This window comes from Mus caroli, unplaced genomic scaffold (assembly GCF_978045245.1).
Source record: "Mus caroli unplaced genomic scaffold, Mus_caroli_1 scaffold_17, whole genome shotgun sequence".
Classification (NCBI taxonomy): domain Eukaryota; kingdom Metazoa; phylum Chordata; class Mammalia; order Rodentia; family Muridae; genus Mus; species Mus caroli.
The window spans coordinates 17,106,690-17,250,868 of NW_028227272.1; the positions used below are offsets into that span (position 1 = coordinate 17,106,690).

Consider the following 144,179-nt stretch of genomic DNA (forward strand, 5'->3'; position numbering starts at 1 on the left):
GCTGCTTGTGATGGAAGGCAGACCAGCAGAGTAAATCCACTCAGTCACACTAGTCACACAGGAGCCATGTTACTCAGCAGGGCTGCAGGGCTCTAGTAGGGGACAAGTTGCAACATCTTCCTACATGAGCACCAGCCTTGCTGTGGCCCATATGGCTCCATCTTGGGGAGGTTCCTCTTGGCCTCTGCCCAAATTAACTGAATATGTTAGCCAAAAGGACAGAAGCAGTAACGGCTAATGGCAGCATCTCCTCTGGGGACAAAGTGTTCTACTGGGATGTGGAGTAAAGCCGGGCTCCTGTGCCTTCTCTCCACCCAGGTCCACAGCAGCTCCTCCCGAATCTCTCCAGCCTGCTCGTCTCTACCTCTTCTGCTCAGCATGGCTTCTTCGCCTGTCCTGAATCCCCTCATCTGTCCAAAATCATGTCTGGAGCCTTTTGTTTATGTTTTAAATGTCTTGGGGTAGAGTTGTATGGTCCCCTTGCCTCAGTTTCTCATGTGTGATGGAGATGTACACTCAGTTTACCCAACCCCTCTCAGAACTCTCATATCCAAGCCAACAACAGAGCAATGCCACACTCCAACTGAGGAAACTGAGAATATTTTAGTTAAGAGACTATTGGGAAAGGAGCATGGATGGAATAGGGCATCCACAGATATGAGGTTAGCCATAGCGGGAGTCTCTGCCCCCTCCCCCAGGCTTCCATCTGAGAAGAGGGACAGTGGTGGCTGCACAACAGTAGAAATGTATTACCCTGTATTACCATTGAAACACAGTTGAGCTTGCTAAATTTTATGGTATGCATTGTGTTTTACTATGTTCTAGTCATTTTATGTTTTTCTTCAGAATTTCATACATGCATACTTCTTAAAGCCTATCTACCTCTATTCTCAATTTCCAATTCTTTCTGGTACCCCAAATGAGGCACCAAACTATTTCATGTCCCTTTAAAATTGATTTTATTTGATTAGTCTACTATGTCCAATAAGTTATGCTCATACTTGTGTGGAGGTGGGACAGCCACTGGAGCACAGGCAACCTGTCAGTGGTCATACTCGCACAAAATGATGCTCTATCCCCAACAGCCATCAACGGGCAATAATTCCTCAAGGAGAGGTGGGATCTTGCACAGGTTACCATTGCTGTGGTGAGTTCAAGAGTGCAAGAGCCACGCATGTCTAGAAGACGCTATTTTACAGCACTTTGGCTCTTAGATGGTGAACCAACATTTGGACAAGAATCCACTAGAAATTTAAAATTATTAGCCTGACAGAGTTTTATTTTAGTTTTTTATTTTGTTAAATGCATAACTGGGTAGCGCTAAGAGTCACATGGCTCAAGTGTGGGGAGTTGAAACAAAGAAACTGCTAGCAGCATTGAGGACCCCCTGCTGTGGGAAATTACTGGCTTCTCAGAGCCCCTACCTCTTGGGGCTTAGGAATTAAACTGTGAATTTAAAATTAAGATTATTCTCTTTTAGGATAGATTTATATTCAGATTCTCTCCAAATCATGTGGGAAATTTTGCCTGCAGTTAGGAGCTAGATAGGGAATATTAGTCACTTACTCCAGAGTGATAATCATTGCCTGCTGTGAACAGGTATTAGTTACCAAGGTCTGTGGCTCCAGGTAGAGAGATCAACGGACAGATATCATACGGGTATTAATAAAATATGTTTGTGGCTCTGGGTAGAGAGCCAAACAGAAAGATAGTATAGATTGTTTAACCAGCCTCAGGATGCTTATATTCTGCCTAACATGGGCTCCATGGCAATCTTGAGTGTTTTTCCTACTTGGCAAGATAGGAAAGGCCTAGTATAGGCACATACAGTGTCTTAGTTTACTTCATTTGTTTTAGATTGTTTTGATTTTCAAAATGGGTGTGATTTTGAGTTTTCTGATTATATTATTCCTCTGGGAGAGAGGTCCAAATAAAGGGTTTTCTGATTACTGGCTCAAGGAGATGCTGATTTGGGAAAAAAGTTTTGTCTTTGTGTTTTTGGAAAAGGTGACTAAGGTATTTACATCTTCAAGAGTTATATGGATCAGATATGATGAAGGGAGACCTCCAGAGGACTAGATTCCAGAGAATCAAACAAAAAAATATATCTTGATGATACAAAATTTTGTTTTGAGATTTATATATTATAGAATATACAGCCTTGGTGAATTTCCTCATCAGACATGCTGAACTGACCTGCTTGAACTCCTGATGTCCTGGACTCTCAGCCAGATCCAGTCAAGACACAGACAGACATCAGAGACTAATCAGTCCTTCCAACCCCCCCCCCCCCGCCCGCTTCATAATATCTCAATGCCCATATTCAGCTTGAAGAAGTTATGAAGAATCATCAACCCAGTTCCCTGGGCTTTGGGGCTGGAGAGGGTTATCAATAGGTTGTCTTTCTAGGGAATGTAGAAATGCTCATATTTGAACAGGGAGGAATAGCTAGAATTGATTGCAGATCCATAATCTCATTTGGTAGAAATCTCTTTAATTGTTACTAAGCTGAAGTCATAATTTCTTAAATGGTACATAATTATTTTGATGCAGGGTTTCATTGGTATAAATTTCTCCTATTGATACAAAATTTTATAAGTACAAGGATTAGACCCAGTTCTTCTATAATTGTTAATTTAATCTGATCTGAGATTAACCTGTGAGTTTAGGGCCAAATAGCAAATTCATGGCTCTGAGTTTATTGTTAGGGTATTTTTCAAGATTTTAATTAGAAATAGCTGAGAGGCCGGGCGTGGTGGCGCACGCCTTTAATCCCAGCACTCGGGAGGCAGAGGCAGGAGGATTTCTGAGTTCGAGGCCAGCCTGGTCTACAAAGTGAGTTCCAGGACAGCCAGAGCTATACAGAGAAACCCTGTCTCGAAAAACCAAAAAAAAAAAAAAAAAAAAAAAAAAGAAATAGCTGAGAGTAGTTAATGGACAACAGTCCAAATTACTTTACATAGTTGGTTTTCAAAAATGCAAAAATCCACAGAATGTGACATTTAATGTTATTTATTCACTTATTGTTGAGATTAGTCTGTTTCTGACAGCTTTCCCTGTCTTGGATTCAAAGAAGAAACTGAGCATCTATGAGTTACTCCAGTTGTGGCAAGACAGCCACTATGCAAGAATTGCCTCATTTCATCTACAGACATAATACTGTTCAAAGAAATGACACAATTACAGGTTAGGACAGCCTGGTTCTGCCTAGACAGAATAGGCTAGACCTTAATATCATGTTTCTCTGAGGTCTATTAGATGATCCTGGGCCAGAAGGCTGAAGACCAATGCTCCAACATTTTGAAGTAAGTGACTGTACAGGTATTCAGTGGTCTCTGTAAATTGGCTAATTTTTGGAAGCTGTGTTAGGTTTCCTATATATTTTCAGTTAATATCAGGCGTTCTTCAATTTCTGACAGGGTTGAAGACTTAAAGTCTCATAGCCAACCCAGGCTATTTACTTTGAAAGAACATATTTGAGAGGATGGCTTTCAGAGGGCATTCTATCTAAAGCCAGAACATAAGTCAGGTGCAAAATTATAGTCTTTTAAGTTAAGATAGAGGACAGTGTTTTATTTTATTGACAAAAATGTTGGATTCGATGTTAGGTCTATCTTGTACTTTATTAATTACAAAATGGTAATTGTTGTACTCAATTTATATAATTTATATTTTGAGAGAAAGTCTTTTTTTTTTTTTAATTAAACAGAAAGGATGAAATGTTGCAGGAAAAACCCTGTCCAATTACATTAGGGCAGCAAGAGGCCTGTGATTGGATAGGGAAAAGGGAGGCAGAGCTAAGAGGGAGAGAGACTAGGAGCAGCTCAGGAGAGGGGAGAGGAGAATGGAGGACGATGTGATGGTATCACAAAGTTAGATTCATTGAGTGTATTGGCTAGTTTTGTGTCAACTTGACACAGCTGGAGTTATCACAGAGAAAGGAGCTTCAGTTGAGGAAATGCCTCCATGAGATACAACTGTCAGGCATTTTCTTAATTAGTGATCAAGGGGGAAAGGCCCCTTGTGGGTGGGACCATCCCTGGGCTGGTAGTCTTGGTTCTATAAGAGAGCAGGCTGAGCAAGCCAGGAGAGGCAAGCCAATAAAGAACATCCCTCCATGACCGCTGCATCAGCTCCTGCTCCCTGACCTGCTTGAGTTCCAGTCCTAACTTCCTTTGGTGATGAACAGCAGCATGGAAGTGTAAGCCAAATAAACCCTTTCCTCCCCAACTTGCTTCTTGGTCATGATGTTTTGTCCAGGAATAGAAACCCTGACTAAGACATTGAGATAGAGCTTTTATCATTATCAATTGGCTCTGAAATTATTGTATTGGCATCTTGTAAATTGTGAGTTTATTGATACATAAATATGATTGGTTAACTACAGGCTTTAAGAGTTTTAATTCTACTGGGTTACTGGGTATTGTGATTTCTAACCGCAAGGTTGGTGGTTCAACTTGGTTACTGGAATGTGGGACCACGTTCCAGGAGATTATTATTACAGGAGATTATAGCAGAGAGGAAACTAGTGGCTCCCAGGACAAGCAAGTCATATGCTGTGGGGGCTAGCTGGAGAGAGTTGCCAGCAGCAGCAGGAGGCAAGAGCGCGGCCTAGCCCCACTGGGGAGTTGGTGGGTTCATTTTTACTATTTCCTGTCACATGCCCTCTCTTCTACAAGATGTTCCCTGAGCCCTGAAGGGTAAGGCTCTGATACAGACATCCATTTAGAGCTGGCCACTCAGCAGTCACTGCCTGTCAGCACTCTGAGCAGTGAGGAGCCTTTGCATTAACTGCAGCCCAATGAGGCGGTGGGAGAAGTTGCTCTGGTTAGTATGGTTTGGTTTTGCTTTGCTTTGTTTTGAGAAAGGATCTCAAATGGCCCAGACTGCCCTCAAATTTGCTACGTAGTGGTGACTGACCCTCCTCCACCCAAGTGCTGGAATTAGAAGTGTGTGACACCTTGTCTAGCTTTTACTACTATTTTTTTTTTTCTTTTTGAGACAGCACAAGTAGCCTAGACTGGTCTTAAACTCTAAATAATTGAACCTGGCCTTGAACTCCTGATCTACTTAACTCTACCTCCTAAATGCTGGGATTATAGGGAGTGCTATCATGGCAGGCTTTGTACCACTGTTACCTCCTTCCAGCCTACCAAGGCTGGCTTTGACCATCCACTGCTTAAGCAGAGCCACCTGCTGTGCTGCTTCTCATCCCTCTCCTTTGATGTGCCATTACCTACCTGAGGCCGAACCTGCCTGAGATTTTCTGGAGTTAGCACCGAACTGTGATCTTCATGAGTTCCCACTAGAGGGTTGATCTGTCCACTTCAAAGGAACTTTGCATGGCTAGGAATGGGCCTCCCCTCTTCTTTATAAAGCATGTTTGCTGACATTAAAGTTGAACCTTGATCAGAATGACTGTCTTGGTTCTGACTCTCTTGCGCGCCGCCTAGCCCCCCTCTTCTCTTCCAGGTTTCCAAGATGCCTTTCCAGACTAGAACACAGGCATGTGAGCCGCTGGCTGGCCACAACATGCCACAATTTTTAAAAGTGTCATGAGATGCGGATAGAGGACATCAGAGTTTCACCAGAGGCTTTGGTGTAGATGAAGGTGTCCGCAGCAGCTGAGGCAATGACTGGGGCTCTAGAGAGAAGCAATAGAGAAATAGCTCCGTCCAATACCTGCATATTCCACCTGGGCACCATCTATCCAGCTACATGGAGCAGGCATGTTTCTCAGAGCTTTCTCAGCGGACACATCATTTAAAGGCGATTCTTTACAATGGAAAATCTATCACCCTACTGGGAAATGTGTCTGTCCAATCTTCCCAAGTGTGTTGGCCTTTGCCAGGCTTCCTCCCTCCCTTGCCCAAGGGTTCTAACAGCCTTGCTGCTGGGAAACATGTCTGCCCAACCCTCTCAAGTGTGTTGACCTTTCACAGGCTTCCTCCCTCTCTTTCTCAAGAGTTACAGCATTCTGGCTGCTTAGGGCAGGACTCAGTTTCAAAAACAGAGACACACCCAGCACACTGAGTCACCATATTTCAAAGATGGCAGGTGTCAGGAACATGGAAGCCCCCAGGAACAAAAACCTCTATTTCTCAGCTTCAATGACTGAGCAGTGGTCACGAGGTTCTTTTTAGGGGACTTCCATGTATCATATGGTTGACCTTGGTAGAGCTCCCCACAACTTGTTTCAGGCCCTTGGTAGACTCAGAGTCAGCTACACTGCATCCTAGGCCATGGGGGCATTTCTTTTAAGAATTCTGGAAAAAGAATGGACAAAATACAGACCACCTCCTATGCCATTATTACTCTAAAAACTGTGGTAATACAATATGCCCTTTTTGAGGCATGCACACATTTCTAAACTGCTTCATGAAGTACTGGGAAGTATGTTTCACTTCTTTTGTTTGTTTGTTTTGGTTTTTCGAGACAGGGTTTCTCTGTATAGCCCTGGCTGTCCTGGAACTCACTTTGTAGACCAGTCTGGCCTTGAACTCAGAAATCCGCCTGCCTCTGCCTCCCAAGTGCTGGGATTAAAGGCGTATGCCATCACGCCCGGCTCGTATGTTTCATTTCTATTTACACTTGGTGAGGTAAAGTCACTTGCAAGAGGTGGGAAGGCTGTAATTCAGTGTCTGTATCCAATTCAGTGTTCTTTTCATAGTTGCCTCCAGGTGGGGCAGTGGAGGCTCTGAACCAACACTGGAAAAGGAAACACCTAAAGGTGAAGGGAGACATAGAGGACCCCAAGACTTGCCATGCCTGTGGGGTTCTAGTGCAGCCATAGAAGAGTAGGCTACTGCCTGTCTCCTGTGAGTAGCTACATCCATAATTCTTCTCCTAGTGCCAGGAAGGTAGAGGGTCCCTGGGATGGCCATTCCTTCCTCTCCACCTACAGAATCAACCAAGAACCTTTTCCAGGCCTCTAGATAACAGTGGATATGGAGGATTACAGCTTGAGCCTCAACAGCTGAGGGGAAAGGAGAGAGAGGGGGCACATGCTCCAGAGCTCTAGAATTATTCATCAAATCATAATGTCTGTACTGTAGGCAGGTTTTCAAATATTAAATATACTCAAGATAACCAAAAGGAAAGATTCAAAATCTTACCAAGGATAAGGGAAACAAGCTGAGATAAACACACGACGTGAAACACATGACGCGTTGCAGAGCTCATGAACTCAGCTTGAGGAGCCGAGACTTTACCTGGAATCAGACTCTGAAAATGGACTGGATCACCACATGGTAGACACAACATCAGCAGAGCCTAATCCAGGTGCAGGGGCAAAGCACTGATGACATCCTGTAATGACAACATGGTTCTGGTAGGGTGTTCTCAGGGCAGGATGTGATCTTGTAGGAATGGGGGATGGTGTACATCGTCCCACGGTGTCATTTCTTTTAGCAAAACATTGCTTTGCCTAGCTAAGTATGAATGGTATACCAGAAGACATGACTGCCCCAGCCCTGTATTCTCCACTTGTTTATGGAGGAATGGGCACAGAGATATTTTTATCTTGGTGCCAAATAGTACCTGGCACTTACTGGATGTTCAATAAATGTTTTGGGGAGTGGGGAGGAGAACATACTAAAGCCCAAGTGCCAGGAAGCTGTGAGAGAAGAGGGCAGTGGAATGGGGAGTTAGGCAGCTGAGGGTCCCGAGGACTGGAGGAAGCACCGTGAGATGGCGTCAGGGTAGGCCCAAAGCACACTGCTTTTCAGCACCATCAGGATGGCTCCAAGGGCATGCCTGCTTGATCCTGTCAAGGCCATTAAGATTAAGATGGGCCAGAACCCATCCCCAAACCTTGAAACCAATTGTTCTAGACAAAATTAGTATATTCACCCCAAGTAATACGTGTCCATAGGTCTATCTGGATGATACTGGGCCAGTCTCTATGAGTTCAACGTCAGCCTGGTCTACCTAGCAGACTCCTGGCCAGCCAAGACTACACAGGAGCCCTGCCTCAAAACAAGAAAACAAACAAGCAGAGGAGGAGGAGGAGGAGGAAACCACTTCATTAACCAACAAAATCCAACTGGGCATACTGACTGGTCAGTAGCTACTTTCTTATTTGCTCACTTTTTTTTTTTTTCCAGTTTATCTGACGGTTCAGGACCCTGAGACTGTAACAGTAATGAAAAAGGAAAGGAGGGGCCTTCCTTTTCAGGGCGGGGTGAGGGAAGGAGTGCAAGTGACTGAATCTGGAGAAAGGTGCTGTGGTTTAGCTCAGTGATGCAACTGGCATGCATGAGTTAGTAACACATACACACATCACCCACACCCCTCCTTCTGAAACAAGGGTCAGGAGAGTTGGAGGTGAGCTAGGGCGGCTAGCCATGAAGATGAGGGCAGTGGCACTATAAATCAAAGAATACTGTTGAGGTGCCTGGTGTGTGAGACATGCCTAGTGGGGTCTCTTGGCAGCTAGTGAGGAACAGTGCTAAGAGAAGCCAGTCACATCTAAGGGTGCTTGTTCAGTTCCCCGAGAGAAAAGGGAGAGAAAAGGACATATTTAGAAGCCAGGAGAGTACTTTCTTTTGTGGCATGAAGCAAAAGAAGCAATGTAGGAGGGGAACTGAGAGATGAGAGAACAAATCAGAAGAAAGTTGGTGCAAACTGTAGCAGCAAGGGCAGCAGGGAGAATGGTGGTGTAGATGTCCCCTCCAATGTTGTGTCCCTCTCTGGAAAATGAACACAGTGCATAGCAACAGTGGTTTCGGTCTGACAGTGCTGCCCAGCAGCTCTTCTGTAACAATTGAGAAGAGCTACACCTGCACCATGTAACACGAAGCTGGGGCGAGACAGAGAGAGACAGAGAGGTGACAGTTTTGATTTCCCTCCCTTGAGACAGGCTCTATGTAGCTCACTCTGGCATGGCGCTTGCGATGCCCTTGCCTCAGACTCCCAAGTGCTGGTTCTAGAGGGAGGCACCCCTGCAACTTACTGAAACATTGAATTTTTAAATTTTAAGCCATAGAGGCAAGTCCTTAAATTTTCAAGACAGTAATATATATATATGTGTTTATGTATGTATATATATAATTTTTATACTTTTAATTTTTATTAAAAAAACATGTTTTTTCATACAGTGTATTCAGATCATGGAGTCCCCCTCCCTCAGCTCCTCCCAGCTCCTCCCCATCTCCACAGCCACCCAACTCCACATCCTTTCTTCCTCAACAAATAAAAAACAACAAACCTAGAGCAGGACAAAATAGGCAAACGGGGGGGGGGGGGAATAGCCAAAGAAAAATAACAAGAAACACACACACTCACACACACACTCACACACACACACACACACACACACACACAAATCCCATAAAAACACAAAATCACAAAACATAATATATACGCAAAAGATCTCTAAAGTTAAAAAGTAAGGAAGGATGAGAAGGAGGGAGGGAGAGGAAGGGAGGGGGGAGGGAGGGAGGGAGAGGGGGGAGGGAAGAAGAAAGGTAGGTGGCTCCAGACAAAGCACTGCTTACCTTTGTTCTCTAGTACTATCCAGACAAAACTCTCCAAAAATACCACTGACTGTGTTTTGTTTTGGTCTTCAACTGCTGGGCATGGTGCCTGCCTTTAGGTGTGGTTTGTATACCCCGAGATACGCTGTTCGAGAAAATTAATTATTCCTTTGTAAACAGGTGACAATTGGCCTCTGGGTTTATGCTCACTTCCCTTTTCAGGACTGGAACTCCAACTGGGTTTCAGGACACGCCCTGTGCATGCTGCTAGGCTCTGTAAGTCCATCTGTCCTATTATATCTGGAAGACATCCTTTCTTTGGTGTCTTTTATCCTTCCTGGCTCCTACAATCTTTCTGCCTCCTCTTCCATAGAGTTCTCTGAGCACTGAGGGGAAAATTGTCCTTTCAATTTCTGTAAAGGATTGTTGGACTTTTGATGGGAATTGCACTGAATTGCTGTTGGTAGGATACCATTTTTTTCTGATCTGATCCATGAGCATGGGAGATCTTTCCATCTTCTGGTATCTTCTTCAATGTCTTAACATTTTTATAATGCAAGTCATTCGTTTGTATTGGGGTGATCTTCCCTAATGTTGTTCTTGTTTGGCTAGAGTTATCCCAACACACACACACACACACACACACACACACACACACTAGAGTTATCCCAACACACACACACACACACACACACACACACATACACAAAATGAGGTTATTGTGGAAGGTGGTATTTCCCTGATTTGTCATTTGTATATAGGAAAACTACTGATTTTGTGTGTTAATTTTGTATCCTGCTACTTTGCTGAAAGTGGTTATGAGCAGTTGAAGATTATTGGTATAGATTTTAGTGTCATTTATGTATAAACATAAAAGATATATTGGCTTCTCCCCTTCCTGTCTGTATCCCTTTGATCTCCTTCAGTTGTCTTACTGCTCTAGCTAAGACTTCAAGTATTATATTGACCAGGGATGGAGAGAGTGGCCATCCTTGTGTTGTTCCTGGTTTTAGTGTAATTGCTTTGAGTTTCTCTCTGCTGGGGTTACTATTGCCTGTGGGCTTGCTGTAAAGTGCCTGTATCATGTTGAGGTGTTGTCCCTTGTAGCCTCAGTCTCTCTAGGCCTTCTCTTCATCTAATGAGATGCACATGTGGTTCATGTCTTTCAGTCTATTTATGTGGTGGATTACATTTACAGTTTATGTATGTAGAACCATTCTCTAGAATGAAGCCTATTTGATCATGGTGGATGATTTTTTTTTTTTTGCATGTGTTCTTATATTGCTTGCAAGTATTTTATTGAGAAAATTTGCATCTATGTTCACAAAGGAATTTGGCCTGTATTTTTTTTTCTTTGTTGGGTCTTTGTGCAGTATCAGCATAACTGTGGTCTCATAAAATGAATTAGCCAATGTTCCTGCTTCTATTTTGTAGAATATTTTGAAGAATGTTGCCTTTAATTATTCTTTGAATGTCTGGTAGAATTCTGTGCTGAGTCTATCTGCACCTGGGTGGTTTTTGGTGGAGGGACTTTTAATTACTGCTTCTGTTTCACTAGGAGTTATCGGTCTGTTCAAATTGCTTATGTAATAGTGATTTAATATTGGTATAACATTGGTAGGTGGTATACATCAAAAATTTTATCCATTTCTTTCAGGTTTTCCAATTTGATGGGATACATCTTTTTAAAGTATGCCTTTATGGTTATATGGATTCCTTCATTGTCTGTTATGTCCCTGCTTTTATTTCTAATTTTATTAATTTGGATCTTCTCTCTCCATCTTTTAGTAAATTTGGGTAAAGGTGTGTCAATCTTACTTTCTCGAGGAACCAATTCTTCCTTTCACCGATTCTTTGTATTATTTTTGTTTCTCTTCAGCCAAGCTTGATCACTTCCTTCGGGTGTGATTTGTGTTCTAAAGCCTTCAGGTGTCCGATTGAGTAGCTGATATAAGCGCTCTCTCTCTTTCTCTCTCTCTCTCTCTCTCTCTCTCTCTCTCTCTCTCTCTCTCTCACAGCACTTAGTGCTTACATTGAGTCCCATAGGTTTGCTTATGTTGTGTTTTTTGTTTTGTTTTGTTTTTTGAGACAGGGTTTCTCTGTGTAGCCTTGGCTGTCCTGGAACTCACTCTGTAGACCAGGCTGGCCTTGAACTCAGAAATCCGCCTGCCTCTGCCTCCCGAGTGCTGGGATTAAAGGTGTGCGCCACCACTGCCTGGCGGTTATGTTGTGTTTTAATTTTCATCCAATTCTTAAACTTTTTAAATTTCTTAATTTGTCTTGACCAGTTTTTCACTCAGTAGTGCACTGTTCAGTTTCCAGGAGTGTGTTTGCTTTCTGTTGTTGATAATCACCTTTAATTGTGGTATTCAGATACAATGCATGATGTTATTTGAATTTTCTTGTGTCCATCGAGACCTGCTTTGTGCCTGAATATGTGGTCAATTTTGGAGAAAGTTCCATAAACTGCTGAGAAGGTATATTCTTTAGTGTGGGTGAAATGTTCTGTAAATATCTGATAGGTACATTTGATTATGTCATCATTTAACTATGGCATTTCTCTGCTTAGTTTTCTCTGAATACCTGCCTATTTTAGAGTGGGGTTTTGAAATTGCCCACTATCACTATGTGATGGTCAATAGCTGTAGTTGTAGTGTTTCTTTTATTAACTTGAGTGCTCTTGTGTTTCTTGAATAGATGTTAAAAATTGCAATATTCTAGTGGTCATTTTTTCCTTAATGAGTTAAGTAGTGTCCTTCCCTATCTCTTATTTTTGGCTTGAAGCCTATTTGGTCAGATATTAAGGTAGCCACACCCACTTACTTCTTAGGTCCATTTACTTGGAATATCTTTTTCCACTGTTTTTCCCTGAGGTGATGTCTATACTTAGTGGGAAGAAATGTTTCTTGGATGCAGTAGAAGAATGGATCCTGTTTTATTTTTCTTCTTTTCCTTTTTCTTTTCTTTCTTCCTTCCTTCCTTTCTTTTTTGGTCAGCTAACAGCAAGAGGATTATTGTACACGTTACACTTGGCCACAAGAGAGAATAGAACTAGTCCAGAATGCCAAAGGTCCAAGGCAGAGGGCCAGTGGGACTGTTGTGGTTGTAAGAAAGGCAGTCTTTTTCCCAGGTGCTCTCAGTGAGGTGATGTTCCAGGTTCACTGAGGCTTACTATGGACAACAGCATACAGTCCAACAGCTTGTTCCAGTGTCCTGGCCTTCAGCATCCCTGACTTCTGCTCCTGCTGGCTTTGTGGGTGCACAGGCTGGCTTACTTGGACTTCTGCTTCCTCTGCCTCTTCTTCTCATGTGCTTCAGCCTGCACATTCTCTTCTTCTACCGCTTCGCTCTCATGGCGCAGGAGTTTCAAGGAAGATGGTGCTAAGAATGAGAGCTGGATCCTGTTTTCTAATCCAAACTGTTAGTTTGTGTCTTTTTTTTTTTTTTTTTTTTTTTTTTGGTTTTTTCGAGACAGGGTTTCTCTGTGTAGCCTTGGCTGTCCTGGCACTCACTTTATAGACCAAGCTGGCCTCAAACTCAGAAATCCGCCTGCCTCTGCCTCCCGAGTGCTGGGATTAAAGGCGTGCGCCACCACGCCCGGCTAGTTTGTGTCTTTTTATTGGGAATTGATACCTTTGAGGTTGAAAATGGTGGCTGAGCAGTTTGATTCTTGATATTTTGTTGTGGTGGTGTGTCCTTCCTCCCCCTCTTATTTGCTGGTCTGGAATTATTTACTACTGATGTTGTCTTGGATATAGCTAACCTCTTCAGGTTGACATTGTCCTTCTACCACCTAGGTAGAGCTGGATTGGCTGATAGATAGATAGAGACAGACAGACAGACAGACAGACAGACAGACAGTTAAATTTGGTACTATCATACCTTTTACTTAATCCACTATTATGATTGAAAGCTTTGCTGGGTAGAGTAGTCTGGGCTGGCATCTACAGTCTCTTATTAAAGCTTACAGAATATCTGTCCAGGTCCTTCTGGCTTTTAGTCACTGTTATTCTTTTTTTTTTGTTGTTTTTTTGAGACAGGATTTCTCTGTGTAGCTCTGGCTATTCTGGAACTCACTCTGTAGACCAGGCTGGCCTTGAACTCAGGAATCCACCTGCCCCTGCCTCCCGAGTGCTGGGATTAAAGGTGTGCGCCACCACCGCCCGGCTAGTCACTGCTATTCTAAAGGGTCTGGTTTTTTTTTTTTTTTTATGTTATTTCCTTTATTACTATTATTCCTAAATTTGGCAATTCTGTGTCGCCGATTTCCTGGATTTTTTAGTTCAGTGTTTCCTTTGACTGCCATATTCGTTTCTTCTACCTTGTCCCTTATGCCTGAGATTCTTCTCAGGCATCCTGCTGAGGTTTTTGTCCAACATCCCTAAGTTTGCTTACTAGTTTCCCCTCAGTCCGTGACCATCTCAGACTAGTGATTCCACTTGTACTTTCATGTCTTGAGCCCTCTCATCATCATCCCACCGTTTGTGTCTCACAAACCTCACCGTTAGTCATGTCCTCTCCAACTTCCGTAAACACAGTCACAACAGCTCTTTGAAGTCTTGCTCTGTGCTTCAGCTATGTTGCATTTCTCATGCACGACTGTAGTAGGGCTGCTAGGTCCCGGTGGAGACATATTGTCTTGGGTGTTAATGATTGTGTTTTTCTGCTGGTGTCTAGACATCTGGGTTTGAGATGATTGTGATTCTAACCATTGGTATCTGGTCTTTGCTACATGGGTGTTCCTTTCCCTAGTTTTTGTTACCCTCTCTGGATCCTCGGAAAGTATGGTGGCTGTGGGTTGCTTCTGCCACCTGGGGTCCAGGGTAGGTTATGTTTCTAGATATTGGGGACTGACACATAAGAATGGGGATGAAGTAGATGTAGGGATTGAGAGGATCCTCAGGTAGAGCTGTGTCCACTGCAAGGTCTGGTGCAGTCCTCATGGACTGAAGGCAAAGATGGAGGACAGGACCCTGTGAGCTGTCTGCTACAGGGGAATTTGCAATGGAGGACAGGAAAGAAAGTTAAAGATCACCTATCCAGTGTCTAGCCTGAGTGGCCACTGGATTCCCAGGTAGGTCTAGCTTTGACAGTTGGCTCAAAGGAGCCAGAATGGGTGAGAAGGGGATGGTGACAGGGTCCACAGGAAGAAGGAAAGCTAGGTTCACTGTGAGATGTGGGAGAGTTTCCAGGGGACGAAGACAGAAAGGGGGATGAGACCCAGTAAGTGGAGGACAGAAAGGTCTACTTGATTCCCAGGCTGCTAAGGCCAGTGGGGCTCCCAGGTAAAGTGCACCTCCAGGTAGTGGCACCTTGGCACAAGGGAATGGATGTGTGCTATGTGGGGTGGTGGTAATGAGAGGGCCCACAGCAAGGAGCAGAGTTGGGTGGGCTGAGAGGTGCAGCAGAGTCCCCATGAAATCTTTTTATGTCTTTTGTTTTTTGTTTTTCGAGACAGGGTTTCTCTGTGTAGCCTTGGCTGTCCTGGAATTCACTTTGTAGACCAGGCTGGCCTTGAACTCAGAAATCTGCCTGCCTCTGCCTCCCAAGTGCTGGGATTAAAGGTGTATGCCACTACCCCGTGCCAATGGTAATTTATTTTATTTTATTTATTTATTTTTAAAGATTTATTTATTTATTATATGTAAGTACACTGTAGCTGTCTTCAGACACTCCAGAAGAGGGCACCAGGTCTCGTTGCGGATGGTTGTGAGCCACCATGTGGTTGCTGGGATTTGAACTCTGGATCTTTAGAGGAGCAGTCGGGTGTTCTTACCCACTGAGCCATCTCACCAGCCCGGTAATTTATTTTAAAAAGTAATATGGCTAGGTCTGAGAGATAATTTCTATTAGCTGGTAGCAGAATCAATATTAAACTAGCAATTCAAACACATTTTTGACTGAATTCAATACAATACAAAAGATTTAGGATGAAAAGACACCAACACTCATTGGGTTAACCTGAGTGAAGCAGATGAAAAGACAGTGATTGTCTCTGCAAGCCTTCAATAGTAACTTGATTTAAGTATACACACCACTGCCCACCTTGGTTCACTCACTCTTCACACTCTCTAACCTCTTACAGCAGCGTGGGGGCCTCATCTGGGAGGTTCGTGGAGGAGTGCAGGCTGAAGGGACTAAGACCCATCACACAGAATTGAGTATCTGGGGCCCCTTGGTCTTTGCAAACAACCCATTTGCAGATGAGATTTCATCATCAGATATTAGGATCCAGGGCTCCAGTACTACAAAGACATTGAGAAGTACCTCACACCCGCCCCAGACAACTATTTTATACAACAAGAGTTTTACAAATCCAAAATAATTTTATTCACTTTTTCATATTTTTGCTTTTATAAGGTATTTAGCAAACATGCTAAGGCGACAGAATGTCTAGTTGGTCACGACATGCGACGCTGACCACTCGACTGGTGACAGTGGCAACCACACCCACCCAAGCTACGAGCCCCAGAGCACAAGGGGGTCTGCAAGAGCGCACCAAACCACACAGCAATCAGCAACCTGAGGTAGGTCTCTTTACAGTACAAAAAACTTCTACACCAGTGTGAGACACTGATTAGCAAGAGCTGCTGAGGGGTGCAGACTTTGCAGAGGAGACTGAAGTGAGGAAGAACGGACCCCACAATCCTGAGCCCTGTTGCTGAGCTCTGGAGCTGTGGGGTCAGGCAAATGAAAATGCCACCTACAACAGCAGCAGTGGACCCCGGGGCTGGGAACCAGCTGGCCAGGGAACTCGGCAACTCTGTGGCGACCAGCCTCAGGAACCTGAAGCATGGAACACTGGGAGCAGACTGGATCTTGCTTAGAAATGGCAGCAGAAGAAGGAAGGCAGAAAGAAGCTCTCCCTCTGAGGAATGCAGAGGTTCTCATTCCTGAGAGGGAATGGGGTGGGGTGGGGGGCTGGCTTTGCCCACTGCTCTAACATAAACAGCAGCTGACACCAAGACAGGAAAGCAGGAGCCCTGAGAATTCACGGTGCTCTGCAAGGCCTCCTGCAGCCCACTATACTGGGTTCCCACTGGGGAGCCCAAGGAGCAGGCCATGGAGGGCCCACTGCTGCCTTGTGTCTCCCCTGGACGCCTAGAGAGCCCAGCACCGTGAAACGACCAGCTAGAGACGGAATCTGCCTTTGCTACAGCTAAGAGCAAAATGACCTGTAGTGCAGTCAGCTGTACAAAAACGATAGAAATGAGTGTGCACTGCTGTTAGCACAGTGCTCACTTTAATAGAAAATAAACCGCTTACATTTTACTGTAAATATAGGCTATGTACAGAATTATATATAGACATAGCTACACATATAAAGCTTCATTATAGGCCACTGATAACATTTATAGTAATGGTTCCCTGAACCTCTTAAGAGTGCAATTAAGAACAAAAACTAAATTTCATTTAAGTGAATAGGGAATAAATACAATAATCAAAATATGACTTTCCTTAAAAGTGAAACACACAGCTAATCCTGAATGGTTGTGTGAGAGATAAAACTGGGAAAGGCGAAATTTCAGCAGGACAGGATGAGGGGCCCAAACCAGAAAGAGAATGGCAATGCTCTGAGGAAGAGACTTCAAGGACGGGAGGACTCAGCCCTTGACAGCCACCTTGTTCTCTGCAGCAGCAAACATGGCATAGAATCTTGAACTGTCATTAGACAGAAGGACCGATGGGGTGTCAAACTCCACCACCTGCAAAGGAGGAGACATGTCAGGGTGTGATCGTGGGATGGTCTCACGGATTTAGAGGATCCACTGCTGAGCAATAGTGCTCCGGGGACAGAACAGAGGACTGAACTGCCCCCAGGATCCAGGGAGCAAGGGAGAGGTTGGAGAGAATGCATGGATGCTTCCTTCACAAACATCCTGGTTCTCCCATCTATGGAATAAAGAAGTCCATCAGTATGGTTCTATATTATAAACTACAGAGGAAACTACAGCTCAAGGTGAGGCAAGTTGACTGACTCCAGTCAGAAGAGGAAGAAACCAGGATGCCTAATTGGCAGAGAGAAAAAGGAAGCACGGGATCAACATGACAAGCGTCACGTCAGGGTGCTGCAGGGGTGACACTGTGTCACAGGCTGGCCTCATGTCAGGGTGCTGCAGGGGAGACACAGGGTTTCTCTGTGTAGCCCTGGCTGTCCTGGAACTCACGCTGTACACCAGGCTGGCCTTGAACTCAGGAAATCCACCTGCCTCTGCCTCCCGAGTGCTGGGATTAAAGGCGTGCGCCACCACTCTTGTGTGTGAGTCACTGCAGTGCATGTGCTCTCAGCCTGTGTCACTGCTCATGTGCCACAGGAGAGTAAGAGCATCCCTGGGGCATAGAGAGGGACCTGTCTGATCAACACACACCAGAACTAAGTTGCTATGGCTGCTTGGTGAATGCCCGGTAACATGAAGATGACAGGTAGCCCCTCCCCAGCCTCCTTTCCTCCCACACCATGCCCGATGCCAAGTGAGAGCTCCTGAGGAACTTAATACCTGTCCCTGGGCCAGCACCATGATCCTATCAGAGCCCAGAACTGTGTGCAGGCGATGGGCAATGGTCAGCATGGTGCAGTCCGCAAATGCTTCCCGGATGGTCTCCTGGATCAGTAAGTCTGTCTCTGTGTCCATAGCGGCTGTAGCTTCATCTAAAATCAGAATCTGCCAAGGAGCAGAGGACAGACAGATCCAATTACTTCCCCAAGCATTCTTGTCCTCCTCAGTTTACTAAGAAGCATTTCAGTATTTAAATTCTGTACGATGTACTGTTTCACATGGATGTGACAATGCCCTTTGCTTAGAATTCATATAACCTACTACATACCAAGTATACAGCTACTCTGTACTTGTGTGTGAGTCACTGCAGTGCATGTGCTCTCGGCCTGTTTGCAATATGTAAGTCTGTTAGTTTCCATCCCATGAAAATATCTCAGAAAGGTAAGATCCTATTGGGTAGTGGGTCCTTAGGTTTGGTTCTAAAAATATAATTTTACAAGAGATGAAGGTTGTACTGGCTGGTTTTGTGTGTCAACTTGATACAACCTGGAGTTATCACAGAGAAAAGAGTCTCCCTTGAGGAAATGAGATCCAGCTGTAAGGCATTTTCTCAATTAGTGATCAAGAAGGGAGGGCCTAGCCCACTGGGTGGTGCCATCCCCGGGCAGGTAGTCTTGGGTTCTACAAGAAAGCAAGCTGAGCAAGCCAGTAAGCAGCATTCATTCCTGCATGGCTTCTGTATCCACTCTGCCTTCAAGGTCCTACTCTGTGTGAGTTCTTATCCTGACTTCCTTTGGTAATGAACAGCAATGTTGGAAGTGTAAGCTGAATAAACCCTTTCCTCCCCAACTTGCTTCTTGGTCATGAAGTTTTGTGCAGGAATAGTGATCTACTCAAACACGCCCACTTTCTCCATGACCTTCACGTGTAGATGAGTTTTTCTGGACTTCTCCTTTCCTGTTTGCCTGAGAGTTCCATCTGAGGACATCTCCAGCAGTCTTTAATCTGCTGTCTCTGCAATTCTATCCTTAGCCAGAAACACAGTTGTCCTTGAATTCCAAAGGCTTGGGGGAAGTTAAGAAACATAGCAAAGCCCTGCCATGGTGGTGCACACCTTTAGCCCCAGCACTTGGGAGGCAGAGGCAGGCAGATTTCTATAAGTTCCAGGCTAGCCTGATCTACAGAGTGAGTTCCAAGGCAGCCAGGGCTACACAGAGAAACTCTGTTTCTAAAAACCAGAAAAAAACCAACCAACCAACCAACAAACAAATAAAGGGGGCATAATGAGGAATGTATTCAAAATATAATTTATACATATGTGAAAGCTTGAAGAAAAAAAAAGTTGAAGCAAAGATCCCTTGAAACAGTATGCAAGTAGTGCTAAGACTGAATGTTGAAATGCTGGTTAAGAAGTGTCACCAGGCTCAGAGGCAATGAACCTCAGAGTCTGGGGTCTAGGCAGAGCTGCACCCCAGGGCTCCAGTTCCTCACCACTGACCACATAGGTCACAGCACCCACTATGCAGCTCACCTTACAGTGACGCAGCAGGGCTCTTGCTATGCACAACAGCTGCCGTTCCCCAACAGAGAAGTTGTCCCCGTTCTCCATTACTTCAGACTCAAGTTTCAGAGGTAGCTGGGCAATCTAGAAAGAGACCAGAAGTTAGAAGTATAAAGATACAAACCAAACCTTTCAGAACATTAAAAAATCATTCTCACAGGCGTAGGGGCTCACACAATAATCTAATACTTAGGAGGCTAAGGCACGAATACTGGAAATTCACATCAGCATGGGCTATAAATGAAACACTATCTTAACACACACACACACACAAATACTCCTCCACCTCCCTCCTCCCCCATGCAAGAAAAGAAAGAAATTATTCTGAAACAGATGAAAAAGAATTACTCTGGCTCACATGAATTACTCTGGTCACACATGTATAAGGACCTATATTATCTAGGGCGGTTCATATTTGCAATATGTAAGTCTGTTAGTTTCCATCCCATGAAAATATCTCAGAAAGGTAAGATCCTATTGGGTAGTGGGTCCTTAGGTTTGGTTCTAAAAATATAATTTTACAAGAGATGGAGGTTGTACTGGCTGGTTTTGTGTGTCAACTTGATACAACCTGGAGTTATCACAGAGAAGAGAGTCTCCCTTGAGGAAATGAGATCCAGCTGTAAGGCATTTTCTCAATTAGTGATCAAGAAGGGAGGGCCTAGCCCACTGGGTGGTGCTATCCCTGGGCTGGTAGTCTTGGGTTCTACAAGAAAGCAAGCTGAGCAAGCCAGTAAGCAGCATTCATTCCTGCATGGCTTCTGTATCCACTCTGCCTTCAAGGTCCTACTCTGTGTGAGTTCTTATCCTGACTTCTTTTGGTAATGAACAGCAATGTGGAAGTGTAAGCTGAATAAATCCTTTCCTCCCCAACTTGCTTCTTGGTCATAATGTTTTTTTTGTTTTTTTGTTTTTGTTTTTTCGAGACAGGGTTTCTCTGTATAGCCCTGGCTGTCCTGGCACTCACTTTGTAGACCAGGCTGGCCTCGAACTCAGAAATCCGCCTGCCTCTGCCTCCCGAGTGCTGGGATTAAAGGCATGCGCCACCACACCCATCGGTCATAATGTTTTGTGCAGGAACAGAAACCCTAACAAAGACAAATTGGTCCCAGCATAGTGGGGTACTCCAGCGACAACCTGACCATGTTTTGGGGAGGACTGTGGAAGGACTTTGGAACTTTGGGTGTTAAGAGCTCTATGGGCCACATTCTGTAGGAGTTTAGGAAATATTGAGAACAGTGCTGAAGATGGAGGGCTGGCTTGTGAAATTTCAGAGGGAAGACTAAAGACTCTTATCAGGACCATTGCTGTTTTGATTGTGAAGATTCTGTGGTTTTGGTTAGCTAGGACTGAAGAATCAATCTGCTATGATTAACAAGATAACTACTAAAGTGAAACCTTTGAATTACTGGGACTATTGATGTCTGTTATCTGAAGCTAAGAAATTGCAATGATTAAGAAGAGACCAGTATCATTTAGGTGAAATCGTCTGGGAAGTATTTTCTGAGGGCACAAAGCAGCTGTGTTCCAGAGATAGCCAAGTGCTGCTATCATGTGCTGCTGCTGGACTTGGTAATGTGTAAGAGTCACACAGGTGATACTGGTTTGTTTTTTTGTTTGTTTTTTTGTTTGTTTGTTTGTTTTTTGAGACAGGGTTTCTCTGTATAGCCCTGGCTGTCCTGGAACTCACTCTGTAGACCAGGCTGGCCTCAAACTCAGAAATCCACCTGCCTCTGGCTCCTGAGTGCTGGGATTAAAGGCGTGCGCCACCACACCCGGCTTGATACTTGTTTTGAAGGCATGATGGCATAATAAAGAGCAGCCAAGGTTCAGAACTGGGCACTGTGAGGCCATGGAAGGCCAATAGTGAAGGTGCAGCCTCAGCTGAAATTGATGGCCCAGAACTGAAGGAGTCATGCAAAGGAGTTGAGGCTTGGCACCATTAAGAGAGCCAATGAGAGGCTATTGGTGAAGCCTAGTTGCAGCAGAAGACAGTAGTGTTTTAGCAATGCCAGTGCCATGAGATGACCACCAAGCACAGCAGCAGTGGAGTACAGGCAGCTGGAGCTTAAAAGACAAGGTGTGTGCTACAAAGTGCAGAGCTGGAGAAGAACCAGCTGGAGAACTGGCATCAATAGTCCCAGTGGTGCACAGGTTTCACTTTAGTAGTTTTGGTATCTTGTTAATCACAGCTGATTCTTCAGCCCCAGCTAAACAAAACCACAGAATCTTCACAATCAAAACAGCAATGGCCCTAATAAGAGTCTTTAATTTTCCCTCTGAAATTTCACAAGCCAGCCCTCCATCCAGGCCCTTGGAATAGCCCAGAAGATCGTGAATAGATCCCAGACATTGAATAGAGGCTGGTTTTGATTCTGACTGTGCCCTGATATTTTTTCCTCTTGAAGAAAGAATGTATTTTAGTGGAGCTCACAGTTAAGAGACTTTAGACTATTAAAAAAAAAAAAAGACTTTGAATTTCAAAAGAGATTGGATATTTTAAAGGGATTGAAATTTTAATGTAAGAATTTGTAAAGACTGTGGAACTTTTAAAGTTATTTAGATCTTAGGGGTGAATAAGAAAGTAAGGGTTGAGGCTTAATAGTGATGTGTTTGTGTGTCAAGTTGACCAGGAGTCAGTTGTACTAGCAAGTTTTGTGTCAACTTGACACAAGCTAGAGTTATCAAAGAGAAAGGAGTCTCCCTTGAGGAAATGCCTCCATGAGATCCAACTGTAAGGCATTTTTTCAATATTACTAATCAAGGGGGGAGGGCCTAGCCCATTGCTGGTGGTACCATCCCTGGGCTGGTAGTCTTGGATTCTATAAGAAAGCAAGCTGAGCAAGCCAGGGGAGGCAAGCCAGTAAGCAGCACCCCTCCATGGACTTTGCATCAGCTCCTGCCTCCAAGTTCTTACCCTGTGTGAGCTCCTGTCCTGACTTCCTTTGCTGTAATAAATAGCAATGTGGAAGTGTAAGCTGAATAAACCCTTTCCTCCCCAACTTGCTTCTTTTTTTTTGTTTTGTTTTGTTTTGTTTTTTTCTGAGACAGGGTTTCTCTGTGTAGCCCTGGCTGTCCTGGAACTCACTCTGTAGACTAGGCTGGCCTCGAACTCAGAAATCCGTCTGCCTCTGCCTCCCAAGTGCTGGGATTAAAGGCGTGCACCACCATCCCCGGCTCCAACTTGCTTCTTGATCATGATGTTTTGTGCAGGAATAGAAACCCAGACTAAGACAGAGTCCCACTCCCAAAATCCAAAGCCTGGACCACACTGGCAATCTTTTCTTTTGCTAAACATCATGGAATCTCTTCTTCATATGAGATTGAGGCAACTCTATGTAAGATGGAAGCGAGGCTCATCTAACTGACAGGGGTACTGGTTATAGTGTTCAGACTATAGTGTTTCACTCAAGACCAGCAGTGCCCATCTGCAGGCACTGGCAAGGGGCTACTGGGCTGCTCCATGATATCTATGATCTATGGTACACTGAACATTATAGAATCAGCAATAAATTGTAGATCTTTTGTGTATATAGAATTTATTAAGTTCTGACTAGCTATCCTTAATATATTCTCAGTCAATGGAGAGTATGGGGCCAATTTGGCCATAAGCAGTGTAGGAGGTGGGGCTGAGAGATCAACTTTAAATTTTTGTTTATTACATTTATTTGTGTGTGTGAAAGTATGTGTGCCTGTACATATGTATATGTGTTACTGTGTGTATATGTGTGTTATGCATATGAGTATGTGTAGTCCTGTGTGTGTGTGTGTGAGATACTGTAAGTATGGCAGTCAGAGACAACTGTGGGAGTTGGTTTTCTCCTTTGTCCATGTGATACCGAAACTTGAACTCAGGTGGTTAGAGACTTGATGGCAAGCCCCTTTACCAGTTGAGCACATCACTATATGAGACACTGACTTTGGGATGCATGTGAAATGCCTGTGAGCTCCTGCTTAGGATGTCTCTGTATTCTTCCACAGACACCCTGGAGTCGGAGGGAGCCAGAACAGAATGCAGCACAGCATTCTTCTCTGATGAGGGATAGGAGATGGGTTAATCTCCAGGTCTAATGATACGTCAGTTTAATATTATGTCCATTTAGGACAGTAATAGTCGTAGATGCTCCTCTAGGACCTGTGACATGTTTAGCCACAGGTTCTTGGAACCAATAAAGATGCCACATTCCCAGCCTGCGATGCCAGCACAGCTCTCTCTCCATTCCACTTACACATTCCTTCATGTGCGTTCTCTCTAGAGCATCCCAGATCTGGTCTTCCGTGTACTGGTTGAAAGGATCCAGGTTTGATCTAGGGAGAAGTATAATAGAAACTGCTCAGAGGCCAATGTTTAACAAACCACATTTTTTTTTTTTTTTTTTGAGACAGGGTTTCTCTGTGTATCCCTGCTGTAGTGGAACTCACTTTGCTGGCCTGTCCAGGCTGGTCTGAAACTCAGAAACTCGCCTGCTTCTGCCTCCCAAGTTCTCAGATTAAAGAAAGGTGTACACCTCAGCCGCCTGACAACAAATCACATTTCAATGGCTGGCTGTGGTTAAACAGCACACACAGAAAACTGAATATCAACTCTGAAGGTCACAGCTCCGCCACCCCCTAAGAGTCACAGGACACCTGAGATTGGGGATCCCTGTTTTCTAAAACATAAAGTTTATTATCTTTATTACTCAACATAAGTTAGCTTTAAAAATTTGTAACTACAGATATGAAAACACAAAGAAATGCCAGTGTATTTTAATCACCTCTGACACCTGCAAATGTGGTTTCCTTCAGCTATATCCCTCTCTATGTACAAATGTAGAAAATGCCTTCTTTCTTTTCTCACTTGTTCATGAAATCTGAGAATTTCATGGAAGTATTTTGATTATATTTGTGCTGTTTACCCTGACTCCTCCCAGATCCAACCCCTTCAACAGCCCAGCCAACTATATACTTAAAAAAAAATTCAAGTACTATTGTGTTGCCCATATACTCTTGGATATATAGCTTCCACTGGAGAATGGTCTCCCAGCAGTGCCCACCTCCCCTCTCCACACTGGAACTTTATCTGGCTTGAGCTTACCCAGGTCTTGTGTATGCTGTTTCAATTGCTGTGTGTGAATTCGTATGTGTAACTACCCTGCTATGCCCAGAAAACATCGTTTCCTGTACTCATCCTGTGGCTGTTACAGTCTTTCTTCCCCTTCTAAGTCTGCAATGATCCCTGAGCCCTGGGAAGAAGGGCTGTGATAGAGATGTTTCCCATTTAGGGCTGAGCACTCTATAGTCTTTTATTCTCTGCACTTTGACCATTTGTGGGTCTCTGCATTAACCACAATCTTCTCTGATGAGGGATAGGAGATGGGTTAATCTCCAGGTCTAATGATACGTCAGTTTAATATTATGTCCATTTAGGACAGTAATAGTCGTAGATGCTCCTCTAGGACCTGTGACATGTTTAGCCACAGGTTCTTGGAACCAATAAAGATGCCACGTATAGGTTTCTCCTTGCAGAGCAGCCCTTAAACAATCAGAAACTGGCTGGTTACTCCATGCTATGAGGGTCCTACTGCACCTTGGGCATGCCTAACCAGATAAGTCATTGTTGTAGCTCACAGAGTTCACGTATGGGTAAGACTGGTGATTCCTTGGCTTCTCCAGTAGCATGTTCTGTGACTCAAATGTGTGGTGTCCTCGGCATAGTGTCATACAGTCAAGTTCTGAGGGAAATCATGAGCGTTGGCAAGTCTGTAGTGCTTCTTTCCAGGGAGTGTGCCAACATCTCCAAAAGACATACTCCATTCCTGGAATTGGTTCTTATTTGTTAGCCTCTGGTGTCCAGTACGGGCATTTTGCCCTGTTACAGGGTAATTCCACGTAGACATTTTGCATATGTGGCTTCGTATTTGTTAACTAGTGGTCATCTCCGTCCTCGTTACCCTTCCCTGTTTCATGACTCCCCTGTAACCTGCTACACTGCTGCACTCACTTCTTCTCCCCTCCCTCTACACGCCCACTGATGCTCCTGATCTCTGTGGCTGCTTCCAGTGGAACACACACATTTGAAGACTCAAATGAGAAAAATGTCTATGGCATCTGCCTTCCTAAGTCTAGGTCACCTCATCCAGAATGACTAATTTCAGCCCTACCCATTTACCTATAAAATTTCATATAAATGTTTTTAAAGTTATTTTATTTGATGGGTGTTGAATGTTAGTGAACTGTGTACATGCTGGTGCCCATGAAGGCCAGAAGAGGGCGTTGACTCCTCTGACGTTGAACACAGTTATACGCCACCATGTGGGTGGGTACTTGGAATCAGACCCAGGTCCTCTGGAAGAGCAGTCAGTATTCCTAACCACTGAACTATCTCTTTCTAGCTCAATTTCACTTTTCCTTTTTCTTTCTTTCTTTTTTTTTTCTTCAAGACAGGGTTTCTCTGTGTAGCCTTGGCTGTCCTGGAACTCACTCTGTAGAGGAGGCTGCCCTCGAACTCAGAGATCCGCCTGCCTCTGCCTCCCAAGTGCTGGGATTAAAGGCGTGAGCCACCATGCCCGGCAATTTCATTTTTTCTGAACAGCTGAATAATATTCTTTTGTGCAAATGTATCACCTCCATTTATCACCTGATGGATATGAAGGCTGTTTGCAGCAGTGAACATGGATGAGTAAGTTTCTCAGCTATTTCAATTTTGACTTCAGAGAACTCTTTAGTTCCTTGCCCCATTTTTATTATGTTTTGTTTTGAGACAGGCCTGGAACCCAGAGATCCACCTACCTCTGCCTCTCAAGTACTGGGATTGAAGGGGTGAGCCGTCATGACCAGCTTCAAGTCCCACTGTTTTGAAATGAGTTGTTTGTTTTCTTGGTGTTGGGTTTGGGTTTTTGTTCTGTTTTTTTGTTGTAGTTCTTTGTATATTCTAGATATCTATTCAATATAACATGTGAAGTCTTAGAGCAATAAGACAACTGGAGAAGATCAAGGGGAAACAAATAGGAAAGGAAGAAGTCAAAGTATCTCTATTTGTAGGTGATATGATTTTATATATAAATAACCCTAAGATTTAACCAGTAAGTTTCTATAGCTGATAAACACTTTCAGCAAAGTGGCAGAATACAAAATTACCACATAAAAACCAGTGCTTTCCTATATACAAATGACAAATCAGAGAAACACTACCTTCCCGATAGCCTCAAAATATATGTTTGTGCGTGTGAATGTGTGCATGTGTGTTTGAGATAATTCTAACCATGCAAGTGACAGACTTATATAATAAAAACTTTTAAGATACTGAAGAAAGAAACTGAGGGGATATCAGATGTAACAATCTCCCATGCTCATGGATCAATAGGATTAACATAGTAAAAATGGCCATCTCACCAAATGCAATCTACCATTCAATGCAATCTCCATCAAAATTCCAACATAATTCTTCTCAGAAACTGAAAAAAAAACAATTTTCACCTTCATATGGAACACAAAAACCCCAGGATGGTTAAAAAACAATTCTGAATAATAAAAGAACCCCAGGCAGTATCACCATCCCCAAACTCAAGCTGTACTACAGAGCTATAATAATAAAAACAACATGGTATTGGCATTAAAACAGCCATGGTGATAAATGGAATCTAATTGAAGACCCAGACATAAGTCCACATATATGTGAACACCTGGTTTTTAACAACAAAGCCAAAAATACACAGTGGAGAAAAGACAGTGCTGATTAAACTGGATGGCTCCATATAGAAGAATGTAAATAGATCCACATTTATCACCCTATACAAAATTCAACTCTATAGGGGATCAAGAACTTCAACATAAGACCAGATAGCATGAAGAATGTCCTAGTTAGTTTTATGTCAGCTTGACACAAGCTAGAGCATCTGAGAAGGGGGAACCTAAATTAAGAAAATGCTTCCATATACCAGGGCTATAGGCAAGCTGGTAGGCATTTTCTTAATTAGTGATGTGGGAGGGCTCAGCCCATTGAGGATGAAGTCACCCCCGGGCTGATGGTGCTGACTAGTCAGAAAGTAGGCTGAGCAAGCCATATGGATCAAAACAGTAAGCAGCACTCCTCCATGGCCTCTCCTTAGCTTCTGCCCTGTTCTGAGTTCCTGTTCTGGCCTCCTTCAATGATGAGCAGTGCTGTGGAACCATAAACTAAATAAAGCCTTTCCTCCCTAACTTGCTGTTTTTGGTCATGGTGTTTTATCACAGCAACAGTAACCTCAAATAAGACAGAGAGTGTGAAACAGGCTTGAACTCAGTAACACAGGGAAAGACTCTGAAGAAGGCACTGGTAGCACAGGCACTAGGATCAACAGTGAATAACAGGACCTCATAAAATTGAAAAGCTTCGCGCACGGGAAAGCAGAGCATCATCCAAACAAACCTGCAGGCTACAGAATGGGGAAAGGATTTTGCCAATTACACATTTGAGAGAGAATATCTAAAATATATTAACAAAAAATCCCAACAAGAAGAAAATAACCCAATTTAAAAGATGGGACACAGATCTAAAGTTCTCAAAAGAGGAAACACAAGTGGTAGAGGACCACTTAAAGAAATGCTCAACGTCCTTAGTCACCAGGAAAATGCAAATCACAATGACTTTCATCTTCCATCAATCAGAATGGCTAAGATCAATAAAACAAATGACAGTTCAAGCCAGCAGGATATGAAGAAAGGGGAACACTAATCCATTGCTGGTGGGAGTGTAAATTTGTACAACCACTACAGAAATCAGCGTAGCAATTCCCAGGAAGCTGAGAATAGATTTAATTCAAGATCTAGTTATACTGTTAGGCATACACCAAAAGGACTCTGTGTTCTACTACAGAGATACTTTCTCAACCACATTCATTGTTCCTCTATTTATAATAGCCAATAATTGAAATATGGTAATTTACACAGTAGACTATTATTCTGCTGTTTGAAAAATGAAACTATGATTTGCTGGCTGGTAAATGGATAGAACTATAAAAAAATCATCCTGAGAGAGGTATCTCAGACCCAAAAAGACAAATATAGTATATATTCTTGTATAAGTGGATGATAGCTATTTAACCTTCAATAGGAATACTACTATCTGTAGAACCACTGAGGTTAGATAGAGAGTAAGGGATGAGCAGGTAGGGTTGGCTCTCTGAAAGAAGGGAAATAGAATATATAGTTAGAAAGCATTAGCTGGGCGTGGTGGTGCACGCCTTTAATCCCAGCACTCAGGAGCCAGAGGCAGGCGGATTTCTGAGTTTGAGGCCAGCCTGGTCTACAGAGTGAGTTCCAGGACAGCCAGGGCTACACAGAAAAACCCTGTCTGGGGGGGGGGGCGGCAGGGGGGGGGGAAGAGTGGTAACCTGTTAAGAGGGCATGGGTCAGAAATCTGAGCCAAAATTTCTCTGATCTCTGGACCGCTGTGGCAGAGCCTTGCTGAGATACTTGGTTAATTACACAGCATATATAGCAGAAGCTGCCTCGTCACTGCGATAGGAATCACAGACTCATGGGAAACACAGGCCCCAAGGCCATGGGACTTCCACCCAATGTGGTGGCTCTGCCATCATCCAGTCCTAGCCAGGCCTCACCTGACAGTGCCACTGAATAGCACTGGCTCCTGAGGAATGATGGCCAGTTTGCTTCGGAGGTCGGCCAGGCCGATGTCACTGATTCTTATTCCATCAATCTTGATGCAGCCTCCAGATAGCTCCACCAGACGGAAGAGGGCCATCCCCAAAGAGGACTTCCCTGCGGAGTAACAAGAGGCAGAAGAGTAGCTCTGAGTAACTTCTGCAAAGAGAAAGCTGGCTTATGGTGATGGCTACCATCGATGTGACTACATGTGAATCAACTAGGCAGTTAAGCACCTAGGTGAGGGTTTTCTTGATTGGATACTTGGAGGTGCAAAGACCCCCCTAAATCTGGGCCACAGCTCTTGGTGGCAGCCCACATGAAAAAACATGGAAGAAGGAAGCTTTGCTTTCTGCCTGCTTGCCTTCCCTCTCCATGGCAAGTTCACCTATCCTGCTATTTTTTTTAAAGATGTACTTATTTATTTTATTTATGGGAGTACACTGTCTTTTCCTGTATTAGAACCTACTTCCTGGGGAATTCCATGTAGACTGACGACCATTTGAGACATACAGCCTTGTGGACTGAACAACTACCAGATTCTTGGTCTTTCTGTCATCTCAGCCATTGATGGATTAGCTAGACCATGGCTTATGCCACTCTTAATAAATTCTGTACACACAGATATCTATTCTATCATCTCTGTTCCATTAGAGAACCCTAACTACTACAGATTTGGTACCAGGAATGGTTCCAGAAAAATAGAATTATAAGGATAAAAATTTTAAAGTACCTGCTGGAATAGGCTTTACAATCTGAGTTGCTGACAGCTCTCATAGAAGCATGCAGCACGCCAGAAATCCACAGTGTGAACTGTTTAAATAACCTATTGAGTTTGTGCCACCTCTACCTCCCCCCTCCATACCCACACATCTTATAGCCTCTTCCAGGACCACCTCAGCCACATCTTTTCTGTAGCCCAGCCGATCTAGCCTGGGCAGTGGCCTAGTCTGGAGTCAGGATCCTCCTTAACTGTCCCCCAAACTACAGGATTCTCCCAAATCATATTCAGCCTTTCTGCACAGACCTCTCCACCCCCACACTCCTGGCTGGGAACAGGAAACTCAGCCTTTGAACCAGGCCAGTCTCCTCTGCCCACCCCATTTCATTCCATTCAAGCAATTTCCAACCTCTAGACTGAACTCACCCCAATATCTTCTCTTCTCCCTGACCCTGTCCATCTGTAACAAACTCAGAACAAAATAACAAAGGAAGTCTACAAGGCCATATCTCATCACAATATGAATACCAACAACAGGAACAATCAAGTCAGTATCTTCTCCACAAAACCTACCAGCCCTGTAGCAATGCTTGCCAGTGAGAATTACCCAGATGAACTGCGGGACACAGAACTTAAAGAGCAATCAAAACCCCCGTCAAAGAATGAAATCAAGGAGAACAAACGCCGGAGTAAAGCCAGAAAAAAACACAGAAGGCTGATGGAGATGATGGAGACGATCCAGAACTTGAGAATGGAATTCAATCTGGAGACAGAAATGAAGAGGACTCAGGCTGAAATGAAGATGGAACTGAAAAACCCCAAAGCCAAACTAGGAAATGCAACAGAAAGCCTTACAAGTAGAACAAGTGAGACAGAAGACAGAGAATCAGTTCTCCAGATAAAACTGCATCTAGATCAAAGGATCTGTTCCCCTGCAGAAACAAAATCCATCTATCTGCCGCCTACAAGAAACACAACTTAGGGGGCTGGCAAGATGGCTCAGCAGGTAAGAGCACTGACTGCTCTTCCAAAGGTCCTGAGTTCAAATCCCAGCAACCACATGGTGGCTCACAACCACCCATAATGAGATCTGACACTCTCTTCTGGTGCGTCTGAAGTCAGCTACAGTGTACTTACGTATAATAATAAATAAATCCTTTAAAAAAAAAAGAAACACAACTTAAGCTTTAAACATCACTGCCTCAGAGTAAAAAGATGACAGAAGAACCTTAAGTAAACAGGACTAGGAGCAATAGGACATCACGATCTTAATTCTGACCAAATAGACTTCAAACTAAAACTAATCAGAAATGGGGGGAGGAGGGAGGGGAGGACACTTCATCCTAATCAAGGGAACAGCTAACCAAGATGACATCACTATCCTAAACATGCACACCAAACACCCGACACCTGATTTCATTAAAAAAAAAAAAAATCCACTACTGGAGCTAAAGACACAGATAAACATCAATCCATTAATAGGAGGTGATTTCAGTACTTAAAAAGAAGTAATGGAAGAAACAAACTCCCTGAAATTAAATGAAAATAAAATACAACATAGCAACCTCTGGGACACACTGAATAGTCCTACAAGGGAAATTTTTGCTTCAAAATGCCTACATTTAAAAAATTAGAAAGTAACAAATGGCTTCATGATGCAACTCAAAAAGTGAGAAAACAAGAACAAACCAAACCCAAATTGAGCGACCTCACTGGCATAACACACTTCAAGGATGAATACTGTCATCATGCGGTTCATTTATTAGCTTTATCATGGCTCCTTGGATCAACCTTCCTTCGAGGCCCACTCACTGTTGTTCCTTCTACATTGACCCTTCTGCCTTCTGCCAACCACAAAACAGTTAAGAATGGTCTCTGCCCCCAAACCCTTAACAGCAGTTTGGGTGACTTCTGAGAGGAGACTGATGGACCATCCAACTCTGGGGCTGTGATCTTGGTTGTCAACGTGATTACAATTGGAGATAAAACTGCAAAATGGAGGGCTCACCTGTGAGGGATTTTTGCTTAAAGGAGGAAGATCCACTTCTAATCCAAAACTTTAAGGTAGGAACCACAAGATCTTTAATCCAGACCTTGAGGTGGGAAAACACACCTTCAAAACAGATCTAATCTAGCCATTCCTTGTGCTGGAAGCCTATATATTATATATAATATTATATAGTATATAAGGACATGGGAGAAGGAAGCGCTCTCTATGCTTGCTTGCCATTGCCCCGTTAGCAAGTCCATTCCTTCACTAGCATTAGAGCCTACTTCTTCAGGATTCCAGCATACACGGAAGACCAGCTGAGACATCCAGCCTCACGAACAGAACTACTACTGAATTTTGCACTTTCTGTTCACAACCAGCCATTGTTGGATTAGCTGGACTGAAGCTTGCAAGTCATTTTAATAAATCTCCTTTCTACACAGACTCTTTACTATGAATTTATTCTTTAAGTCTTGATATTCTAGAGAACCCTGACTAGTTCTGGACCTCAGAACTAAAACTGCTGAAGTAAGAGCTCCTTTGCATCAGTGAACTTTCTGTCTCATTAGCTCTTTAAAAACAAATTAGAGAAATTTCAGATCCACTGAACATCCTTCAGGATCAACGTGATTCTTTGGATGTTGTGGTCCTCCAAAAGTAAAGAGAAGTAGATCTGAGGACTGCTCAGGATGGGGTCCCACGCCCTCATCCAGAAACCACGATGCTTCACAGAACATTCTACCCTGGTTTTTAAACCTTAAGTTTCTCCTGGATCAAATGACTGTCCTTATCAGTTCCATAGGACATGGCTACCCTAAGTCCCCTGCAGGGTAGCCCAAGGTCTGGTCTTGTTTTACTCTTTTAGCCCTTTGTCTAACTGACTGTTTTCAAAAGTTTCTCCAGGAAGACATGGGGCCAACCACTAAGCCACCACAGCCAACAAGTTGAAACTTTCTCACTGCTACATGAAGTCAGCACAACCTTCTCTCATCCCCATATCCACAACACAGATCCCAACAACCCAACTTTGTCTCTGCCTGGCAGGAAACAGCCAGATGAACACGGTATTCCTCTTTTCTTTTGATGCCCTATGGGCCTGGCTAATAACCCAGAAACCTCAGAGCAGAAATAACATCTACAGGCAGTTCAGGATACAGGAAGTTTCTAGTGAGAAGATCAAATGCCTCCATTGGTATTTAAAGCACTGAGACTGCAGGGAAACAAACCTGCAGATGGTATCTCCCACCCCCAAACTCCCCTTTACAGACTATGGAACACCAAGTCCTCTGCATCTACGCTGTGATCTCCACTCCTGCCAAGACACAAGAGACCACCACCCTTCATTGTTCAGACCAAATGACAAAATGCTTCTGTGAAGGTCAGCCTCTCTCTTTTATTTCCTGGTCTCCTCAATCAATCAATCAATCAATCAATCAATCAAATCACTCTAACCACCTGGACAGCCGAAGGCCTTCATCATTTTCCTTTCCTTGTGGCAGACTTTAGGGTTGGAATTCAGCTACTGAACTGGATGAATTAAATTCCATGGGTTTAATTGAGCCCCTGAGTGGCAGGGGCCAGGTAACACCACTGACTGTCAGAGATACAGTGAGTGTTGTTATCATGAAAGGCAGCCAAGCAAAGCCATGTCCACAACGGCCTGACCTGTAGGCAGATCAGGCAAAGTGATTTTTATGGTAGCATGAGCCATATGGACCTATGGTACTAGCTAATCAATCATGGTATTCCCAAGTATGATATAGATAAAAAGCCTGCTGCGTTTTTCTTTGGTCTGTATAAGCAGAAAAACTCTTAAACAAATGGAAGAAAGACTACACTGGATCATAGCAATAAGGAATCGTGGCCTGTGAACCAATATCTAGATTTGAGCCACTTTGCAGACCCAAAACCCCATGAATAAGAGATGGACAGGTCCCCTGAGGAAAGATCTTGAAGTTTACCCTTGGCTCCCCATCCTTTCCCAGAGGGGCCTATGGCCTTTTACAAGGGTAACTGTACATTGTGGCCAAATAAACCATCAAACTTTCTGGGGTCTATTGGATACTGGTTCAAACTAGCATCTGGAAGGCACCAAGAAACATTTTGTCCCTCTAGTTAAAGTAGGAGTTTATGGCAGTGTACTGCCTGGTTTTGTGTGTCAACTTGACACAGGCTGGAGTTATCACAGAGAAAGGAGCCTCCCTTAAGGAAATACCTCCATGAGATCCAGTTGTAAGGAATTTTCTCAATTAGTGAGCAAGGGTGGGAGGGCTCATTGTAGGTGGTGTCATCCCTGGGCTGGTAATTCTGGGTTCTATAAGAAAACAAGCTGAGCAAGGCAGGGGAATCAAGCCAGTGAGCAGCACCTCTCCATGGCTTCTGCATCCACTCCTGACTCCAAGTTCCTACCCTATGTGAGTTCCTGTCCTGACTTCCTTTAGTGGTGACCAGCAGTGTGAAAGTGTAAGCTGAATAAACCCTTTCCTCCCCAACTTGCTTCTTGGTCATGATGTTTTGTGCAGGAATCCTAACTTCCTAAGCCAGGCAGTGAAGTGATTAGCAGAATTCTGGCTCAGGACTGACTTGTAGTAGTATGTCCAGGGAGTCCATAAAGCTATCTTGTAGCGATTTCCCAGTCTCAGAAAGTCTAATTGAAATAAATACACTTAGAAGTTTGGAAAAGCCGCACATTGGTTCCATGTAAATTGAGGACTATTATGCTTATATAGGCTAAGTGGAAGCCACTGGAGTTACCGTTACCTGGGAAAACAGTACACCGAAGCCAATATCCACTCACTAGAAGAATGAGAACAGTTGGAAAGATCCAGTGGTGGTGGCCACCACGTATCTCCCTCTAGTGTTCTGATCAGCCTGTGCAGAAGACAGATTCCAGAGGATGAACACTGACAATTTTAATCAAGCAGTGATCCCAACTGCAGATGCTGCACCAGATGCTGTGTCCTAACTTGACTACGCTATCATCTCCTGCTACTTGGTATGTAACTACTGATCCAGCAAATGCCCTTTACTCGGTACCTGTCCATAAGGACTAACAGAATCATTTGCTTTTAGTTGGCGAAGCCAACAATATACCTTCAGTTTTACCTTAAGGATATATTAACTCTCCAGCCCAGTTTCATAACTTAGTTTGAAGAGATACTGATTATCTGTCTCTTCTACAAATATCACATTGCCCACTATACTGATGGCATTGTACCAAGTGAGCAGGAGGGAGAAAACACCTTGAACTTGTTGGTAACACAAATGCAGAGATAGTCTTCCCTAGATGAAGGAAAAATTATTACACTTGGCTCCTCCTACCACCATGAAAGAAGGACAATCCTCAGTGGGTGTGGTGTTCTGAGTGAGAATGCCTCCCACCCCAGGGTCACATGTTTGAATACTTGGTCCCCGGTCAATGGAACTATATGGGAAGAATTAGAAAGTGTGGACTTGCCGGGCGTGGTGGCGCACGCCTTTAATCCCAGCACTCGGGAGGCAGAGGCAGGCGGATTTCTGAGTTCGAGGCCAGCCTGGTCTACAAAGTGAGTTCCAGGACAGCCAAGGCTACACAGAGAAACCCTGTCTCGAAAAAACAAACAAAAAAACAAAAACAAAAACAAAAAAAAAGAAAGTGTGGACTTGTTGGAGGTGGTATGTCACTGGAGGCAGGCTTTGGGGTTTCCCAATTATCTCTTTGTTGAGGTTTGTTCTCTTGGTACCTATTGTAATGCTATATCTAAAGATCTAAGCTTATAAGTGACTTCTTGAGTTTACAAACTTTTGTTATGCAAACCTTGTTCCTTGATTTAAAACTATTGGTTAAATAAAATTGGTTACAGCCAATTTCTGGAGGTATTAGAGGTAGGTGGGTTTGGAATGACCTGATTGGGAGAGAGAGAAGAGAGGAAAAGGAAGGAGAGAGAGAGGAAGCTGCCAAGAGGGGAGATGGATGATGAGCACATGGCCAGGAGAAACACCACATATCTGAGGTACACTCCTTGCTGGGGAGGCAGCCAGGCCAGCAGTTAGAAGAAGTTAGAAGGCTAGAAGGGTTAATCCCAGTAATTGTCAAAGCCAAATAATATTGCCATAGTCTGAGTCTCATTTATTTGTAAGCTAGTCAGGGATAAGCTTACAACAGCTCTCCGCCTTGTGTTTGTGGATCAGGACTTGGAGCTCTCAGTTCCTACTCTACCACCATGCCTGCCCACCTGGGCCGGGCTCCTGCCCTGATAGTGATGACAGTCATGACAGCCTCTGAAAACGTAATCCCCACCCAGTAAACTGCTTCTTCCACAAGCTGCCTTGGTCATGGCGTCTCTTCACAGCAACAGAAAAGCAACAGTGGGCCTATTTGGACTCTGGAGGCAGCACATTCCTCACTTGGGTGTGTTACTCAGGCCCAGATAACAAGTGATTCAGGAAGCTGCTACCTGAGTGGGGCCTGGGACAGGAGAAGGCTCTTCAGCAGGTCCAGGCTGCCATGCGGGCTGCTCTACTACTGGGACCATATGAGCCAGCAGACCTGATAGTACTTGAGGTGTCAGTGGCAGACAGAGATGCTCTGCCATTATACAAGAATCACAAAGGAGCCTCTTGGTATGTTGGAGCAAGGCTCTACCCTTATTCGTAGACAACTGTTCTCTCTTGGAAACAGTCCTTGGCCACCTATGGGGCCTGAGTAGAAAATTAACTGTCAGGAACCATCTAAGATAGACTAAGGCTAGCAAGTAGCCTTCCTGAAAGGTGGCCCGTTGTTTTTTTCATGTCTGTGATGGGTCAATTGATGGCAAGGTCCCAAAGAGACTTCAGCTCAGGATTGCTTTTTGCAGCTGATATGCCTTTCCTGTCATTATTAATCTAACAATCCCTGGACATTAGCCCACCCTATTGATCAGATTTTCTACAAATCAGCATAAAGATTAACTTTCATGAATTAAAGCTATTTAGATGAATTAATGACTCTTTAGAATTCCTGATTTGATTCAGATAATTTTAGAAAGAAAGTTTTAAATGCTGGCCTTAGTTGCTTTGCTAGAAAGATGTGATTAAAGGCATGCACCACCAAGCCCGGCTCTGAGGTAATTTTCTAAGAAACTTTTTGTCTAAGAAAGTATAACAAAGCCAGAGAAAAGAAATAAAGTTTTTGGATGGATGGTTTGGCTTGGGGAGCGCTGCCCCACCCATCCATCCATCCAAACGTATAAGTCTGTCTTCTCATACCTGTGTAGGGACATGTGTATGTATGTAAGCATACATGAATAGTTGTGGAGTTGATTGAGACAGACAGTCGAGCCTGGCCAGAGTGTGGGTGCATGAATGTATGTGTGTGTGCATATTGGCCTATATAAAGCATTTTATTTCTTTTCCTTTCCTTCCTCTCGGTTCACAAAGAGTTAACCAGGCTAGCCAGAGAGGCTTCTGGCTTCCTGGATAGACAGGGAAGGGAGCAATAGCAATAATTTTATTACTTAATTCCTCGCTGCTATGCAACAACTGTTCATCGCCCAAGCCAGTGGTTTTTTTTTTTTTAAAGATTTATTTATTTATTATATATAAGTACACTGTAGTTGTCTTCAGACACTCCAGAAGAGGGCGCCAGATCTCGTTACGGATGGTTGTGAGCCACCATGTGGTTGCTGGGATTTGAACTCTGGACCTTCGGAAGAGCAGTCGGGTGCTCTTACCTACTGAGCCATTTCACCAGCCCAAGCCAGTGGTTTTTAACCACAGAATAAGCAAGAAAGTTTTTAGGATTTTTTTTTATAAACAATCAGCTTCAGCATATAGCACAGACAGAGAATTTAAAGGCCAACTCTGGGTCCCACTTCAGCCCATTCCAGGCTGGTCAGGCTCCAAACCAAGTCTGGTCTACAAACCAAGTTCCAGGAAAGCCAGAGCTGTTACACAGACACACCCAGTCTCGAAAAAGAGTTGCCCAAAAGCCTCTGGCTTCCACTCCCATTACAATACCTTCTGCTCTCAAGCAGACACCTATAACTTTGTGGGGTGTGCCCTATGATGGACTGACTAAGGAAGACAAGACTAGGGCCTGGTTTACTGATGGTTCTGTACATCATACAAGAACTACCAGGAGTGATCAGCCACAGCATTATAATCCCGTTCTAGGACAATGCTGAGACACTATGGCAGTTTTAATGAGACTGGCCCTCAGCTATTGCTCCAGTTTCATCCTGCCTGCTTCCCACCCTGTTCCCTGCCATGATGATCATGATCTGACACTATAAGCAAACCACCAGTTAAATGTTTTCTCTTGTAAGGTGCTTTGGTTATGCATCTTATCACAGCAATAGAGTTGTTACCAAGATAGACACCAGTGAAGGGACATTTTTACAGTGGGCAGAACTTTGGTTAATATACATAGCCATGGATTTTGCTTGGAAGGAGAGATGGAGGGAGTGTGGTTATTTACTGAATCAGAGGCTGCAGCCAATGGAATGGCTGAGTCATCAGGGACCTGGAAAGAACCTGATTGGAAAATTTGGTGAGAAAAACATCTGGGGATTTCTCCAAATGGGCAAAGGATATGAAGATACTTATGTCCCATGTAGATGCTCAACAAAAGGTGACATCAGAGCTGAAGGGGTCTGCAACCCTATAGGTGGAACAACAATATGAACTAACCAGTACCCCCAGAGCTCGTGTCTCTAGCTGCATATGTAGCAGAAGATGGCGTAGTCGGCCATCATTGGTAAGAGAGGACCCTTGGTCTAGCAAACTTTATATGCCCCAGTACAGAGGAAGGCCAGGGCCAAGAAGTGGGAGTGGGTGGGTAGGGAAGCAGGGCGGGGGGAGGGTATTGGGGACTTTCGGGGATAGCATTTGAAATGTATATAAAGAAAATATCTAATAAAAAAAAAAAGAAAATTGGGAGAGGTTAAGGATGTTCTAAGTCACAATTCTGTGGCCAATATTAGTTACCAACTTTAAATAAAAATAAAAACTCTTGATCTGTAGAAAAAAAAGTGACATCAGCAGAGGATTTCAATAATGAAACAAATAGGATGACCCAGTCAGTTTATCTCCCTGGCCATCCTTGTCTTTTCCCAATGGGCCCATTAGTAAAGTGACCATGGTGGCAGAGATAAAGGTTACGCATAAGCTGGACAACATGGACTTTCACTTGCTAAGGATGACCTGGCTGCAGCTGTTGCTGAGTGGCAGATTGGCCAGCAACTGAGACCAACACTGAGCCACTGACATGACACCATTCTCTAGGGGATTTATGAGTCAGTCACTTAGTGTCAAAGTTGACCACTTGACTACACTGGACCACTTTCTTCTGGAAAGGGCAATGATCTAGTCTTACTGAAACAGATAGTTCTGCACATTGGTTTTCTTTCTCTGCAAATAATGCTCTGCCAAAACAACCATTCATGAACTACAGACTGCCTTATCCACTGGTACAGTATTTTACACAGCATTGCTTCTGACCAAGGAACTCACTTTACAACCAGAGAAGTGTGACAGTGATCATGAAATCCATCTTTCCATGTTCCCTGCCATTAATAAGAAGCTGGCTTGAAAGAACAGTAGAATGGCCTTTAAAAAAAATAATACTGCTCACCCCTCCCCCCATTACCCTCCCCCACTCTCTCCACATGGTCATGGCCAGCCTCTACGTCTCTACTCTCTCCTTCTCTCTGCCTCTACTACTCTCTTAACTCCCTTCCCCATGCTCTGAATAAACTCTACTCTATACTATAATAAATAATAATAATAATAGGGGCTGGAGAAATGGCTCAGTGGTTAAGAGCACTGACTGCTCTTCCAAAAAGGTCCTGAGTTCAAATTCCAGCAATCACATGGTGGCTCACAACCATCCATAATGAGATCTGATGCCCTCTTCTGGGATGTCTGAAGACAGCTACAGTGTACTTACATATAATAAATAAATCTTTAAACATAATAATTTTATGTATTTTATGTTTATGAATGTTTTACCAGCATGTATATGTGTACCATGTATGTGCCTGGTGCCTACAGAGGTCAGAAAAAGACACCAGATCCCCTGAAGCTGGAATTATCGACAGTTGTGAGCTGTGGGTGATGAGAATTGAACCCTGATTGAACCCTGGTGTTCTGAAAATGTAACTGTATTCTTAACTACTGACCCATCTGTCCAGACTTTCAAGGGAATGGCCTTTTGTAGATACAGTGTCATCAGGTGGCAGTTGCCTGGAAGAGGGGTGACAGGGTTCTCCAGAAGGCAATATATGCTTTGATTCATCATCATAAACGTGTGTGTGTGCGCATGTGTGTTACAGTTTTGTTTTGTTTTGTTTTGTTTTGTTTTGTTTCACAGGTCCAGGAATCAGGGGGTAGGAAAGAGAATGTTTCTACTCATTAACACCCCTAGTGACCCTGTTTCCAAAAGTTCTGCTAGCGTAGAATTTTTGGCTCTAGATAGGAGTGTGTTCCTGGAGACACAACAAGCATTCTCTTAACCTGGAAGCTTGGGCTTTCCCCTGGCCACGGGGTCAACAGTGTTAAGGAACGGTGACTGACCCAGAATACCGAGGGATATTTGGTTACTTCTTCACAATGGAGGGAAGGACAATTATGTCTGGAAGCAGGAGAACCTTTGGGGTGTTTCTTGGTGTTACCATGCCCTGATTAAAGTCAATGGAAAACTATAACCCAATCTAAGTAGGATGACAAAGGGCTCAGACCCTTCAGAGATGGAGGTATATGTTACTCATCAACTAAAAGAACCAAAACCTGCTGAGGTGCTGTCTGGGGGAGCAGGGAATACAGACTGGTTAGGAGAGGAAGGTAGTCATACCAGCTAAGGACACATGACCAGATGCTAAAACAAACACTGTACCTGACATGAGTGTTTCTAATCTATTTTGTTAAGACTGTTTGTGCATATACACATACAGTAAGCAGATCTTTGTATTTTCTTTACATATAATGTAACATAATAGACTGAGATAATATTAGTGGCTATTAGTATATTCAAGTTAAAAGACACTGAGAGATAAAGCATTCGAGAGAAAATATATACCTAGCTTGCAGTTGTACGTGGGATAGTTAAGTCATGCCATATTTTGATATGGTGGCTGTTTTCTTTAGAAATGAGACATGACATAAGGAGATGTGACTGTCTCGAGTGGACGGGGGTGAGCTATGATGACTAATCTTGGTTAACTTGGCCATATCTGCTGGAATCAACTTACAATGCAGCAGCTAGGTGGGTCTGTGGGGACCTTGCTTATCTGTGGTACTTACTATGTTCCGGGTGCTTTCTTCTCCTGTACTTTGCCACATGCTCAAATATTCTGTTCTGAGACTGTGACTGAGAGCAAGTCACACTGAAAGCACTGCCTGTCCCAAGAGCAAGGCTGAAGCAAGCTTAGAAAGCTGGTTTCAGAGAGGCCTGAGACAATAATGACTTGTGTATCAGGAATTTGGTTTGTAAAGATGAAAGTGATCTTTGACAAGCTGCCATGTGCTGACCAAAGATTAAGTCTGGATCACTTCCAACATTTCTCCAGAGACCGGAGCAGTCCTTACCTGACCCTGTTCGTCCCACAATGCCTATCTTTTCCTTGGGCTTGATGGTGAAGGACACTTTCTTAAGGACCAGAGGGAGATTTTCCCGGTATCTCATTTCTGCATTCTCAAAGGTTACTTCTCCCTCCTGGGGCCAGTCATGGGGAGGAGCCTTGTTCTTGATTCTGGCAGGTGCTTCCAAAGAGAGAGTCTGAGGAGAGAACGAGTGCTTCAGATTCTTGTGGTGTAGCAAATCTTCTCAGAGAGGGCGAGCGTGGCAGCCAAAGTGGCTGCCACCACTGAACCCTGCTATAAAAGAATATTTTGACAGTAAATGTTCACAGCCCACAAATCAGACTGAGACACAGACATGGCTACTACCACAGTTTGCAACTGCGTGCTTGCACAACACTGCCGCCATGGACAGAAGGAAGACCTTTGGGTGGAACATGAGGCATTCCCATCCCTCAACAAGTTTCATTGGAATCCTCTGAAAATATTCCACTTGAAACAGAACTACATCACTGGCCTGAGTTAAAACTGAAGTAAGGTATTTAACATTTAGCGAACATCTAAATATGTTGGCCAATCCAAGAACTACAGACTGCAATTCCAGCTTTGCCAACCCATGGCCGTGTGACTCACACATGCCACCCACAGCTTCATGACCTGCTGCACACGCTACGCATGACATTGCAACCCACTCAAGCCATTTCTGCTCTTTAGTTCCTCATTTTCAAACTGTGCAGGACTGGCCCTGGGAACACATGCCTACAGTAAAAGGCTGTTAGAACGTCCTGTGTGATTTGTTTTAGCAGTCGTCCCTGTATTTTAAAACTTCTCTGGCAAATAGTCATTGACTTCACACCACTAAGGTGAAAAGCACAAGGGAGCATGCATGTGAGTGTGTGTGAGTGTGTGTGAATGTGTATGTCTGAGTGTGTGTGTGTCCTGAGTGTGCATGTGTGAGTGAAAGAACCTAGTGGGGAAACCCCCACTCAACTCCCGATTCGGCGTGCACCCAAAAAATCACGAAGGACCATCATCTTGATGTAAATACATGAGGACATTTAATTACAGAGCTCCAGACCGACATGCATCCCACACAGGAGATAACGGATGTCGGCCACGAGGCTCAAAAGCTAGGGGTTTTTATGGGGTAAGAGGCTTAGGGGTGTGGAATTCAGCATAGCGACACACTATTGGCTTATTTAAACATTAACAGAAAGATTACAGGGCATCAGGACTTTGTTCCTGTGGGCTGGGGGCTTATCTTTGTTCATATAGCAACCAGTTGATTTTACCCAGCGTCAAGGGGCAGTAGACAGAGGGGAGGTTCCGGCCAGGTGGTGTTGACCCAGACAAAATAGCCCTGCTCGTACAATCTAGCTGTTCTTAGGAATGTCTTAACAACAGCCCTGTCTGTTCTGCTTTGTTCTCGGCCCCAGGCTGGGGGCTCATAGACAACTCTTTTACATGAATCACAAGATACAAAATCTCATTTTCTTTCATGAGTGTGCATGAATGTGTATGTGTGAGTTTTGTGTACTGAGTGTGTGGTTGTGTGTGTGTCCTGAGTGTGCATGTGTGAGTGTGCATGAATGTGTATGTGTGAGTGTGTGTGTGTGTGTGTGTGTGTGTGTGTGTGTGTGTGTAGAGGAATGGAATGACTGTGCTGGGATTGGAATCTGGATTGAAGGCTGGCATCAGGAAAGCAATCTTCAAAAGAACCACTAGTTTGAGCAGCGTCCACTCTCCCTCCACTGTCTAGTATCCTGCTCTCTCATCAAGAGCAATGTTCCTCCGTGTTACATTATACACGTGTGCTCAGCACAGACCACAACACTGCACAGAACAGGTACATCACAAAGCTACCTGAACTTTTTATGAGAATAATCATTTGTTAACTTTAAGAAACAGCTGGGGCTGGAGAGATGGCTCAGCGGGTAAGAGCACTGACTGCTCTTCCGAAGGTCCTGAGTTCAAATCCCAGCAACCACATGGTGGCTCACAACCATCCATAATGAGATCTGACACCCTCTTCTGGTGCATCAGAAGACAGCTACAGTTCACTTATATACAAAAATAAATAAATCTTTTTGGGCGAGAGCAAGCAGGGACTGAGAGAACAGAGATGACTGGAGCAAGCAGGGCCAACTGGAACAAGCAGAGGTCCTAAAAATTCAATTCCCAACAACCACATGAAGGCTCACAACCAGCTGTACAGCTACAGTGCACTCACATAATAAATAAATAAATAAATCTTAAAAAGAAAGAAAGAAAAATCTGATAAAGTCAGGTGGTGGTAGTGCATACAGCCTTTAATCCCAGCACTCTGGAGGCAGAGGCAGGTAGATCTCTGAGTTCAAGGACTGCCTGGACTATAGAGTGAGTTCCAGAGGTTTTGGACAGCAGGGCTACACAAAGAAAAAACCTTATCTCAAAAATAAAAGAAAGAAAGAAAACTTATCTGACGGAGGCTAGCAAGATGGTTTAGCAGGGGAAGGTGCTTGCTGCCATGCTCCACAGTCTGAAGTGAATCCCTGGAACCCACAGATTAGAAAGAGGGCCTCAATCCCCACAGGTTATCCTCTGACCTCTACATGTGGACATATGTACCACACACACATATACAGATACTAACTAACCAAATAAATAAATACATAAAATGCATATTTAAAAAAATCTTCTAAGTAAGCCACACATGGCTTCACATATGTGAATCTCTAAAGCCCACACTTGGGAGGCTAAGGCAGGAGATCATGACTTCCTGGCTAGCCTGAGCTACACAGAAAGAGCCTGTATCAAAAGAAATACGTAAATGATGTCTTCTGATAATCAATGATGTTTATTCTCACATTAGTGAAGACACATCTGCTAGAACAGTTCTCAATGGGAAGAGCTCTGCAAATCCACCTGACCACCAGCCTCATAGACCATGAGCGGCGTTTGCTTCACTGTGAGTCATGGTGTAAATGCAGTGATCCTCAGGGTGGTTTACAGAATAGGTGATCTTGAGAAACATGCAGTCCCCACCAGCCCTGCAATACTTCTTTCTACATAAAACTGCTTGTAGAGTTGCAGGGAGGACTTGAGCAAGACAAACCTCAAGGCAAAACTGAGAGGCTGCAGGGGAGGGTGGGAAGAACCAATAGTCTCAGTAGCAGCCAAGCCTATTCATTTCTGTGGGTAGTATAGACTAGAGTTAGCCATGCAGCTTTAACACAGAGCCCGGCTCCTGCCTCAGAGACAAGGCCACACTAATCTGTTGGCCCAGTGCTCTGTGCACTCAGATGCAGATTTCTGTGCCCTAGATTTAGTTACAGTCTAGACCCGGGCATGGTAATGAATATTTGAAGAATCTCCTGTTCATTGTGGGATTAAAGAACACTCCCTAATTATCTCTGACTGGTTAATAAAAGGCTGAACAGCCAATAACTAGGCAGAGGAGAGGGAAAGGCTAAACTCCCGATCCCAGTCGGGGTCCCAGGGAGAAGAGCTAGAGAGAAGCCTGTGAGGATCCTGGAGAAGGGCCACGCATGAGGCAGGGGGAGAAAGGAGAAGGTCACCATGAGATCAGGTGTGGGGAAGAGTCAGCCAGAGAATCCGCCATGAGAACACATATGTAGCAGAGCAAGTCAGGGCAACTCACACTGCAATAACTCAGGTGTGTGGCTGGGGAAGTGGTTAGATAGCACAGTGTTAGGAATATGTGCTCAGTTATTGTATTTAACGGTTGTTGAATAAACTTAATAGGTCTCAGTAGAGATTATTTGGGTTATCGATTATTTTCTCCAGGTTAGGACAAATTTCCACCTTTAAATTTCATCCTCTACTAATCTCCATCAAAGGCCCAGCAAGGGATCCTGGCGGCCATCCTTAGTCAAGGAATTAGTCCAGACTATATATTCAAATAACATATTTTACTTTATTCTTTAATTTACTTCAGAAGCAGGGCCCAGAGCCCCCTGAGCTGAAATTGACCCGAATGCCCACTCCCTGAGGATACAGCTACAAAATACTTCCTTCCAAACCTAAGGCTTGGGGAACATTGTGGAAGAGGGGGCAGGAAGGCTGTAGGAGCCAGAGGACCAGAAACTTTGCCGTGAGATTGTGTCTCCTAGTGATTTCAGAAGCAACCCCCATAAGGTCTCACTAACATGGCTCCCCAAACATGAGCTGAACAAGAAGGACACCAGTGCACATGCCAAACTCCACAGGAAAGGCACTGAAAGCCTCAGCCCTGCACAAAGAACGACGGCAGCTGATAAAGCTGGAAGTGGGGGAGGTGGCCCTCCCAGGGAAGAGCACGCAACTGGAACTCTTCCAGTACTGCCAACCGGTCAGGCAGTCCTGAAGACATACATACATACATACATACATACATACATACATACATACACAAGCAACACTGTATGAACTCAACTAGACCAGATTAAGAATGAAAATGATGTATGGTTTATACTTCAGAAACAGGGCCCAGAGAGACCCCTGAGCTGCAACTTACCTGGGTGCCTCTTCCCTGACAATACAGCTACATACATAACACAAAGCTGTATTTGGGGAAAAAAATATATACACATGCAATTACAATTGATGGAGAAAGGGACTGTGAACTTGAGAGAGACTGGGGAGGGGCATACAGGGAGTAGTGGGGTGGACGGAAGAAAGGGTGAAATATTGTAACTTAAACACAATCTCAAATAGAAGTAAAAAAAATTAAGTATAGAAAATGGTGTATGGTTTTAATCAGTATAAGGAAAATGCTATGTAGCCTCCCATAAGCCTGAAGAAGGCTGAGCCAGAACTTGACCTTGTTGCCACTAAGAAGATTATCTAGGGTAGAGCCTTCCTCCCTAGATCACTCTATTGTTCTGCCACTGCCACTGTACTTCTTCAAGATACTGCTACCTGCTGAGAGGCCCCCCGGAGCTATTCTAGAGATTAAGCCCGCTCCAAGGATGAATTAGCGGGAATGGACTTCCCCCTCCCTGCCTTTTATAAAGCGTGTCCGCCATTAAAAATTTGAACCTTGAGCAGACTAGCATGTCTTGGTTCCATTATTTCTCAACCAGCCTAGGCTCCCTCTTCTCTTCCAGATTCCAAGATCCCTTCCAGGCTCGAACACGGACATGTGAGCCGCTGGCCGGCCCCAACAATGTTACATTAGCTTAACTGAAAAACAAGGTTTCTGAATGTGTCACTGTTAACTCTAGAAAGCAGTCAGTGCTTTCTAGAATTTATCAGTCTGTTCAGGAACTCTTAAGGTTGAGACTGCTGATCCTCAGAAGTGGGGATGAGACAGGTAGAGAAAGTGAGGCTCCTCACCCACATTCAGGACAGAAAGAACAAAAGAACTCCAAAAGGAGTCAGAAAGGCCTGCAGCATCCTGACCTTGATATAGTGGTTGATCCTCTCCACAGAAGTGAACCGTGCTTCTGTCTCCGATGCCAGTCTGACGGTGAACTGGAATAGTCCCGTTAACTGAAAGTGAGAGATAGGAGCGAAGAGAGAAGCCTTGTCAGTACAGGGCGGGCAGGCAGAGGGCGCTTCCTAAACCTGCAGCCGCCACACAGACCCAACCAGCGCCCACACATGCAGCATGAAGTCTCCAGCCCCAGTGGTTGTCTTGCACTTAACACCACACCCAATACCCTCATAGAACACAGCACTGAGCCACACCGGTGCACCATGCTCTTGGTTTCCAGTTACACATGTCTTAAGCTGTGTAACCGCTGAACCACCCTCAGCCTGTTACTGGCAACCAGAACACACGGAGAGTCCAACCTATAAGCAAGTAGGGAAAACACTTCCAGGAAGTGCTGTAAGAGACAGCACAGCCCTGTGCACCTTAGAAGACTGTGTGGCACACAGCCAGCTGGTGAGTCTAGACAAAAGCCTGGGCATCCACAAAGAAACCCTCTTTGGAGTTCATTTGCCTTATTTTTATCTTTGCAATATGTTAAAAAACAAACAAACAAACAAAACAGCCAAAATCACATAACAGGCCGGGTGGTGGTGGCTTATGCCTTTAATCCCAGCACTTGGGAGGCAGAGGCAGGTGGATTTCTAAGTTTGAGGCTAGCCTGGTCTACAGAGTGAATTCCAGGACAGCCAGGGCTACACAGAGAAACCCTGTCTCGGAAAAAAAAAAATCACACAACAGTACAATAGTATAATAACTCCTGAGAACCAGAATGTTCCCTGAATATATAATCCATTTATAGTCAATGCTGCTTCACGTACATTCCTAAGGGTTCCACTCCATTCTGTGAAGCAGAACCCTAACACTACCATGATATAGTTAAGTATTTCAGCTCATGCCTCTCTAAAATATAATGACTCTAAAAATACAGCTCCAATAACACTTTTAAAATTTGATAGAAGCCGGTGGTGGCGTACGCCTTTAATCCCAGTACTCGGGAAGCAGAGGCAGGCGGATTTCTGAGTTCGAGGCCAGCCTGGTCTAAAAAGTGAGTTCCAGGACAGCCAGGGCTATACAGAGAAACCCTGTCTCAACCCCCCCCCCAAAAAAAAAAAAAGATAGAAATTACTTGTGTAGTCTGATGTCAAACACCTTTAAATAGTCAGTGGTCAAATTCACAGATTCCTTTGGAGCTATTTGAGGTCCTTCAATCATCCCTCGGGATGAGACGGCTTATGCTTATTTATTACATTGGGAGAAAAAGAATTGTAAACAGAAAGTACAGTGAGCAGCAAATGGAAGCTGGTACACTACTCAGGAAAGTAGAAAGGTCCCAGTGATGAGACGGCGGTGAGCACACCTGTAGGTACACTTTCACATGTTTCCTTAGAAGATAATGTGTATTTCTTTTCTTTCCTTTTTTTGACACAGGGTCCTACTTGGCTGTCCTGGAACTTGCTATGTATGCAAGTCTGGCCTCAAATCATAGGGATCCCATTGTCTCTGCCTCCCAACTACTGGTATTGAATATTTCTGTGCTAGGCATGGTGGCATACAGTTTTAATCCCAACACTCAGAAGGCTGAGGCAGGCAGATTTATTTCTGAGTTCAAGGCTAGCTTGGTCTACATAGTGAGTTCTAGGAGAGCCACGGCTAAAAAGTGAGACTCTATCTTAAAACAAACACATGTATTTAATACACATAGCAATTATTTTAATTCTAGATTCTTCTCCCCAACTCTCTTCCCTAGTCAAGTGCCCACAACCCAGACACTGACCTGCACAGCATAAGAGATGGCAAGCCCCGCATAGGCTGAAGGGATCTGTCCATGCATGAGAACAATCATCAGCCCAGTGGTGGTAATCAGGGCAATGCTGATGAGGTCCAGCCGCACTGCCAGCCACCTCATTGCACAAGTGAACAGGAAAAAGGGAGCTTGGTTGTCATCAAGAAGCTCCTGATACCTGTGAGAAAGAGGAAAAGGATAAATAGAGTGCCACACAACCACCCGCATGGGCTGATGTCAAACCTCCAGTGGATCACAGAGTCCAGGGCAAGCACTTTCAGATCTTCAACCACAAGAATTACCTGGAAGCTTCAGAAACACAGGCTGCACATAGGAGGGCACACACAGGGCGTTCTAATGTTAGTCACCCTTTGAAAAACACTAAAACCCACACTAGAGATGTTAGGGAGGACAAGATGTGGAGGTGCACACTTTTTATCTCAGTATTTAGGAAGCAGAGGCAGGTGGGTCTCTGTGAGTTTGAGGCCAGCCTGGACTAAATACAGAGTTTCAAACTAGCCAGGGCAACATAGTGAGACCATGTCTTCCCGTCCATACCCCCACACCCCAGATATGGTTTCTCTGTGTAGCCTTGGCTGTTGTTGGACTTGATTTGTGAACCAGGCTAGCCTCAAATTCACAATGATCCTCCTGCCTCTGCCTTCCAAGAACTGGGATTAAAGACATACTCACCGAGACCATGTCTTTTAAAAAAGCAAAAAGCCTAGGGGCTGGAGAGATAGCTCAGAGTACTGTCCTTGCAAAGGGACTCCACACAAGGCAGCTCACAACCTCATGTAGCTATATACAGTTCCAGAGTTCTTAATGCCCTCTCCTGGCCTCCCAGGGTTTCTGCACACATGCAGGGTACATACATTCATTAAATTTATTACACACACACACAGGGAGAGGGAGAGGGAGAGGGAGAATTTAAAGACTTTTTTCGTGTGTCTGTGTGCAGAGTGGCATGTGTGTACCCGTGTGCTTGTGAAGGCATGAGGAATCTTCCACCTTATTTACTAAGGCAAGGTCTCTCAACCAAACTTAGAGTTGACCCACACAGCTAGTCTACCTCACCAGCTCACTGTTGGGATCTTGTGTCTTAGCCTTTCAAGGCTGAAATCACAGGTGAGCTGCCATGCCCATCTGGCAATCGCATGGGTTCGAAGGCCCCCAGTCCTCATGCTCGTAGAGCAAGTGCTATACAAACTACACGGCCCTTGAAGTTTTAGAAAGCTCACTACAAAAGTCAGTCTTTTCTTACCAATTTCCGGGTACCCAGTTCCTCTTTCCACAGACAGCTACTTACATCCTTTCGGAGATATCTAAACGCACACACATACACTCTCAAAGGAAGCATGTCATATATCCACGTTTGTCTCCTGGGCTGTGTTTCTATCTTCTAATTTTCTCAGAAAAGGTCTTAGCAAGTGGCTGAGTTTCAATCAAAGACAGTTCCATTGCATCAATAATACTTTTGGGGATGGATGAGCTTTTCCATCCCAAGCTCTGGCCTTGAATGACCCCTTGAGGTCATTCTACCTTAGAGATGCCAGTTACCCTCTGAAACCTTTGGCCCCCAGCCGCACTGACCTGTGTAGAAACTCCTGCCTTTTGTTGTAGGCATGGATGGTAGCCAGGCCCTGAATGCTGGATGTGATGTGGGAGAGGAAAGGAGACTGCGTGATATTGTCCAAGCGCTTTAGCTCACGAATCAGGACCCTGGGAGAGAATGGGTTCTGAGTCACAGCAGGAAGACAGCAGCGATGGCCTCATCTCTCCCTGAACACACCCTACTTACCTGGAGACAATGTGGAGAAGTGAGAAGAGGATGAGGAGAGGCCCCACCGCCACGAGGAACCATGGGAAGACTCCAGCAATCATTCCAACACAGAAGAACACCAGGATTACATTCTGGATAAACATCTCAGCCTGGAACGGCAGACGCACATCCACTGCAGAGACCACAAGAGAACAAAGTTTCAGACTCTTGGACCCCACAAACAAGGAAAATGGAGCTTAATAGGTTTTTGGGTTTTTTGTTGTTGTTGTTGTTGAAAACTATGAAATTCCTGAGGTCTGTATATTAACGTCAACATTTTATGAAGGAAAAACAAACCCAGCTGCTCTCACTTTCCTGTGAGTGGTCTTCCTCTTCCACCTCTCTTTCTGGGTCAGTTTCTCCTACTCCTGCTAAACAGTTCCCCACTATAAAGTATTATATGTCAACATAATAAAATACTAGCCCAGACAGAATACATGAAAACATGTACAAAGGAAAACAAAGATAATCTATCTTCTTACCAACACAAGAAAAACTGAAACATACGTAATCATTAAAGACTACAGAACCTTCAACAGCAACATCTCCTCTTTTTAGCTACGTTCCCTCCACCCCCTTCTTTGGGCGGAGGTATCTTCATGAAAACCACAATCCTTCCACCTCAGACTCCAGTGCAAGGACTGAACCAACAGGTCTAGCTCTTTTGTCTGTGTGTGTGTGTGTGTGTGTGTGTGTGTGTGTGTGTGTATCTGTATATATATGTTTGTGTGTGCTGTGTCTCTGTGTGTACAGGTATGCATGTTTGAGAGTATATGTGTCTTGAGTCTCTGTATGTACATGCATGTACATGTGTGTATATGTGCACATGTGTGTTTGCATGTCTGAGTATGCATGTGTCTATGCAAATGTGCACAATGAGCCTAACATGTGTCCAGAAGTTGAAACATGTTATGCACCAGTTCTGGTACTGAGCCTGCTCCTGGTTCCTTTTACCTCCGGCCATAGCCTTCCACTGGCTTACTGACCCCTCAAACAAGCTCCTCCTGAGGTTGACCACTGTGCAGGAAATAGATAAAAACTAACTTTGAGGGAAAAATTCTGAGCCCAATTCCCAACCTGGTCACCCAATAGCTGTATGATCTTGGGCAAACTACTTAACCTTTCTGGATATAACCTTCTTGTGTACTGGATGGGTGAAACAACAGATGCCTCACAGAGCTGTTGTGTGAATTAGGACAGGTACATAAAGCACCCAGTGCTGTTCATTGCAAGATGCAATACTAGATTCTGGATGCTGAATACTTATGAGTTCTGGTGCTGGCACAGACAGTGCTGCACACAAGAAGCCCACCAGAAGCTGTGTTCTAGGACTGCAGATATCCCTTCCAAAGCCCCTCTGCTCTCTCAACTCTCTGTCCTTGTGTTCAAGTTGGATTGGCAGAAAGAGAACTCAGGCAAAATACTGCTGATGTGTTTTGATACATATTGTAATGATACGTACTGGCCCCCAAGGCCTGGTTGCTTGGGACGCTTGAGGAATGAGAGAATCACACATACAATGTGACCTTGCTCCTTGATTTAAAATTACTGGTTAAATAAAGATGCAAACAGCCATAACTGAACAGAAGAAACATAAGCCAGGTTTGGGGATCCTGGGCTTGGGGTCAGATGAGACTGCAAGGAAAGAGAGGAAGGTGGAGAGAGAAGACGCCATGGGGTAAGAGTCTTAAAGTCATGGCCATGAGGGCCACCTATTGGAGTTAAGAGGAGCCCAGACAGAACATAGTAAGTAATAACTTGGGGTTATCAATAGGAAAGATTCTAATAGTATAGTTGGGTAGATGCCTGCCCAGCAACTGAATGATGAAAGGCAGGTAGAAGCCTCTGATTAAGATTAAATATATCCACAACACTGATGCAAAGGCCAGACTCTGTTCTCAGTCTTAGGAGAGACAAAGCTGCATATCTCTTTGTACTGAGGAGTTAGGGGGATAAGAGAGGGGTTGAGGGGGTTGGCACCCAGAAAGGCCAGAGGCAGCGAGCACTGGTTGTACTCCAGAGTGTAAGACAGGACCAGTGAGAGATACCTTCATCCATGTCTTTGGAAAACCTGTTGAGAATCCTTCCTGTTGGGGTAGTATCAAAAAACTTCATGGGGCTCCTAAGGATCCTTCGGAATAGTTCATCATGGAGCCGGGAGGAGGCTCTCAGTGTGCCCTGGGGAACAGAGACACAATAATCAGGCCCAGAGACCCGGGTACCCAAGGAAAGCTCACTTCCTACTCCTGTAGGTGACCACTGTGCAGGACATCCATTCCCAACACTGGGAAAGTACAAGTAGTCAGAAGTCACAGGTGACTAACAGGGTCCACATTATTCAGTGGGGCCACCCTACTGTACACATCCGCCACACCAAGCCTCTCCTGTGACCTGGAGAAGGGCGTGCACCACAGCCCACCCATGGTGATACCTTGACGAAGACAACTCCTCGAATGGCTTTCAAGATCAGCATGACTGCCATGGAGAGGGCGTAGATGCTGGCGTAGTACTGCATGAAGGGGTTGTCCTTCATGCTGTCACTCACGAAGCTTCTGTTCCCTTGATACACTGTGCTGTTCTGTTTGGATGTAAGTTACCATGGAGTAAGATTCCCGAGACAACTAGGTCACTTTCAGCTCAAGGAGAGAGATACAGAGAATGACCACGGGCCTGCTCATGGCAAACGCAAGGCAGTCTTGCTGGGCACTTCTTTCTCTAGTGGGTGAACACAAGGAGCTGGCTGCTGCACTAATTACTGACTAGCTCTTTAGCCCCAGGGTTACCCGGGGACTTTTTTTCTGTTCTGTGAGACTATATTATTTATCCATTCCCCAACCTGAGAACATCTTTGTCCACTGCTTTTTCTCCTTAAATTATCTTTTAACTGATACACAGAACAAAGTTACGCACATTACTAGGGTATCCCATGATGTTTGTAAGGGTTCTTTTTAGGAGTTTCTCTAAAACAGTCAGGGACTAGGGAGGCAAGGCCACATTATCAGACACAAAACTCTCAGCAATGTGTAATCTCACCCCGCTTCCTTGCTTGATCCAGTAGCTTAGCCACCAGGTGCTGAAGGCAGTGCTGCCCACATTCAGCATGAAGAGGACCATGATGACCAGGAAAGCCAAGGGGCCCCCTGCAGCCTGGATGTAGACCCAGTAGACTGACCAAGGCACAGAACCTTGCCCTTTCTCCTCCACCTGCACAAGCTGCCCTGGGAAAGAGGAAAAGATACATGACCTTAGAAGGGAATAGTATGCCAGAAAACTTTGCAGGAAGCTGTGGATGTAATTAAAGTACTACACTCTGCCCAAAGACCCATTTAACACTGAGTTTGGTCACAGACTCCGGCTTTGGTGGGCAGTGGGAAGACATACATAAGCCAGACAGTGAGGAACTGTGTAAGTTAGAGCCAGTTACATACACTGTTCTCTACTGTGAACAACTGCACAATGTTGGCACAAGTTTCAGGACCTGGGTCTGGTACTGTCCAACTGGGGAATCTGTTTTTCCCAAATGAACTCTATTGCTTTGGCCTGTCTAGGGAATTTCCTCTTTATAGGGCTCTTCCTCTCATGCTAAGGCATGTACACAGCAGCGTAACAGAACCTTTAGCCTCGAAGGGCACGAGATTAGAACTGCCTCCTCGCCATCAAAAACATTCAGTCACTGAACACTCTGTCAGCACCATCTACAAGATGAGGTCTCAGAGGGACCTCACCAAAGACAGTGTCATAGTTTGCAGGCCAGGCCAGTGAGACATAGGAACATAGGAACACTAAATGCAACAGCAGAGTCACAGTAGGCCACTTTCCTAAACCTTCATGCGATAGCTAATATGATGTTTTACGTTTCAATCACTGTGCTTAAGAAGTCTATAAAACAAAACTACCTCTTGGTAAGTTTTCAAACCCAGGAAAGTGGCTGAGGTGCTTATTTAATACATCAAAGCAGACCTGGCCTCCAAGTTCTGTATCCCTCAGTCCCTTACCTGTTACAGGGTACAGATGGCACACCCCACTCTCGACCCTGAACTCTCAAGCCCAGGAGTGAGGCTGCCCATCCCCCAGAGGTTCTTCCCAGTCTAATCCAGGCATTTTTGTTATTCACCCCTTTTGTAGCTTTGGCCTCCTGGGTGATCCTGGCTCCCCTCTCTTCCCTCTCCTGTCCCTCTCCTCATTCCCTCCCACTTGGTTCAGTCATGACCACTCTGGACTCTCTCAGACATGTCTGCCTCTGACTGTCTCTTTTTTATCTATAATAAACTTGCTCCTACAGCACACCCAGAAGCAGTCAGGTCCTTTCCTTGCCTTTTCTCTTTATCATTCAGCTCTAACTAAAAGCTACACTGGGCCAAAGGGAGGTAGCTTCCTAGAATGTTAAGGGCTATTCTTATCTTTTTAACAAAATTGTTATGCACAAGGTTAACCTGGCTTCTGCAAAAATGTGTGCTTATACTTAAACAGAATGTAACCTTTCACTTGCAGGATGTGTGCCTGCACAGAAATGGAATGTAACTTCCTTTGCCTTTACAACTTTCTTTTCTTTCTTCTTTAAATTATTTATTCCTTTGTTTATGTAAATGAGTACACTGTAGCTGTCTTCAGACACATCAGAAGAGGGCATTGGGTCCCATTACAAATGGTTGTGAGCCACCATGTGGTTGCTGGGAATTGAACTCAGGATTTCTGGAAGAGCACTCTTAACCACTGAGCCATCTCTCCAGCCCTCGAGTCACATTTCCTGTGACTCGATGCTGCACCCTGGGAATCCCAGTGCTGGATGCTGTAGTCCCAGCAGGCTAGTATCTAAATAAAAAGCCTCTTTGGTGAATCTCTGAACAACCCCAGACCCATACATAACATAAGTCACAAACCTCACAAGGAGGCAGGTAGTTCCCACCCAGGACAGTAATTATCCAACAAGCAGGGTTGTACCCTGGACCATCTTGTAAAAACAGGCAGATCACCTGAGAACCAGGACGGGCAAGAAGCACTCTGACTAGAATTGCCCAGGTATTCCTCTATTTAATCCTAAAGCTCATGTCAGGCCACTACGAGTGAACTTGGGGTCACTGGACCCTGTTATCCGCACCCCTTCCAAAGGCAGTCACACTGAATAAATGTTCTCTCTTGATTTTCATCATTACCTGGTAAACTCAGGACTGTTGGCTGAACCATTTATTGGTGCTATAGAACCCAGGCTTTAATCCTAAAAACTCCAGTTATAAGGTAAAGAGGTGACTCAGTAAAGAGGTCATTAAACAAACTGCATTTTCTTCTGATGTCAAAGGTGATGTATGGTTCAGATTCACAGCCATGAAAATGCCTACATCATACAAACAGCCTCTCAGACCCCAATCTGGTAAGAAGTCCAAGCAAGAAAACTGCCGCCTGTAACTTGTGTAGAATTCTCTGCAAACACTGCCAGGACCAGGCAATAAGCCCACTGCTCTAGCACAGACTCTGAAAACAAAGCACTCGGCTTTATTAACTCCAGCTTTAACTGTGACTCCAATTGTAATAAACATAGTAAAAAAAATGCCTTTTAGACATGGAAAAATAGCTTCAGACATATAAAAATCCCCCACTACACCAAAGGCTGCATTTGATAACCAGATACAGTCCTAGAACCCCATGATGCCCAATGCACAGCATTTAAACAGAAACCAAGAACAATGCTCTGCACATCTCAAGAAATACCACGTTGATCTGCTCTGTGGGGGAGACTCCCCGGGGATCCTGACCCTCAATTCAGAGACTTCTGCTAGAGACTGGACCCGTCCTTCAGCTAAGACAATCAGTTCTTGCTCAGGACACCAAAGTAAGTACAGAGGCGAACAGAAGGGAGGGAGGGAGGGAGGGAGGGAGGGTCAGCAGGCTGACTCAGGATGATTCAGCACTATTTACCCACAGCAGACTCCATTCCTTGCATGAAGAAAGGGCAAAGGACCAGAGGTCAGCTAACTTCCCTTGTTTGAGCACACCCAAGGTCCCACACCTAAATTATCTGGGGACTTTGTTATTCTAGAAATGTAACACAGTGACAGGAAGTGCTATCTCCACCTGGCATTTTTCCTGATAAACCTGTCAAAAATGTCCTTACCTTCCTCCGACTTCACTGCCTTCTCCTTCTTCACTGACCCTGGCTTAGGGCCCTTGTCTTGTGATTTTTGTGAACCACTGGCTTCCTTTTTCGAGTTAATCTAATAACATAAGAAAAAAAAACTCCAGTCATAAGATGTTCATTCAGATGAATGTCTAACGGACCCACACTAGAGAAGCAGTCATTGACTAATAACAAAAATGTGACACACCCAAGTTCTTATTTATTTTTTGATACTAAGCATCTGGGTCAGGCCTACACTGACCCTGATCTATCTCAGTCTCCTGAGTGGTGGGAGCACAGGCCAGACACTGTGCCCACACACCTGCTTTCTACACTGACCCCGATCTATCTCAGTCTCCTGAGGGGTGGGAGCACAGGCTAGACACTGTGCCCACACACCTGCTTTCTACACTGACCCTGATCTATCTCAGTCTCCTGAGTGGTGGGAGCACAGGCCAGACACTGTGCCCCACACCTGCTTTCGAGACAGGGTTTCTCTGTGTAGCCCTGGCTGTCCTGGAACTCACTTTGTAGACCAGGCTGGCCTTGAACTCAGAAATCCGCCTGCCTCTGCCTCCCGAGTGCTGGGATTAAAGGTGTGCACCACCACTGCCCTGCTTTCTTAAGACATCGTCCTACAATAATCTACACTAATTTCCTGTACTAACAATCTCTTAAATGTTTTGCAATCCACATTCCTACGCTGTTAGTCCACTGACATTTTTTGTCCACTGAGCTGGTCGAGACCTTACCTCTCAAAACAAAGAGTTCACTACATTATCCTCTAATTTGTCCAAGGGATAAAGTCACACTGGAGTCACGCCCATTCCTGCATCTCTGACCTGCCACTTTCTCCCTCTGCAACCACAGAACCCCAAACTTGTCTGCTTGCTTTTGCACTCTGCACTGGTGGGCTGTCAGGTCCTTTCCCGTTTCATGGCTTCCCATGGCTCCACTCAGCAGCCACACGACTTCCCATCATTCCTTAGCCACAGTTCAACTTCCCACTGCTGTGCCCTCTTCCCCCTCCTCCTTTCAATCTTAGTCAAAGCTGCCCCTACCCGGATGTGTTCAGTTTGTGTAAGGTGACCTACATTCCCCTGCAAAAAAGCTCACATGTGCCCTCAATACTCTGTCAGCACACTGCAGTATCTGATCAGTTACCTGTGAGAGCAGAAAAGCGCTGGTCTGCCCTACAACACCTAACATCCACCAAAGACAGAGGTCCCCTACTCAGTACCTGCTGCCAGAACCACCCACCAGAACAAGGCCCGAGGGAATCAGTGACCATTCATCAAACTGAATCTGTGAAACAAACAAATGACCCCCATAAAACCATTAAATGCTTTCCTGTTACATTTGCCAAGGCCCTGTTATATTTTTAGAAAATTTCCTCCATATAGGTCACTGAATTCCATTTTACATGATATAGCATACCCCCAGCAGGCTTGCCAACTAGACTTTCTAAACACACAGTGAAAATTTAAAAATATGAAATCTATATAGAGCTAAATCTGGGACAGAAGATAAGGCTCTAAATATATTTCATACAGTCCACGAGTAAATGCGCTGTCTGAAATGATATTACCTTCTGTGGACTACTTTCTGGGATAAGTGTATTACATATTACTAAACGCAGCAACGGCAAGCAACCACTACGATGCGTGTGTCAGGGCTCACAGTATTCTCTCCAGCCAAACAGTCCAGCGGTTCAGTATCTATTTTTCGCTTCTTGGACAATTCAGTATTTTAGCTTCTCTCCCTCTGACTTTCCTCTCAAGTTTACAAAGACAAGGCAACAATCTGAAGAGTGCAAAGCTTCCCAGAAGTCATAGCAGACCATAAAACTTAAATCTGTACCACAGTGTCTCTTGGGATGTCACTGGTAATCCCAGCAAGGCAGGAAGTCTACCACAAGGTCTAACCAGCCAGTTAAGCAACAGTAAGCTGCACTGCATGGGATACTGCAAAAGCAAACCACTGAGGTGACAGGAGAGGAAGACCCAGGAACATCCTGCAGCAACCTCCAAGCCCAGCCTACTTCACTCCCGGGACCCTAGGAGAGAGGGGCACTGACAGGAAGGAAACAGGTCCTCTGGGACTGCTCCACGCTGAGTCTGTCTAGCTTGGAGTTCCTGTGATGGGCTGAAAGCTGACACCTCTGGGTGCTGCACAGGAGGTGGACACAAACTGGAGAACCGAACTATCCTCGTCAGCAAGCTGCTTAGCTCACTTGAGCCCATTTTCTCCTCTCTGAGAGTGGGAAAGGATCATATTTGGCCATACAACTCTAATAAAATGTCTAATGAGATGGTATCTAAAGTATTTAACCCAATAACCTCAGTGCCAAATCAGGATCCAAGATACCATGAATTATTTCCAAACACACACAGTATGTAACTCCCTTCCCTAAGTGACACCTTGTTTACTTGTATGTCCACAGAGAGCCTCACACTGCTTTAGTCGGTTTAAGGAGCGAACCTCTCCCCTCTCCCGCTCCTCATCCTGCTCTTCCACAGGAGAAGGAGCAGGTGAACACAGCACACAAGTGTGGTCGTGGGAACCCATAGGCAAACAGAGTTAAACTGGGCTCTTCTGGCTTCCGTGCCATCATGTCTGCCTGTGTAGAAATGAGACATACAAACGCAGTAGGCCTTACCTCAACCGGGGGTGTCTCTCCCAGCAACAGGTTATTAAAAATCGTAGCGTAATCCCCATTTAAGTTCATCAGCTCCTCGTGGGTACCTCTCTCTGTGATACAGCCTTCTTTCATGAAGATCACCTCATCACAATCGACCAGGTACTGGAGACAATGGCGAGGAAACACAAATTGCTGACATTCCTGCAAATCCATTCAAACCTCCAATCTTATCTCAGTCTGTTTCAGACAGAGATGCTTTGGCTGCCCATCTGACAACATGAGACTATTTCAGGTTGTCAAAATAAGATACCACTGGGGTACAGTGGACCAAGACCTGAATGCATACAGCAGACTACCCCCGCCAAACAACCAATCAGCAGTCTACAGTCTCAAGACTGAGAGCCTTTGCTTTAGCTTACTGTGCCCTATGACACAGTCAGACAGAGTTTCTTGTGTCTTCTGGTGTTGAGGTTTGGTCTTTTGCCATCTATTATAATGCTAAGGGAGGGCTCCCAAGACCTGGTTGTCCCAGAAACAAGAGAGTCCACACATAGACCTTATCCTCAAGTTATTTCTGATTGGTGAATAAAGATGTGGACAGCCAATAGCTGAGCAGATGAGACATAGGAGGGGTTTAGGGTTCCCGGGCTTTAGGGTAGGGGAGAACAATAGGAGGAAGAGAAGAAGGTAGAAGAAGAGAGAGAAGCCACCATGGGGCAGGTGAGTCATGAAAATGCCATCCTGAGGCCGGGCGTGGTGGCGCACGCCTTTAATCCCAGCACTCGGGAGGCAGAGGCAGGCGGATTTCTGAGTTCGAGGCCAGCCTGGTCTACAAAGTGAGTTCCAGGACAGCCAGGGCTATACAGAGAAACCCTGTCTCGAAAAACCAAAAAACAAAAAACAAGAAAATGCCATCCTGAGGGCTGGCCAATTGGAGATGAAACATAGTAAGTAATAACTCGGGGTTATCAATACCAATACGGATTAGACTCTAGTAGCATAGAGGGTATACATGCCCAGTTCTTGTACTGATTAAGGCTATTGTAAATATAAGGGTTGAGTGTGTCTTTTATCCAGGAGCTAAATAGCCAAAGGCAGGATGGAAACCCCAGGACAGGACTAGATAATCTCTACAACATTGGGTGGTGGAGCTACAAAAGCTTCCCAGGACATTTTATATCCTGGCTGAGTATGGTATAGCATAGGCCTTTGATCCCATACTCAGGAGGAAGAGGTGGGTGAGCCAGCCTAGTCTACAAAGCAAGAGACAATCAGTGTCTCTTAACTCAAATCCTTTCACTGTGTGCAGAAATATATAGAACTTACAAAAAAGAGAAACTGGGCCCCAAACTTAGGCTGTCAGCTCGGACAGTGATAATCCCAAGTGGGTTTCTAATGCCTGTCGTGACTGATGGGGAGAAAGTACAAACTGCGTTTGTTGTTCTCACCGACAGATGCCACCTCAGTGCTTCCTACCACTAACTCACTTCCAAAGTCTACTTCTATCTGCTCTTCTAAGCCCTTTAATTTGTAGGTCTGCTGCAGAACCAGTGTGTTCCAAGGACCCCCGATTCAGATGGCCACACAAAGGACTGCTACGTTGGCTATTTGGTGAGGAAATGAAAACAGTTAACTCTAGGAACCTCTGGCCCAAGCCCTCTTCATTACCAAGCCCACATGAGCAGCCTAGGAGACAATGTACCATACCTGTAACTGGTGTGTAACAAACAGAACCGTCTTAGACTTGAGGCGCTTCCGGATAGCACTGTTGAAGATGTGGTTGCCCACATGGGCATCTAAGGCACTGAGGGGGTCATCCAGGATGTAGATGCTTCTATCACTGTACAAGGCTCTAGCAAGGCTGATTCTCTGGCGCTGTCCACCACTCAGGTTGGCTCCTCGCTCTCCAATCTATGAACCCAAAAGGAAAGCCTCTGTCTTAGATCTAGAAGAGCACTTAACAGGCACCCCAGTCATCTTTCCTCTCCATTTCCAAAGCCTACACAAACTGCCTGTGTGAAACTTCTAGGGGCTGAGGAAGTCACCCTACAACTATCAATGTGCCAATCAGATATCTATGTGGCTTTGACACTGCCCCAGGTCACCCTCTTCTCCAGAAAGAATGCCTCAAAACAAAAAGCACCCTTGCCTAAAACTCTTTAAGAACCTTGAAAGAATCTAAACACTGACAAACAACCACGGGTATCCTGAGATTTAAAACAAAGTGTAAAATATGAACCCACATGACATCATGCTTTGTCGACATGAAGCCTGCATCATCTCTTCTAGGACACTCCTCCACCCTCTTCTAATTCTACCCACAAACGAGGGCCCTTCTTATTCTGTGCCAATTTATCTGGGTCTCTGGCTCCCTTGACTAAAAGCTTCTTATGCATACAGACTACTGTCCTACTCCTTTATATCTGGGGAATGTGTCACTAGCATGCACACCTGACAAATGCCACCATCTGAACAAATTAATCAATTGCCAAATGCTACCTGGTTTTCTGTTGCTTTTTAAAGTGTTATCTTTAGAATAAAAGCAAACAAAACAAAAGACAAAAAATGCTAATGATCAGAGGTTCTCACATTCTGTATGTCTCTGGATTACCTGCAGAGGTTATTATAACAGACTACCCTAACAAGGCATTGCTTGTAACAAGTTCCCAAGTGGCACTGATACCACTGATCTGGGGACCAAGAGTTGAAAACGTAGGAACCATTACCAAATCTGATTTGAGGGTTTAACTGAAGTCAGTTAAACAAAAGTGCCAGGCCAGAGGCCACAGGACAGGTTACAGGAGAGAAACATCACCAAGGAAGCACACAGCAGGTCCTGAGACAGTGCTCAAGAGGAAGCTCAGGACAGAGGAGAGGAGAGAGCATCCTAAGGCTCTTTCTATCTAGTGAAGGCAGTGGAACCTGGGAAAGAAGCTCAACACGCACTTGTTTGACTTGCAGTTTAAAAAATATCTACACAATTCTTTCCACCACCCCACCTCCCAGGGGGAGTCTCACAATATAGCCTTAGCACCTGATATGTAGACCAGGATGCTTCTGCCTGCCTCTACTTCACAAGTTCTGAGACTAATGCATGCACCACTATGCGCTGCTAAAAAAAAATAATTAAGGGTAGCAAAAACAAAACAAAACAATTTGGAATCCAAATGAGATATGCTTAAGATTTGCATGGCATATGAAATACATTAGTACTTAGGTATATAAATACCTAAAACAAAGCCGGGCGGTGGTGTCGAACGCCTTTAATCCCAGCACTCAGGAGGCAGAGGCAGGCGGATTTCTGAGTTCGAGGCCCGCCTGGTCTACAAAGTGAGTTCCAGGACAGCCAGGGCTACACAGAGAAACCCTGTCTTGAAAAACAAACAAACAAACAACCTAAAACAAGCAAGGCTGACATCCTTGCGCTGATCAACAAAAGTTTTACTAATAATGGCTCAGTGAAAACAGTGCTCCCTCCTCCCTGTGTGGTTCTGTCTGAGGAGGAGCTGTCCTAGGGAGGGATTCTAGCATGTCTTTGCAAAGCCTTCCAAAGCCTCTCCTGCTAACTGTGCTACAGTGGCTATCAAGGGCAGAAAGCTTGTACCTCAGTCAGGTCGCTGTTGGGGAGAATGGCCAAGTCAGGCCGCAGGCAGCAGCTATTCAGCACTGAGTTGTATCTGAAGGACACAAAGTCACAGAAAGTTAGATACTTGGTTACAAAGAAAAGCCTACTGATGGGCTGCCTTCTCTCACACATAGCCAAAGGAACAATGACAGAAACCAAACATAGCTTACCTCTCTTCATCAAATTCCTTCCCAAAGAGAATGTTGTCTCTCAGAGTGGCATTGAGAATCCAGGCCTGTTGGGCCACATAAGCAAAGGTCCCACTGACGGCAATGCTGCCCTCCAAAAGCGTCATCTAGGGAGACAGACATCATCCAGTGGTGTAAATCAAAACATCACCGTAAACAAACACACAGCACCCACACTGTCAATGGAGACTAAGTATTGGCTGTTGCTAGGACTTAACTCCAGATCACACATTTTTTTGTTCTTTTTTTTGTTTGTTTTTCGAGACAGGGTTTCTCTGTATAGTCCTGGCTGTCCTGGAACTCACTTTGTAGACCAGGCTGGCCTCGAACTCAGAAATCCGCCTGCCTCTGCCTCCCCAGTGCTGGGATTAAAGGCGTGCGCCACCACGCCCGGCTCATTTTTTTGTTCTTAAGACAGCTACAGCAACAGAGAACATGGATGTTATGCTTACTTACTGACTGCACACACCCTGCAGCTGCTGCATACTCTCTAACTGAAAATTAATGTCACTATAAAAGTATAACTCTGATGGCTGGTCCTGACTATCAACTTGACTATATATCTGGAATAACTACCACCCAAGCACCTGAGCACATCTGTTTGACATTTTCTTGATCAGATCATTTGCTATGGAAGGATCCACCCCAAAGTGGGCCACACTCTGGTGCCAGCCCACATGCAAGAAATGGAAGAAAGATGTTTTCCCTTCTCGCCTGCTCGCCCTCACTCTTGTCATGAAGTTGATCATCCTGTTGCTGAGGCTTTCTTTCAGTGATTAGAACTATTTCTCTGGAACTCTAGAACAGACAGAAAGGAGCTGGGACATTCAGTGTCTGGGACTGAATAACTACCAGATCCAAGGCCTTCCTGTTGGGGGAACAATCTAGTGAGATCCCACGGACTGTAAGCTTCCCTAACAAATCCTGTGACTGTAAGCCTGTGTAAACATGTCACCGGCACACACACCTGATAAATGTCACTATGTGAACAAATGAATACATCAACGGTCAAATGACACCTGGTTTTCTGTTGTATATATACTTATTTATTCTATCAGTTCTGTTTGTCTAGGCAACCAAAACTAAAACAGATTGTGGTACCATGAATGGTTCTAGAGAAACAGACTTAAAGATGAAATTTTAAGTACCTGGAGTCGGCTTTCCAGTTTGCTAATATCTACAGTTACTGAAGCCTCTCCAAGAAGCATAGAAATCAGCACAGATCTATGCTGTGAACTCTTAGAAGAATTTATCAAGATAATCAATACACTTGATTACCCTGATTCACCTATTGTAAGAAGCAAGGAATTTAGTGACTCGATATATAAAACTTTTGATAATTTGTGGAAAAATTAGAAAAAGAATGATGCTGGCTGGTTGCTTCTAGCCTATCTGGGTAAACTGACAACAAAGGAAAAGAATGAGCCCAGTGAGAAGAATTAGCCACGTTGTAGCATCTTGGGATCCAGGGCAAAGAAAAAGAACGAATTCAGTGAAACAAAGAACCAGCTGGAGATCAAATAAACAACAGTCTAAAGCAGCAGCTTTCAGCCTGTGAGTTGGGACCCCATTGGAGGCTGAGTATCAGACATCCTGCATACCAGATATTTACATTACAATTCATAACAGTAGCAAAATTACAGTTATGAAGTAGCAACAAAATAATTTTACAGTTGGGGTCACCACAACATGAGGAACTAAATTATAGGGTCACAGCATTAGGAAGGCTGAGAGGCACTGGTCTACAGGTTTCTAAGTATGCAAGGAGAATCTGTTCCATATGATGATAGAAAATTAAATTGCAACCCTTATTATAATTTTGCTGCATTGTACCAAAACTCCAAGCCTCAGTCGTGGTGGCTGGCTGTCCGTGGTTAAAGGTAAGGAGAGGACCCTGTAACTTGGATGGAGGTGTGGAGGGACCCTACTGTGGCTGAGGACTTCGAACCCTCAGATTCTGCAGGATCTATCTCCCCAGCCTTAGCAGAGGATGCATCCCAATCTCTACCAGCAGCAATACTGTCCTTTCACCTTTGCCGAGGGAATTGATCCTACACTGTCTGCAGGATGCCCAGTGACATTCCCTGAAGAAGAAGCCAGGAGGTGTAAAGGAGAGAAAGTGTAGTCCATGAGCAGGTGCCCTACACTACTGAAGAGCTTAATAATTTAACAAATTCATTCAAGTAGAAGTCTGGGAAATATGTGTGGAAAAAATTTTTATACGAATGGGATAATGGAGAACATAAAACTGGATCAGGTTGAGTTTTTCAATGTGGACTGACTGACTGAAATTCTAGGATATGGGAGTTTTTAAAGGGTACCGTGTTAAGACCTAGGTAGTCACTGCCTTTCCAACATTACTGTAGCCATTTTGTTTTATGCTTGCAGCCAGCCATTTTACATTGTTACAGAGGACCTTTCTTGTGCCCAGTTAAACATTAACTGCATATTTTGTTAAATTCTTTGCTTCGGTGTTCTTGGAAATTCCCCTGATCCTCACCTTCCTGGAACTCACTCTGTAGACCAGGCTGGCCTCGATCGCAGAAATCCACCTGCCTCTGCCTCCTAAGTGATGGGATTAAAGGCGTGAGCCCCACCACCTGGCTTTTTTTTTTTTTTTTTTTTTTTTTTTTTTTTTTTTTTGGTTTTTCGAGACAGGGTTTCACTGTGTAGCCCTGGCTATCTTGGAACTCACTTTGTAGACCAGGCTCTCACCTTCCTTTAGAGCCAGTCACAATAAAGGTCACTTAGAACTGCTTTGTAGACTTTGCTACAATAAGCCTGGACCCGAGCCAACGTCTGCAACTGTCCAACAGCACTTCCAGCATGTGCATACGACTCTTTATGGTTGTGGGGTTTGCTTTATAAGTTGTCTCTGGGAAACAGTCAGGCTTGCAGTCTCAGCTCCCAAGTCTGACCTATGTCCTTGATGGACCAGTGTGGAGGTGAGGGGTGGGAAGGGGGTCTATCAATAAACTATCCCTGTTTGACTGAGATCAGTGTCTGAGTAGTTTGTGGGGTGATTCCTGAACCCAAACAGCCAAAAATTCCTTCAATTGGTTAGGTGAAGGATTTGTCTTAAGATAACCTGCTAAAGATTACACCCAACCATTGGACTGAAGTCAGGGGCCCTAAAGAAAAATTAGGGGAAGAATTGAAGGAGCTGAAGCAGAGGGGAACCCCATAGGAAGATCAGCAGTCTCAACTAACCTGGACCCCTGGGAGCTCCCAGAGACTGAGCCACCAACCAGGGAGCATACATGGGCTGATCCAAGTCCACCCCTCCCACCTTCCATATATATATATCAGAGGACTGCTTGCTCTGGCATCAGCGGGGATACCCCCAATCCTTGAGAGACTTGAGGCCCAGGGAAGGGGAGGGGAAGGGGGAGCACCCTTTCTTTTTTTTTTTTGGTTTTTCGAGACAGGGTTTCTCTGTGTAGCCCTGGCTGTCCTGGAACTCACTTTGTAGACCAGGCTGGCCTCGAACTCAGAAATCCGCCTGTCTCTGCCTCCCAAGTGCTGGGATTAAAGGCGTGCGCCACCACCGCCCTGCTGGAGCACCCTTTCTGAGGCAAGGGGGAGGGGGAAGGGGATGAGAAACTGTCAGGGAGAGCTGGGATGGGAGCAATGAATGGAATGTAAATAAAATTTAAAAGATGGCCTGCTGAAGAAGAGCTAGAAATGCCTGATATCCTTCATTTAGTGTTGATGAAGGGATTTGAAGGCTTGGGAAATTGCAACACTAGACTGGATAGGTTGTGTAAAACCCAATCCCCCACACCCTTCAAAGTGCCCCTCAAAAGGCAGTGCTGGTGACAACGTCCAAAACAGGACTTTGGCCAGGTGAAAGGACTGTTATTGGATAAACAGAGCAACTTCTCTTAAACTCTGAGGAAACTTCCTTAATCTGTTCTCAAAGGTCAACTACCTCAGGGAAGGGCATCTGGCTACCAGTCAGGCCATTCTGAGCAGCCTACATCATCAGCTCAAAGCCTCCCACTCTGCTGACCATCATATAAAAAAATCTGCTTTTCTGACATTTCTGCTCTTCTTTCTGCCCTCTCCTCCTCACCCAAGATAGCCTTGGCAGTTTGATCTCCCAAAGCCTTTCTTTCCACCCATGGAGGCATCCACTTCAGTGGGCTCTCTGCACCCCAATTTGAGGGGTGAGGAGACAGGCACACATCTGAAGGCCTTTGTCAACACTGATTTCTTTGTGGCAGAATGGAGATGCTACAGTTCAATTGGATGACGTTAATACAACAGGCTTATTGGGCCAGGAGTAACAGAGGCTACCTGGCAACATAGACTCACCAAAGGGAAAATGGCGTGCATCATAGCCTAACCTGTGACGGGCAGCACAGGGAAAGGGGACGTTTAGTGTGCGGTAATTCACAGGGACCTTAAGTTACCATGATAATTGATAATTGTTGGGGTAAGTTGCCTTTGTATTATTCAATTGTTGATTGCTGTACCAGCAGAGAGCTGAGTGCTGGCCAGATACTGATATTGTTATTCTAATGGCTCATCAGTTTGTAAACACAAAGCTACCTCACTGATGACTAGCTTAATAAAGAGCTAATGGACACAATGGCCAGCAGCTAGGCAGGACTTCCAAGCTGAGAGAAGGTCTCTGGGAAAAGAAGCAGAGGAAGGAAGAATTTGCCAGTGAGACACAGAGGTGCTCTGACTTACCAAGACTGAGAGAAGTAAAGAACCATATGGTGGGTAGTGAGCTAGGATAAGGTTAAATTAGAGGAGCCAGCTGAGAGCCTAAGCAATAATAAAAATTAATGAGTCTCTGTGTCATTATTTATGGTGCTGGTGGGTTCAGAAAGTCCCAAGGTAGATAATAAATCTATGTTTTTGTTTCATCTGTATAAGCAGGAAATTTTTCAAACAAAGAAAGCCTCCTCGCATGCCTTTAATCCCAGCACTCAGGAGGCAGAGGCAGAGGCAGGCGGATTTCTGAGTTTGAGGCCAGCCTGGTTTACAGAGTGAGTTCCAGGACAGCCAGGGCTACACAGCGAAACCCTGTCTCGAAAAACCAATAAATAAATAAATAAATAAATAAATAAATAAATAAATAAATAAAAATAAAAATAAAAAAGAAAGCCTCCATTGGATGGGAGACTAGGAAATCTCGGTCCAGGAACTAATCTCCAGACTTGAGTCAGTTTGCAGACCTAGAACCCTGTGAATGAAGAACTGCTAGATCCCCTGGGAGAATGACCTGAAGAAAATATCTAAAGGTTTTACTGTTAGTCTTTCTCCCACCTTCCTCAGAAGATCTATGGCTTTTTACAAAGCAAACTGTACACAGGGGTTAAAGGAAATAATCATAGACTTTTCCAGATGTATTCGATACCTGTTCTGACTGAAACTGATTCTGAAAGACCACAAGAAGCATTGTGAACATCTAGTTGACGTGGGTCTTTGGAGGTCAGGGACTGATGGAGTCACAGTAGGGCTTGTGGATCCCCAAACTCATCTGTAGTTATTTCTCAGTGTCAGAATGAGTAATTGGGATAGATACAATTAAAAGCTGGCAGGATCCCCATATTTTTCCAAGACCTGTGGAGTGAGAGCTATTTTGGTTGGAAAGGCCAAATGGAATGTATTGGAGTCTCCTCTACTAGGGATAATAGTGAACTAAAACCAATTCTGTATCCCTGAAGAAATGACAGAAACAAGTGCCACTGTAAGAACATGAATGGTGCAGGTTCCCAGTCTCCTTTCAATGCTCTGACCTGGCCTATGAAAAAGACAGCTGGATTACGGAGAGTGACTGTGACTCTGCTGCGGCTGTACCAGATGTGTCTTTACTTGACCAGACATCTCCTGCTACTTGGTATGCAACTACTGATCCAGCAAATGCCCTTTTCTCTGTACTGTCCATAAGGACTACCAGAGCAATTTGCTTTTAGTTGGCGAAGCCAACAATATACCTTCAGTTTTACCTTAAGGATATATTAACTCTCCAGCCCAGTTTCATAACTTAGTTTGAAGGGATATTGATTATCTGTCTCTTCTACAAATATCACATTGCCCACTATACTGATGGCATTATGCTGATTGTACCAAGTGAGCAGGAGGGAGAAAACACCTTGAACTTGTTGGTAACACAAATGCAGAGATAGTCTTCCCTAGATGAAGGATAAGTTATTACACTTGGCTCCTCCTACCACCATGAAAGAAGTACAATCCTCAGTGGGTGTGGTGTTCTGAATGAGAATGCCTCCCACCCCAGGGTCACATGTTTGAATACTTGGTCCCCGGTCAGTGGAACTATATGGGAAGAATTAGAAAGTGTGGACTTGTTGGAGGTGGTATGTCACTGGAGGCAGGTTCTGGGGTTTCAAAAGCCTACAAGATTCCCGGTTAACTCTCTCTATCTTTTGTTTGTGGATCAGGACATAAGAGCTCTCAACTTCTGCTCTACCACCATGCCTGCTTACCTGGGCTGTGCTCCTGCCATGATGGTCATGGAAACTGTAAGGCCCAGTAAACTGTTTCCTCTATAAGCTGCCTTGGTCATGGTGTCTCTTCACAGCAACAGAAAAGCAACAGTGGGCCTATTTGGACTCTGGAGGCAGTACATTCCTCACTTGGGTGTGTTACTCAGGCCCATATAACAAGTGATTCAGGAAGCTGCTACCTGAGTGGGGCCTGGGACAGGAGAAGGCTCTTCAGCAAGTCCAGGCTGCCATGCAGGCTGCTCTACTACTGGGACCATATGAGCCAGCAGACCTGATAGTACTTGAGGTGTCAGTGGCAGACAGAGATGCTCTGCCATTATACAAGAATCACAAAAGAGCCTCTTGGTATTTTGGAACAAAGCTCTACCATTATTCGTAGACAACTGTTCTCCCTTGGAGAGACTGCTATTGGCCTGCTATAGAACCTTAGTAGAAAATGAACATTTAACAATGGACCATGGCATTACCATGGAACTGAGCTGTCGACCATGAACTGGGCAGTGTCTGACCCGACGAGACATGAGTAGGATGTGCAGAGCGGCCATTCATCATTAAATGGAAGATATATATATATACACATACATATATATATATATATGATACACACACACACAAAGAACGTATTTATTTGTGTGGGTTGGAGAGATGGCTCAGCAGTTAAGAGTACTGACTGCTCTTCCAGAGGTACTGAGTTCAATTTCCAGCAACCACATGGTGGCTCACAACCATCTGTAATGGGATCCAATGCCCTTTTCTGATGTGCCTGAAGATGACAGTGTACTCATATAATATACATATAATAAATAAATAAATCTTTATTTAAAAATAATGTATTTGTGCAGTATATATCTATATTAAATGATATTTGTGTTCTTTATTTCTTCATCATGTAATGTAACATTTAGTATGAAGAGTTACCACATATTTTTTTTAAGATTTATTTATTTATTATATATAAGTACACTGTAGCTGTCTTCAGACACTCCAGAAGAGGGCGCCAGATCTCGTTGTGGATGGTTGTGGGCCACCATGTGGTTGCTGGGATTTGAACTCTGGACCTTCGGAAGAGCAGTCGGGTGCCCTTACCCACTGAGCCATCTCACCAGCCCCCACATTTGTTATAAGACAGTAAAAGACCAAGATTCCTCAAAGATATCACCTACTATAATATATGTAGTTTGAGTTGTACATAGGATAGTTACATCATGTTATGAAAAATTACAACCTAGTTATTGTTTTTCTGTGGAAAATAAGCATGACATAAGATGTAAGTATGTGCCAAGGTGAGAAGTGAGCTTGCAATGGGTGATCTTGGTTGTCAGCTTGCTACATCTGGAATTAACTAAACCCAAGCACCTGGCACACTTGCTGGGGGCTTTCTTGACTGGATCATTTGAGGTGGAAAGACTTACTCTAAACCTAGATCACTGGAGGGCAGGAGAGCCACTCTCCATCTGGATCACTGAGATCTGGGCAGACTTTCTGGTCCTAGCGCAAGTGAAAGGACATGGGAGAAGGACAGTCTTACTTTTTCCATGCTTACCCTCACGTTAGTTGGCAAGTTAATTTATCCTCCTGTTGAAGCATTGTTTTGCTAATCACTGAGACATCCAGCCTGGTGGACTGGATAACTGCTGGACTCTTGACACTCCTATTAGGACACAGACATTGTTGGACTAGCCAAAATGAAGAGAGTCTGTAAGCCATTCAAAAATTCCTTTATACAGCCAGGTGGTGGTGGCGCACACCTTTAATCCCAGCACTGGGGAGGCAGAGGCAGGCAGATTTCTGATTTCGAGGCCAGCCTGGTCTACAAAGTGAGTTCCAGGACAGCTAGGGCTATACAGAGAAATCCTGTCTCAAAAAACAAAACAAAACAAACAAACAAAAATCCCTTTATACATATTTCATTATTTGTTTGTTTGTATGCATATACATCATGTAACATAAACATATGTGTACATATATTCATATATTATGTTTGCTATGTAATACATATATTGTGAATGAATATATGTAAACATTCATTCTATCAGTTCTGTTCCTCTAGAGAACCCTGACTAACAATACAACAAGCAAGAAGGCCTCTTTTCGAAGTTCCCTGGAGAGGGTGCCATAAAATTTGTAGCCAGAACCTGCCTCAAGGCGAGGGTGGCCAAGTTATCTATAGGATTCATCCGGGATATTGACTAGATCAGCTGCTTCTGTGAAGTGAGGAGCAGAGAGGAAACAGAATTTCAGGTTAGATATCAACTGATGTGAAGAGCATCCAAATAATGCCTACAGAGCTTCCTACCAACATCAAGAGGCTGCATGACAGCCATAGCTTTGATGTGTTTTCTTTTCTTTTTCTGTTTTTAAAATTATTTTATGTATGAAAGCATATGGTTGCTGTCTTCAGACACACCAGAAGAGGGCGTCAGGTCCCATTACAGATGGTTGTGAACCACCATGTGGTTGCTGGGAACTGAACTCAAGACCTCTGGAAGAGAGCAGTTAGTGCTCTTAACTGCTGAGCCATCTCTTCAGGCCAAAAGCTTTTTTGTTTGTTTTTTCTTTTTTTAAAATCATTTACTTATTTTTTTTTTATATGCCTTGGTGGTTTTGCATAAATGTATGTCTGTGAGACTGTCAGATCTTGGAGGTACAGATAGTTGTGAGCTGTCATGTGGGTGCTGGGAATTCAATGTGGTTCCCCTGAAAGAGCAGTCAGTGCTGAGCTAAGCCATCTCTGCAGCCCCCTGATGTGTCTTCTATCAGGCTTGATACCAACTGATGCACCACTTGTATCATGATTCTTATTGAGACCAACAGTAGACCCTGTTTGAGTTAAGGATGATAACACTATGAAGCAAAGTTTCATTAATGAATGCATGGAATGCGTGACAAATAAGCCCGCCCTTATGAACACCATCACACTGTGTGTGTGCAGGGACATTTTCCTACAAACTGGCAATCAATTGGCTGTGCAAATCAGAAAGCTACATTCCTAGCTGCTCACAGCAACACTGTCAGCGGAGAGTTAAACTCGAAAGAAAGGACAACTGACCTGCACTACCAGCCTCCCTGTCTGGCTGCCAGGATTGGATCCATGAAAGCCAAAACCCACTTGGTTTAAGCTTAGCCACAGCCTAGACACAACCTGGAAAAACAGCACCTGGCAAATGTTCGAAGTACTGTGAAAGATGACCTTCATACTCCCAAGAGCCCCGGCTTCATAACTGGCCCTCAAATCTGGCAGATTATGAGAAACTACCTGTTAGGCTCTTGCTTTTTACAGACCCACAGCTGGGCCCACGGACCAGAGCATACAATAAAGCAGAACGCAGTCCTGTGCTCTAGGAGGACTACAACACACTACAATGGCTGGTACCAAACAGGACAAGGAAACACAGGTCCCACTGTCCCCAACAGATGGAGTTCAGAAGGCATGGCAGGAAGTGGCACCAACTGCATGCCCATCTTCATCCGCATCGAAGTCAAGGTGTTTGAAATCTTGTTTAAAGGTATGCTAGCACCTATTCTTTTCTGATGACTGGGTTTTCTACACACTCAAGGAATCTGTGCTTACTCTTCCCCCTCACTCTCTCACAGTGCTACACTTTTCTCTTGCTGTCTCATGATACACTTGTGTATCTAGATCACGGAGTCTCTTCTGGACATGAACTCCCTGAAGAAGTAACAGTCTCAGGGTTTAGGCTGAAGATCAAGCGAGACTACGCGTCAGAATCTACAGTGTGGGGTGTTGGATCATCCCTCTCATCTCTGCTGCTTCCTTTCTGAGCACACCTGCCACACACATCCAGTGACTACTTCCTGAATGAGAAGAGGCACAGAGAACAAATGGTGGCGGTGTGCGTCTATTAGCCAGTCACCAGGCATTCACTGCACCATTCCAGACAGAAGGCTGTTAAGATGGAGAAATGAAGCGCTGATCACAGTCCCTTCGTTTCTACCTTTGTTGGTAAGGTAGAGCACGCAGAGGTCCAGAGACTCGGTGGGTACACACCTGAGATTGAGGCAACTCCCCACTTCCTGCCTAGAACACGCGCCATGCTCCTTACATAAAAGAAGTATGTCCTGTGGTGACATAGGCCCCAAACAGAGTTCTCCATGCTAACGAGGTACCTAGAGGCCCAGAGGGCTTTGCCCATAAGCTTCCCTTCCCAGACATTCCTCTCTGTAAAAGGTATTTGATCTCAGGCCCACCCTGAGAAGTGGGTATGATACAGTATGCATCCATTTCCCACCATGAACAGCCAATAAACTGTTTAGAACCACAGACTGTCTCTTTCATCAAGATCCGCTGTGGGGAGCATAGAGAAGGCGTTTGCCTATGGAATCACAGCTTAATTCTCCTGTAGAAGGCCTCTCTGTGCTCCCAGCCACAACTGCCACCAAGCCTGCCTCTGCCAAGCTAAGGACAATCACCGCTGGGACAAGCCAGACCTCCCCTTGCCCCCAGCCCCAGGCTAGATGCTGTTCCTAGCCCAATACCCCCATCCCCCAACCCCATTCTTGGCTCTTCCTTGACTCCCAGAGGTGCCTAAATGTCCCAGAGTCTGAGAACCCCATGATCCCAGCTTCGTCACAGGCCCGGGGAGCCCTGAACCAGCTCTGACTTTCCCACATCTCAGACTGCATTTTCCACCCCTGAAGTGGTGTCTTGGAGCTTCCCTACAGTCCGGCACTGGCCTGGTGGTGGCCCAAGAGACTGTGGCCAGGAGCAGGGTGGACGAGGACCAACACGCCTCTACTGACTCTTCAACAACTGAGCTTATTGTTCCTGAAATGTTTGCTAAGCCAAGCCTAAGAAAGGACCAGAAAATACCAAGGGCATCACAAACGTCTTACCTGTCCTAAAATGGCTGAAATGAGAGAGGTTTTTCCACTTCCCACACTGCCGCAGATTCCAACCAGTTTGCCCTAGACAAAGCACAGAGAGAGGAACGACATCAAGAGACTACCAGCCACTCATCCTAAGAACCTGCAGTTGGTCCATCAGTACAGAGACACGGAAGCCCTCTGGAAAGACTGTCACACACAATCACTTTTAGGAAGTCTTAGCCTCTTACCAACTCTGCAAGTAGTATAAGATTTTATTTTTTAATTGTGTTTTTGCAAGGCAGAACTCTTTAAAATTACTTAATTGTAATTTTTATTTTCTTTTAGTAGGAACTACATGTAATATTATATACATTAAAATATAATTTTTATTTATTGCTTTATTTATTATTATTTTGTTTGGTTGGTTTTTCTTTTTTCTTTTTTTTTTCTTTTTTGTTTTTTGTTTTTTTCAAGACAGGGTTTCTCCATATATCCCTGGCTGTCCTGGAACTCACTTTGTAGACCAGGCTGGACTCGAACTCAGAAATCCGCCTTCCTCTACCTCCCAAGTGCTGGAATTAAAGGCATGCGCCACCACCGCCCGGCTTGTTTGGTTTTTCAAAACAGGATTTCTCTGTGTAGCCTCGGCTGTCCTAGAACTCACCATGTAGAACAGGCTGGCCTCTAACTCAGAGATCCACCTGCCTAATATAAGTGTGGGTGTTTTTCCTTCATGTATGCCTGCATATCACTTGTGTGCCTGGTGCCTGCAAAGGCCAGGAGAAGGTGTCAGAACCGCTGGAACTGGAGCTGGCTGTGAGCCGCCTGTGGGTGCTATGCTCTGAATCCAGGTCCTCTGGAAGAGCAGCCAGTGCCTTTACTACTGAGCCATTGTTCTAGCCAACAGTTAACTTTAAGGAGAGCCACTTGTTTGGCAGTTCTGTGTGATGGTAATCAAGTCCCCAAGAGAAGGAGGGAGGCTAGAGCAGTGGTGCAGAAGAGATCCCAGACTGCAGGCAGGCAGTTTGCACCAGAGTTTCAGCTCTATCACATCTGCTAATCATGTATCCCCGATATCCCAAGCCAACCCTGTGTCTATGTCTGTTTCCCTCACTGGGCTCTGGCTCAGGAGGAAGGGTGAGTTCCTCACGGAATCAAGTATCACATTACCAAATGGAAGAGTAAGTTTCAGTTGAGTATGCAAAGCCAACATCTAAAGAGCTGCTTAGTGATACGGTGGGACCACCTCAGTAATCAGTAATCGTCAGCAAGTAAGCTTGCTGCTGCGATTAAGAGTGGCCTATGAGTAATAAACTACATGACAGTTTCCGGTGACCACCCCTGACCGGCTGCTAAGAGCAAGAATCTGGATGCTGTCTCCTGGGTCTACCTCTGGATCTGCCCACAGTGCCCCAGGCAGCGGTCAGCACGGCCACTTGCTGCAGTAGTGCCTCCTCCTAGCTCTGCAGCATTTCTACCCAGCCCTGTCTCCATCACTCTCCCGTCTTCCTCCTGCACTGCAGCAGGAAGAGCAGCCCCTTAGACCTCTCCTTCTTTGCTTCCTTGTTTCTCCACACACTCTTCTGAGCCTAGCAGGCCATTATGTATTCACAGGCACTTCTGCAAATCTGCCATCGGCCATCATCTCCCACATTCATCCTGGTCCAGGAACCGGCACACTCCAGATGGAGAGCCTCTGCTCTCTGCTTCTGCTCTTTAGCTATGACCCTCTCCCCTAGACAGTCTCATGACTCACTCTCTCAGTTCTCCGTTCAAACACTACCCTCTCTCTCCCCTTTCTCCTCCCCTCTCTCCCTGGTATTTACTGGGTTTACCTGCCATGCCCACCCCCACCACCTTCTTAGTTAGGGTATCACTATGTATCCAGGTTAGCTTCAAATTCATAGTGATCTACCTCAGCATGTCCCAAACTACGGACATGTACTGCCAAGCCTGACTAAAACATCCTTTGAATGGGGTCTTCTCCTTAGAAAATGTGTTAAAAATGCAAGCACAACAGCTGCTATCTCAGCTCTGTTACCATCCTTTACATTGTCCCTTATCACAACCTGACACAATATGTGACACTTGCTTTGTGTCTGTCCACTAGGGAGGTAAAGTCCAGAAAGAGGCTTTGACTGTGTAGATTCTGCTGTTGTTTGTTCTCAGTCCTTCAACAGGACTTGGTGTAAAGCTGGTACTTAAAAAAAAAAAAAAAAAAAAGGTTACTGAAGGAATGTGTGAATGGGGCTACTTCTCAGTCATGGTTTGAATCTTAAATCTAAAACCTAAAATCTGTGTTTTAAGCGACTCTCTGAGAGCCCATGTCTATACTAGCTGAGCTGTGATATTCTATACCCAAATCACCCTTCATTTATATTTTTAGAAATTATTACAATATAGTTGTTAAGAGCAGCCCTGGGGAGGCTGGAGAGACGGCTTAGTGGCTTAAGAGCACTTGATGCTTTTTCAAAGGACCCGACATCAGTCAGGCAGCTCAGAACCACTTGTAACTCCAGCTCCAGAGAATCTGACACTGTCTTCTGCCCTCCACTGGCTCCTGCACTCACGTGCACACACCTACAAACAGATATGTCAAATACATTTAAAAGGAAAAAGAAAAAGCAGCACTGAGAATACCTTTTATATGCTAAGTTCTCTATGCTGCACAACGTGATGTTGACCTGGAGCCCACACAGTTACAGCAGTAGATTTAATTACAACAGCCATCACAGCCAGAAGCCAACACAGAGCAGGGTCTTGGAAGGTCCACCTGAGTGCTTCACCTCCTTATCAGTAAAGCAAGCATCTCATAAGTTATTAGTTCTGTTGCTCCCTTTGGAATCAGAGCCCAATCTGCTCTTGATTCAAATCTGCTAACAGTCAGAATTCTCTGCTTAAAGGGCAGGTCCTGCCAGGGTCAAGCTGGAGTGACACAGGAGTCAGTGCTGAAGTAGGCAGAGAGGGTACGAGTAGGTAGCTTACCTCTTCAATTTCTAAGTCAATGTTGTACAGTGTCCTCTGCAGGCGCAGGCTCCCTGTGTGGATCTGCTTGCCTTCTTCCTCTTCCGGGCTGGGCCGCTCGTCACTGTCCAGGAGGAGGTGTCCTTTCTGTTCTGCCAGCACCGCCTGGTGCTCAGTGTGTTGCAGCTGCCTCGACTTCTCTTTCTTGCCCCTGGTAGCCCTCTTGTCTTTTTTCATTTTGGGGGTCAGCTTGGGCGAGTTCTGTATACTGGAGTGGGAGGAGTCCCATGCCAAGGTGGCATTTTTCATCTCTATCTTGATGTGAGGACTGGCCGGTTTGTTCTTTATCATGTGAACCTCTTCCATTAGAAACAAACTCTGATAGGAGTTGTGAGAGAGGTGCAAAGATGAGACACTGGATCAAGACCAGGGAGACAAGCTTATGGCGTACACTCACGTAGCAAAACACATCAGGCTATACAGTGGAAGGAAGCTGAAGAGCAAAAGGTAGCTCATTAGTGTAGCCTCACCTCAGGACTGGCAAGGGGTCTCAGGGCCTCGCTCGTCCACTGACCAACCCTCTATGCTAGCTTACACACTAAGGCACCCTGCTTTTCCTGCCAGTCTAATATGGACAGAAGGACATTTAAGAACTCATAGGGATATGGTGCCCCACGTACAGTAATTCATAGGTTCCAGAGTAATGGGTAGAAATCCCAGGAGGGATACTGACCCTTTACCCAGACATCACGATGCCAGCGGCCTTCCAGGCCACTTCTGTAGAGCTAACGCCTGCACACTGCCCTCACCCATGGCCTGGCACCTCTTCACTGCTGGATTTGGAAAACATCTGAGCTAAGGGCCTGTGTGGACAAGAGGTACCTCCCCAAGAATCGCTCCAGGGGAAAAGAGTTCGTTTTCTCTCCACTCATTTACAGAGTCCTACTGAGTTGTTTCAAAGAGCAGGAAAATGTAACGTCAAATGGGGAAGAGTCTCCAAAGTTACTTCTAAAATTCTGATTTTCTAGTTATACTTGAACCCCTCATAAGCCAGGAAATTTTAACAGAGCACTATTGCAGGGTGATTTTCAAAATGCTTTTTAAAAATTAATTTAGAACATTAGAAAATCTTTAGAGAAAAGATGGCTTGCAGGATGAGGACTCTACTCAATTACTAACTACCCCAAATGGCTTAAAGTTCCCAAGTACTAATGAATAGAACAGGTGATCTCCCCTTTCTCCCGGATCCCAGCGTGCTGTTAAGAAGATTAAGAACTCGTCTTACTGAACTGAACAAGGACAACAACAGACATGCTAGCATGGATCAGGCTGGGGGAGCCCGCGAGGCCTTCACAACCCTACAGCAACTAAGGAATGCTAAGAGCAAGAGAAATCGTCTTCCCCAGGAAAGAGCCCTCCCCTCCTCCATTGGTTATCTAATGTCAAATGATCAGCTCTGAAACATACACATGAGTAACATTATACAGACTGAGCAGGTTGTATTTATGTATTTAGGAACATATATATGCATACACATACATACAGATATACACATATGTATAGAACAACAATTAGTGAGAAAAAGAGGCCGTAAGTTTGAAAGAGAGCAAGGTAGGGTATGTGTGAGAATTTAGAGAAAGGGAAGGGATGGAGGGAATTATGTAATTATAATCTCAAAAATAAAAGAAAAATTAAAGTAAATAAATCAATCCTAAAAGATAAAAAGAAAGGATCTCATGTAGCCCTGGGCACCCAAGAATGACCGTGAGCCCTGACCCTCCTGTCGCCACCTACAAGAGCTGGGATCACAGTTGCTATTCCTGTAAACCCCAGGGGTTATAAGGCTTAGGTAAAGCTCCTGTCTATGAGCAGCTATGGGATTTGTATATCCAGAGCCTTCTGAGAGACTAGGCTGTAATATCGTCAACGATTCTGATCCTTTCCTTTCCTAAAGATCTGTAAAAGGATGGAGACTGTGTAGGCCCCTATAGACTATTCAGAGGAACAGTGGTGCCTATTGGAGAACACAGCCTCCCTGCTCTTACTTTCTGCTTCCACAGCCCTGACACGCTTTGACAGACAACACCTGAATGTGCACCGACTGAGATGTGCACCAGCCAGGACGCACAAACCTCACCTTCCTCTAGGATGCTGCCCACTGACAGTGCTTCCTAGCCCCTCGGTGAGGTGTATAGCAGTAACCTCAGCACCAACGAGGCCAAGGCAGGATAACTGTGTGTTAGCAGCCAGTCTGTCTCAAAAACAAACACCTCTAACAATCCAAAGAGGAAAAACAGCTCGCTTTCACTCATTAGAAGAGGGAGTGCTCAGAGGGCTGCCAGATATAACACAACACAGTTACACTAGGATTCCAATTAGAAATTTTTAAAATCTTTTTTCCAGTATAAATATGCCTGTACTACCAGCTAACACTGTACTCACGTAAAAGGAGACAATTCAAAAGCAAGGTCACAAAACTACCTTTCCTCCCTGAGTTCTTTATCTAAAACTCAACAAAATCCACCCACTACCAAGGACGCAGAAACAAAGCGGGAGCGCTTTGGTCAGAACTTTCACTTTCTTTCATGGGTTCGGTGGCTTCTGAGAGACAAAGCTCTGACTGTCTCTCAGACATCAGTCTCGTGTGACCCTGGCTCTGGAGGAGGAAAGCACGAGACAGGGGGACGTTCTGGAAGACGACTTCTCTTGGCCCAATGTAAGTCACCTGACTAACTGTAAAAGGCAAAGGCTGAGGTAAATCCCAGCAACTCCTCTCTCCTCTCAGGGCAGCCCACTGTGGCCCCTGAGCCTCTAAGGTAGCGAGAGTCATCCTGCTAGCCCTAGGCCACCAGAACCGTTCCCTTGTTCACCTCGCTGGCCAAGGAAGGCCAGGAGGAGTGAGGTCTTGATGAACTCCAGCACACACAGTGCCTCTCCTTTGTAGGAACTAAGCATTAACCACTTCCAAGTAAGTCTCTACTCCCCTCCACCCGGGTGCCCACGTCACTCCCTCTTGTGTCACACGGTTGTGTTATTCTGAAGGTACAAAGAACACAAAAAGGTCTGATCAACTAACCACGCAAGGAAGGGGCCGATACTTACTTAACTGTACTTCTCAACATGATCTAGTTTTATGACTATTTCCATGTCACTGCATTCCCTGCCTCATGTAGTGGCAATCACTGGGTAGGAAAAAGAAATATCAAAAGGACTCAGCATAGCAACCAATCAAAGTGGCAGCAGGCACGAGAGGGGGTGGGGAGAACCCGGCAGACACCTGGCCGTGCTGGTCTAACGTAAGCCCTTTAAAAGCTCAGGAAATGACAATGCACATCCATGCTGGGCCTGGCAGAAGTACTCGGTGTGGAAAGGGAGCACAACCCAGAGCCAATCGGGAGGGAGAAAGATGCACATTATTTTAAAAGGCATTACTCTCATCCCTTAATTCAGTTGTCTCCTCCATCTCCTAAAGGCAAACCAAAGGCAAGTGCAGCTGGCCTGTGTGGACTCTCGGAAAACAGGCAGCAAGCAAGCTGTACCACGGATAGCTCCTGATACAGGCAAGGGACCACTTACCTTGAATCTGTCAACAGCCACGGATGCTTCAGAGAGGGACTTCACTGAGAATGGTGTCACTTTTAAAGCAAAAGTCATGGAATTGAAGACAGTCACCACTGTGAAGGCCTTAAAATACAAAAAAGAGGTGAGAGCAAGCCTCAAGAGGCCACAGAGCAGACAAGGCGGCACCACTCTCCTCTCGGGTGGAAGGAAGGCTGTAACTATCAAACGTTAGTTAGTGCACGCAGTCATACTAGAGTAATCTGTCTTGTGGGCGAGTACATTTGTGTGCATGGCAGTGCATGTGTGGAGGTCTGAGGACAACTTAAGGGAGCTGGCTCTCTCCTTCCCTGTGTGTGTTCCAATAACTGCACTCAGGGCATTAGGCATGGTGGCAAGTGCCTCTGTCCACCTCGTCAGCCTCAATCACAGTTTAAAGTTTTGTTTTTAAATTACGAGAGAGAGAGAGAGTGTGTGTGTGTTTGACAGTATGTGCACATGAACGTGGTATCCTCAGAGCCCAGCCCAGAGGTGTCAGATCTCCTGGAACTGGGGTTACCCAGGAGTTCCAAGCAGCCCACTATGGGTGCTGGAAATTGAACTACATAGTCCTCTGCAAAATACTCTTAGCCTCTGGGCTTCAGCTCACATTTGTATTTTTTTTTTGTTTGTTTTGTTTTGTTTTTTTGAGACAGGGTTTCTCTGTGCAGTGCTGGCTGTCCTGGAACTCACTCTGTAGTCCAGGCTGGCCTCGAACTCAGAAATCCACCTGTCTCTGCCTCCCAAGTGCTGGGATTAAAGGCATGCGCCACCACTGCCCGGCTACATTTGTATTTTAAAGGCAGGGTTTGTATTAAATGAGACTTTCACCTAAAATTCTTCATAAACATGAAACACAGGTTCATCTGTATTTACAAAATTAAACCCAAACCCAGGCTGACTGAAAATAAGCCACATTATTCCTGTATAAGGGATAATGCCGTATTCTTCCACTTCTCAACTTAGTGATATGAATGAAGGAAACACCTAATTCTTGGTAGCAGTCCCAAGTGAAGTAACGAGAGGAGCACACGAGCTCTGCAGAGAACGTGTCTGACTGTCCTCACCTGTGCCGCAGTCAGATGGAAGCCCAGGGTCATGTGAACGGAGAACGTCACCACACTGGCAATCACTACCACAATAGGAGCCACTCCAACAGTGATGCTCTGAAAGTACCCGGCTTTCTCCAAGATCCGACGTTCCTCCTCTCGGATTTCTAATGGAAAGCAGCCCATCCTCAAAGCAAGTCCAAACACACTTTGGGATACTGTTACTCCACCACCAAACAAGAGCCAGGTTCCAACTACAAATTTATCTTTCGTATTTTGGGTTTTGTTTGATTGTTTAAGACAGGTTCTTGCTATGTAGCCTAGGCTTATCCTGCAATGTAGACTTTCCTTCTTCAGCTTCCCAAGAGCCATGATGTTAGGATACAAGCAGGTTTTTAAATGATCCTTCAGTACCAATGATGAAAAAGAAAGCTGTTTAATGGACTATCAACTCTGGTTTTGTCAGTTCTGTAGGCTGGACCTAAGGCGTCACTCACATGTGCTGGGTAAGCACTGCCCAGCCCCCACCCTAGGACTATCGATTCCATCACTACAATTCAGGTGTGAATGGAACAAGTCACAAGAAGAAATCTGAAAGAAAGCAGCTACAACACACGTACTCTGGTTCCCTGCCATCTGTCTCCTGGGTTTCAATAAAAAGATCACTTTATTTGCATCTATACCTGGCAGCTAGCTAGCTTGCTTGCTTGCTTGCTTGCTTTCTTTCTTTCTTAAAGATTTATTTATTTATTCATTTATTTTATGTAAGTACACTGTAGCTGTCTTCAGATGCACCAGAAGAGGGCATCAGATCTTGGTACAGATGGTTGTGAGCCACCATGTGGTTGCTGGGATTTGAACTCAGGACCTTCGGAAGAGCAGTCAGTGTTCTTAACCACTGAGCCATCTCTCCAGCCCCCACCTGGCAGCTTTCTTTGCGTATCTGGTTAGTGTTTATTATTTACTCTGGGGAGGTCCAACCACCTTATAAGAGCAGAGTCCAGATAAGCTCCGGAAAGTTTAATCAGAGAAAGCAAACCAGCTGCCCTGATACTAACAAACAACTTTTTATTCTATTTACAATTGTATTAATGTTTACAACATTTATAACAGCCCATATATACTTTTTACTGAAATTAAGGTTATCCATTTTTTGTAGCTTCTCTTTTTTTTTTTTTTTTTTTTTTTTTGGTTTTCCGAGACAGGGTTTCTCTGTGTAGCCCTGGCTGTCCTGGAACTCACTTTGTAGACCAGGCTGGCCTCGAACTCAGAAATCCGCCTGCCTCTGCCTCCCGAGTGCTGGGATTAAAGGTGTGCGCCACCATGCCCGGCCCGTAGCTTCTCTTCTTAAATGCCACTGTTTTTAAGGCCTAGCCTTCCTATTCTTGTGTAGAAGTGTTTAAATGCCAGTGTCATGTTAGTTACCCTGACAGGCTTGTGCTGTATAATTCCTATTCTTATGCCTGCTCTGAACTTAAAATGTGAATGGAGCCAGCTGAGATCATTGTAATTAAATCAATCATTTAAAAAGATGAGAAAAGGAGCCCCTAGCAAGTAACAGAGGTAGGTGTTTAGTCGAGGCAGGTCATCCTTCAGGGTCACACAACCACCTCTGGTACCGATACAATCACAGAATAGATGGGCTCTTGGCAATCATCTGAGCGCCTTCTGCAACACCTTCTTAGCTGGGCCAAAAACCATGCACTGGCTAAGAGGAGGATTTGCACATATTCCAATAGCTAGATTTGTCCATACTGTTCTAGCTAGAATAATATCTGGGGCAAAATCCGTTTCCCGAGCTCAAATCCCTGAGCTCTCTTTTAAATATAAACGATTCTATGTGAAGATATTAGACATCAGAAGTCTAGTTTCTAATGTGCTTAGGAAGCAAAGTACATGACTGAACAGACCCAAAGAATCCAAAATCCCTTCACCACGTACACAAGGAAAATCTTTAAACTCACTTTGAACACTCTGAGAAAACGCTTTGACCCAGGCATACATTTTAATGAATTTAATGTAGGTAAGAACTTCATTCATCTTCTGGACACGGTCATCTGTGGCAGCTACACACTTTCTCCTGAAATATGCAGTTAGCCGTGACACGAACATCTGGAAGGGAAAGCAGCGCCCTATCAGACTGAAGCACCTCAGGATCTGCCTCACAATGGTCTTGGCCAAATGGGCACATAGCCCTGTTCCTGGGACAAACATGATTTCACATGGTTGTGCTGTTGTTTAACTAAAGGAGTCTTTAGAGTTAGAAAATATTTAATTCTCATCTCCTTGTAGGGCGATGAAGACAATTACTGGTCAGATCTCACAGACACTGGTGCTACCATGTCAGCTCCAGTAGCTCCTGTTTTGTCTCCGGGTGGGTTCACCTAGAGCCTTCTGCTCCACCCAGACTCACTCTGCCTTCAGATGGCTATGATCTTTTATGCAAATGACTCCTTACTTCCTCCCAAGTTAAAATTATGCACAGGTGAACTGAGCACTGTCTAGCATCAGACTTTACCACCTACCTTCTTTGAGAAGATGTCTATCCTCTTTCTTCAACCCAGTACAAGTATTTTATGTATCCCATATGAAGATGCTACCACGATACAGCCAAGAGGCTCACTCACCATTGCTGGATAAAAGAGGATAAAAACCGCTGATCCCAGGAAGCCCGTTGGTCCTAGGATGATTACATTATAAATCATGCCCAAGATGGCAACAACAGGTCCTCCAGCCAGCAAGCTGCCCACAGCGGCTGCCTCAAACATCCTTTGCCCATCATTGGAGCAGATATTGATGAGCTGTAAGATATGACAAACATTCAGGAGAAAGGTCAAGGTCAGAGCAGGGACCAAGGAAAGGAGGAACTCAGGCTGAGAGTGTGCTCTGGGTTGCTCTGAGAACAAAGCACAGGCTCTGAACTCACCTCCCCTAGGGACTTTTCTTTAATGTTCTTTAACTTCAGGATCTTCTTGAATGCCATAGTCAGGATAGCCCCCCGCAACCGGACACCAGTTCGATAATTCAATGCCCAAGTCAGTGCAAGTGACCAGGAGCGTACAACTTCTGTCAGGAGTAGGCCTAATACTAACAGCAAGCTGTACTGCAGGTTAGACTCTGTTGCCTGGGTGTACTCCAAGAGGTGCTTCACCACGAAGGCCTACAGGGAGAAACACACACCACAGTCAACATCGCCCACGGTAACCCCACACAAAGCCACAGTGTTATGTTAGGTTAGAAAGAGCAGGCTGCTCCACGGACAGTGATCAGTGTGTAAGCAAAGAGAAACTGTGTTGTTGGACCAAATATTCCCGGCAATCTGCCCCCAGGTGAAGGACAGAGGGATCACTTGCTTTTCTCCTGAAGGGCGCCATCGTGACCACTACTCTTTCTAATGTAACATAAACCTGTCCATGAGCTGCAATGCATTCTAAACGCATGGTCATCCAAAGGTATATATTGACCTTATTCCAGCCTCTTCACACATGGCTACCTCTCTTTACATGAAACCGAGACCTTTCTCTGTACCCTTTCACACGTGCTTATTCGATAAAAAGGAACAGTGTACCTACAGTTGTACGGAAGAGTGGGAAGTGCAAAACATCCCTGCAAACAAACAGGGGCAGTTTAATAGGACAGAAGCGAGCAAACAATACAAGCTACCAAACTCCAGAGACCCTCCCTCTGGCCCTCCCCACGCCCACTCCCTCTCAAAAACAAAAACATGTTACCTCAGGTAGCTTATGTCTAACACCACCTGCAGGGAGGGAAGACAGCCAGCCCCCAGAAACCACGAGTGTCACCTCCAGCTCTGAGGTCCTGCAACGCCGGAGCACACACTCACACAGGCACATTCAGCAACAGCAGTAAATACCAGGAAGTGGGAAGCAGCATACTTTTATTGAAAATGAAATATATATTTAAAGATACCATGTTCAAAGAGCATCTCACAAACACTGTACATTAGCAGGGGCATCAGGAACATTTGGTGGGAACATACAGAGCCGTACGGGGATAGCCATCACACAGATGGGCTGGCCTCCCACTTGCAACTATACACAGTAGAGGAAATGCATGGCAGAGCCATATCTGCTTCCAGAGTCTGGAGTACAATACATCAGGATGGCAGCTTTCACCGAGGAGGGAATCCCAAAGCTGCAATGAAGTAGAGTCTCTAGCAATAAAGACCTTGCTGCTGAAGAAAGAAGATTAAGGAGAAGAAAAAAAAAAAAAAAAAAAACAACAACTAAAATTTCCCTAAAGAGGTACCCTGCTTAAAACTGCAAGTGCTGCTGGCATGCTAAGCTGCGAGGAAACACTCTGCTCCCGACAGACTGCGAGATTCCAGGCCTGCTGGGCAGGATGCTGGCATCCTTCGGAGTCTTTTCGAGTCCTGGTAGCTAAAATTGAGGTTGGCAAAAATCAAACCAAACCATAACAAAGAAAGCCAAACCAGTGCCCACCTTAAAGGAAAAAAAGAAATTAAACTCATGCACCCATCTACCCTGGTTCCCTCAGTAAGGAATTCTGTCTGCAGCTGTAAGATACTAAATGGCATACAACAGAGACAGATGGACCAGCCTGCAGTGCCTAACGCTGAATTCCGGAAGCCAGGTTTCTGGGGTAAATAGTCTCTTTCAGTTTTTATGAAAGTAACTTAATACCAAATTGTTTACCAATGCCCTAGGAGGTCTCTTGGGTCATGTCAAGCCCCAGTAAATAACCTGATCAAATGGGGGATTTCAGATTCTGAGAACTACTTTAATCCGCCTTTACCCTCCCGCAGAATTTTTAGAACCCATGTTTGGTCCTCACTGCATAGATTAACTAGCAAGTAGATTGGTTTCTTTTCCAGTATGCATCCAAAATGTGGAACTGGGTCACGAGGCCAAAGCCTCTCCTCCTGCAGTGATGCAACTCAGTAGGATGGCCTGCAGTGAAGCATTTCCCACACAGGGCAGCAGTGTGGAGCAGTCTCCCAGGGCAGCGGGTGTTGTCTGGGCTCCTTCCTTTCCTATACCTTAGGGTGCCCCCTTGGCAGCACTGGATAAGCAATCAGTCCCTCCCAGAGAGGAGAAGGGAAGGTGAAAGACATGGGTGTGTTTACACTATGTGAAACTTTCCAAGGGGAAAAGATGACAGAGGTAACACATGTCCAACACAGGGCTTTAAAAAGCAACGGCATTTCAAATGAGCTCGGATGGGGGAAAGAAAAGCAGTTTTACATGAAAAATTCAAACAAATTCAGTTTTTTTTAAAAAGTCATAAGTTTATCATTTATGTCTAAGCTAACTGGGAGGAAACTGAAGACTGTCAGCATAGCTGTCTTGCTGGGGAAGGCATTCCCAGTGAATAAACATTACCTTACCTGAGCTCTTGGCGAGAGATTCTGCCCAGCTTGACTCTCTCATTCTGACCGCAGAATACAGCCATCCTGAAAATTCTAAAGAACAGCTTCTGTCACTGGTCCCACTACAGAGACACTCCCCCCAAGTCCAGATCCTGACAGCATGGAGCAAGCTGTGGCTGGAGAGAGGCTGGAGGGTGGGAACTTACCTCTCTCAAGGCTTCCCTGTGCCCTTTCCCCACAGGCCTGGAACAGAGTTAGCACTCACTAAGAGATGGCACTGCAGAAGGCAGCCATCTCTAGCAAGTCTAGGGTGGGTGCTAACTCTTCAGACACAAGTCCTAGGTCAGGCCTGGGCTTCTAAAACTAACTTAGTCTAAGAAGGGCCCCACAGCATCTATATAATTGCAGTGACTTGGTTCTGCATTTTGAGTATGGCCAGTGCCCTCATAAATGCTGGCACTGTGCTGGAACTTTCTGGAACCTGAGGCATCTGACATAAAGCAGGAGTGTTGCCAGACTGTTCTGGGGTCAGTATCAACTGACCAAATTTTTAAAAATAATGCACATAAATACAGCCTGACTGTGTTTCATTTGTTCTGTGTATGACCACCAAGGCTCAACAAGACCTAATGGGATGTCCCATGTATGGAGTGTACAATTTAGGTTAAGATTTTGGTAAGAACAGAATAAGCCAATCTGAAAATCATGCCCAATTTAGAAAGTATGCAAAATCTAACATTGGATTTCCTCAGAAGGACTCACAGGTTTACTCACTGCTAATGTTAATTTCATTTCTTTTGTCAAAACCAGCCTGATTCCCCAATTTCCAGTCAAAAGAATTTATTGGGATTAGGGTTCCAAAAAAAGATGTCTACATTGTTTACACTTGCACATCTGTTTCACAAGCCCACAGCTCTCTAGGCCTATTGACTCTCCAGGGTTCTTCCCAAAAAACCGCAGCAGAGGGAGATGTGCCTGAGTTCCTGTTATGGAAAGGCACCCAGCTCTCCACAGGCATCTAGAAGCAGTCTCTAGAAGTTAGCATCCCGGTTGCTGCATCAGAATTGAAAGATTAGCAACTTAATAGATGCTCAAAGGAATGACCTTCAAGGCATCAAAGTGAGCATGCATTTTGCAATTACTTTTTGTGGAGTGAAAACTTTATCCCTGCAATCCAGGTCTTTTTTTTTTTTTTAAAGAAATGGGGAAATAAAGAATTAAGAAAGCCCATTATGATATTATTGAGAAATTCTGTACTACCCAGATGAAGGAACTGTGCGAAGTGTCAGAGCAGCCACCAGCTCTGTAGTGATACAATGACAGAAGCTCTTCTTGGGGGAATGCTGGCTCTATGAAAAACGTGCCATTTTGGCTAATAACATTTCAGTTACGTTGGTCTCTTTTATTTAAAACTTATATAAAAGTGTTAGTTGGTCAATTAAGAAACCTAATACCCAAACTTTTTTTTAAAGATCATACATTAAAAAGAAGAAAAACAAAATAAAAAACAAAAAACCTCCAAAGTGTAAATTAGTTTCACCTAGTCACCATGCATCTTAGACACATACTTACCCACCATGAACCTCCAGCTTACCCACACACGGAAAACGCACAGTTAAACAGTACTACTGCTCCGATGCCTCAAGGCAAATATGTAGAGAATAAATTCAATCACAATCTCAAGTGTCAGGCAGCACAGAGAAATGCAAGAAAGGATGCCCCGAAAACTCCTCCTGCCCAAAGCTCCCTTAGCTACTACACTGAATCCACACAGGCTTGGTAGAAACCACAGCGTCCATCCCAAATCTGCCACAGTTAACGCTATATGTAAAACTTGAAACAGACTCCCAAAACCCCTGGTAGACTTCTAGCTTCTTGAGGGATCATTGGTTACAGAGTCAGTCAACATATCAACTATGCCTCCAGGCATCTGGTACGTCACCAACATAGGCTTGCTAGCCCGTGCCACACAACGCTCAGCTTACTCGCTCACAGTACTGCCAAGACGCGGCTGTTCATGGCAGCACTTAATCAACAAGCAGGAGCTGTGTGGAACCAGGATCCATTCCGATTTGTGCAGCCCCGGGAAAACAAGCCAGCAGCTTCTTCTTCTGCAGCTCTTTGTTCTTAACAGTCTAGCTGACAAGCCACCGTTCACTCCCAAGTCCACTGACCCTATCCAATAGCCCTAGAAGTATATTTAAGGCTGCTAACTAGCTCAAAAATTATCATTACCTCTGCAACCAAAAAACAAGGTTAGAGCTGGCCATGGCCGGGTTTGGAGATGTTCAGAAAGGATAGTCAGAACTTACTGGTCCACTGAAGCCAGCCAACTGCGTGATCATCAGGCACACGATGGACAGGATGAGCCTGGTGCGGCAAAAGATCCACACAACCCTTCGCAGGGAGGCAGCGTCTGGCCCAACTTCATTCAGCTCTTCTTGCCACAGTCTCTCTAGTCTTAACAAGGGCACATGTCCTGTGTTACACATCTCCCCAGGGAAAGGACACATCCTAGCTCCCTTCCTGCCATCGCAGTTTCTATTGTTGCATACACAAATCTCTCCTTTAAAATTATGCACAAAGTCTACATCTTGTACAGAAAAACTCCCTTCCTGGCCTATGTGTATTGACTCCCAAAAGGGAGTATCTGAAATACAAACACAAGAAGAGCAGGAGCCTTTACTTCCACTCCTCAAAGGTCTCTCCCTGAATAAAAACTTCCTTTTGCAAGGGCACCAACCCTTTCTGAAGGATCCTGTAATAAAACGCAAAGCTACAAACTAGACTTTAATCAGACAATCAGCTACCACCAAAAATGTACTCTGTTACAAGGCAGCAACAATATCTCCCTGGAGGCACAGAAAGTTCTAGAAGTGGGGCTGAGAGAGAGAGAGAGAGAGAGAGAGAGAGAGAGAGAGAGAGAGAGAGAGAGAAAGCTCTTGGTTAAAACACAATTAGAGGGAAACAGAGATAAGACAAAGGGAAGAGAGTCCACAGGTTGCCCACCCTTAGCTGAAGTTCTGAATGGGTGTGGAGCTTTAGACTCCACACTGCTGGCCCACCCACCAGCTCAGGCCTAGCACCCAGTGTATATAGGGTGGACCAGAGACGCCTACCTTCTGCAGTTCACATCAGAAGACTCATACTTGGACAAAGGCCACACATCCTCCATTAACAGCTCCCCCTTCTTGTGAACCACTTGGGCCAGAGGAGAGAGCCATGAAAAGGTCATGTAGGAGAAAAGTCCAGCATTGTCCACTGGGTGCTGGTGCCTAGAGGAGAAGTCCAACCACGAGGTGTCAACACACACAGAGACTTGAGCATAAGTGAGAAACACCCTTAGTAAACAGTTCGTGACAAATGTTGGTCCCCACTAGCTGTTCTCGCTTCAGCCTGAGATTTCAAAACTGCTTTTAGTGCTTTGCATATGAAACATTAGCCAACAATGTCTTACTTGGTAGTGGTCCGGAAGGGCTTCAGGGCACTTAAACCATGGTGGTATTTTCCCTTAGAATGCTCCTCATCCAGAATTTGGAGATGAGAATGCACAGAGATATCCAGGGAAAGCCCCTCAACTCGGGCTGCTGTTTCGAGAGCATCTTGGCATTCCAACTGTGATGGGGAGAACAGTTAAGGAGAATTAATACAGAGAGAAGAGAGCTAAATCCAGCTGACTACAACTCAAAATACACCAGGAGCAAACCACTCCATCAGCATTGGAAAACCCTAGGACACAGGGCTAGACACTAAACCTGCATGTTAAGAACCCATTAAAGAACATTCAACCGAACACATACATACGAAGTTTTTTTTAGGTTTGTAGAATGGAGTGCAAAGTATAGTTCTCATATCTGTGCCATCACCTCCACCTCCTTCTCCTATGTTAGACCTCCCATAAGATGGTACAAGTGTTACATCGACAGGCCAGTGCTGACACAGTAACTGGAATCCACATTACACTAGGTTCATTCTTTGTGTTATACATTCAAAACATAAATTTTTTATAACTCAAATCTTTTATCATGGGCTGGGGATGTAGTCCAATGGTAGAGTACTTCCCTAGAATACATGAGACCCTAGGTTTGATCTTTAGCAGAAGGGAGGCAAGAGCACAGAAAGCCCTGAATAATTCCCTGGAGCCACACACAAAGATAAATGACTTTAAAAATCAAATATTTGATCTTCTTTTTCCTGAGAGTCATATACTGAAAGTCAATCCTTTCACCAATAACTGAAAATTGTATTGCTAGTTTTCTATTACAAAATATCAAAGTCAGTCCCAACTAACCACGAGAGCCGGGATGTCCTGTCTCCCTCTCTCATCAGCAACCAGAGAGTACAGCATGGGTGTTCAGCAGGTTGCCCACCCAATTACCCCAACATTCTCAGTCCAAAATATATAGTCCCTGTGACGGTTCACCTTGAGAAGAGCTGTGTTTACTTCAGCTTACAGCTTATCTTAGCTACTGTTCTATTGCTGAGAAGAGACATCATGACCAAGGCAACTTATAAAAAAGCATTTAATCGGGAGTTTGCTGAGAGTTCCAGAGGGTGAGTCCGTGAGCACCATGGCAGGAAGACATAGCACTGGGGAATAACTGAGAGCTCACATCCTGATCCACAAATAGGAAGCAGAGACTGTGGGGAGCTGGGCCTGGAACAGTCTTTTGAAACCTCAAAGTCTACTCCTAGTTAGGGCACCTTTGTTAGGGTTTCTATTGTTAAGGAGACACATCATTGCCATGGCTACTCCTATAAAGGAAAACATTTTAATTGGGACTGCCTTACTGGTTTAGATGTTTAGTCCATTATGTCAGGGCAGGAATCCTGGTAGCCTGCAGGCTGACAGGAAGAGCTTGAGGGTTCTACATCTCAATCTTCAGGAAGCAAGAAGAAAGCCCCTCTGCCTGGCTTGACCATTTGAAACCTCAAAGCTCACGCATAGTAAGACACCATCTCCAGCAACACCACACTTACTCCAACAAAGCCACAACACCTCATAATAATGTCACTCCCTATGTGCCTACTGGAGCCACTTTCATTCAAACACTCACACATCTCTTCTAACAAGAGCATACTTTCTAGTCCTTACTAAAGACTCCACCAACTGGGAGCCAAACATTCAAATATGGCCTATGGGGCCAACCTCACTCAAACCACCTCAAAGCTTGTAGTCTGTCATCCAGGGAAATCAGGACAGGAACTAAAAGCAGGAACCTGGAGGCAAAAACCTGACACAGGGGCTATAGGAGTGTTATTTATTGGTTCGCTCTGTAATTTGAATCTGTAAACTTGCCTATGACTTGCTCAGCCTACTTTCTTATAGCAACCAGGCCCACCAGTCCAGACATGATACTGCCCACAATGAACCAGGCCTTTATATATCTATCACTAATCAGGCTCACCCATAATACAAGCTGTTGAAGGGTATTTTCTCAGTTGAGCCTCCTGTTACCTAATGACTCTACCTTGTTGAAATAAAACTAGCAGTGCAGTGTGCCATCCACTAGTACACTTCCATAAGACATCAGCACTAAGAAAAAAATAGAACCATCACCTCTTTTACCTCAGTCTTGTAACAATAGTTCCTGAGCACTTCTGATATTTAAGACTGTTCTGGATGATGGAAGAGAACATGAGAGTGCTGACGTGTACAACCCATTCTTTTCATTTGCTTCATCAAAAATATTAATAATAATAAATCACATCCTGGCCTTTTGGCTAAGATTAAATGTAAAATGCCTACTGACAGGTTTTTGTTTTTTTTTTTTAAAAACCTGTTACTAGAAAACCAAACAATTTAATAAATAAATCTGATGGCATGGGTTTTGTTTCTGTGATCACATTTAATGATATGTCCCATATCTTCCAGTGTTATGTTATTCTCTGTACAGGCAGATACCAAACTCAAAAAAACTTTGAGCAAGAGCTGGCAAGCGCCGGGCGTGGTGGCGCACGCCTTTAATCCCAGCACTCAGGAGGCAAAGGCAGGTGGATTTCTGAGTTCGAGGCCAGCCTGGTCTACAAAGTGACTTCCAGGACAGCCAGGGCTATACAGAGAAACCCTGTCTCGAAAAAAAAAAAAAACACAAATAAAAATAAAATTGTTAAAAAAAAAAAAAAAAAGAGCTGGCAAGCAAGACCCTTTGCTGAGGGTTGTCTAGTGCCACCGTGGCATCCGATGCATGAGAAGAGGCTAAGGTTTTAGAACGTGGACTCCCTAAAATCTTGCCCTGACAAAGGCAAGCCGTCATAAGCTGACTTATTCTGTATAATATGTAATATCCTATGTAATAAGAAAACAGGGAGTCCTAAACTTAAATTATACAACACATTTTTTATCTAAAAACTTAAAATTTGCTGCTGTTGCTCCACATCTGATTCTCTTTCACAGACAGTTTCCAGAGGGTCAGCCCTGGTGTGCTACTATGTTCTGCCCATGTCATGGGAGGAGGACGGAATAGAAGGACACAGGGTCCCGCTGCACATAGGCAGCAGGGAGCTTCAGAGACAGACCTCGTCCAAACACAGAGCAACAGAGCCTTAGATTCTGGCAAGAGCTTTAGAATGCTAACATTAAAAAAGAAAGGAAGGAAGGAAGGAAAGCAGGAAGGAAGGAAGGGAAAGACAGACAGACAGAGAACAAAACACTCAGAGAAAAGAGTTCCTTCACTATAATAAAACCATTTTTTCTTACAGACTTGAAGGGTCCGACTGTACCATGCAGAGGTTTTGAACATGGGTTTTAGAAGGCAAGGCAGGTGTAGACTGAATGCTGACCTTGCCACCAGCCTTTAGCCTGTTACTGCCACACTATGAGCTTCAGTGCTCACATTTACTTGTGTGTGAACCTATTACACCATGCCGAAAGCAAATAAGGTTATGTAAGTGCTTAGCAAACATTTAATACACAGGGTCTATATATTACCTTTCAGTCAAGGGCAACACCTCGACTACTTCCTCCTTCCTTAGGTTATCTGGCCCTCAGTCATCCACTAAGTATTCCTCACATCTACACCACTGCGTGTGTGACTCAGGGTCCTGCCACTAGGAGTGCCTGCAGGGCGTTTGCATACAGAACGTGGCACCTGTTATTGGAAAGTCAAAGGTCGCCTCACCAGCAGCACAACCAAGCATCTAATGCTATCTAGTAAATCACTAAAGAGATTTTTACCCACTCCACTTGTACTTTATACTTGTCACTTAAAACTTTGCTTATGATCGATTAACAGTAGTGCTGGCAAGCTTTTAAGTCAACCTGACACAGGATATAGTCATTCTATCAGGGGAACCTCAATCGAGATAATGCTCCCACCAGACTGTCCTGTGGGTAAACCTTGGAGCATTTTCTTGACTGATGTATGTGGGCAGACTTAGCCCACAGCAGGAGACGCCACCCCCGGGCTGGTATAGCAGACTAAGCACCAGGCATGGCCTCTAAGTTCCTGCCTTGAGATCCTGCCCTGACTTCCTTGGACGACAAACTACAAGTGGTTCTCCCTTTTTCTCCTCAAGTTGACTCTGGTCATGATAGGCTTTTATTTTGTTTTCTGTTTGTTGTTTCTTTTGTTTTGCTTTTGTTTTATCACAGCAATAGAAGCCCTGAGAAAATAATGTAATAAATAATTATTCACTTTGCTCTTTCTTGATTATATAGACTACACTCCAGCAGTAGGACAAGACTAAAGAATGAGAACCCTAACAATTGCACAGCTACTCAGTCTGCCACAGTTAACGTCATTACTAACTAGTTAGAACTCGTACCTACTACTGCTGCCGAAGACTCTATTAGTTGTAAATTCTTTATAGTCTGAGGTTGAATGGATTGAAATGGAAATGAACCAGGATGCAGGGAGAGGCCTGGGCTTCACAGAACAGTAACACATGTGGAATTAAGCCTAACAGGTTACATTAAAATGATTATGTAAATGGAAGAAAATTAAATAGTAGCTTAAGCTGAATGGGAGAGAGCTTCCACTTACCCCCAAAAGTCAAAAATGTATCAAAAGTAAGATGGATGGATGGGTTTACATATAAAAATAAAAGCCAGGAGCCAGGCGCACTCCTTTAATCCCAGCACTCGGGAGTCAGAGGCAGGTGGATTTCTGAGTTGGAGGCCAGCCTGGTCTACAGAGTGAGTTCCAGGACAGCCAGGGCTACACAGAGAAACCCTGTCTCAAAAAACCAAAAAACAAACAAACAAACAAAAACTTATTAAGGGCCTACTATCTATGAATAGTATTCTAAAGGATAAGGATATAAGAAAGTAGAAACACATTGTCACCAACAAGAAACATAAACTGAAATTCAAGATACAACTACCTACTTTAATAAAAACAGAGAGTAACCCAATACCAAAAGGGGGGAGTTTAAACAAGAGCACACTGTGAGAGTGCCTAACTGAGCCTCGGTCACTGGAAGAATAATACCTTCTGGATATACAGCTCCACAATGTCATTGTATAGAGGAACATTTCCAAGGCAGGGGAAACCATTCAAACCCAACAGCTTCTAGAGCTCAAATGGCAGAATCATGGTTAAATCACAACATGCTGTCACTGCAGCTCAGTGCTGTCAGACAGACCCAGACAGCACAAGCCTCAATCTACACCTGTTCATGCAAGCTGAAATTCTCACCATCTTTAGAGTAGAGAGAACATTTTCATATCTTTTACTTAACACATCATGAAAAGTACCACCTTTTTAACATACAATCACTATAATATTATTGGAATTTTCTTCATGAGGGACTGTTTTCTGTGGTAAAATTTAGTATTTTGTTCTTGGGGCTCAGTTTCCAACTGTTTCAAATGTTCAGGAGCCATGTGTGGCTGGCAGCTGCTATAACTGGGTGATGCACACAGTTCTCAAGTGAGGGTGCTTTGGTTTGGTTTTGTTTTTCCAGAGGATATTTGGAGACATGAGTAGCTGTCACCAGTACAGAGTGCTGCTAGCTGTTCTAGGCAGAGGCAGGAAAGTTGGTGGACATTCTACACTGCACAGGACCACCCCATAACAAAAGTTCTTTATGCCACAATGTCAGTAGCACTGAGGTAAGCATAGACTGCTAAACAGCTAAGGCAGCAGTACACAGTAATCTGAGAGAAGGGATTTATGAGGTCATTTTTTTAATGTTATAATTCTTTAAATCCTTTTCAGAAGTGATTTTTTAAATGGGGTCTCAAGTAGCCTAGGCTGATCATGACTAATATGCAGCCAGGTATGACCTTAAGCTCTTGATCCTCCTGTGTCCACCTCCAGGGCTCAGACTACAGGCATGACTAGGTTTCTGCAGTGCTGAGAAAGGAACCCAGGGTTCCCCACAAGTATCAAAGGGCCTCAGTGGCCAGATGCCCAACCACAAGCACAGGTACTGCAGCAGTGGCTTTCCCAAAGGGGACAGGGAGGTGGCAAGACCCCAACAAGAAGATGCTGCCTCCAGTTTTGCCTGCTCTGCAGCTGTGTGAGTCGCACATATTGAACACCTTACTACTGAGGCAAGGAGGAGGAGGGGATAGAGACACTGCAGAGCTAAAAAGGAACAAAAGTCTGGATTCTGCCTAAACCCAGCTAGAGGTCAAAGACCTGCACTCACGTGCCTAGCTGGAAAGATAAAGAGTCAGCTGACCCACAGCACACAGAGCTCTTCCCTTTGTGGGTACTACATTTACCATCTTACGTTTGCCATCTTGGCATTTGTCATAGTTCACACACCTACTGCATGCACAGCCATTGAATGCCTGGGCTGCCCGTCTCCCTCCAGACTGCCAATCTGCTGACAGGGCACAATGTGCTTGCCCTGCAATGGTCAGGGACCAGGAATCATTCCCCCGGGAGCAATCCAAAGCCCTCCTGACAAGCATGCCACCCTGAGAAAACCAACCCATGTCAACTCACATTCCCATGCCACCTGTTAGTACAAGCCATAAATAAGGGCAAATGCGTAAAGCCAGAGGACACAATATGGTGTCAGCATGGCAACATAGGTATTTTCTACCAGCGGTAATCTGGTATTACCTTACAATGAGGAAGAACTTAAGTTGTTGCATAAACTTGATCTGAAGCAATTAATTCAAAGTTTGTATTACAATGGGTGGGGGAGATCTGAGATTAAATTTGTCAATACCATGATTAAGTTTCAAATGATTAAGCTAAAATCGAATCACAGGATGAGGAAATACTTGGAGCTCAATGCTTGAGGCAGTGGTTCTCAACCTTCCTAATGCTGCAACCCTTTAATATAGTTCCCCCACCATGCCACAGGGGCACGTGTTCCACTATGTTCATAACAGCCTTATTTGTGATAGCCAGAAGCTGGAAAACAGAACAGAACAGAACAGATGCCCCGCGGCAGAAGGGTCATACAGAAGATGTGGTTTATTTACACAGTGGAGCACTACTCAGCTGTTAAGAACAAGGACGTGCTGAGTTCTGTAGGTAAATGGATGGAACTAGAAAATAGCATCCCGAGTGAAGTAACTCAGACCCAAAAGGACATGCATGGTATGTACTCATTAATAAGTAGATATCAGCCAAAAAATAAAATTAAAACAAACAAACAAAAAAATAGCACAGAATACCCAGGATACAATCCACAGAACTCATACAGGTCAACAAGCTGAAGCCCAAGCGAGGACGCCTCAGTCCCACTCGAGAGAGAGAAGAAAGCTATCTCAAGTGAGAGGGAGGGAGGGATCTGAGATGGAAAGTGGACAGGCAGGGGAGTGGGGGAGGGGGAACCTGATCTGATATTGGGTGAGGGGAAAGGACTGAAAAGGACTCATATGACCCCCAAAGGGCTCGTGACCCACAGGTTGAGAACCCCTGCTTAAGGAGTAAGAATTGCCTTTATTCCATGAGATCTCAGGAGGCCCAGTGTAGCCACACCAGGAAACTTTAAAACTCCACCAATAACTTGATTCCATTGCAGAGACTTTTGTATCTAGAATAGAGCCCTTTTTCTTTTTAATACTCTACATATGACTTTAATACAGTCTGACTTGAAAACTACTGATTTAGATACTAAAACTTGTAAATGTTGGTGAAAATGCCTTTAAGATTTTCAGTTTTTAGCTTTGGAAAACAAAAACACAAAAATAGAACTTTCTTCATGCCAAGGTCAGCCCGGGTGTCAGTTCTCAGGACCCATCGATTTTCGTTTTTGAGCTAGGGTCTCTCACTGGGACCAGGCTATACAATCAGCCCCAAGGATTCTCCCACCTGTCTCCCTCACTGCTGCTGTACCTGCTTTCACGTGGGTTCTAGGACTCCCACTCAGGACCTCACACCTGCAAATCAAGCACTGTACCAATGGAGTTTCCCACACACACCCAGGCCCTGCTTCATGGACTTCTTAAAAGTCACAGGACTTCAGCTTTTACAGGTACTTAGAATGTGTTCCTACCTCTCAAAACCAAATGTAAGTATTTCTGTGACACAGCATAGGACATCAATCGTTTTTGCAATGTTTGCTCCAGAAACAAAGGCATCTTAAAGATAGGTGCCATGCATAGTCAATACTGTTGATTTTGGCTGGCTGTTCCACTGTTCTTCTGATGGTCCCACACACTAGGCTAAAACAACAGGCAGGTGAAATTAATGTTTCAGAGAACCCAATAGCTCTGCTCTGAATCACCTAACTCCAGAAATACCACACTGGGACAATCAGCAGATCACAGTACCCTATCGGATCTGCTGATAAATTCTACTGTGCCACACCCACAGGGAGGTGAGGCCACAAGGACAGCCTGGCCTACACTTGGTTCCCTGTGAAGGACACTCATTTGTAAATCAGTCTTGCTTCAGGCATTCATGAATGGACTTTGTCAATCGTGTTTTTCCATAATTTCTGCTAAGATCAAACTGATCTCTTTGAACGACAGATGCAGAAGAAAATAATCTGTTATTTGGAAACATGTTTTTACTATACAGCCCAGGCTGGCCTTAAATTTGGGATTATCCTTCCACCTCAACCACACCCAAGCATGAGAATTAGAGAGGCCCAGCCAGAAGAAGAGCCTTGAATAATGAAAAGCACACATAACACCTAAACTGCTAACTCCTTCCTTTAAAAGGGAAGGAAGGAAGAACTAGACAAGTTTAACTCCACTATCGGACGTCAGTGTACCAGAAAAACCTCACGTCACTGTGTTTGAAACAGACAGGTTCAGTCATTGCAAGGACTTGTAGAGAGAATGTCTATCCTTAGCACTGACCCTTTAATTTGTGATCAGACACAAGGCATGAAGGACAGCAGGTGTTGCCACAGAGCCAAGCTTTACTAAGCGTTTCACTGGCCATTTGTCATCTCCTAACTACTTTAATAGACACCAGTGCTTAGAACTACCTTAAAAACAGTAAGCTGTGCTAGGGTCATGGCTCGCACACCTTTCGTTCCCAGCACATCAGAGGCACAGGCAGACACATCTGAGTTTGAGGCTAGCCTGGTCTACACAGTAAGTTCCATGCCGCCTAGGGCTACATAATGAGACTGTCACACACACAAAAAGAAACTAACAAAAACTACCCCAAGTCCCATCTAACAATTTTCTTTTCAGGTGGGAATCAGTGAGCTGTTGCTGTAGACACAAGCAGCTCTCACCAGCAACAGCACGACGGCCATCTCTCCTGGGGCTGTGGCCAGCACTGAGACTGGCATCTGACTGGAGGCCAGCTACCTAGTCATACCACCAAGCCTAAGAAACTCCAGAGCCTCACAGAGCTGATAGATGCTTACATGGAGGAAAGGGACTTGGGGCAGAGGCATCCAGAAGATGCACTGAGTTGCTGCAGAAACACTTATGCAGAGATATGAAATACTAGCTGCTGTCCTGCCCTCCTCCCTAAACCAGGCTGACTCACCGGGCACTGTTCTCCACTCTGAGAACATAAGAGCTAAAACAAAATCACATGCCTTTTAGCTGTAAAAGCTTTCAGGGTCAAATTCTCTCAAAGTGTAATGTCATACAAAGCATTGCAGGAAAACGATTGCAGAGGTGGGTAGAGGTGATTTATTTTTTCTGATATAATCGTATGTACTTCACACATTTCTACAATAGGCTCCTATTCCTTTCCTAATAACGTCTTAGAATAATTTCTGGAAGAGATAAGATTTACATCCTAAATCCCTAAAATACAACTCAAACTCATCAAGATATCTTGAGTAGCTAACTATGAAAACTCTAACCAATGCCAAGAGTCCATCTAAGTTTTAATGAAGATCCCTGGATTTTCAGAATGCTGATTCCTTACTTTCCTAGACGCAAAATATTCTAACTTGAAGGAAAATTCCACCAATGAGAAAAAATAATGCAATCACAATGGTGCATGGGCTCTAGCTGACTTCTGGTTATTTTCCATTCTTCCTCTTGTCCTCCATTCAACAAGCTCATGAAAAACAAGTCACCCTGAACTTTAGCCTGATCACCAAACGTGACCACTTAAGTCAAACTTTACAAAGCACCTGACAGCTTTATCTCACTTAGCTCAAACATGTAGTAAGTCCAGGACCTAGCTGTGGATTCTTATACCTTCTACCTCCACAGTCTCTCCTTTCTCCAAATGCTGATTCTCTGTTCTCCAGCTAAATGCTACCTTTTCCTAAGGTCTTCCCTAAGAGAAGGACTTTTTCCTTGTTAAATTATATATGTATATGTATACACACATATATATACATATGTGTGTGTACATATATATGTATGTATATGTGTGTATATATGTGTGTGTGTGTGTATGTATGTATGTATGTACATATCTGAGTTAAAATTCTATAGGAAGGCAAGCTCTGCCTCAATTCAACTGTGTCTGTACCAGATAGGTGGTGTGCAGCATCGTACATGCATACATACTAAAGTGTGTTTACACGCTTGCTGACTTAGTCACCATTCTTTGGCTGTGAGGACATAACATGACCATGTCAACTTGTAAAAGAAACCATTTAATAGGGGACTTGTTTAACATTTCAGAGGGTGAGTCCTTGACCATCATGGCAGGGAGAGTGGCAGCAGGCAGCTATGGTGCTGGAGCAGTAGAGCAGCTGGGAGCTTACACTCTGAGACAACAACCACAAGACAGAGAGAGCTAACGGAGAGTGGCGTGGGCTTTTTAAACTTCAATGCCCACTCCCAGTGACATACCTCCTCCAATAAAAAACTGTTCTAACAACTGGGGACCAACCATTCCGCAAACACATGAGCAGATGAGGGTCATTTCATTCAAATCAACACATTTGCTACACAAATAAAAACATCTCACAATTAAAAAAAAAAAAAAAAAAAAGGACTGACTAGGAAGGAGTAGCATGCATGCCTAGTGTGTGCAGTTAGGACTAGGGACCAGTATGCACACCTAGTGTGTGTAATGCCACAGGCTCAACAACACCACCAAAACCAAAACTCATCTGAGCTCCTGGACCTGGACACTCTCTGTGTGCACACCGTGCACTCATTCTCCATGTGCACATACAAACACAATGCAAAAAGCAGGCTGTGCTACAAGCAAGAACCATGCACACAAGAAACATGACAGTGTTCAGCAGTGATCCAAAGAGAGAAGTCCACACTTAAGCTCAAATAATGCCACCCAATATTCATTCTTAGATCAAGGAAGACACAGAAAATGCAATCAGCACTTTAGAATAAACCATGTCTGCTAAGCCTCAGATTAAATGTGGCAATTCACACTAACTTTACAGTTCTAAAGCGTACAAATGTTATTTTTTACGCTAATTAACTCCAAGCATTTATAATAGACTATAGATACTTAATGTAACTGTTTAACACAATTTTCCCAGAATATTAAAAAAAAAATCATACAATACCAAGAACTGTCCAAAGCATGTTTTCAGGTCCTTTCTAACACACTAGCTTCTTGGTCCTTTTTGATTCTAACATGTTTGCAACTGTTGTATGCTTATATGTTAACTGGAGATCAGAGGTGGCCTAGAAAGCCTTCTTTCCGTCTTCTACGGTTCTATGGTTCCTCTGTAATGAGCAGCAGGGAGAGTGCTCCTAGCAGAACCATTCTCTAAGGATGGAGCGGATACTCAGGAAGTGTTGCAAGAAACATCACTCTCTACCCAGTCAGCTGCTCAGGGTTTGTTTGTTTGTTTGCTTTGTTTCTTTTTAAAATATATTCTCAGCCGGGCAGTGGTGGCGCATGCCTTTAATCCCAGCACTTGGGAGGCAGAGGCAGGAGGATTTCTGAGTTCAAGGCCAGCCTGGTCTACAGAGTGAGTTCCAGGACAGCCAGTACTACACCGAGAAACCCTGTCTCGAAAAACCAATAAATAAATAAATAAATAAATAAAGTGTGTGTGTATTTTCTCTTCCTTAAAAACTGAAATAATTGACATGAATATTATTTCAAGCCTGAAAACTTCTGGAATCGTTCTAATTCCTCAGTAATCAAGCTTACACCATCTACAAGCTTGCAATGAGTGTACCTAAGAAGTCACAGTTTTGACAGGAGATACTGAAGATTTCAGAAGGTATATGTACTTCTCAAAATAATGGATAGCTATACATTCATTATAATTTATGTACAAAAATAAGTTGAATAAACCTATGATTTCATTGCTTAGTTCAAGGCTAAGAATAACTTTTTAAAAATAAGTATTTCTTAAATATTTTAAGCCAAAAATGTTAAGAAAAAGAAGAAAAGAGCAAACATAACACCTTGGGAAACAAGAAAGAATTCCTGAAATTTAACAGACTTACTAGCAACCTTCTTGCCCAAGGTTGACTTAGTAAACATGGCTTCATTTACAGTTCCTCTCTGTCTACAGAGGAAAGGCCTGGCAGAGCTACTGCATACCCAGGTCAATAACCTCAACAAACTCGATAGGACTCAATGTTAGCATCATGGGTTGCAACATTTCCTGTAAAAATCACTCATTCTTCACACCTTATGTTAGCCAAGGGGAGCAGAAGTAATCAAAATCACTCATTCTTTCGTCCAGATTTCCTGTTTCCTCGATTTTAAATTCTAGCCAATCTCAGACATCTCATCAGCTTCCAGAGAAACCCCAATCCTCCTCCTATATCTCCTTCCTCACCTGTGTTTGAAAGCAGACCCCAGATTTGCCCACATGGTCTGCACAGCAGGCACCTGATGCTCCTTGTATTAATTTCCTGTCTCTCCTCTGTCTATGGTTTTTCTCCATTATTTCAAGACAAATCCAAGAGATAGATAGATAATTTGCATATGTATAAATATATGTATATAGACATACATTTTTTTTTAAAATCTCTTCTCAGCTGGGCATAGTGATACACACCTGCATTCAGGAGGCAGCAGGCAGTGAGTTCAAGTCCAGTCTGGCCTACGAAGTGAGTTCCAGGACAGCCAGAGCTACAAAGAGAACCTGTCTCCAGAAATAAAAATTCTTCTCACTTGGGTATGTTGACCATATGCCTGACGTCCTAGCACTAAGAATACCAGAAGTTCAAGACCAGCCTCCAGTTATATAGGGAGTTCAAGGCTGGCCTTGGCTTCACCAGAACCTCTTAAAAAAAAAAAAAAAAAAAGGAAAACAAAAGTTCTTTCTCAGAGGCAAGGGTGGTGTCTCACACCTGTAACTCATTATTTAGGAGGCTACTGCAGGAGGATCAAAAGCTGGATGTCAGTCAGGACTACAGGATACTGTCATTCCTACATGGATAGGTAAGAAAGCAAGGCCTGATGGCACAAGACACTTGGGTACAGTTCAAGGTCTGCCTGGACTACAGAGCAGGTTCTTAGCCAAAGAAATAGCTCATTGAGAGAGTGCTTGCCTAGCATGCAAACGACTCAATGACCATTCCTCAATACTAGGGGCAAAAAAAAAAAAAAATGAAAATTTAAAATCGCCTTTTTATATCAACACCAGTAGCCATTAGGGAAATGCAAATGAAAACCGCAAAAAGGTTTCAAAAGCATCTATCAGACTGCCTAAAATGAAAATGATAACCACCCCCAATATGGGCAAGAACAAGAAAAAACAAATGAAAGGGGGATATAATATAATACAGCCACTTTGGGAAAGAACCTGTGTGCAGGTGAACTCACCTACACCTGAGGGGTCAAAGTAGAGATGGACTCTGGGTAATGTCCTCTATTCTCTATTTATTCATTTACTTACATCTGATTACAGAAAATAACACTGGAAATTTCCTTATGCATTTTTTTAGGTTCCCCCAGTATTAATTAACATCTTGCATAACTATAGTATAACATTGCAAGAAGACCTTGTCTCCTCAACCCAAACTCCTGAACTTTTAATAAAATCACTGTCCTGGATCACTGTCAATCCTGTAGTGATTCTCATTATTTTTTTTTTTTTCTTTTTGGATTTTTCGAGACAGGGTTTCTCTGTGTAGCCCTGGCTGTCCTGGAACTCACTCTGTAGACCAGGCTGGCCTCGAACTCAGAAATCCGCCTGCCTCTGCCTCCCAAGTGCTGGGATTAAAGGCGTGCACCACCACTGCCCGGCTCATTGTTATTTTTTATAACAGCACATTAATTTAGTTATCTCAAATCACTAATTTTTAAATCTCATGAATTTCCAGTGCTTCCCCTCCCAAAAGTTCTTAGCATGGCGTGCAGACACTTCCCTGACACACCCTTTTTACACATTCCACTCTAATCTAAGAGCAAATTCTCTACTGAGCACTGCCCATGCAGCCACCACTCTTAGAAGGTTGTATTATCTCTCTTGATCCTACTGTACATAAGGCACAATGGCACAAGCTGCTTATTCAAGGTCCAGCATGCCACGTTCTTTTCTATACATCTAGGTCTTTACCTCTGTAGCCTAAGAAAATTCCCATCATCCTTCAAAGCCCTGCTCCAGTGGACCCTTAAAACTTTCCCAGATTTAACTACCAGACAATTTCCTGACAAGTATTAGACATACATTCAAGAAATGTTTGGTTAACACAAGATCTAGCTAATAGGGACACATAGTTACAAAACTGGTACCAAGAAGCACTGGACACTGAAGAATGAGGCATTCTCTAATTCTCTACTACAGTGAGGACAAAGACGCCCATTAACAAAAACAAAAAAAACAAAAACAAAAACAAAACAAAAAAACCTATCGATTGACGACGAGTAAGCAATGGCTTTCATCCACCCAAGACGCAAAACCATGTCAGGCTGAGACACCAATTTCAGCTCCAAAGGCCACAGCCTCAAGTGCTCACATGCAAAGACTCCACAGTATTCACATGGCAAAGATGTGACAGGTGTTCACATGGCAAAGGTGACAGGTGTTCACATGGCAAAGGTGACAGGTGTTCACATGGCAAAGACATGACTAGTGTTCACATGGCAAAGGTGACAGGTGTTCACATGGCAAAGACTTCACAGTGTTCACATGGCAAAGATGTGACTAGTGTTCACATGGCAAAGACATGACTAGTGTTCACATGGCAAAGGTGATGGGTACTCACATGCAAAGACTTCACAGTGTTCACATGGCAAAGACGTGACTAGTGCTTACATGGCTTAGACGTGACTAGTGTTCACATGGCAAAGGTGACGGGTGCTCACATGCAAAGACTTCACAGTGTTCACATGGCAAAGGCATGACAAGTGTTCACATGGCAAAGAAGAGACAATTGCTCACACAGCAAACACTTCACAAGTGTTCACATTGCATAAACCTGAAACTTCTAATCCTAGATGCCTTCCTACCTTACTTATTTCTTTTGCAATTCCAGAAAAGATAGAATGCTTAAAAAAAAAAACAAACAAACAGGAAAAAACACATCTACTAACTTAAAAGTTAAAATGTATCTTAGTATTCCTATTGGAGAAAATTTAGATTGTTACCAAAAATGCTTTATATTCATAAATTCAGGTGCAAAACTTATTGATTATCCTATCACTATCTAGAATAATTATTCCATCCATTCTCTGAAATCTAAGAAAGTCTCTTAAAATGATTCCTTTTCTTGTTTTGTTTTGTTGGCAGGGTATTCTAGCTGGTTTTATGTCAACTTGACGTACGCTAAAGGGAACCTCCATTGAGAAAATGCCACTCTTAAGAACAGACCGCAGACAAGCCTATAGGGTATTTCTTAATTAGTGATTGATGGGTAAGGGCACAGCTCACGGTGGGTGGTGCCGTCCCTGGTCTGGTGATCCTGGGGTCTATAAGAAAGCAGGCTGAGCAAGCTATGAAGAGCAAGCCAGTCAGCAGCACCCTCCATGGCCTTTCCATCAGCTCCTGCCTCCAGGATCCTGCTTGTTTGAGTTCCTGCCCTGACTTCCTTTGTTGAATGACATGGAAGTGTAAGCCAAACAAACCCTTTCCTTCCCACCTTGCTTTGGTCATAGTGTTTTATCTCAGCAATAGTAACCCAATTATGACACAGGGTCTCTGTGGATAGCCCTGGCTATTCTGGAACTTACTATGTAGAGCAGGCTGGCCTCACACTTATAAGACCCTCCTGCTTTGCCTCTTAGTGCTGGTTCTGAAGGTGTGCAATGTCAGGCCTGGCAAAATAATTCCTATTTTAAGCACAGAAAGCAAAGACAGGAGAAAAAAGCAAAAGTGAAAAACATTTGAAGTATATGAAAGAAGCCGAATGGTCTGCATTACCACTGTCCTCTGGTGTTCTCCCTCCCTCAACCCCACCCCAGCCTATCTGTCTCTTCCCTTTCTCAGTAATGGGTACTGAACCCAGCCACACATGGCTTTATATATGCCAGGCAAGAGCTCTACCATTTAGCTACATACCCATTCGTCTTTTTAATCAAGGGATTTTCAGCAGCTAAGAAAATAGAGTCAATGAAAAAGAGAGAAGCCAGGTATGTGCTACAAGCCTCTCATCTCAGTGTTTCTGAGACAGAAACAGGCAGATGTTCCACATTAAGAGTTCCAAGCTAACCAGGCTACATACTACATAGTGTGGCCCTGTCTGTCTGTCTGTCTGTCTGTCTGTCTCTCTCTCTCTCTCTCTCTCTCACACACACACACACACACACACACACACACACAGGCAGCACAAGACAACTTCTCAATCCCTTCAGTGAACCAAACCAGCTCCTTCTTGTGAAGCTGGGTCTGAACCCAGGGCTTCATGAAAGCTAAGCGTACACTCTACCACTGAGCTACGCTCCAGCCTAAGGAATCTTAACATCCACTTAAAGCCAATAAAGAAAAATAAAATGATAGAATCTGTATCATATGAAAAGAAGGAGCTTTGGTGTAGGAACCAAGTCTGGGGCGGGAATCACTCACCGATCTTGTTCTCTGGAACCTGGGTTCCCCGGGGTCTCTGTGCTGCCCTGGTACAGCGCTTCTGTCCCTGTCACTTCGGTACCCAGGGCTGGGGATGACATATTCTTTTCCCATGTCAATATCTTTCATCTTCACCACACAGAGGACCAGGGTGCAGACTCCTCCTTTCACTTCAGAATTTCTGAAATTAAAAATTTACAAAAGCAGATGCCTCCTAATCATGCTTAAAGTATATGCCAAAGTGCTTTAAAACAGGACGGAACAAAAGTATTGACACTTCTTTACCAATATAGCTATAAAATTATTTTAAATATCCCTTCAGTTTCCTTCTTTTTTTTAAACAAACAAACAAACAAACAAACAAACAAACAAAAAGGGTTCTAGCATCAAGAAAATTTACCAAGCCAGACATAGTGGTGCACAACTTTAATCCCAGCGCTCAGAAGGCAGAGGCAGGCATATCTCTGAGTTCAAGATGAGCCTGGTCTACAGAGCAAGTTCCAGGACAGCAGGGCTACACTGAGAAACCCTGACACACACACACACACACACACACACACACAAAAGAATAAATAAAAAAGGTCTATGTTCTACCTTTTTAAGCATCACATGGTCTACTCCTTTTTTTTTTTTTAAAGATTTATTTATTTATTATATGTAAGTACACTGTAGCTGTCTTCAGACACACCAGAAGAGGGAGTCAGATCTTGTTACAGATGGTTGTGAGCCACCATGTGGTTGCTGGGATTTGAACTAAGGACCTTTGTAAGAGCAGTCGGGTGCTCTTACCCACTGAGCCATCTCACCAGCCCACATGGTCTACTCCTAAAACTCTGTTCTGTGTTTCTACACCACTGCCTGTCTGGCTAATTCCAGTCAACATTCTGTGTCAACTCTGGTCACTTTTTAAAAAGTTTGCATTTCTCTTATTTACAGGGGGGTGGGGGTGGGTACGAGACAAACAGATGGACACACAGAAAGCAAAGATAATCATGTGCACTTGCAACTTGCAAGAGTCAGTTCTCTCTTTCTACCATCCAGGTTCTGGGGATGGAACTCCAGTCCTCAGTTTGGCACAGGCCACTTTTTAAAATCTAAACACATACTTGCCCCTCTAGAAGGTCCCCCGTTGTCAGAAGCTCAGATTCCCGAACAACAGATATGAAAACACCACAGATATCTGACCTATGGCCATGCTACACTGTAGTCCATAAGTCCAGCCATGATGACACTAGTAAGGACTGTGTCTCTTGCAGCACAAAATTTTGACAACTGTAACGCATTTGCTGTTTTTGACACAGGATCTCAAGTAAGTAGCCCAGGCTGGCTTCCTACTCTTGGTCTTCGAAGGATGGCCTTGAACTTCTGACCCTCCTAACTGCATTACAACAGCTGGGATTTCAAAACTGCACTACTACGCCCAGTTTATCTGGTGCCAGGGATCGATCCCAAGGCTTTGCACACTTCGGGCAAGCACTCTGACAGCAGAGGTACAACCCAAGCTCCTATTACTCATTTTTAAATCATCAGAAGAAAAATACTTATTAATCCTTGAAGTAAAAAAAAAAAAATTAATCTGGGCAGTGGTGGTGCACACCTTTAATCCCAGCACTTGGGAGGCAGAGTCAGGCGGATTTCTGAGTTTGAGGCTAGCCTGGTCTACAAAGTGACTTCCAGGACAGCCAGGGCTATACAGAGAAACCCTATCTCAAAAAAAACAAAAAAGGGCTGGAGAGATGGCTCAATGGTTAAGAGCACCGACTGCTCTTCCGAAGGTCCTGAGTTCAAATCCCAGCAACCACATGGTGGCTCACAACCATCCGTAATGAGCTCTGACGCCCTCCTCTGGTGTGCCTGAAGACAGCTACAGTGTACTTAGATATAATAAATAAATCTAAAAAAAAAAAAATTAAGACCCTCAAATCTCCAATGAGGGCTGGACTGGCCATTTTGCTTATCAGAATTCTGGTTCAAGCACTGGAAGTTGATACAGATAAGTTGTTTATTTAAAAAAAAAAAAAAAAGGAAGGAAGAGCACCTAGCCCAATGACTGTATACACTATAAACAAAACCAGCTTACTAAGCAAAAACAATGCTTGTGGCTCTGGACCTTACGAAAGCTAAGCTATAAACAGATCTGGCATCTGCCATTGTCATCTGGAAGAGGAAGATTACTTGCTACTTTAAAAATAGGCAAGAGGGGGCTGGGGAAGCTTAAAAGGGAGGAGCCCAAGGGAACCCATTCACAACACCAAACACATCAAGAACATCGGGGAAAGTTACCGAAGAACTGTATGAGGCAATGTTTTTTCTCAGTTGTGTGTGTTCAATCATATATTATGAAGCGGAACCTGTAAAGTGTACACACAGAGTGTGGTAGCAAAGACACTGTTTTAACAGAAACAACTGTTTTCCTAATGGTGAGATAAGATAGGACTTCAGTGGCCTATTCTAACTTCCCTATCCTTCCAGACAAAGCAAGTTTCTATAAGAAGGGTATGCGGAATTGTTGTCCCCATGATCTTCAACACTGCCATAGAGTCACTTTCAATAAATAAATAATAAAGGTGCAGCACCTTAAAGTATGCAAACACCAAGGAGACCACCATCTTCCGTGTGTCTGGGATATGACAAGAAGAACACACGGAAGCCTGTAGAGTAGGGCTAAGGTGAATATGAATATGGATATGAAGCAATCATCTAAGAAAGGATTACCACACCAGGACCCTCTCCAGCTCAAAGAGCAATTACTACTTCCCATTTTCTAGACATTTCCCTTGCAGTTAATGTAGTCTTTTTTTAAAACTAATGCTAACTTAGCTTCAGTGATAAAGCATGTAGGTCAGAGGTTCTTTCTAGTCCCCAGCCCTGCCAAATCCAAAGGAAAGGGTGTGTGTATCAGGACTAGGAAAACCATGCATATTTTGGTTTAAGCCAGCACTATACAGGGAGAAAAAAGAATAAACAAAGTGGGAACTCTCACATTAGTACCCCGACTCAAAACTGACAGGGTTGGGGGCCATCTGGTTTTGCTCTAAAATTCTCTTTCCAGTGAAGAGGGGTGGATGCGACGATTCTGCAGGGGGGAGGGGCATTGCGTAGGCCTGGAGAACTGTAACTAACCAGGTTGGTGTTTCCAAGTTCTGTTATCACAACATCTCTCAGGTTTTAGGCGCCTCAGGAAGCTCCTTCAGGCCCTGCAGCTACTGGAAGCTACAAGGAAGCTGAACCACTTATCACGCCCCCCCCCCCAGGGCCCACCTGTGCCTCCAAGCTCCCTCACCTGTCACTTACTCCAGAGACCCCAGTAAAACCTATCCATTTCTCCCTTTGGAACTCAGACTTCCCTGGTCATTCCTGTGCCCATCTGCATCGAGACTTCCACATCTATACGAAAACACCAAATCCAAGTGTTATAAACACAAAGCCACTAGCTCCTTTGCGTGTCAGCACCGAAAAGGACACTGGTGACAGAAGATCTAGGCTCCCATCTCTGCCTCGGCTTCGCTGTGTGTGCTGATGCCACGTACCTCCACATACCAGTAGCAAAAACAAACAAAAACAAAAACAAAACGTAGATAATGACTTACGTAGTAAGTGGCTGACAGCCTCCAGTCCCGGAGGGAGGTTGGGGCTTCTCTCTGGACAGCTCCGCCACCCGGCCCTAGGGCGTTCCCATGCTAGCCCGGGGCCTGGCGAGCACAGGCTCCATGACCCACCCACAGCGAACGCAGCTCCCCCTGGTGGCCGCGCGGAGAGTGGAGCCGGCCGTGACCACCCATCAAACCTCCCCTCCTGCCTTCTAACATCTACACCCCCGTACAGCCCGCGAGGTCGCCAACAAGCCGGGGACCGCGCGAGATCGGGACGAGAAAGGCCCCGTTTCTCCCGTCCGAGGCTCCCCACCGCCCACCCCGCCTTGGAGAGCCCAAAGGAGTGAGCCCGTGACAGCCTCCGACACTGCATGGAAAAGGCGTGAACCGTCACCTACCTGCACCCCAGCCTCCCCACACGAGAGCAAACAGCCCGGGCACGCTCGCGAACATCGGACCCGGAGCAAAACAAGCCTTTATAGCGGCATAGTCCCCCACAACGCGCAAGCGCGATGCACAAAGCTTGCGCAAGACCGAAGGGAATCGTAGTCCCTCATCCGGCAGCCCCCAGCGCCGCACACCGCAAAAGACTACGTTTCCCAGAAGCACCGCTGGTGCCCGGGATGGGGTGCAGGCTGCTCACCGTACCCGCGCGCATCTCGTGCTGCCCCATCCTTCCCCGGTTTCTGATGCCCAGTCTGGAACCTTCTCTGCCTGAGTCACGGGGGCTGGGCAGCCGGGTCGGGGTAGCGGGTGGCGCTGTATTCTCTGACAGCCAGAGGTTCAAAGTCAGGAACTTCCAAATCTATGCGGCGGTTCCACGTGCCAGAAAACATCGTGAAGGTCATCGTAGCCTGCTTCTGTCCAACTCCAACTCTTAGCTGTGGTGTCACCTAACGGGTGCATGAGTCCTCCACGTTCTGCATGAATGGTACCTTTGGATCTTTTCTCTTACCCATCTATCACAGCTTCTTGACTTCTAAGTAGTGAAATGCCAGAATCGCAATTTTCCAACGTGACAAGGGATGTCAAAATGATATATTAACTAATCAATCTATTTTTATAAATAAAAGTAAAGCTCCTGAGGCATTAGTCGTTTTATTTTTTCTATTTTATCTATGTCAGTATCATAATATAAAGACTACTCTATTGCGTGCCTCCCTACCTTTAAACTACCCGGGGCTTGTTTATGGTTACCCATTTAAGGGATTTAAGAAGAAAGTAAACTGGATTGTCCATCATACAACTACCTAGTTAGCTACTGTGAACACTAATGTCATAAAGCTGGACTTATTGACAGGGTGTATATTTGACACACAGAAAGCTCAGGAAGATAGGCAGTGTTCAGAGCTGGGCTTTCGGGAAATTGGATCATAAAGACTCCGAGTTAATGAATGGTTTAATATTGACTGATTGTTCCATGTCACTATTGGAAGCTATTAAATGTGAGGACTTGGAGGCTTGTTAAAGGAAGTTGGTCCCTGGAAGTATACCTTTGAGAAATGTGTGTTACCCCTTCCTGTCATGATGTTCAGCCTTGTGCCAACCACACACTAACGAAACCAGTACGCCATGGATGAAAACCTGAGCCAAAATAAGTATTTTCTCCTTTAAGTTCATGTTTTCTCCAGTATTTGTCATATGGTCATAATAACAAAGAGCTGATTATGTTTCACTATTTTAAAATTAAGATATATATTGTTGGGGTCAAGGAGCCGCCAGACAAACCACCAAACACTGATCTCAGGCAGACAGGGATAGTTTATGGAGCGTATGTCCTGGGACTGACTGATCAGGGCCAAAGACCAGACTCAGGAGCTGACTGCAACCTCGAGCCAGAATCTACAGAGCTTTTTAAGTCTGAAATCCACAAACATCTGTGTCAAGTTATTCCACCAATCAGGATTTAGGGATAAGGACGTCCTTAGAACATGTCTTTGTTGTACACTTACCCTGCTCCCATTGGTTGGGGATCAACTTGCATTGCCTGACACTCATGTCTTAACTTGCCAACCAGGATATCAGTTACCCATGTATATGTCTCTTTCTGCCGTGTAGGATGTCAAACCTCAAAGAGTTCTTAGGAATTTAAAACTATTAAACCCCTACTCAAAATGGAAACCTTATTCCAAATAGCTTCTTACATTGGTGCAGGTATCTCTCTTATGTTGTGATCCATCCCAGGAGAAGCTTATAAAAGCAAAAACCATAAAGGCTCATTCACCAGTGCAGGACATGCTTACTGTAGCTAACTATACAAAGCAGTTCTAACTGACCTTCACTGTGATTGGTTTCCAAGAGCATCAAAGCACATAACATAATAGAGTATGCATGAGAAAGTTCCTTGTAACAGTAATAACAACATAAAGTGGCTGGACAGGCAGCAGTTACTCGGGCCTTGACATCTGTGAGATGTCATTAATTGAAAAGATGAGCCACAAGTTATAACTGATTTTTCTTTCTTTAATTGAGGTAGAATCTCTGGGATTTCAGAAGCTGAACTTGCTATGTAGGCAAAGGTGACCAGCACCTTTGGTCCTCCTGTCTACCTCCATAGTATTGGAATTACAGGTGATAAACAGTGCTTGGTGACTGAGCCCAGCATGGTAGGCAAGCTCTCTGGCAACTGAATTACATCTCTGTAAGTGCTGGGCTGTTTGTTTGCTTGTTTGTTTGTATTTATTTATTCAGTTTTCATCCCCATCACTGTTTCCTTCCCAGTCACCTCCTCCCACAACCCTTCCCCATCCCTCCTCCCCTTCTGCTCTGAGCAGGTGGGGGTCTCCTATGGTGTCTCCCAACCCTGGTACATCAAGTCTCTGAAAGAATAGGTGTTTACTCTCCCACTGAGGCCAAACAAGGCAGCCCAGCTACAAGAACATATCCCACATATAGGCAACAGCTTTTGGGATAGCCCCCGCTCAGTTCTTCAGGGCCCACATAAAGAAAGACCTGCACATCTGCTACATATGTGCAGGGAGGCCTAGGTCCAGCCTATATATGTTCTTTGGGTGGTGGTTCAGTCTCTGAGAACCCCAAGGGTCCGGGTGAGTTAATTCTGATGGGTTTTCCTATGGAGTTCCTATCCCATTAGGGGCTGCAGTCCTTTCTCCTATTCTACCCTAAGAGTCCCTAAGCTCCATCCACTTTTTGGCTGTGGGTGTCTATATCTGGCTGAGTCGGCTGCTGCGTGGAGACTCTCATAGGACAGCCATACTGGACTCCTGTCTGCAAGCATAACAGAGTATCATTAATAAGGTCAGGGATTGGTGCTTGTCCATGGGATGGGTCTCAAGTTGGGCTGGTCAATGGTGGGCTGTTCCCTCAGTCTCTTCTCCATCTCTAATCCCTGTTTTTCTTGTAGGGTAAGTGTTGCTGGAAATATTAAAAATGAACCAGCTCATTCCACTCTTGTGCCAGCATCTCTCTGCCCCGGCTGCCTGGCCAGCCATGCACTGGCAGGCAATGGCTGGCCTGTTTTTATCTTGTGGAGACTCTCTGACTCAGAACTCCAAAATCTCTCCACCCAGCTCACTAAGTTCCCAGTGGTGGGTTGTTACCATGCCAGCCTCATGCCACAACCTCTATGGTGCAACTCAGGCAAACCCACACTTTGACACAGTACCTTTCTCTCTTGAACCTAGACAAGCCACTGCGTGAAGTAAAACACAACACAAACTTAGTTCAGAAACAATGGTAGGGGGCTGGTGAGCTGGCTCAGCGGGTAAGAGCACTGACTGCTCTTCCAAAGGTTCTGAGTTCAAATCCTAGCAACCACATGGTGGCTCTCAACCACCCGTAATGAGATCTGACACTCTCTTTTGGTGTGTCTGAAGACAGCTACAGTGTGTATAATAATAAATCAATCTTTAAAAAAGAAAAAAGAAACAATGGCAACTCAATTGCTGGGCACAACTAAAATCCTAACTTGCAAGCCTTATTAAATCTAAATCCTGATGGATCCACCACTGAAACCAGGAGACACTCATAATTACATCTTGTCCTAATGCTATCCCTGTCCAAAAAGACCTAACTCTCTCCTGCTTCCTCTCTTCCTCTATCCAACCCAGAAGTCCCTCCTATTCACCCAGTGATTGGCTCCTTTATTCATTAGGGGATTGGTTCACAAGAAGTCAGATGAGTATGACTCACTCCTTGTCCACAACCCCTCTGAGGAGAGCAGAATTAGCATCAACATACAAATAGGACCAGGCCCATCCACAGCAGGTAAGTTTTGGGTTGAAAGTTTTGTGGGTGGATTGGTATCCCTACCACTCTGGGGTTCCTGCCTGCCCACAGGAGGCAGCCTCCCCAGTCTCCATACCCCCAATGCTGTGTGTCACAGCTAGAGACAATCCCATTGGTTCTTGGGTGGCTCCTCTATCCCAGGTCTCTGTCTCTTCCTGAAGATGCCTGCCCCTGGCAGTTACAGATTTCCATGGATTCTCATGGACATCTGGTCATCCTCCCTCCACACACCCAATGCAAATCCTTCCCCACTCCCCTCCCAATTCCCTTCCAACCCAGTTCCCTCCCTCCGTCTTCCAACACCATTCCATTTCTCCTTCCAAGTAAGGCTCAAGGATCCTTGCTTGTGCCCTTTCTCCTGTCCAGCCTCCTTAGGTCTATGGAGTGTACCATGGGCATCCTGTATTTTATGGCTAACATTTACTTGTAAGTTCAAGTAAATATATACCATGTATGTCTTTTGGGACTGAGTTGCCTAACTCAGGATGATATTCTAAAAACCCATTCATTTGCCTACAAAATTCATGTCATGATGTCTTTGTCTTTCATAGCTGAATAGCATTCCATTGTGTAGGTGTATCACATTTTCTGTATATATTCTTCAGTTGAAGGATGTCTAGGTTGTTCCCAGTTTCTGGCTATTACAAATAAAGCTGCTATGAACATAGGTGAGTGTCTTAGTCAGGGTTTCTATTCCTGCACAAACATCATGACCAAGAAGCAAGTTGGGGAGGAAAGGGTTTATTCGGCTTACACTTCCATACTGCTGTTCATCACCAAAGGAAGTCAGGACTGGAACTCAAGCAGGTCAGAAAGCAGGAGCTGATGCAGAGGCCATGGAGGGATGTTCTTTACTGGCTTACCTCCTCTGGCTTGCTCAGACTACTCTCTTATAGAACCCAAGACTACCAGCCCAGGGATGATCCCACCCACAAGGGGCCTTTCCCCCTTGATCACTAATTGAGAAAATGCCTTACAGTTGGATCTCATGGAGGCATTTCCTCAACTGAAGCTCCTTTCTCTGTGATAACTCCAGCTGTGTCAAGTTGACACACAAAACCAGCCAGTACAATTGACCCCTTGTCAACTTGACACACAAACACATCACTAGTAAGCCTCAATCCTTACATTCTTATTCATCCCCAAGATCTAAATAACTTTAAAAGTCCCACAGTATTTTCATATTCTTAAAATTTCAATCTCTTTAAAATATCCATCTCTTTTAAAATCCAAAGTCTTTTTACAATTAAAAGTCTCTTAACTGTGGGCTCCACTAAAACAGTTTCTTCCTTCAAGAGGGAAAATATCAGGGCACAGTCACAATCAAAGCAAAAATCAATCTCCAACCGTCCAACGTCTGGGATCCAACTCACGATCTTCTGGGCTCCTCCAAGGGCTTGGGTCACTTCTCCAGCCATGCTCTTTGTAGCACACACGTCGTCCTCTGGGCTCCAGATGCCTGTACTCCACTGCTGCTGCTGCTCTTGGTGGTCATCTCGTGGTACTGGCATCTCCAAAACACTGCATGACCCCTTCAGTCCTGGGCCTGCAATTACAACTGGGGCTGCACCTTCACCAATGGCCTTCCATGGCCTCTCACAGTGCCGAGCCTGAACTGCTGTGTGACCCCTTCATGCCTTCAAAACCAGTACCACCTGGGTGACCCTTACACATTACCAAGTCCCACTGCAGAAGGAGTACAACCTTGCCTATCTCTGGAACACAGCCTCTTTGTGCTTTCAGAAAACACTTCCCAGAAGATGTCACCTCAAAGATGCTGGTCTCTTCTTAATCACCGCTAATTTCTTAGCTCCAGCTAACCAGCATCAATAGTCCCAGTAATGCAAAGTTTTTGCTTTAGTAGTTCTGGTATCTTGTTAATCACAGCTGATTCTTCAGTCCCAGCTAACCAGAACTACAAAATCTTCACAATAAAAACAGCAATGGCCCTGAAGAGAGTCTTTAATTTTCCCCCTGAAATTTCACAAACCAGGCCTCCATCTTCTGCACTGTTCTCAGCATTATCTTCCAAGCTCCTACACAACATCTGACAGAGCTCTTAACAACGAATGGATCTTCAAGCCCAAAGTTCCAAAGTCCTTCCACAGTCCTCCCCAAAACATGGTCAGGTTGTCACAGGAATACCCCACTCTGCTGGTACCAATTTGTCTTAGTCAGGGTTTCTATTCCTGCACAAACATCATGACCAAGAAGCAAGTTGGGGAGGAAAGGGTTTATTCAGCTTACACTTCCATACTGCTGTTCATCACCAAAGGAAGTCAGGACTGGAACTCAAGCAGGTCAGAAAGCAGGAGCTGATGCAGAGGCCATGGAGGGATGTTCTTTACTGGCTTACCTCCTCTGGCTTGCTCAGCCTACTCTCTTATAGAACCCAAGACTACCAGCCCAGGGATGATCCCACCCACAAGGGGCCTTTCCCCCTTGATCACTAATTGAGAAAATGCCTTACAGTTGGATCTCATGGAGGCATTTCCTCAACTGAAGTTCCTTTCTCTGTGATAACTCCAGCTGTGTCAAGTTGACACACAAAACCAGCCAGTACAGTGAGCAAGTGTCTTTGTGGGATAGTGGAACATCTTTTGGATATATGCCCAGGAGTGATATAGGTAGGTCTTCAGGTAGATCTATTCCCAGTTTTCTGAGAAACAGCCAAATTGATTTCCAGTGTGGGTGTACAAGTTCGCACTCCCACCAGCAATGGAAGAGTGTACCCCTTGCTCCATATTATCACCAGCATGGGCTATCACTTGAATTTTTTTTATTTTATTTTAGCCATTCCGATGGGTATAAGATGTTATCTCAGAATTGCTTTGATTTGCATTTCCGGGATAGTGAAGGACTTTGAACATTTCTTAAATGTTTCTCCACCATTTGAGATTCCTCTGTTGAAAAGTCTGTTTAGCTCTGTGCCCCATTTTTCATTGGGTTATTTGGGTTATGGGTGTCTAACTTCTTGAGTGCTTTGTAAATTTTGGATATTAGCCCTCTCTCAGATGTAGGGTAGGGGAAGATTCTTTCCCAATCAGTAGGTTGATATTTTGTCTTATTGACATTGTCCTTTGCCTTATTGCAGTTTCGTGAGGTGCCATTTATCAATTGATCATAGAGCCAGAGCCATTGGAGTTCTGTTCAGAAAATTGTCTCTTGTGCCAATGCATTCAAAGATGTTTCCCTCTTTCTCTTCTATATGATTTCATGTATTCAGTTTTATGCTGAGGTCCTTAATCCATTTAGACTGGTGGTTTTTTGCAGGGTGATAAATGTGGATATAGTTTCTTTCTTCTACATGCAGACATCCAGTTAGTCCAGGACCATTTGTTGAAGATGCTTTCATTTTCCATTGTATAGTTTTGGCCTCTTTATCAAAAATCAAGTGTCCATAGGTGTATGGGTTTATTTCTGAGTCTTTGATCAAATTCCATTGGTCACTGTGTCTGTTTCTGTACCAATACCATGCAGTTTTTATCACTGTTGCTTTGTAGTACAGCTTGAGATCAGACATGGTGATTCTTCCCATAGTTTATTGTTCAGGATTGTTTTGGCTATCATGGGTTCAATATTTTTCCATATAAAGTTGAGAATTGCTCTTTTAAGGACGATAAAAATTGCATTGAAATTTTACTGGGAATTGCATTGAATCTTTAGATTGCTTCTGGTAAGATGGCCATTTTTACTACATATTCATGAGCATGGGAGATCTTTCCATCCTATGATATCTTCAATTTCTTCCTTCAGGGACTTGAAGTTTTTGTCATGGAGAGCTTTCACTTACTTGGTTAGAGTTACACCAAAATATTTTATATTATTTTTGGCTATAAAGGGTGTAAAGGATGTTGTTTCCCTGAGTTCTTTCTTGGCCAGTTTATCATTTGTAAAAAGGAGGGCTACTGATTTCTTTGAGTTAATTTTTTATCTAACCACCTTGCTGAAGCTATTTATCAGATGTAGGAGTTCGATGGTAAAAAATTTTGGGGTTGCTTATGTATGCTACAATATCACCACAAAATAGTGATACTTTAGCTATTGTTTTCCCAATTTGTATCCCCTTGATCTCCTTTAGTTGTCTTACTGCTCTGGCTAGAATTTCAAGTACTATATTTAACAGATAGGGAGAGAGTGGACAGCTTTGTCTTGTCCCTGATTTTGGTGGAAATGCTTTAGTTTTTTTCCATTTATTTTGATATTGACTGTTGGTTTACTGTATATTGCTTTGATTATGTTTAGGTATGTATCCTGTATCCCTGATTTCTCTTAAAACATTTTAACATGAAGGGGTGTTGGATTTTGTCAAAGGCTTTACAAGCATCACATAAGATGATTATGTCATTTTTTTCTTCCAGTATATTTATATGGTGGATTACATTGATGAATTGATGGATTTTCATATATTGAACCATACTTACATCCCTGGAATGAAGCCTACTTGATCATGATGGATGTTGTCTTTGATGTGTTCCTGGATTCAGTTTTCAAGTTTTATTGAGTATTTTTGCATTAATATTCATATAAAATCTATCTGAAGCTCTCTTTCTTCTTTGAGTCTTTGTGTGGTTTAGGTATAAGGGTGACTGTGGCTTCATAGAATGAGTTTGGCAGTGTTTCTTCTCTTTCTATTTTTGTGGAATAGTTTGAAGAGTGTTGGTATTAGTTCTTCTTTGAAAATCTGGTAGAATTCTGTACTAAAATCATCTGGTCCTAGGCTTTTGGTGGGATGGGAGAAGTTTAATGACTGCTTCTATTTCTTTGGGGGCTATAGAGCTGTTTAAATAGTTTACCTGATCTTGATCTAACTTTGGTAAGTGGTATCTGTCTAGAAAATTGTCCATTTCATTAAGATTTTCCAATTTTGTGTAATACAAGCATTTGAAGTAAGACCTAATGATTCTTTGAAATTTCTTCAGGGTCTGTTGTTATGTCTCCCATTTCATTTCTGATTGTGTTTATATGGATACAATCTCTGTCTTTTGGTTAATTTGGCTAGAGGTTTGTCTATCTTGTTGATTTTTCTCAAAGAACCATCTCTTGGATTCATTGATTCTTTGTATTGTTTTCTCTGTTTATAACTGATTGATTTCAGACCTGATTTTGATCATTTCCTGCCCTTCTCCTCCTCTTTGGAATGCTTGCTTCTTTTTGTTCTGGAACTTTCTGGTGTACTTTTAAATTGCTGGCATAAGAACCTTCTAATTTCTTTACGGAGGCACTTAATGCTATGAACTTAGCAATGTTTTCATTGTGTCCCATACATTTGGGTATGATGTGCCTTCATTTTCATTGAATTCTAGAAAGTCTTTAATTTCTTTATTTTTTCCCTGACCTAGAGATCATATCAGTGTGTCGGCTTTCTGGTGTTTCTGATGTTATTGAAGTCCAGCTCTAATCCATGGTGGTCTGATTAAATACAAAGCTGATTAAATACAAGGCATTATTTCAATTTTCTTGTATCTGTTGAGGCTTGATTTATGACCAACTATATGGTCAATTTGAAGAAGGATCCATGAGGTGCTGAGGAAAAGGTATATTATTTTGTGTTTGGGTAAAATATTCTAGAGATGTCTATTAGGTCCATTTCATTGATGATAATGTCTCTTAGTTCCATTATTTCTCTGTTTAGTTTTTGTCTTGATGACCGGTTATAAAAGTGGAAAGTCGTAACAACACAGCTTTGCCCTTGTGGTGGTTTGAATAGGTATGGCCCCCATAGACTCACGTGTTTGAATGCTTGGTCCATAGGGAGTAGCACTATTAGGAGGTGTGGCCTTGTTAGAGTAGGTGTGGCCTTGTTGGAGGAAGTGTGTCACTATGGGGGTGGGCTTTGAGGTCTCATTGCTCAAGCTATGTCCAGTGTGGCACACAGTCTCCTGCTGCCTAAAGATCAAGATATAGAATTCTCAGCTCCTCCAGCACCATATCTGCCTGTTCACTCCCATGCTTCTTGCCATGATGATAATGGACTAAGTCTCTGAAACTGTAAGCCAGCCCCAATTACATGTTGTCCTTTATAAGAGATGCAGTGGATATGGTGTCTCTTCACAGAAATGGAAACTCTAAGAAAGGCAACCCTCTCCCTAGAACTCTAACAATTGCTTAGGGTCCCTTTAGCTACTTCTCACTCCCTGACTCTCTGACTTCCCCTTCCCCAGGTTCCTTGCTTTCCAGAATATAATCCACACTGTTTTTCTGAGCATAAAGAAAAGGGAAAAGGAAATTCTTCATTGTGTGATGTCAAGATATACCACACAAGATGCTAAAGGAGAAGAGCTAGTGGATGGAGTATCCTGCCACAGAAGTGGGAATCTTTCCAGGGACAATCCCAGAAAAACCAATGATGGATACCACAAGCTACACAAAAGTACACTCTGCCAGAACAAGTACCCCATAGTTACCTGTGGATGCACCAGTTTGGGGAAAGAGCGGCATCTGAGTGGCGAATATAGCAAGTACATGTTAAATTTTTAAAATTAAGTCATTTTCATAAGGTCCCATATAGCCCTACCCATTACTTCCCTTATCAACACCTTATGACTACCTGTACCTTAATATTAATACAGTGAAGAGAAGAAATATAATTTGGTTGCAATATTTGTCACTGATATCACCAGATTGTTCAAGGACATTCAGTGCAAGTGGAGAGGTTTGTGGTAAGACTGAAAATACTGTGGGAGGGCTGGAGAGATAACTCAGTGGTTAAGAGCCCTGGCTGCTCTTCCAGAGGTCCTGAGTTCAATTCCCAGCAACCACATGGTGGCTCACAACTATCTGTAATGGGATCTGATGCCCTCTTCTGGTGTGTCTGAAGTTGACTTCAGTGTACTTATATACATAAAATAAATAAAATCTTTGAAAGAAAGAAAGAAAGAGAGAGAGAGAGAGAGAGAGAAAGAAAGAAAGAAAGAAAGAAAGAAAGAAAGAAAGAAAGAAAGAAAGAAAGAAAGAAAGAAAGAAAGAAAGAAAGAAAGAAAATGAATTGTGGAGCAGGACTGAGTTTGCAAACACAGACACACCTGGGAAAGTTTGGGGGAATTTGGCCTGGGACAGATTAAGAATTGAAGGCAAATCCCTAACTCTGCTCACCCTCAGCTCTGCTCCCTCACCGCCTGCCCTTCCACCCCCACTCCCCATGCCTCTCCATAACCCAGGAATGTAGAGCTGATGTGCTTTTTCCACTACACCCCCTCCTGGCTCTCTCTGTGTTCAATAACACACCCCAGGCCCCAGATCAGACACCCGTTTTTTAGGATCCCTGCTCTGCACTGGGAGGGGTACTACTTCCATCATTGGTTTTCAGACCAAGGCCAGCATGGAGAGGATTCTGGTGTGTTTGACAAAACAATCATGCCACGCCAAGTAGCAAGTCCACCAACCCCATTCACAACCAACATCTCTCTCACTCTGAAAGTGGTAAATCCTGAACCAGTATTTCAATGGTAAGGCACACTACCCAGTAAAGAGAGAGAGATCCCACTTCATTCCTGTAACTCCCAGCCAAAGCAGGGAGACCATGTGCTGGAGACCAACCTGGGCCAAGTGGCCCTGCTTCAGAGAAAAGAAAAGCACAGAGAAGTTGAGAGTCTTGTGTGCTATTGGTAGAAATGTAAAGACTGCAGGCACTGTATAAAACGATCTGGAGTACATTGAGCTCCATAGAGACAGCGCCGGGGCAAGCGCCAGCCGGACGGGCACTGAGCGACTCTGTGCCTCGCGGAGGAAAATCCACTAAACATGGGCAAAGGAGATCCTAAGAAGCCGAGAGGCAAAATGTCCTCATATGCATTCTTTGTGCAAACTTGCCGGGAGGAGCACAAGAAGAAGCACCCGGACGCTTCTGTCAACTTCTCAGAGTTCTCCAAGAAGTGCTCAGAGAGGTGGAAGACCATGTCTGCTAAAGAAAAGGGGAAATTTGAAGATATGGCAAAGGCTGAGAAGGCTCGTTAAGAAAGAGAAATGAAAACCTACATCCCCCCCAAAGGGGAGACCAAAAAGAAGTTCAAGGACCCCAATGCACCCAAGAGGCCTCCTTCGGCCTTCTTCTTGTTCTGTTCTGAGTACCGCCCCAAAATCAAAGGCGAGCATCCTGGCTTATCCATTGGTGATGTTGCAAAGAAACTAGGAGAGATGTGGAACAACACTGCAGCAGATGACAAGCAGCCCAATGAGAAGAAAGCTGCCAAGCTGAAGGAGAAGTACGAGAAGGATATTGCTGCCTACAGGGCTAAAGGAAAACCTGATGCAGCAAAAAAGGGGGTGGTCAAGGCTGAAAAGAGCAAGAAAAAGAAGGAAGAGGAAGATGATGAGGAGGATGAAGAAGATGAAGAAGATGAAGATGAGGAAGAAGATGATGATGATGAATAAGTTGGTTCTAGCGCAGTTTTTTTTTCTTGTCTATAAAGCATTTAACCCCCCTGTACACAACTCACTCCTTTTAAAGAAAAAAATTGAAATGTAAGACTGTGTAAGATTTGTTTTTAAACTGTACAGTGTCTTTTTTTGTATAGTTAACACACTACCGAATGTGTCTTTAGATAGCCCTGTCCTGGTGGTATTTTCAATAGCCACTAACCTTGCCTGGTACAGTCTGGGGGTTGTAAATTGGCATGGAAATTTAAAGCAGGTTCTTGTTGGTGCACAGCACAAATTAGTTATATATGGGGACAGTAGTTTGGTTTTTTTTTTCCTTTGGTTTTATTTTTGGGTTTTATTTTTTTCATCTTCAGTTGTCTCTGATGCAGCTTATACGAAGATAATTGTTCTGTTAACTGAATACCACTCTGTAATTGAAAAAAAAATGCAGCTGTTTTGTTGACATTCTGAATGCTTCTAAGTAAATACAATTTTTTATTAAAAAATAAATAAATAAATAAATAAATAAATAAATAAATAAATAAATACAATCTGGCAGTTCTTCAGAAAGCCAAAAATAAGCTGGGTATGGTGGCATCTACTTGTAATCTCAGCACTCCAGAGATGAAAGCAAGATTTCTGCAAATTCAAGGCCAGCCTGCTCTACCAAAACACTGTTTTAAAAAATAAAAATAGAGCCGGGTGTGGTGGCGCACGCCTTTAATCCCAGCACTCGGGAGGCAGAGGCAGGCGGACTTCTGAGTTCGAGGCTAGCCTGGTCTACAAAGTGAGTGCCAGGACAGCCAGGGCTACACAGAGAAACACTGTCTCGAAAAACCAAAAAAATAAATAAATAAATAAATAAATAAATAAATAAATAAATAAATAAATAAATAAAAATAGGATTCCCATATATCTCAGTAATTTTACTTCCATTTGTACATTGAGAAGAACTGAGGGGCTAGAGTGATGGCTCAGTGGTTCACAGCACTTACTATTTTTCCAGAGAACCTGGGTTCAATTCCCAGCACCCACATGGAGGCTAACAATCATCTGTAACTCTAGTCTCAGGGGATCAGACATCCTCTTCTGGCCTCTGACACTGCATTCATGTGGTGCACAGGCCAACAAGCAGTCCATACCTACACACAGCCAAAGCAACCCTACACATAAAATAAATTAATTAATAATTAAGGCTGGAAATGGCACTGTACTCAGGGGGCAAAGGTAAGACAATCTCTGTGAGTTCAAGGCCAGCCTGGTCTATATAGCAAATACCAGGACAATCAAGACGACATAGGGATCCTATCTCAAAAAGCAGAGTGTGAGAGAGAGAGAGTAAAGATTGATAGTCGTAGCAGGATTATTCACAAGAGCTAGACATGCAAGCAAGTAGGCTTGAACGTGAATACCTGTAATCCCAGAACTTGAATTTGGGACTAGCCTGATCTACAGAGTCTGCCTCTCTGGGGGATACAAACATATATAAATGTGTGTGTGTGTGTGTGTCCATGCAGTATACACACACACACATATATATACATGCACACAATGGAACATTATTCAGCCTTTAAAGGGAAGTAAGTTGTGATACATGTTCCAATATGAGCATACTTTAAGGACATTATGCTGTGTGAAATAAGCCAGCAAGCAAGATGGAAAATACTTGGGAGGCAGAGGCAGGCAGATTTCTGAGTTCAAGGCCAGCCTGGTCTACAAAGTGACTTCCAGGACAGCGAGGGCTATACAGAGAAACCCTGTCTCAAAAAACCAAAAAAAAAAAAAAAAAAAAAAAAAGAAAGAAAGAAAGAAAGATGGAAAATGTATGATTCCATTCATGTGGGATACTAAACATAGTCAAAATCACAGAGGAAACAAATAGAAAGGTGGTAGTTAGGGTCTGGGGGGAGGGGAAGAATTGGGAATTATTATTTAATAGGTTAGAGTTTTACTCTGGCAGTCTGTAGCATTCTGGCAATGGGTGGTGGTAGTAGTGGACAACAAGATGGGTGTTATTACTGCTACTGAACTGTACACCGAGAATGAGTAGGAAGTCAAGTTTTATATTGGAAAATTATTTTTCAAGGGTTTTTTTGTTTTTGTTTTTGTTTTGTTTTTGCTTTTTTTTTATTTCAGTTTTTTATTTCAGCTTCATTTTCCAGGGAGAGGAGGCATCCCTGAACATTGCCGTAACATCAGAGACGGTAAAGCCTGTTCCTTTCCAGACTCTATGTAAGAAACTTTCCCAATAGGTCTTCCAACTAGGTTTTCAGCTACTTCCAATTCATCTAGATTGTCTTACCTATGTTTTTCAGGAACTCATGATTCCAAAAGTCAAGGCTTCATGGAATCTTCTTTTTTAAAAAAAAAAAAAAAAAAAAAAGACTTACTATTTATTTTATATAAGTACACTGTAGCTATTTTTCAGACACGCCAGAAGAGGGCAGATGGTTGTTAGCCACTGTGTGGTTGCTGGGATTTGAACTCAGGACCTCCAGAAGAGTAGTCAGTGCTTTTAACCACTGAGCCAAGTCTCCAGCTCTCACTCTGGCACTGCTTGTTCTGGCCCCTGCTTGCTGTAGCTGTCTTCAGACACAACAGACGAGGGCATCAGATCTCATTGCAAATAGTTATGAGCTGCCATGTGGTTGCTGAAATTTGAACTCAGGACCTTTGGAAGAGCAGTCAGTACTCTTAACCGCTGAGCCATCTCTCCAGACCTTCATGGAATATTCTTTTGTTTTTTTTGTTTGTTTGTTTTGGTTTAGTTTGGTTTTTTGTTTTTTGTTTTTTGTTTTTTGGGTTTTTTTTTGTTTTTTTTTTTTGGGGGGGGGGTTTCGAGACAGGGTTTCTCTGTGTAGCCCTGCCTGTCCTGGAACTCACTCTGTAGACCAGGCTGGCCTTGAACTCATAAATCAACCTGCCTCTGCGTCCCGAGCGCTGGAATCAAAGGTGTGCACCATCACCACCTGGCATGGAATATTCTTGAGTGTGAGTTTGGGGAATCTGTCCTTGGACCTAATATTCCTGAAGGAGCTGTCATTCCATGATAAATGAATTGTGAGGGGATGCACCCACTTGTTTTCTATTGCCTCCCCTTTTTTCCCCAGCCCCAACTTCCAATTAAGCCAAGGTACCCTTTTCTAGTTGTCTTTCTGTTGATATGACAGACACCATGCACAGAAGACACTTAGATGAGGAAAGGTTTATCTGTCAAACACTATCACTGAGGGAAGGCAAGGCTATCTTCCCACTGAGGGAAGGAACTGAAACCAAGACTATCTGCTACTACACGCAGCATTATCTCCAGCTAAGGAACACACTCTCAGCCAAGTACATACAGCAGAAACCTTGGAGGGAGCTGTTTGCTGCTCATTTGCAGCTGTAGAGGAATGTTAATAAAGCAAATGGCTGCTTTGGCAAGGGATCATATTCAAGATCTTCTAGATCTGTGTGATCAGCAGGAATGCAGACACACCACACACCTTTAATCCCTCTGGCTGGAATACAGGTATGCCCTTAGAACACACTTTAATCCCTAATAATGAAGGTAAGGTAAGTTTGTAGAAGGAAGCAGCCATATTTGAAAGTGCCAGCTAATTGAAGGGCAAAGTGATGAATCAAAGAAGGATTTGACAGAATGAGTCAGAGATAGGCTATGCCCAACTGTCATGAGCACAGCACAGGAAAGAGAGGCTACTTAAGAGCAGTGCAGGGAGAGATAGTCAGAGCATGAGAAGCAGTTGGGTTCCTTTGTGAGTTCTGTTCAGTCTGTGATGTCCATGCAGTGCAGGTCAACAGAGGCAAGTGAAGCTAAAGAATAAGAAGGATCCAGACGATTAGAACAAATTGCCAGAGTTAGTTTGAAGCTAAGCAGAGCAATTCAGTGAGAAGACAAGAGAAGCTGAAAGACTCTAAGACTCCCAGAGGGAGACACTCACTCAAGCCTCGGGGCAGCCGCGCACCCAAGAAGACACTGAGACCGAACTTAAGATGTATAGAGAGTAAGATTTAATACAGCAACGACAAGAAAGCACATAAAAAGCACATATACCAGATATCTGGGGTCGAAACTCATGCAGCCAGCAAGGTGCAGAGGAGATTCGGCACCCAGCCCAAATTTTCACAGGCTTTTATAAGAAAAGGGCAAGGGGGGAACAGGGTGGAGAAAGTACAAATTTACGTCACTAAGGGGTTCTGCCAAGGGGCTTTCCAAAGGGGCTTTACGTAACCAAGGGGTCGTGTCCTATATTTTGGCAATGTACTTGATCTATTGGAACATTCTGGGGTAGTACCAGGAGGCCCCTATCTCAAAAATGTTCTTGGAACAGTCCTCAGTTAGGAGGGGTAGGACTAGGTTTGTTCCAGGAGACCCCTTATCTAAAAAATGTTCCCGGAGCAGTTTCCAATTGGGAGGGGGTACCTTGGGGTAAAAAGTTCAGGTGTGTTCCGGGAACAATCTCCAGATGGGAGGGGTAAGAGGACCCTGAGCTGAAGAGTTCATGGAGAGTTCAGCTTTTCTTCTTTCATTCCCCCCTTCTTTTAGTAACAAGCTCTAATATTAGAGCGGGGTACCGGCTTCCTGAAGGACCCGATATTGTTGCCTTAATACCATAACTTGCACTGCATTTATTCTTTCTCTGATAAAAGCCACTAACTTATTAAGAATGCAGGGGCCAAAAATAAGCAAGAGCATAAGCGTAACTAAGGGTCCTGCTATGGTGGAGAGGAGGGTGGTGAGCCAAGGGGACTTATTAAACCAGCTTTCGAACCATCCTTGTTGGCTTTCTCTTTCTCTTTTACGCATATCTAGGCGTTCTCTAAGTTTGGCCATAGAGTCTTTGATTACTCCTGAATGATCAACATAAAAACAACATTCTTCTTTTAGGGCAGCACAGAGCCCTCCTTCTTTAAGGAATAATAAGTCTAATCCCCTCCTATTTTGCAGCACTACTTCAGACAGGGAAGTTAAAGATTCTTCTAATTTAGTTATAGACTGTTCTATAGTTCTAAGATCAATGTCCATAGCTGTACGTAATTCCTCATAGTATTGGGGGGTCTGAATTAAGGCAGCGGTCCCTGTACCTACTCCCGCTGCTACTCCCAATCCCAAAAGTACTGCCAGAGTTAAGGTAATGGGCTCTCTTTTCCAGCGGACCCGATGATCAAACTTGTCTAAAAAGGAGCTATCATCATGATACAGGAGTCTAGGAATAAGCTGAACTAAAATGCAAAAATCTTTGGAACTATTAAAAACAGATATAGATACACAAGGAGTGAGACCGGTATTGCAAGCCCATACTGTATCTATGGGGGGCACCAGATACTGACCACTTTTGCTAGGCTGGATGTTCTGGGTCTGATTACAAAGGTGCCGTTTATCCTGAGGCACCTGGCCCAAACAGAGCCCACTTCCTGAAACTGCTGCCAGAGTCAGCTTTCTGTTTTCTCCCCAAAGGCATTGAGAATGATCTGAAGTAGTATTATAAGTCCTGATCTGAGCAATTCCTTCATAATAAGGGGGCCTAGAGGCATAGCATAACCAACATGATTGAGTCATATTAGGATTAGTCCTATTCAACACTAAAAAAAGCTCCTTGGACTAGACTGACCAGACGGCTTTCTGTATCTAGGGGCGGTGGGGAAACTAAGGTCGGTAGGGAAGGTCTCACTGTTCTGGGCTGTGGAGTTGGTGGAGCTGGTACAGCCGGGACTTGTGGGGGAGCTGGTACTATTGGGGGACCCTGTTCTGTCACAGTCAGCCTGATTGTAAAAATGAACCCAGGGTCTCTCGGTGGACTGGATACACGCCAACCCCACTTATTTCCTTTAAGCCAACTTAAGCGGTTTTGTTTCCCTTTTTCAGTGAATTTTATAAGTAGGGGGTTGCAGTATTTACCTTTGCATGGTCCTGGGGGGCTGTTTTCAGTAGCACACCCATAAGCTCCTACGGCGGCCTCATCTGAATCCAGGACATAATGGAGGTCGCCATCGTTTGGGTATTTATGGGGATCTCTTTCTCCTTGATATGGCTTATCATAACCACTACCTCGCTTAACCGTGATTAGGTCCCAGACAGAGGAAGGCTTCCAGTAGGCTTCCCCTGTTGTTTCACATGTCCATTTACCACAAAAATAATCTGATGCCCCCCCACATTTTTGTTGAAGCTCTTTGTTTTGACCCTGACCAGGGCAAACATAAAACTGTGCAGCTCTAAGATTAGCTTACGTGTTCCCTATTCCACCTGGAACACACCGCCGTTCAGGGGGTGGGTTACTAAGATCAGTATGGTCGGGGAGGTCCCAATTGGGAGATCCTGCTACTAACTTACAAATGTCAGGTGTGAGATCAGGCCACCAAGTCCAAGGGGGAAGGACTGCAGTGATTGCCCATACAATGTTTCCCTCCCCATTAAGCACTTCCCATGACTGTTGAATCGGGGCATGAGGGTTGTCGTTCCCTAGGCTTAGGGTGGCCCCCACAACAGAAGCGAAGTTTAAGAGGATTGTCAGTAGTTGCCATCGTCCAGTTGTCTTCATGGTTGTCTCTACCCTGGCTGGGAGCCTTCTTGACGTGGGAGGCGTGGATCCAGGCGGCGTTTCTGTCTACCTTTACTGCCGTTGGAGTTGTTAACAGTACCAAATATGGTCCTTTCCACCGAGGCTCAAGAGTGCCGGTGCGATGTCTTCTGACAAGGACCGAATCTCTAACCTGGAACCCGTGGGGCACTGCCGTAGTCCCCGGTGCATAAGCTTCTTTGATCTGATCCCAGATCTGTGTTCTGACAACCTCCAAGGCCTTTAAATGGGTAAACAGAGCAGAGGGTGAGGAAGAGTCAACACAGGGATCCAATATCCTGCTAGACTTAGTCAAGGGGGGGCGGTCCCCCATGTAGAATTTCATAAGAAGTAAGACCGAAACGTCCAGGTGTGTTTCGGACTCTGAGAAGCACAAAGGGAAGGAGGGTCACCCAGTCTTTACCGCCAGTCTCAATAACTAATTTAGTTAGGGTCTGGGCATGATGCAGGTGCACGTAGATCAGATCTCTGGCTGGAACTGGTGAGATGTCCTTGGGGTATCCAGCTCGTTCACTGTAACCAGTTGTGACCAGACTTTTTTCTGTACCACCTGCAAGCCCTTTTAACTTAGCATACAGAGCATTATTAACAACATAGGTTTAAACACATTATTTAAAACAGTAATGGGCATAGGAGTTTCATAGTAAAACTGAATCAAGAAATAGGGCATAGGGAAGGAACACCAAGTCCATGCCAGTCTCCATGATTAATTTTGTCAAGGTCTGTCTTAGAGTTTTAAACTAATTTTTATCTATCCTGAGCTCTGAGGTCTATACACACAATGTAATTTTTGACCTCTGAATACTTGGCCACACCCTGACTTACCTGGGCAACAGGATTATTGTTCTTTGGGATGCCTGTTTGGCGGTTAGATCTGCCATCTGATTTCTTCTGTTCACAGCATCTTAGGTCTTTTTCTGCAAATGTCAACAGCTTTCTTTGTCTGTATATTGTTCCATACAGTGGCAAAAGCATACCTGCTGTCAGTGTAGACTTTTCTTGTTGTCAACTTTCTGGGCTGAAGTCCCTTTAGGGAGGCTGCTGGCCTAGATCACTTGCTTTTTGTCCACCGCTGCACTGCTGTCCCCGCCTTCCGCTTACCTTTAACCATGAGGCTACTGCCATCCGTGTACCAGTTTAAACTTTCAGGCCAAGGCTGATTTGATCTTTACCTGCTGAGGTAAGTAGCCCCCTCTGTTGGTAGGTGGCCCCATGGATATGAGCTGCTTTCCATCTGCTACTGCTGCTCCTGTGACAAAGCTGCTGCCATCTGTGTACCAGGCAGGCACACCTGGCCAAGGCTGATCAGTCAGATCTCTCCTTGTTCCAGTTTCATCAGCACATTGATGTACAGGAGTGGAGTCATCCGCCAAGGGGAGGTGGCAGGATTGAGGATGGCAGGTGGAGCAAAAGTTACTCAATCATTCAGCAACAAATTTTGGCAGTGGGTATAGTCACATGCTGACCCAGGGTAAGCTTGTCAGGGTCTTTAACAAGCAGGGCCATTGCAGCTCATCAACATATAGGGTAAAAGGCTTAGTCAAATCTGGCAAAGCCAGAGCGGGGGCTGCAAGCAGGGCTGCCTTTATGCTGTCAAAGGCTTTTTGGTGTTCCTCAGTCCAGGTGAACCCTGGTATCCAGAGTCTGCAAAAGCCCGCCGTCCCCAGAAACTCACGTACTTGGCGCGGGGTGGTGGGGGTTGGGATCAGCATCACAGTCTTTTTTTTTTTTCTGGCCTCGGTGAGCCACCGCTTTCCTTCCCGGAGGGTGTACCCTAAGTAGGTCACCTCGGTGCGGCATAGCTGAGCTTTCTTAGCTGATACCCGGTACCCCAACTCACCCAGTTCATTCAGGAGCTTCTAGGAGGGCCAGAATTTCTTCTTTGTCTTTGATGTCTCTGCCTTCAGCCAACCGCAGGGCTTGGGTTAGCGCCAAGAATTCAGCCTTCTGAGCCGAAGTTCCTTCTGCCAGAATGTCAGAGCAATGATGAGTAGGTGAAGACTCAGCAGGTTAGCAGGGGAAGCGAAGGTCACTTGTTCTGTCAACAAAAAGCTCTAATAATGTGTCCATCAGTCAGGGAAACAATTGGATCATGTGTCCCTGACCAAAAGCCATTATGTGCAGACAAGCAGGCCATCTCTCAGTCACCAGGTCTAATTTTTTCAAGTGCCACTGGTCTTTTAGGGTCCCAATCTCTGAGTAAGAACCTCTTTGGCAATACTTTTGTTCTCAGTCACATTTAGGAGTCCCAAAGTTGGGGACAACATTAGGGCAGTCTCAATAGCATCTAAGGCCATCCAAGGTTGTTCTTTATTTCTTATACGAAGGGTTGTTTATCTTTTTAATTCAGCAAAACCTGGAATCCACAGTTTGCAACGGCCTGTAGTGTCCAGGGACCTTTTAAACTTGCTTTGCATTGGTCAGTGGAGGAATATGAAACACAGTCTCTTTTTAGCTGCTTCAACAGGTAGGCTACCGGTCTCTTTTAAGGACTCAGCTTCTGTGTTAGCACCCCTTCTGCTATTTTTTTACTTTTAGCCACGAGCAGGTGAAGGGTTTGGTCATGAGGTGGGGGCTCCTCTTCTTTTTGTTAGGACAGTAAACACTTTGATCTTTAGCCAAAGGCTTGCTTTTGTTGCCAGGTACTAAGTTTTCTAGTCTCCCTGACTTTTGTGGCCAACATTTCATTTCTCTTATCTTTTTTAGAAAATTTTCTGGCTCTTTATTTCTTACAGATCATCTCTAAGTGCTGGTATTATTAGCAAGTGTCACTTTGCTAGGTTCTAGTCTTTGTCATTTATTTTTCTTTCTATCTATATATATCTCTTTTCACTGTTAACCTATCTCTTCTGAGTCTGCTGAAGCTTTGCTCTCAGCTCTTCTTTGCAGACCTCTATCTTTCTCTTAACTTTTGTAACTTTTTATTACCTAGGTCAGATTGATGGGACACTTTCTAGTCCCACAGACATGAGACCCTCATCAGAGCCTGGCAGTTAGACTCATAGGTGCCCCTTACCTTGGACAGAAGAAGCCCCAAGTGAGTGGTCTCCCTCACCAGAGCTCAGAACAGACTTACTGCTAGCAGCTCAGGGCAGTGCCTGAGAAGAGAAAACACATGGGGCAGAGAAGGGAGTGCAGCTCTCACATCATCTGGCTGCACCAGACCACTGATATTTTAAAATGAACACAATTTTTTCTCTATTAACAAGAGACAGGATACAGGGGACAGGAGAATGAGCCTTTCTCCCACCCAGGAGGCAGGCAAAGGCTGAAAACAGATCCTTTGATGTGAAGAGCCCAGCGCCGAGTCTCCGCTGCGCGCCGGAATGCGGCGTAAACTCCTGGGAGTGGCAAACAAACACAGGCAGGCAGAGGCAGCAATTTAACTATTTAACTACCTGATAGACACCCGGTGCTCTCTGCACTGTCTTTGGGGAGGGAGCACGCAGCCAGGCAGGCACAAGGGAGTGCGGGTAGACTCTGGGGGGGCCAAAGGAGGGACGGCGGCTGTAGTCGGCCCCTCCCCAGCTGTGGCAGGCTTCACGGCCACTCCGGCAGGCCGCCGCACTCACCACCAGCTTCTCACAACTCGCTCGCAGGGCACAGACAGCCTCTGCTGCTGCTGTGTCTGCAGAACTCAGAACCTCAGCGCCACTGCTGCTATCAAAGCCCCAACTGCGCCGCCAAAGCCGGAAATTTTTAGCCCAGCTCTGCAATCTCAGAGCTCTTTTGAGCAGCCTGGGGAGGACCGGCCTGGTGGTTTTTTTCTCTTTTTTTTTTTTTCTAAACCCTGACAAATTCTGTCCTGACGTCAGTCCAAGTCTACAGTCGACAAAGGTTAACACACACACACCCAGTCTGTCACGTGGCCACAAACAAGCACACTCGTCCACGCCTGGACTTACACAACCAGCCAAACGCTATTTTCTGACGGGGTCGGATTCTACATTGACTCCCTTTCCTGATGGGGGTGGGACTCTACATCCACTCCCGCCCTGGCAGAAAGAACACTGTCCTGACGGGGGCGAGATTTTACATTTACTCCCGTTCTGGCAGATTGTCTCATTTCCAGAATAATAGCAGACACAACAAGAGCAGACACGAGACTCAGACAAAAAAGAAACCAAAACAGCGGCGACTTCCCGTCGCCCACAGGCAACTCACAGATTCAGATGGCCTCTCCAAGGCCGGCCGGCTTAGACCTTTCACCAAAGTGATAGTCTCTTGGCCTTCAGAGGGGTCCATCAGGCGTCCCTGATCCTCCCCTATTCCTCCCTGGGACGTCTCCCAGGGGCAGATCGGACGGTGGACACCTGGACACGTCTGACCTTATCCACCCCGCGCTCTCTATTGAGACCTGCCTGGTCTCCAGCTCCCGGAGCACGGTCTCTGGTGCTCGTACTGAGCACAGAGCGTCACGCAAAACCAAAACTGCGATCGCACCAGATACAGATTCAGATGGCCTCTCCAAGGCCCACAGACAGATTCAGATGGCCTCTCAAAGGCCCACAGATCGAGACCTTCCTGGCCTCCAGAAACAGAACACAGACACTAGACCAAGGCAGAACAGAAAATCTTACCTCTGAGTGGGTCCAGGACTTCTGGGTGGACGCGCTGATTCCCGGCCAATGCACCAAATGAAAGACTCTAAGACTCCCAGAGGGAGACATTCACTCAAGCCTCGGGGCAGCCGCGCACCCAAGAAGACACTGAGACCGAACTTAAGATGTATAGAGAGTAAGATTTAATACAGCAACGACAAGAAAGCACATAAAAAGCACATATACCAGATATCTGGGGTCGAAACTCATGCAGCCAGCAAGGTGCAGAGGAGATTCGGCACCCAGCCCAAATTTTCACAGGCTTTTATAAGAAAAGGGCAAGGGGGGAACAGGGTGGAGAAAGTACAAATTTACGTCACTAAGGGGTTCTGCCAAGGGGCTTTCCAAAGGGGCTTTACGTAACCAAGGGGTCGTGTCCTATATTTTGGCAATGTACTTGATCTATTGGAACATTCTGGGGTAGTACCAGGAGGCCCCTATCTCAAAAATGTTCTTGGAACAGTCCTCAGTTAGGAGGGGTAGGACTAGGTTTGTTCCAGGAGACCCCTTATCTAAAAAATGTTCCCGGAGCAGTTTCCAATTGGGAGGGGGTACCTTGGGGTAAAAAGTTCAGGTGTGTTCCGGGAACAATCTCCAGATGGGAGGGGTAAGAGGACCCTGAGCTGAAGAGTTCATGGAGAGTTCAGCTTTTCTTCTTTCAAAGCCAGATTGAATCAGTCAGCTTGGAGAGGAGTTTGAGCCAAAACAGCTAAGTTAAACCAGCCAGCCAGAGATCAGAAAGAGCTAGAAAGGTGTGGGGAATTACAGGCTGGTCTCCAGTCGAGCTGAGGTCTGAACCCCAATGGTCATAATTCACCTACGTGACACGGTAGGGGGTTCCCTCATGCTCCTGGAACTCTGGCCCCTGCCTAAGTTACCACCCCCCATAGCTCCCACAAGAGAAGCATGGTCAGTAGTCATGTAGACAATGGCCCAGGCTTCTGACCTTCAGGCTAAACTCCTCCCCAGTTACCTAGCAACAGTAAAGACCATAAAAGGACCTGTTAGGCCCCCACCTTGCTCTCTTACCTCTTACTTCTCACTCCTCACTCTCGCCCTCTCTCTCCCCTCTTTTTGTCTTCTCCCCTCTCCCTTTCTCTGTCTTCTCCTCTCCTCTCTCCCTTTTACACTCTTTCTCTCTAGCCTTCTCTCTCTCTCTCTCTCTCTCTCTCTCTCTCTCTCTCTCTCTCTCTCTCTACCTTCTACCTTCTCTCTTTCTCCCTGCCTTTCTATAATAAAGCTCTTAAACCATAGAGAGTCTCTGCTCCATCAATATCCGCTGCGCACTCTGGTCAGTGTTGGGAATCTCTCCCCTCATCCCTCTCTCCTATAAACCCGGGGCGACAGGGTGTCACCTCGGGGTCCCCGGTCAGGGGCTACCCCTTGTCCACTCCATGCTGAGTGGGGTCAGAGGCTTAGATGCCCACCCAGGGGCCAAGTGGAAAGTGTCTGGCAGCTCTCCCCATGTCTGCCTGCCCAGAGCACAGGAATTCTGGCCGGACGTGGGCTATTTCTTCCCCAGGGTCTTCCCCAGTCCCCGCCCCCTTTATTTTTTTGTTCCCAACAGAAAGGCAGTGTTTATTCAGCAGTAAGTCTCTAAGACATTTATAGCTGGTAAATAAAAGATATGTTTACATGCAGGCTCATGTTTCTCTAGCTTTCTTATGCTGTCCAGAGGTGGTACTGCCAATATTGGGCTAGACCCTCCTACATCAATTAAAAATCAACAACCCTCTCATAGACATGCCCATAAGTCAATCTGATCAAGGTAATAATTTCAACTGAGGCCTTTTTTTTTTTTTTTCAGATGACTCTAGTCTGTTGACAGCTACAGCTAGGAAGGACATATCCCTAAGTTAAGACAAGTTCAGACAGTAAGACCAACAAAAGAAATAGAAACTTTCTGATAATTCTACCTGTTGAGGATTAAAAAGCTGGAACACAAGGAAAATATGACATAAATCAAGGTCATGAACATGGATATTTAAATTGTTGTATCTAGGTGGCCCAGTTAGCTCTATCACCTTGACATAGCCTAAAATCACCTAGGGGGAAAAGGTCTTAATTGAGTAATTGTCTTTATCAGGTTGGTCTGTTGGACATGTCTGAGAGGGACTGTCTTGATTATTGATTAATGCATCAGGGTCCAACTCAATGTGGATGGCACCATCCCTGGGAGAGTGGTCCTAAGCTATATGAAGAAGTCAGTGAGAGTGCCAGCAAGCAATGCTCCTCCCAGATTCCTGCCTGCAGGTTCCAGCTCTGAGGTCTCCCAGTGATGTGTTGTGACCTGGAAGTGTAAGCTAAATACAACCAAATTGCTTTGTTCATAGTGTTTGTCACAGCAGCAGATATCAAACTAGAACACAAGTTCAAGGTCCCCTGAGAGCACAGGAAAGAGTTGAGACTTTGTAAGTGACATTTCAATAATGAAGTGATGGCCTGAGGTGAGGGATGGGGGGTGAAGGGTGGGGTATAAAACTGCAGGGAAGATTAAAAGGAGACCCAACCCCATGTTTCTCTCATGTCGTGGTTTCTCTAGATCTCATACAATAAGGTGGAGCCCAGATGAATGTGGCTACATATGACATCCAAGAACCTATGACTTCAGGATCTCCTCACCAAGAAGCTATAGGACTGAAAGAATCAAGAAAGGAACCATGGGCTGGAGAGATAATTCTGCTGTTAAGAGCACTTACTGCTTTTCTAGAGGTCCTGAGTTCAATTCCCAGCAACCACATAATGGCTCACAACTATTTGTAATGGGATCAGATGCCCTCTTCTGGTGTGTCTGAAGATAGCTACAGTGTACTCATATACATAAATTAAATAAATAAATCAAGAAGCAAGGAAGGAAGGAAGGAAGGAAGGAAGGAAGGAAAGAAGGGAGGGAGGGAGGGAGGGAGGGAGGGAGGGAGGGAGAGAGAGAGAGAGAGAGAGAGAGAGAGAGAGAGAGAGAGAGAGAGAGAGAGAGAGAACACCATGTAGTCATTAGGGTCTAAGATTTGATTTTTTTTTTAGAAAGGAGCAGAGTTCAGAGGCTGGGTGAGATGACTTAGAGGGAGTGGTGGTGTACATGAGTGGTTCCCACAGGCTAATACATTTAAATACTCAGTTGGTGGAACTGTTTGGGACATGTGTCACTAGGGATGGGCTTTTGGGTTTCAAAAGACTTCCACTGAGCCCATCTCTGCCTCCTGCTTGCTGATCAGGTATGAGCTCTCAGCTGTCTTGCTGCCGTGCCTTTGCTCTGCCATCACAGGCTCTAATCCTCTAAAGCTTTAAGCCCCAAGTCAAATACTTTTTTATAAGTTTCCTTGGCCGTAGTGTTTTGCCACAGCAGTAGAAAAGCAATTAATGTAGAGGGTAAAGATGGGTATGGTGACACACACCTTTAATCCCAGCACTTGGGGAAAAAAAGAGGCAGATCTCTGAGTTCAAGGCCAGCCTGGTTTACAGAGTGAATTCCAGAACAACCAAGGTTACACAGAGAAACCCTGTGTCAAAACAACAGCAACAATAATAATAATAAAACTATAGGTGGACAGAAGATAGATAAATAGACAGACAAACAGACAGACAGACAGACAGACAGACAAAAAATCACTACCAAGCCTAAAATCCAGCTTGAGTTTAATGTCCAGGACCTCCATGGTGGAAGGAAGGAGATAACTGATATGTGTAAGTTGTTCTCTTTTCTCCACATGAGCACTATAGCACTTGGGTGTGTACACACACATACACACACACACACATAATAAAGAAATAAATTCAATAAAAATGTTTTTAAAAGACAGAGTTTATATTGGATAGCTTACAATGTTTTAAAGACTGGTGGGGAAAATAGAAGGGAGAATTCTGTGAGAGAGACAGAAACCAAAGCTGGAATGGCCTAAGAAATACCAGACCTGACAAGGAATGAACAGGTCTCCTAGCTGTCTTCAGTCAAAGCTGCATCAAGGATAGGAAACTGACTCTGGTGGTGTCTGCCACCTGCAGATCTTGTCATTGCCCTTTGATGAGTGGGAACTGTGCACTTGCCCTGGCCCTTGCACCTACTCAGGATACTCCTTAAAATAGAATAGCAGACAGTTTTGTGTGAGAGGTCAGTCAGCACGTTGGCAACAGTGAGTGAACCTTGGTTAAGGACCCAGAATCTGGTGCTGAGGCACCCAAGCCGACATCGAAGACTCAGGAGCACCTGGGAAGGCTTAGGATGCCCCACTTTTTTGAATGTCATCAATAAAGCTCAGTGCACTCACAAAAAGAAAAGAAAAAAAAAATCTTGGCCTGAGAATCTCATTTTTATCTAATTTATTAGGCATGTGAAAGTGGGGGAGGGGTGGGAGAGGAGGCACCAAAGCCTATTAGAAAGAATTATGATACAGATTAGTGTCCAAAAATCCAGATTCCCTAATTTAAGATTCAGAAATTAATAATATTCCAGAACAAAGCCTCTTTGTGCCTTTTGTCACAGCCTGGCATATGACTCATTCATCATTAAGCACTTAACAGTGTTAGCATAATCTTATATTATTGTTAAACGTGTCTGTGTTGCAATTGGGGTTGATCTATGCTTCATAGTCATGCTAAGAAAAGAGCACAAAGTCGGAGAAAGGACATTTGAGATGGCATCTGCTTGGCGTGGAGAAACACAAACGCTCCATGTGAAGGGGAGCCCCCTCCTGGCGCTGGCCTTACTACTTTGAACATCTTTTTCTACTGGACCATGTCTCCCATGAGCTGCCTTAGGTAAGCCAAGGCTCCACTGGTCACTGATTTGTTGGCATTTAGAAAAGAAACTCACATACAACTCAAACATGATCTTGTATTTTTAGCAGTCTCAAAACTATGACTTAAGTAATCCTCCCAGACAGTAAACCTCTGTCTCTGGACTAGCAGCAGCTGATGGTGCCCACGGTGCCCACCACTCTACCCAGCTTCTGCTACTCCCTTAAAAAAAAAAAAAAAAAAAAAAAACAGGTCATTCCGCCACCCCATTCATCAACAGGGTAGATTTGACTGATCAGCTGACTAGGCAGATGTCTCTTTCCTTCCTAGCCACTCCAAGTGCATCCCTCCTGAAGCTGCAAAGAGGAGAATAACCTTCCCTGAATAGAGGATAATCGGTCTTCTGGTCAAGTGTTCATAAGTAGCTATGTTCCCCTGCTAGACATCCCAAACAAGCTCTTAAGAAACCAGAAGAGAGCTCAGAATTGTTCCTTAAACAGCATTTCCTGACTTCTCCTCTCCATTGCCCTTCCACAAACTCCTCCAGCCCTGTAGATGCCCAAGAGGTAGTGGGGTTGCCAGAATCTACCATGTTTGCTGCCAGAGATCTGACCAACAAGTCAAAGCCACTGCAGGGCTAGATGCTGAGTCAACAAGACATACTGAGACCTGTTCTTTCCTTGCAGAATCCTGCTGGGGCTTATCAGTCTGTAGGGATCTGGAATATTAGTCACCTGCAGCATTCCAAATCAACCATTTCCCTCTAGCCCCAGGTCCTCAAACTATATTTCTGTCCCTTTGTTCTTTTTTGGGATTATTATTCTCTACTAACTCTCTTCTCTTCCCCCATTTTTAAAAAAGATTTATTTACTATTATATGTAAGTACACTGTAGCTGTCTTCAGACACACCAGAAGAAGGTATAAGATCTCATTTCAGATGGTTGTGAGCCATCATGTGGTTGCTGGGGTTTGAGCTCAGGACCTTCAGAAGAGCAGTCAGTGCTCTTAACTGCTGAGCCATCTCTCCAGCCCTCTCCCCCCATTTTTATCTTTGGCTCTTCAGTCTCCAGAATTTTATTAAGTAGTTTCTCACTACCCCCAGTTCTCCAGGCATGTCCAGAACATGTTGAGAATTGACTGTACACACAACATGGACTCAGATGGGGAATTCCAATATGCAACTAAGTAAATTACTGCATGTGTTATTATATTGGCAGTTCCTAAACTCACAGATTTTTTACAAACTGGGCCACCAGAAAGGACAGTGATGTTACTGGCTTTGGATCCCAAACTGGGTCCATCACCCTCTCTTGGAACTGAGGTGTTGGATAGGAGGTAGGTAAGCTTGGCAGGCCATGTCAAGGTGTACTGCTAAGAAAGTAAAGCACACAACAGATCTAGGTTTATTGGGCCAGGAGGAAGAATGAAAGGCCAACTTGGAGTGGGGATATGAGGAAGAGATGGAGATAGACAGGCAGACAGACAGAGAAGAGAGAAAGGGGCAGAAAGAAACCTGTGGGTGGCTAGAGCCTTTTATGTGCTGAACCTGGCACACCTGGCACACCTGGGTGGCAGGTGATGACATAAGTGGCTGCTAGGTCGATGAGGACAGGCCAGTGAAAGTGACGGATTGCTAACAGTCTTAGACTGAGCACCAGTTAAAGAGTGAAGCAGATTCTATTCTTGGTCAAGAATAGTAAAAGGGAATCCAGGAGTGGTGGTAGATCAAGCTTCTATCCCAGCATCTGGTACATAGGCAGGAGAGTCAGGAGTTCAAGGTCATCTTTGGCTTCATAGTGAGTTCCAGGGTAGACCATATCACAAGATTTTTAATTTTCTTTCTTTCTCTCTCTCTCTCTCTCTCTCTCTCTCTCTCTCTCTCTCTCTCTCTCTTTCTTTCTTTCTGCATGTATGTCTGGTGGGGGGAGGGGGTCAGATTCCCTGGAACTGAGTTACAGACAGTTGTGAGCTGCTCTGTGTGTATGTGTGTGTGTGTGTGTGTGTGTGTGTGCTGGGAATTGAACCCATGTCCTCTGGAGGAGCAACCACTGAGCCATCTCTCCTGTCCTGAGATTCTCGCTTTTAAAAAACAAACAAACAAACAAACAAACCAAATAGCTGGGTGTAGTGGCTCACACTTTTAGTCACAGCACTTGGGAGGTAGAGGCAGGTGAATCTCTGTGAGTTCGGGCCAGTCTGGTCTACATAGTGAGTTCTAGGATAGCCTGCACTAAATTAATTAATTAAACAAACTGGCTTGATAGCACCCACCTGTAAAACTTGATACGTGGGAGGCAGAGCAGTAGGGCTTAAGCTACGGTTTAACCCAGCCTAACATAAGTGTGTTATGTCAGAAATACAGATAAATATGTTTGTGTTTTTCTGCATTGTCAGAATTTATTAAAGGACAAATTCACAAGGTATAGTGATTTCAGTGGCAGCAATTACAAGTGATTTCCACTCCTTGATAGCCCTAACCAATTCAAACACAATTTTTTATTCTAATCATAATTACTAATATTAACTCAGGTCATGTATTGTACATCATATATTATTAGATGCGCAGATGGATGGGTGGAAGGATGGATGGATGAACAGACAGACAGACAGACAGACTACAGATATGGCTCATTCATTAAGGTGGTAACAGTATCAAAGACTGTGGAGAGCTTTGGGGGCTTCTAGAAACTTGGCAGGAATTCGACATTGGGCCAGGATAAGGAAGTAAGCTCGGGCTGGAATTTGTGGAAAGCCGTGCAGCGTGCAGCGAGCAATCGCTGTGGAGAGCCGTGCGCGTGCCGCGAGCAATCACCATTATAAGATGGCGCTGGCCTCCGCTGTGACAAACTAGTAAACAAGCCTTGTGCGCAAGTGCGAGAGTGAACTCACTCCTAGTCACTGCCCATTCTCGGGGTGTAATAGTGGTGTGATAAGCGAGCAACAAATCAAGAGCTGTCACGCCACATCAGGTGTTGAAACGTCATGGCTGAGTGCTATATAAGGGACTCCATTTTCTGGGGTCCGGATCTTCCTGAGAAGTAAGCAATAAAGCTTTGCCGCAGAAGATTCCGGTTGTCCTGAGTGTGTTCTTGCCGGCGGGGACAAAAGCTCGGGATAAGTGGCACCGAAGACCCGGGGAACTTTATACCATCACACCGGCGCAAGGAAGATCCCTCGTTCGCGGGGTGGAACCAGAACTGCGGGACACTACAGCTCTGCAAGGTAAGTATAGTCTTGAAATTTCTCCAGAGTTAGATGCCCTTTTGATTGTTTGCACAGCGATCGCACTTTCCCTTTCAGTTTAGTTTTGCTTCCACCGCTGGAACTGCTGACTGGTTCCCAGTCGCAGTCAGGCTCGGACAGCACCTGGACAGTGCCTGGACAGCGATTAGTTTCAGTCACGGTCAGGACTGGATAGCGGCAGTATGGGAATTTCTCACTCTGTAGTAGTGGCGTTAAGGTCGGTCCTGAAGCAGTGTGGCCTAAAAATCGCCACTAAGAGTATAGAGGCATTTGTCAGGGAGGTAGACCGTGTGGCACCATGGTATGCTTGCTCAGGTTTGTTAACTGTCACTTCTTGGGATAAACTGAAAGGAGATCTAGTTAGGGAACAGCAGAACGGCAAACTTAAAGCAGGGATCATGCCGTTATGGAAATTGGTGAGATCGTGCTTAACAGATGAGGATTGTCAGCAGATGGTAGAAGCAGGGCAGAAGATTTTGGACGAAATTCAAGACAGTCTATCAGAGGCAGAGTGGGGAGAGAGATTGAAAGTTGGGACGAAACAAGGTGCACCGAAGAATTTAGGCCTTTCCACGGGCCTTGAGCCCGAGGAAAAGAGATATAAAGGAAAGAATGCCTTGGGAGAGATTAGAAAAAGAGATGGAAAGGGAGAGAAGAAGAGAGAAAGAACTGGAGAGGCACATAAGGAAAGGAGCCTCTACCCGCCATTAGATGAGTTTAAGGCACTAGCTGTCAGTAGCTCAGAATTGGATAAGGAACTTAGCTCCTCTGAGGAAACAGACTTAGAGGAAGAAAGATATCAGCCAGATGAAAGACAAACTAATCAGTCACAGAATAACATAAAGAAAGCAAAAGTAGCTAGAGACAAATGTCAAATCACTATGCGATCTTCAGATCCGCAACCTCTGGGTCCTAGTACACCTCCGCCCTATGTTCAGAGGTATCAATCAGACTCATTCATTTCAAAAGAGGAACAGAGAAAAGTGCAGCAAGCGTTCCCAGTCTTCGAAGGTGCAGAGGGTGGACGCGTTCATGCCCCAGTGGAGTATATACAGATTAAAGAACTAGCAGAGTCAGTTCGTAACTATGGAGTCAATGCCAACTTTACTGTAGCCCAAGTCGAAAGGCTTGCGACTCTGGCAATGACCCCTGGCGATTGGATGACCGTAGTAAAAGCCGCATCTCCTAACATGGGAATGTATTTAGAATGGAAAGCTTTGTGGCAAGACTCCTGCCAAGCACAGGCAAGGGCCAATGCCAATGTTGAAGGGGACCAAGGAACATGGACTTTTGAGTTGCTTACAGGTCAGGGACAACACGCTAATAACCAGACA

At 44.5% G+C, this 144,179-nt stretch overlaps 1 protein-coding gene and 1 pseudogene across 6 annotated transcripts; one reads left to right on the top strand and one right to left on the bottom strand.

Moving 5' to 3' along the window:
- Positions 1-15,782: 15,782 nt before the first annotated feature.
- Positions 15,783-111,682, bottom strand: Abcc5 (ATP binding cassette subfamily C member 5). Of its 6 annotated transcripts, none has more exons than XM_021184648.3 (30): positions 111,481-111,682; positions 107,490-107,670; positions 90,718-90,875; positions 90,380-90,535; positions 89,573-89,720; positions 84,837-85,070; positions 84,538-84,711; positions 83,875-84,022; positions 81,929-82,077; positions 80,841-80,948; positions 77,286-77,642; positions 74,328-74,399; positions 62,974-63,098; positions 62,783-62,855; positions 60,886-61,089; positions 59,197-59,340; positions 56,535-56,634; positions 53,459-53,643; positions 52,857-53,003; positions 52,474-52,603; positions 50,405-50,558; positions 50,197-50,325; positions 48,595-48,781; positions 46,787-46,876; positions 41,414-41,603; positions 29,117-29,276; positions 23,765-23,843; positions 19,506-19,619; positions 17,975-18,139; positions 15,783-17,182 (listed from the first exon to the last, which is right to left on the bottom strand). In XM_021184648.3, exons 2-30 carry the CDS (start codon positions 107,616-107,618, stop codon positions 17,081-17,083), a joined length of 4,311 nt encoding a protein of 1,436 aa, XP_021040307.1. In that variant the 5' UTR covers positions 107,619-107,670; positions 111,481-111,682; the 3' UTR covers positions 15,783-17,080. The 6 variants fall into 6 exon arrangements, with proteins under 6 accessions (XP_021040307.1, XP_021040308.1, XP_029326273.1 ...); XM_021184649.3 differs by lacking the exon at positions 111,481-111,682 and adding an exon at positions 111,080-111,189; XM_029470413.2 differs by lacking the exons at positions 15,783-17,182; positions 17,975-18,139; positions 19,506-19,619; ... (20 more) ...; positions 84,538-84,711; positions 84,837-85,070 and adding exons at positions 86,040-86,102; positions 87,279-87,353 and having other exon boundaries at positions 111,481-111,670.
- Positions 111,683-123,048: 11,366 nt separating this feature from the next.
- LOC147000599 (high mobility group protein B1-like) lies at positions 123,049-123,797 on the top strand (annotated as a pseudogene).
- Positions 123,798-144,179: the final 20,382 nt, after the last annotated feature.

Excerpts from the sequence above, each read along its gene's own strand:
- Abcc5 (XM_021184648.3), bottom strand. The coding sequence starts at position 107,618 with ATGAAAGATATTGACATGGGAAAAGAATATGTCATCCCCAGCCCTGGG. Across the intron at positions 50,559-52,473 it reads TTCCAAAGACATGGATGAAG|TGGATGTGCGTCTGCCGTTC; the intron begins GTATCTCTCACT and ends TGGTCTCTGCAG. Across the intron at positions 18,140-19,505 it reads CCCTGCTGCGTCACTGTAAG|ATTCTGATTTTAGATGAAGC; the intron begins GTGAGCTGCATA and ends GCTCCTTGGCAG.